This window comes from Stegodyphus dumicola, chromosome 8, assembly GCF_044657685.1.
Source record: "Stegodyphus dumicola isolate Sdum_Otavi_A_Nest chromosome 8, ASM4465768v1".
NCBI lineage: Eukaryota > Metazoa > Arthropoda > Arachnida > Araneae > Eresidae > Stegodyphus > Stegodyphus dumicola.
In genome coordinates this window covers 121,248,777-121,392,955 of record NC_140775.1, presented here as the reverse complement: position 1 = coordinate 121,392,955, position 144,179 = coordinate 121,248,777, and the positions used below count along the sequence as shown (strand labels likewise).

General features: G+C 31.9%; 1 protein-coding gene across 2 annotated transcripts; it reads left to right on the top strand.

Annotated features, from left to right (window-relative positions):
* Positions 1 to 28,482: 28,482 nt before the first annotated feature.
* On the top strand, positions 28,483 to 143,324 carry LOC118192950 (exportin-T-like). Of its 2 annotated transcripts, none has more exons than XM_035363970.2 (24): positions 28,483 to 28,560; positions 29,357 to 29,432; positions 49,426 to 49,508; positions 55,184 to 55,240; positions 62,380 to 62,449; positions 77,072 to 77,290; positions 79,259 to 79,342; positions 83,275 to 83,544; positions 84,691 to 84,773; positions 92,164 to 92,368; positions 92,530 to 92,592; positions 98,502 to 98,573; positions 99,017 to 99,151; positions 103,507 to 103,563; positions 103,653 to 103,772; positions 103,879 to 103,973; positions 106,146 to 106,314; positions 106,481 to 106,623; positions 114,572 to 114,671; positions 114,873 to 115,058; positions 123,688 to 123,877; positions 131,027 to 131,094; positions 137,523 to 137,861; positions 142,687 to 143,324. In XM_035363970.2, the coding sequence occupies exons 2-24, from the start codon at positions 29,373 to 29,375 to the stop codon at positions 142,711 to 142,713; spliced, it is 2,895 nt and encodes a 964-aa protein (XP_035219861.1). In that variant the 5' UTR covers positions 28,483 to 28,560; positions 29,357 to 29,372; the 3' UTR covers positions 142,714 to 143,324. The 2 variants fall into 2 exon arrangements, with proteins under 2 accessions (XP_035219861.1, XP_035219860.1); XM_035363969.2 differs by lacking the exon at positions 28,483 to 28,560 and adding an exon at positions 28,567 to 28,740.
* Positions 143,325 to 144,179: the final 855 nt, after the last annotated feature.

Genomic DNA, 144,179 nt, shown 5'->3' with positions numbered 1-144,179 from the left:
TCACAAAAGTTGAATGATCGAAGAATTATTGCACGACTGGCGAAGTCAGCGGAACGGAACAGATCACATTGATGATTTGCTGAAGCTCCTTGCGATGATATGCACGACTTTGAAAAAACACAAGCAATATACATCAATACTTCTAGAAATAATTGAAGGGGTACGTTGTAGCATACGTTTAATGTCCATATTCGTTGTTATTTTTAGTCAGTTCTTCAGAATGCCTTGGATGCACTTGGCTTAGGGTCGTTGAAAATCCATTCTCAGTAGCGTGCTCAGTCAAAAGGTCACCACTTTTGGTGGTCGTGTGCTTAATGCATGATATAATTAAAGAAAATAAAAGTAGACAATCTCCTATAACAAAGAATATGTTAAGTACTAAATTACAATTTAAATTACATTGCAGAGATCAACACAGAGCTCGGAACACAGTTCATGCTACCGTCGCGTACAGTTGTCTCACGAGAAGTCTGAGTGAGTAATGACGTCGCTTTGCTGCTTCGATTAAGAACTGGATTTTACACGTGGCGCCATCTCGTGAATAGAAGTTGAAGTATCTGTCGGAACGCCACACACTGATACTTGTATTTGGAGGAACTGAAGCAAAATTCGGCTTCTTCATTTAAAAAGAATTTTTTTTAAACTGTTAGGCACTTATTAATTGAAAAAAATATGATTTTAAAGGATTCTTCTGTAGAGCCGCCGTCATTCACTGGAGAGAGCTAGCCGTCTTTCACTTGATACAGCGGTAGAATACAAGCAATCACTTGCCTAGTGATTGCTTGTATTCTACCGCTGCATCAGCATGAAATTCCTTCAGAATTTCTAATCGAACAGTATAAATATAAAAATAACTATACATTTTGCCAGTTATTTCTTCAATATCTAGAGAAACCAAATCTGAAGCAGTTTGAACTGCATTGTGGATTATGTGTGCGAAATACCGAAGAAAAATTCCATAAATAATATTTTGGGGGATCTCCACCTCTTTAAAAGGTGGAGAGTTAAACATGTCTCTCTAATATAACCAAAGGCTCCCGAAACATCGAAGGAGACCAGAGGCACTTAGAAATCAGATTTTTGTTAGCTAATAATGTTGACAAGATCATAAAGAGCATTTTCCGTACAGCGGTCTGGTGTAAATCCGTATTGGTTTTGTAGATACAAAATCATTCTTTAATAAAATGTAGTAGAGTCTAAGTAACTTATCCAATACTTTGCCCAAAATTTGAACAAACATATAAGACTGGTCTCTCCACTAAACTTCCGAATAAACAAAACTCTAGAAACTTTCCACACTTTAGGAAAATAGCATAATTTAGGCACTTATTATATAATAACACGAAGAAATCAAAATATTTCTAAAATAAAAATTTGACCATAGTCGTCGTGATCACATCCGGTCCCAGGACACTCAATTGCGTAATTTTCTTAACCACGTTGCTACTTTCCTTCAAACTATATGGCAGATCATTTGAAGTACATCCATCAACCTTCAACAAATCCGCACCAAAGGAACATCGTCATCAGAGCCACACTCTCAGTTCCAATTAAAATAACCCTTTATAACCTCAAAATCATTCACATGAGTATTACGTTTTTCTCTCATAATCATTTCCGAGATACGTGCTTTACCACTAACCACATGAAGAAATTCTCAATAACATTTTGCATTCTCAACAAAGAGTCTTATCACACTTTAGAGTTTACTATCTTTATCATTTTCTTATGTGCAGATAGTTATTCTTTTATATAAGATCTTCCTGTCTATACATCATCATCAATATTTTTAATCTGATACTGTTTTCTAAATGCACGAATGCTTCGTTTTAATCTCTGCAGTTCCAGTGTCCACCACAGAATAAGATTATTATCTCTCCTCTAAAGTCTCAGGACTCTCTTTCCTCTTTAAGTCTCTATCGACTAATATATTTTCCAATTTAACACTAAAGTCATCAAGCTCATCTTTCTCTGCAATATTTATCAATTCTTTTCACAAATTCTTCATTTTATTCCACTTTTAACATATCTTTCGACTCTTTGTATATCACGTGAAAATCTAATTTCTTCATCATATTCCCCATTTATTTCATGCAAATTAAGAGAAAGGTATTTATGATCACTCAGTTACTCCTCTTGTTCAATAATAAATTCCACAGAAATTCAAGGAACCCTAAAATTAAATCTGTCCAACCCTCCCCAGGTGGAGATACAAAAGTAGGCAGCGAATTGGTGTCATTATAGAAAATCAAATTATTCTGTAAAATGAAATCAAAAGTTTAATTTCCCCTATTATCAATACGCCTGTCTCAAAGTCAGGCGTATTGATAATAGGCGTAAAATGTTTACCAATGCAAGAAAATTATTGTACCATTTAACAACTTCTTCCAGTTTAATTAAACTTTCATGCAAATCCTACGCTCGAAAGAAATATACAGAAATAATTCCCAGAAAACCTTTCTCAATGGAAATAGAAAACGCAGCAACTGTATTTGAAATCAAATCTGCCGTAACTGTAATATTTTCGTTGGAAAACACAACAGCAGATCTACTACCATTGATCATTACTGTTCTCCAAACCTTTTTCAAATAGACAAATTCATTTTCAATAAGATATGGTTCCTGCACAATTATCGCTTCCAAAGTCTTACCCAAGAATTGCGCTGTATTTGGCAACTGGCATGCCGCAACTGAACGATGACTAAGATTATATTTCATAACTTCACACAAATTAAAATAATACGATAGAAATATTAACAAAATTTAATTTTTCATCAGATTTCAACTGCTAATGTTTAAATTTTATTGCCGAGGCCTCTTGAAGTAGTAATTTTGCAAGGAATATTGTGGGCACAAGGAAACCCAGCGGGTCAAAAATCGCATGGACTAGAGACAGCAGTATTTTTTTTTTTTTTCTTTTTTTTTAGAAGTGTCTTTTAACGATTTCTGTTTTGACAATATAATACTTTTGTAATACTATCATCACGACTATCAAATTGTAAACCTAAGACTGAAGAGACTGGATCACTATCTTTGACTGATTTTCATCATCTAAGCTGAAAGTTCACATTCGTTGATACATTTTCTCATCTCCCATACCAGTAACCGTCTGGTTCATAAAAATTTTCAATTTTCATCGTCAACTCACGTGACACAGTTGTCAACACAAAAGTATTTAGCAAGTTATTTTCACAACAGCTCTAAACTCGGTTGTAATAGGCGACAAATAAAATTAAATCACAACTATCAATAAATAGTTAACCATAAAAAAAAACCTTCTTCTGAAATAACACTTCGATTTTGTTATTCACACACCAAAGAAATCTTAAGTAGTTTTTGTCTTCGCGGTGTATTACAGTCTGTAAAAAAGATCGCCTAATATCGGAAGTTACACTGATCGCCTTTTTTTCTTTTACTTTATAATTGTATACTTCAATTTTTATTAAAAAAATTAATACACTGTTTTAAAAAATTCCTGAGATATTTATTGCCACATATGTTTCAATGTTAAATAATTATATTCTATATAATTTTAAAGGATTTGAATTTAAGTAGTTGAAAAATTTTAATTCTTTTAAACGTTGGCATGATGTTTTTAATTCAATATTCAAGAAATATTTTATTCCAATTAAATGTTGGCGCAATGTTTTTATAGCTGTGTTTTTATTCTATTATATCAAAGTAAAAATTTAACCTTACTTTAGCATTTTATACTCTTAGTAAATGTATTTATTTACATTTTCCAGCCATCTTAAAAAACAACGTTTAAAACAAAAAATTAATCCATTATTTTTAACGATATTTATTTTTTTAAAGTTTCGAATACTTTACTATGCGTGAAATACGTAAAAACAGCATTTTTCAAGATGGCTGACGACTGTAAAAACCGCGCCAACAATTGCGCCAATGTAAATCGCCAAAAATCCGTGCAACCGTCTACAAAAGTAGCACCAACTAAATATATTCACAAAATACATATCTCTTATATAAATACAAACATAACTAAATATATACACAAAATATATAGCTTGTATCATAAATAAATACTGTTATGGATTCGGTATTTAAATAGCTAATGTTAGTTGAATTATAAATTAAATTGCTTTATTCCCCGTGCATTGCAGCATGTGAAGAATATTAAAGGAAACCTAAGCCAGAAAATTAAAAATGCAAGCGCACGTGCATTTAATATTTAATAAATAAATAACCCTTTTGGATTTCTAGAAAGTTCCAGAAAATTCTCGGGCGCGTTTAAAAATCTTATAAAAGGAGGAAAACCTCTCAGTTATTTAGTTTGTACTAAAAACCGTGAATGGCCTTTGTTAAGTTAGAATACAACGCCACCTATTGGATAAGTAGAGAAACTCTCACTTGGCCCTCTGGATTCGGCTAAGCAACATGCCAGAGCATGTATTAGATCTGAATAGTTAATTATGTAAATAAATTAGTTTAGTTCTTTTGCTATACAGTCCACTTATTAGTTTAGAATCACAGTACATGGTCAGCAGAACCGGAGAAATGAACAAAATGCTGGCATTAGATAGAAACAAAACTTCGTTAAAAGCGAAACTAACTAGGTTAGAAAATGTAGTGAAGGAATATGATGATAGTTCGAATAAGAATGAAATTCAAATAAAGTATAGATCCCTTCAAAGATTTCAAATGGATATTAGAAACTTAAGGAATAGATATTTCGAAAGCGTTGATGAAAAAGATGTCACAGCTATTGATGAAGAAATCGCCGAAATGGAAGATAGAACTGAAGTTCTGGAGGTAAGAATTATGGAAATTCTATCATCTATCGCACATTCTGAAAATGAAAATGATTGTAATAAATTTGATCCTAACGTACAAATACGTTTGCCAGAATTACCAATTCCTAAGTTTTCTGGTAAATATACCGAATGGAATAATTTTAAGCTTCAATTCGAAAACATCATAGCGAATAACACGCAATTAACAGAAGTTCAGAAACTCTACTATTTAAAGGCTGCATTAACTGATGAAGCAAAAAATCTTGAAACTGTTGATGATATTTTTAGTTCTCTATTTAAAGCTCTTCAAGATAGGTATGAAAATAAAAGAATATTAATTGAGACGCATATAAAGTCAATAATGGATTTACGTACTTTAACATTCGAATCGTATAAAGGAATAAGGTATATAATAGATAATGTTACTAAAAACGTTAGGGCTTTGAATGTTTTAAAATATGAGAAAAATAATTTATCGGATATTCTGTTATTAAATATCGTACTTCAGAAACTAGATTTTGAAACGCGCAAACAGTTTGAACTAAGCATTAATGCTACGGAACTTCCTACGTTTGATGAATTAATTTGCTTTTTAGAGAAAAGATGTCAGTTATTGGATAACATCAACCGTAATGCTAATAAAATGAAATATCCGTTAGAAAAAAAATTCGAAATCAAAGGTTCTGGTGGTCAAAACCGATAATGTTTCGATTTGTGTTATATGTAAAAATAATAATCATCCACTACATAAATGTGATTCATTTTTGAAATTCCAAATCAAAGATATGAAATAATTAAAACCCATAAATTGTGTCTAAACTGTCTCAGTAACGAGCATTTAATCGCAAAATGCAATTCTAAGTTCAGATGTTCGGAATGCCATAAAAAACACCATTCATTAATACATCGCCTGCTCAGAAATGGTGCCATTCAACATAAGTTAGACAAAACAAAAACGGAAGCAACGAGTGACGGAATTATAAACAAGAACGCAGATGTCTCTATTAGGAGCCGAATTGTTCTTTGAGATTTTAAAAGAAGGAAAATTTCAATTAGAAAATCAACCGTTGATATTTCAAGAAACAGTTTTTGGATATATCGCGTCTGGTGCATGCAAGAGTAACGCAGAAGTAAATTATTGTGGTTTAGTTCTAAATAGTGAAGAAAGAGTTGAAGAAATTTTGCAAAGATTTTGGGAAGTTGAATCCATTGAAAATATCGAGGATGCTTTGAGTGAAGAAGAAAATACTGTGAAGAATATTTCAAGCGTACTATAGACAAAATGATGGAAAATACGTAGTTCAGTTACCCATAAGGGAAGGTGTAGAATTAGAAGAATCGAAAACGCTGGCTGAGAAAAGATTGCATCAAGTGTGGAATCGACTAGAAAGTGATTCGAATATGAAAACATTATATAAGAATTTTATTAAAGAATATAAGGATCTAAATCACATGGAAGAAGTTCAAGAAATTGAAACATCGACTTGCAATTATCTTAGTCATCCTGGAGTTTATCGGCCAGAGAAAGCCTCTACCAAGCTTAGCGTTGTGTTTAATGCATCCGCGGCTACTAGCAATGGAAAGTCACTGAACTCAATATTAATGAAAGGGCGAATACCTCAAGAAGATTCATTTTCTATTATTATTAGATTTCGAAAGTACAACTATGCATTAGGAGCTGATGTTCAGAAGATGTACAGACAAATACTTATTGAACCATCTCAACGAAACCTGCAGTTGATCTTGTGGAAGGAATCAGTTAGTAGTCCTGTGCAGACTTACCGTCTAAGGACTGTAACATACGGAACAGCAAGTGCACCATTCCTTGCAACAAGGGTCCTAAAGCAGTTAGCAATGGATGAAGCGACAGACTTTCCTCATGCCTCAAGAGCCATACTGAAGGACTGTTACGTGGACGACATTATTACTGGATCTAATACGATGCAAGGAGCCAAGGAGTTGCAGGCACAGTTAACCTGTCTTCTAGAACGTGGTGGAATGCAGTTATACAAATGGTGTTCAAACAATCCAGAACTATTGAAGAATAAAGAAAGTGCTACTCAGGATTACTCCTTTCAAGTTACGGATAAGCCTCAGATTACAAAAGCCTTAGGAATGTCATGGAATACGTCTACAGACTGTTTTTCTTACGATCTAAAGATACCTGACTTTGAAGAAACAGGCACGAAAAGAGATGTCTTATCAACGATAGGTCGCCTGTTTGATCCGTTAGGTTTAATTGGACCTGTTACGACAAAAGCTAAAATATTTCTACAAAACCTTTGGCTTCTAAAATTAAATTGGAATACACCTCTTCCTAAAAATTACTTTGAAGAATGGAAGAAATTTCTGCATAGTCTCAAAATAGTCAACGATTATCGCATCCCTAGATTTGTTCTAACCAATTGATTACAGGAAACAGAAATTATAGGATTCTGTGATGCTAGTCAGAAAGCCTATGGTGCTGCAATTTATGCGAAATGTATGTCATCTTCAAATGAATGTTCATCAAGACTTCTGTGCAGAAAGTCTCGTGTGTCACCTCTGAAGTCAATTACCATTCCTCGTTTAGAACTTTGTGGTGCAGTTCTATTGGTAAAACTAATGAAAAGAATACTAGAGGCCATTAAGCTGCCTATACTGAAGGTGTATTACTTCACTGATTCGTCAATAGTGTTAGCATGGATTAAGAAGGAACCGTATCAACTAAAGACATTTGTTGCTAATAGAGTATCTGTTATTCGAAGCATGACTGCGGTTCATGAGTGGTACCATGTTAGCACTCACAATAATCCAGCTGATTTAATATCACGTGGAGCTGAACCTAAAGATCTTCTTCATAATGATTTGTGGTGGTGTGGACCAACTTTCTTGACTAAGGAGAGGTTTTTGACTAATTCTTGTGAAGTAATTTCATCTGATATGGATGATGTGGAATACGTCAAAGAACTCAAACTTAAGGATAATGACTTAGTTAATCTAAATGTGAACTCTAATTCTCTTGTTTTAGATCATATTCTTAACATTAGTAATAACTATATTCGTATTATTCGTGTGTTAAGTTTTGTTTGTAGATTTATAGCCAATTGTAAGGGAAAAAATTTAATAGGTTCTCTAACTGTTAAGGAATTGGATGACGCTGAGAAAATCATGATCAGGTATGTACAGTTACAACATTTTAGCAAGGATATTCTATCTTTAAAAAATAAGAATTGTGTTTCTTCCAAAAGTAAGTTAAAATTTTTATGTCCATTTTTAGATAATGATTCTCTTCTGAGAGTAGGAGGCAGATTTGCCAATAGTAATCTTAATTACAACCAAAAGTTTCCTTTTGTAATGCCAAAAGATCATGTAGTTACTAGATTAATTTTTCAGTATTACCATGTTAAATATTTACATCTTGGTGCTCAAGCACTATTGCATCAGGTTCGTAGTAAATTTTGGGTTATTAATGGTCGAGATATAGCTCGAAATGTTGTACATGAATGTGTAACATGTTTTAAGGTTAAACCAATTCTATGTGAACAACTTATGGGAAATTTACCTAGTGAGAGAGTTAATCCAGGGTTTGTATTTAATACGTGTGGACTCGACTTTTCTGGTCCATTCCTCATCAAGTATAAAAATCAGAGAAAGGGTAATTATGCAAAAGTGTACGTTGCTATATTCATTTGTTTAGCTACTAAAGCAATACATTTAGAGGTAGTAACTGATTTAACCACAGATTCATTACTTGCTACTATTAAAAGATTTATTGCTAGACGTGGAAAATGTAATACCATAATGTCAGATAACGATACTAATATGGTTGGTGCAAAATCAGAACTGAAAAAATTGAATAGTTTAGTCCTTAAATTTAATTCTGATATAGCAGATTTCTTAACATCTGAAGGTATAAATTGGAAACTAATTCCACCTAGAGCACCAAATTTCGGTGGTTTATGGGAAGCTGGTATTAAGTCATTTAAATACCATCTTCAGCGTACAATTAGCAGTTATAAATTAACTTTAGAAGAATTTTGGACTGTTGTCACACAGATTGAAGGTATTCTCAATTCTCGTCCAATTTTACCTTTATCAACAGACGCGAATGACTTTGAAGCCTTCACGCCGGGTCATTTTTTAATTGGACGTTCCATTACTTCATATCCTGAACCAGATTTGTCTCATCTTACAGATAATAGACTTTCTAAATGGCAAGTTATTACCAAATTCATTCAAGTTATTTGGAAACGTTGGCAAACTGATTATTTAAATCATCTACAACAACGCACCAAATGGTTTATTAATAAAGAAAATTTAAAGGCAGGTATGTTAGTTGTGTTAAAGGAAGATAATCTTCCCCCATTTAAATGGTCCTTAGGTAGAATTCTAGAAGTTTTACCTGGTAAAGATAATAAGGCCAGAGTTGTTAAAGTGAAAACATCAAATGGTGTGTATATTCGATGTATTAGTAAAATTTGTTTATTACCTATCCAGGATAATAATGCTTAGTTTACATTATTATGTTCTTATTGAAATTGTGATTTACATAAAAATGGAACTGTTTTAAAGAATAAGTTCGATTGTAGCATAGTGAATGTTAAATGTTCTTAAATGCTTATAATATTTTATATTATATTCATGATGAAAGATTATCTATTAGTTTTCACATTGTATTGGAGAATTAGTTTTTTTGATTGTTAAATTGTATGTATGTTAGTAATTTGTATATTGAAATTTGTAATTTCAACGGGCGGCGGCATGTTAAGTTAGAATACAGCGCCACCTATTGGATAAGTAGAGAAACTCTCACTTGGCCATCTGGATTCGGCTAAGCAACATGCCAGAGCATGTATTAGATCTGAATAGTTAATTATGTAAATAAATTAGTTTAGTTCTTTTGCTATACAGTCCACTTATTAGTTTAGAATCACAGTACAGCCTTCATAGGCTGCACAGATTGAACAGGTCAAAACTCAAAGTAGTTGTATACCTGCGGTAAATTAGAAATAAATAAATAAATAAAAGTTATTTAGTTCTTTTAGTTAGTTTGAGTTTGTTTAGAAAACTGCCCTTGTTGACTAGTGAATTCTCGGATTAGCTTTTTGTAGCTGTTTTGAATTAAGTTCTGTTGAAAGTTTGAGTAGTTAAAAGATAACTACTGTGAGATATTCTAATACTGTACGAATATCTGAGAAGATTGAAGTATTGTGTTTTATTTATTTGTGATAATAATAAATCTTATTCATTTTTCATCGGACTTGTGCATTCAATTCCAAACGAACCCGTACGCACGCAACAATACTTACACATGCATAAATACATACACAAAATGATTAACTCTTATCATACCAACAATATACATACAGTATTTTTATCACATAAGACTATAACTCTTAATCTTATTAAATCAAATGTCCAGACTAATAATTTATTTTGATGGCTTCTCACAGCAATTTGAGGTGGAAAAGTTTATTTTACTATTTATCATAACTGTGGCTGTTTCCTCAAATAAAAGAAAATTGAAAATTCATATTCGATAATAGATAATGCAGTACCTTATTAACCAGGGGCGTAGCTAGAGTTTCTAGCGCCCGGGGACAATTGAAGAATTTTCGCCCCTTCCTGTGTGCCAGAAATGGAAAATATTTCATTAAAAATTTCCTAGCATCAATTTGGCGCCCCTTGGATGCTGCGCCCGGGGACAGATGTCCCCCCTTGCCCCACCCTAGCTACGCCACTGTTATTAACACACGTTGAAGCAAGACCGGCACTTTACTTTGCATCCAAGTAGGCATATTAGGGTATTGCAGGGCCTTGCTAATTGATGAGCTTCACCATGAATGGAATTCTGAGGGTCTTCCGTTCCTCATCCGCTACCACCAACTTCTCGAGAGGATTTATCCTTTCTGTGTGTGCTGAGTGTCCCCTTACCACACAAGCACTATATGCTTCATGTACTATATGCACTATATTCATGCCTTCTTTCAGAATTACTTATTGCAACATCTTATTCACACAGGTACAGGTTGAAGAAAAGCTGGCACCTGTGCGTACAGTTAGGCTGTTGCTAACTGCTAAGTTTCCGTTCCGGATGGAGTTCGGAGGTACGGACGGTACTTTAGGTTGCGGTCCGAGAGTCTCCAACACCAACCTCTCGATAAGACTTCAGCTCACCATGTATTTTGAATGCACCTTTGCTGTGCACGTGCACTCAAAATGATTACAAACATTCATGCCTTTCCTAGCATTTGAAACCGGATCCTTTGTTACAGCAGTCAGTATCACTAGCCATTTTCCCATCTGGGTGGCATTTTATTGACACGGTGAGATAGCCTGCTACCTAAATGATGGATTATTTTATTGTTGGATTGGTCGACATGGATATTTCTGTTGAAATATGATACCTGAAATTTTTTGTGATTACAATACTTTACAATACAATATTACAATACTTCATACAAACAAACAAAAATAATACATAAAAAAATTGATGTAACATACATTACCTCAATCTATATCTGTTAACTTATTCAAATCTCTGTCTAACACATTTCAATAAAGGAAATAAATAATAACAATTAGCTTTCTAAGGAAGCCTATGAAGTAAGGTAATATCTGACATCATTTGTTAATTGAAGAAATCCTGCAACAGGTCTCTGCGCATACTAGAACTGAAGGTAAGATTGAAGATTCAAAGAAAATTCAATGACAGTAAAACCCACAGGCTTGTGAATTTTCCTTGCCAGAGGTCATTCAGTAATTATAGGATTAAGAATTAGACATAATTCAGGAATGAAGATCAATCCAGAAGGCACAAATTCTAATTCTAGGAATTGCCCAAACTGAATTCAATCCTTATCTAAGTGTGCCGTACAATATTGATATTGCCTCAGAACATTGATGGATATCCCATAGAAAAAAATACATTCTTTGGATATAATTAAAAATATGCCTATATAAGCATTAATTAGTATTGTCGTATGAGCACTATAGATTGTTTTAATTCTTAGATGAATACAGCATCCAAACCTGTAAATTATTTAATTCATTATACATTCTTCATATTTTATACTGAGATAAGTATTGTAACGTCATTAGGATTTTTTGGAAGCAAGAGAGATGAAAAATTAGCAATCGCCTTCGCCGGGAATCGAACCAAGAACCTCTGGAATACCTGCCCAGCGTGCAGAACCACTACATCACGAAGACATGCTAGGAAAGCGGGAGAAATACCTTATATACTCCCCTTTTTAAAGGGCGACTGGGGTTTCTAGGGGACCAATCGCCAAATCCTGGGTTTGGAGAATCCTCATCCAACACCTTTTTAGTTCGGGCGCCACTGTAGAGACATTAGGTTAATTGGAAAAGCCAGAGAGATGAAAAATGAGCAAACGCCTTCGCCGGGAATCGAACCACGGACCTCTGGAATACCAGACCAGCGTGCACCACGAAGGCACGCTAGGAACGCGGGAGAAATACCTTATACCTTATAGTATAATAATGAGATAAGTATATGGGCAATTATTTTAAGTTTTATTTTTAGTAATATTTCCTGATGTAAATTTAAATGGTGGAATGGCTAAAGTTTTGAAATATTAGTAGTTCAGCATTAATTATATTTCTGCAAATAAATGGGCTGGCTCAATTTTGTCCTTTTTGCGTTCTGCTTAAAAAGTCTTCCACAAATACTTTTATTCTCAATAGGAATTTTAAGTGCTTTAGCATAATCCAATCCAATCTGATTTTAGATAAAATAATTATTAAAAGGTTTTTATAAAAATGGTTTATGAAAAGATATTGTGCAAAACCTTTAGCAATTTAAAATGATTTCTAATATTAAAAATGTTTTAAAATATTATTAATTAGACTTTAGACCAGGGTTTCTCATTTAGGTTGATGAATTTTTAAATGGTCTCTATGACGGTCAACGATTCGATATCCAACTATGCTATAAGGTATTTCTCCCTCTATCCTAATGTGCCTTCGTGGTGTAGTGGTTCTGCGCACTGGGCCGGTGTTTCAGAGGTTCGTTGTTCGATTCCTGGCGAAGGCGGTTGATAATTTTTCATCTTGTTGGCTTTTCCAATTAATCTAATGTCTCTACAATGCAATGACAATTGATCAGCTCAATCAAAATCCCACTGACTGTAAAAAAAAAAAAGATAAGTAATTGTATATTGATATAAAACCTTATTATACAAATAAATCAAGTCATATTCAAAACATATGAGTGCACTAAGTTTGGTAATTTATAAATCATCCGAAAGAAATATCCCAAACTTAAAGGTGTTACCAAACCAATATTATAGAATTTTTCTTCCTCCTACCCACTGGAAAAAAACTTTAGTCAAGTCAATAACTTACTACGGAAAACAAGAAACAAGTTGAATATTTCTAAACGAGTTGATTTAGGAATTAAGCAATTTTATGCCAAATATTAAAAAAATTATTTCAATATACATCAAGTGCAGCCATTACATTTGTTAAAATCAAAATCTGGGGCAAATAAACTCTGTGATTTCGCATCTTTTGCAAGTTTATTTTGCATGTTGTTTATATCTCCAAAATTCAAAATAATAAGAATAAAAATAAAGCATAAACCTAAAAAACCATTTTTCTAAAAATCTTTTATGCATATTCTTAGTCTAGCTCTACAATCTTTAAGCTATTGTATGCACAATTATTTGTATTTTTATTATGTTGTATGCTATATATTATAGATAAAATATAAAAAGGTTAATGAAGAAAAGGCCTGGGAATCCTTAATTTAAACTATAAATTTTTAAAAAAGTACTCTAAAAAGCTTTACAGGGCTCATTCTTGGTTCTTTCAGATGTTATATATAAAGAATAAAATCTTATGGAAATATATGTGTGGCTACTTATATTAATTTGTTTGTAGAAAGAAAAACTCAGAGTAAACGACAAAATTATATTCAATCAAAAGCTTAATTGTGCAAAAAAATACAATTATTCGTGAACTGAAACTAAACAGAGTGTTTAAAAAATTCAAATAACGTAAAGTTCAACTTATTGAAGAAAGTTAATAGTATTGAATTTGAGTTCTACACTTCAGTGTTTACAGAAATCAGAGGTGTGCTGTTCTGTTATTGGGACTGCATTCATAAACGTATGTGTCTATTCAGAAATGGATGTATACAAAATGTATATAATATATTTGGATTTATAATCTATACATACAAATCATGCATATTTACTTCCTGAATATATTTTATATTTTTTGTTTAGTTTACTGTTACATACTGACATAAAATTTTCATTGGAATAAGGTTTCTCTAACTATCTTTTACTAAACACATGAGTAATTTTTTCTTTCAGGCAAACGCTTCTTTTTTTTTAAATTCACTTTATTCTCATATGAATTAACCACATTATGAGGGAAAAAAACCATAAATTAATTATAAGCATCTTCAAAAGTTTGTTAATTTTTTATACTATTTTTCTTTCCGAAACGAAATTTTATGTCCTATGACATAAACAACCTGAAATTTTCAAACATTTTTTTGGATTTCAAAGGCTCTAAAGATGGGAATAAATAACATTAATTAAAAAAAGTTATATAAACTACATATACACTAAGTACGTTCATTCATTCTCTCGGCAATAATTTGATTTTCCTAAATAACTGAAATATATTTTCTTTGCGATAAAGAGCCAAATATGACACATTTAAAGTAACCCTATATTTTTGCGCATGCTCATCTGAACTGTTATCATGGGGAAAAGCACGGAATAAGTCTATATTTAACGTCGCGTAAAATTCTTTACTCAGAAATCACAAAAATATGCAGTAAAAATGAATAAAAATAGATCATAACATTCCCAATGCAGTAAATCAAATTTATTTCATATATCATCGCAGGCAATTTAACGCATAATTTTTCCACTTCCACGTTGCAGACGATATAACGTATAACTTTTATTGAAAATTTAAACGAATACGAATATTGTCTCAAATGCGATTTAGCCCACTGCTTGATGATTTTTTTGAATGGGCAATAAACGCGCCCTAACCGATATTTGGAAGCTGCGTTATTATGCAAATAACTGCCATTAAATATAATCGCCCTGTGTTATATATAAAGAAATTAAATACATGTATTTAAGTATCTCGCAGTGTGATAAAACAATGATACCTAGAGCCATCAATCCCAAGCTGAATATTTAAACTGTCAGGCATACATAAATACATAAGTACATACGTACATAAGTACCTAGAGCCATCATATTTTGAATAACGTACGTTTCCCTCCGAATATGGGCATATGGAAGCTGAAATTTGGAATTTGTTTTATTATCTATTTCAAATTTTATAAACCTTTAACGAATTTTTGATTAACAAACTCAACGATTGCACAGCGAGCAATGGCAACACTGTACACCTGTACGGGAAAAAAAAAAAAAAAAAAAAATTATCTCCAGCGCGCGAGACTGTGTATCGGAAATTCTAAAGATATGCTCATTTTAAAATTTTGCGATATTGCTGTTGAACTGAATTTTATGGTTTAAGTGCAAAGAACATGATATTTAATAAATAAAGGTAACATACAAAACGTTAAAAAAGCGCACTTTTGGGCGTAATGTAGTGTTCAGATTTTTTCTTTTTTTAATTTTTTGAAATTTTTACGTGTTAATTTGAGCAGTTAATTCAGCTGCCATTTGAATGTTCTTATGTGGTGTTTTTTTTTGCCATTTTTTCTGCATATATTCCGAAAGCGGCGGATAAAACGGAGTACATTTTCTTAAAGATGAGGGTTCAGGGGGGCTTCCCCCTTGACATAAATTCAAAATATATACATATATATGACCCCTCAAATAGACTTTCCATTTTTGCTGAAAAGGGTAAGTGAAAAAAATTTGTTCTTTTATGCTTCTTTTTAAAGTTGCTTATTTTAAAGACTTTGTTATCTTTTTGGCTCAATCCTAGAAGATGGGGAAAGAGAAGGTAGTGCGCGATGCCGAGTTCGTACAATTCTCTGATTTTTTTAAGTGAAAATAGTTCGATCTGTACATGTGCAAAGCCAATGTGGTGCGCAATGCCGAGGTTGTGCTCGATGCCGAGTTTGTGCAATTCTCTGATGTTTTTAAGTGAAAATAGATCGATGTGTATATGGGCAAAACTAAGGCAGTGCGCAATGCCGAGTTTGGGCAATTCTCTGATGTTTTTAAGTGAAAATAGATCGAGGTGTGCACATGGACAAAGCCAAGGCAGTGTGCAATGCCGAGTTTGTGTAATTCTCTGATTTTTTAGTCCAAAGGGATTTGAATCCCGAAGGACTATTAGTTTCGTTTTGGCATTTTGCGTCGGACTCATAAATGTCGGTTCACTTTTCAAACTGTTGCCACAAAATGTTAGAGTCCTGCATTATATTTGAAGAAATTAAATAATGAAAAATCTGCATAAATGTATGTATATTTCTCGTATTGTGATAAAACAACGGTACATAGAGTCATCGAATTTTGAATAACGTAATCCTCCAACGAATATGAGCATGTGAAAAACCAAATTTGAAATTTGAAATTTGTTTTATGATCGATTTCTTATTTTTTAAAACTTTGACGAATTTTTGATTAACAAACTCAAGGATTTCAAAGCGAGCAATGGCAACGTTGTGCAGAAAAAACATTTTTATCTCCAGCGCGTGAGTCTCTGTATCGGAAATTCTAAAGATATGCTCGTTTTAAAACTATTTTGCGATATTGCTGTTGCACTGGATCTTATGGTTTAAGTGTGAGGAACATGATATTTAATAAAGAAAGGTAACACACAAAATGTTAAAAAAACGCCCCTTTGGATGTAATTTAAAATCTGAAACATTTCAGTTTTTTTTTTTTTTTTGAGTGAAAATAATCGATGTGTACATGGACACCGAGTTTTTGCAATTCTTTGATGTTTTCTGAGCGAATACATGTCGTTGTGCTGTGGTGATGGCGATAAGGAGCGCGCCTTGCGCCCTCCGATAAGTGTGGCAACCCTAGAGGAGAAGTTTCTTACGAGTAGCGAGCAGAGCGAAACAGGCAGGCTGTCGGGCAGTGTGCGCGAAGTTCCTAAATAAAGTTTAATTTTTATTGTGCACTATGTCTTGTTAATATTTATATTAATGCAGTAAGAACATAATCTGTGATATGGAATTTGAGGATTGGTGGTAAAAACATAACCGGAAATCACCATAATGGTAACCCGGACTGTGTTAAATCGTATGAACAGTTCTCAAGCACTTTCGGTTTTGACTACAAGCCATCACTCAAGATCTCCAAACCAGAAGTAATGGATTACATCGGTTTTCATCCTCCGGATCACAGATGAGTAGTAATTATAGATCATTTTATAATTACGTTTTCTACTTATCATTTAATTTAATTTTCTTTAGTTAAATTTTTGCTTTTATTTTGGCTTAAAAACCTTGCACAATGTCTTATGATTATGCCGTCCAAATTCCGGTTTATAACCGATCAGACCCATCTTTATGGTTTATTATGTGTGAAAGTACCTTTGCTCTTGCCACCCCCAAACCTATCACAGAATCCATTACTAAATATAATTATGTAGTTTCTCATCTTCCTCCAGATATCGCATCACTAGTACGGGATTTACTTATGAAACCAGACCCTATTGATCCATATGCAAAGCTTAAAACTGAGTTAATAAATCGTTCAGGAGAATCTTCTCAGCAAGAAATTCGCCAATTATTATCTGGAGAAGAATTAGGCTCTCGAAAACCTTCCGATTTGCTTAGAAATATGAAGCGTCGAGCAGAATCTTTAAATGTTCCTGATAACTTAATGTTAGAATTATTCCTTCAACGTTTGCCTTCGACTGTTCAGTCTATTTTGGCAGCGGTTTCCAATTTAACTGTAGATAAAGCTGCAGAAATTGCCGACAGAATTTTAGAAGTAAATCCAACCCCAGGGACTTGTGCTGTTTCTCGCACAGTCGATCAGTCTCTTGAGGATAAATTATTTAAACAAATAGAAAAATTAAACAAACGTATTGATCGCATTTCTCTTTCTCGTGGTCGCTCGCCAAATCGCGGAGATCGCAATAAGGAAAGAAGCAATTCCAAAAGGAGATATTATTCTGTTTGCTGGTATCATAGACGTTTTGGGAAAAAGTGTAGAGATGACAAATGTACAAAACCTTGTTCATGGCAGGGAAACGAAACCAGCAAAGAATAGAGGCGACTTATTCTTTGCCTCAAGTTTCACGTCGCCTGTTCGTTCGTGACCGTAGAACAAACCTTTCATTCTTGGTCGATACCGGCTCTGACGTGTCCTTACTTCCAGCAAATAATTCTCAAAAACGGAATTCGTCCCAACGAACACTTTTCGCTGCTAATTCTTCTACTATTCATGTTTATGGTCAAAAAACACTTTCTTTGGATTTCAAATTAAGACGACAGTTTACATGGACTTTTCTTATAGCAAATGTTAGTACACCCATTCTTGGAGCAGATTTTCTCCATTTCTTTGAATTGGTGCCTGATCTCAGAAACAAATGTCTCAAAGATTTAAAAACGCATTTTAAAACCGTCGGTTGCGTGAAAAATGCAAGCATTTATTCAGTAAAAACTGTATTTAGTGATACACCATATCACAAAATTTTAAAATAATTTCCTTCAGTTACTAGATTACCAGATCCTAACCAACCTGTTAAACATAACACCGTTCATTATATCATAACTAAAGGTCCACCTGTGGTTGCAAAACCTCGTCGGTTAGCTCCAGATCGCTTAAAAATAGCAAAACAAGAATTTCAAACTATGATGCAATTGGGGCATTTGAGACCTTCGAGCAGCAATTATGCATCCCCACTTCACATGGTTCCAAAAAAGGGAAGTCTGGAATGGAGACCTGTAGGAGATTATCGAGCATTGAACGCTCAAACAATAAAAGACAAATACCCTATTCCATGCTTAGCCGATTTTACTGCTGCATTGCACGGTACTAAAATTTTTAGTCATGTCGACCTGATTAAGGCATACCATCAAATACCAATTAACCCAGCCGACATCCACAAAACCGCCATATGCACACCATTCGGTTTATTCGAAAGTATCCGTATGTAATTCGGCTTATGCAATGCATCTGCGACTTTTCAACGTTTTATAGATGAAGTCACGCGGGATTTAGAAGGCGTTTACGCTTTTGTCGATGACTTGCTCATAGCCTCTAAAGATTCTGAGGAACATTGCAGGCATTTGAAAGCTTTATTTTCCAAACTTCAGGAATATGGACTTTGCATAAATGTTTCAAAATGCACCTTTGGTCAAACATCTATTGATTTCTTAGGTTTTCACCTTAGTGAAAACGGAATTGAACCTCTTCCTGACAAAGTCAAATGTATTTTAGATTTTCCTCAACCTACCACTCTCACTCAGCTTCGCCGATTTTTAGGCATGTTTAACTTTTATAGATGTTTCATACCTAAAGCAGCACATATTCTTTCTCCTTTAATAAAATTGTTAGAAGGCTATATTAATAAAAAGAAATCTCGTTCTCGTGTTCAGGATTCATCCCCACAATTAAATTGGAACGAGAATGCTGAACAAGCCTTTATTGCTGCCAAAAATGCCATTGCTCAGGCTACCCTTTTGAGACACCCTATTCCCGGAGCCCAGCTAAGCATCTGGGTAGATGCCTCAGACGTCGCAATAGGCGGCACACTTATGCAATTGTCTCAACAAACATGGGAACCTATAGCATTTTTCTCTATGAAACTCAATAAAAGTCAACAGAAATGGTCCGCGTACGATAGGGAATTATTTTCAATTTATTCTGCAATTAAGAAATTCCGACACATGTTAGAGGGCAGAAATTTTATAATTTATACGGATCAAAAACCGTTAATATACGCTTTTAAACAGAACCCTCATAAATGTTCACCTCGACAATTGCGACATTTAGATTTTATTTCTCAGTACTCTACTGATATTAGGCATGTGCAAGGTTTAAAAAACGTCGTTGCTGACGCTCTTTCAAGAATCGAAATTGATTCCATAACAAAATCTCCATTTTTGGATTTTAAAAATTTTCGGAAGCTCAACGGCATGATCCGGAGGTACAAGACCTTCTCAAAAACAACACATCATCTTTGAAACTGGAATTTAAACCGTGCCAATATTCTGATGGTAATATTCTGTGTGACATATCAACAGACATTCCTCGTCCATTTGTTCCGAATTCCTTTCGTAGACTCATCTTTAATCATCTGCATAATCTGTCACATCCAGGAATTGCAGCTACTACGAAGCTTATTTGTTCTCGTTATGTATGGCCCGATATGAAACGTCATATCAAAAATTGGGTGAAATCCTGTGAATCTTGCCAAAAATCGAAAATTACTAGGCATACTAAAGCACCACTGGGCACATTCTCTCTTCCTGATGCACGTTTTTCAGAAATCCATATGGATATCGTTGGACCGTTACCTCCATCAGAAGGCAACGTGTACCTTTTGACTCTAATAGATAGATTCTCCAGATGGCCTGAAGCCATTCCCATCCCGGATATGAAAACGGAAACCATTTGCAGAGCCATCTTCAACTGTTGGATATCTCGTTTTGGCTGCCCATCGATCATAACAACAGACCAAGGTTCTCAAATGAGATCCGCACTTTTTGCAGAATTCACGCGCATTTTGGGTACGAACAGAATCACAACAACAGCCTATCATCCAATGTCAAATGGCATTGTTGAACGATTTCATCGACATTTAAAATCTTCTCTCAAGGCTCACGAGACCAATAACTGGACTGAAACACTACCAGTTGTTATGCTTGGTATTCGGACAGCCGTAAAGGAGGATCTACAGTCATCTTGTGCTGAACTGGTGTACGGCACAACTCTCAAGCTGCCTAGTGATATGATAACGTCATCTAAGATATCTCCGTATGACACACAATTTATCACGAATCTTAGGCATAGAATGCAACAATTGAATCCAATAGCAACATCTGCACATTGCCAAGAAAAATGTTACGTAAGTGCTACCTTAAAGTCTTGTACGCATGTATACTTACGTGTCGATCGAGTAAAGCCACCTCTGTGCCAACCATATACAGGTCCGCATAAAGTCCTTTCTAGAACGGACAAAACTTTCACAATTGATGTTAACGGTCTGAAATCTACTGTGTCTATAGACCGTGTGAAACCAGCCTATTTGCTTTCGGACTCTAATTTGCCTGAACTGAAAACAAATAAAGACTTAAAGACAGTTCAGCAGAATAAATCTGCAAACGAACTCTCTAAGACACAAACTGTCACCAGATCGGGAAGACATGTTCACTTCCCTAAGAAACTTGCTTCTTACATAACAATTTAAAACATTTTTTTAAATTCATATCTTAACATATTTCTTGTTATTTCATGTTTATTATATGTGTCAATACCTTGTTATATATTGAATTTCATTTTGATCTTTTCTAATTTTATATTCTAATTTTGTAATCATGTAAAAATACCCGACAGTTCGGATACTCTGAGATAATTTCATAACCTATGTCGTTCCTTTGAATAGCCATTAAAGGAACTGGGGGGAAACTCTGTGGTGATGGCGATAAGGAGCGCGCCTTGCGCCCTCCGATAAGTGTGGCAACCCTAGAGGAGAAGTTTCTTACGAGTAGCGAGCAGAGCGAAACAGGCAGGCTGTCGGGCAGTGTGCGCGAAGTTCCTAAATAAAGTTTAATTTTTATTGTGCACTATGTCTTGTTAATATTTATATTAATGCAGTAAGAACATAATCTGTGATATGGAATTTGAGGATTGGTGGTAAAAACATAACCGGAAATCACCATAGTGCACATGGGCAAAACGAGGCTGTGTGTTATGCCTAGCAGTCATGTAACGTATTTTATATGCAATGTTTATTGTATCGTTTGCGTATTTTAAATTTGTATTGTTGTTTTAATTGCAAGTTTTACTTTAGACATCTTTTTATTTGTGTTTAAATTGTATTTTTAATTGTTTGGTTTTGATATGTTAGCAATTCTTTCCGACATACAATAAATATCGACAGTCCGACGATCTACTCAGCAGTAGCAAAACTGTAAAGTTTGACCCTATAAGTAATTTTTACCTTATTATTTTAGTACGTAGAGTTTGCTATCGTAATTGAGTTCATTGATAATATGTGTGTGTGTGAGGCATTGCTTAGTATTCCAAATTTGTAGTATTTGTTTTGCCATTTTTTCTCATTGTGAGAAATTAGATTTTTTTAGTTATTAATGTGTAGGATTCTAGTATGCCTACAGAGGATATGACTTGATTTAAGAATTTAAGAAACAGTGATATGAAAGCTGTGTATGGTGATGATATGCAATAATTTTTTTATTAATGTAAAGTTTAAAATTTTTAGAAAATAATTAAGAATGTCTACTTGCTGGTAGGTAAAGGATTGTGTCGTTATGTAGCAACAAGACAATTTTTAAAAATGATAAAATTAAAATGTTCTATAATATGAAATTAAATTTTTTTAAAAACTTTTGTGGCGTTCCGACAGATACTTCAACTTCTATTCATGAGATAGCGCCACGTGTAAAATCCAGTTGTCATTACTCACTCAGACTTCTCTTGAGACAACTGTACGCGACGATAGCATGAACTGTGTTCCGAGCTCTGTGTTGATCTCTGCAATGTAATTTAAATTGTAATTTAGTACTTAATATATTCTTTGTTATAGGAGATTGTCTACTTTTATTTTCTTTAATTATATCATGCATTAAGCACACGACCACCAAACTTTTTTATCTGTATAAATGCTAAAGCTTAGAAATCTTTGAAAATACTGAAGCTGTATGAAGTAGAAGTATGAGAGACTGCGACGTTATTTACCGTTTTGATAGTTGGTAGAATTCAATTACTGTATCATAGTAATTTGGAATATAAACAATTTATTATACTTATTTTCACTAACGCCTAAGCTTAAATGTTAGAAATGTAAACTTAAAGAATTTGATGTTAATTTACAATAATAAACAATTCATTATTGTTATTTTTAAGAGGAAACAGAAAGTACGCATAGCGTAAATGCGGGTATACCATGGACACAATGTATTCCCCATGGACCTTATAAGAAATAGACTAACCCAAATGGGTTTTCTCCCTCGTCTGAGGCGTTGCCGGCTGTCACCTTGATCACATCCGGAGGAGTAGGAACTACTTGCAGAAATTTATCAGTGGTTACCTATTGCAGCGTGTATAATTGTTAAGAAAAAGCTGGTTGTAGCGCCTCATTTCACAAATTAGAATTTCTACATATTTTTATTTTTGAAACTGTGATTGATTTTTAAAAATTTAGCATATTTATCAAGCATAATTAACGTTCTAAATAATTATAAAGCTATTGCATGCTTTCAGGGCTGGATATTTTTTTAGCTTTTCCTATGCTGTAAGGAAATTTGTAATTACTTCTTTTAGAAAATAATATTTTAAATCTGCACTAATAGAAAATTTCAAACAAGCAATTTTCTCTTGGAATTTTTATGCTTTTTATTGGTGTAAATAAGTAAAAAATACTAAAATATTTAAAAACGAATTTTTGAAAGTTTTGTTTAAAATGCTAAATTGTGCTGCTTTTTTTAAATTATAGATGAGTATTATAGCACAATTTCTAAAAAGGAATTTTATTTCAATTATATTTCATAATACATCATAGTGATAAACACTTTTGACTCCTTAAAAATTTTTATACATTTAATTCTAATATTAAAAATGCATTTAACCGTAATAATTAATTTTGTTTGTATTTTATAGTGAGGGGCAAGGAGGTTAGAATAGGTCTAACCTCCTTGGTGAGGGGATACTCAGATAACCGGCGCTTGGCGAACTTTCTGAAATCGCGTTCGCCAACTTGGGCGATACGCGCCATAAAGTGGGAGCACAGTTTAGGTTGCTAGTTTAGATCTTCACTACGCTAGGGAGAAAGGGAAAAGCGAAGGGATATTATCTTTCTATATGTAAATACTTTGCTTTGGCTGTCATGTGACTTTGCAGATGAATCGTCGTGCTGATCACGTAACTTTGTCAGCAGACGTGGTGCGTACGCTCATATGCTGTTTGTTGTTCCGTATGATCATTCGCTATTTAATTATTTTATTAGACCAAAATATTATTATTTATTAGACTATTAAAATCTATTAGACGTCTAAATACTATTAAAATCATAATTATTTAATTACCGGAGACGGGCTTCAAGTTGCCATAAACCGCTATTTTCGCTATACTAAAAACATTTTAGAAAATAAAATTACTATTAAAATTATTAATGATTTAAAAATTAGATAACTAAGTATTACCAAATTAATTCATAATTATTTAAATAATATTAATACTGCGCTCCCAGTTGCCGTTTAATTACCTTATAAATTATTTTCTAAATAACTTATAAATTATTACCCTTATAATTAGTACAACAAAGTAGATAACATATGGTCTTTTTCTAACTTATCGTTCGCATGGGCACATTTTTAAAATTATTTACTTATTATTTAAGTATATGGGTGTTATTTATCTAGCCTTAACAAACAGGAATTAATTTCTAAAATAAATTAATTGTACTCCTAACACGAATTATTTAGAATGAGAAAAGCACTCGTGGGTTATTTGCTTAACTAGTGTGCAACATTTTTACTGCTATCTCGCTGACAAACACTCTGTATCATACAAGCAAATTTTTAATCCCTCCTAATCAAGTTTATATTGAAATAAAATGCTTATAAGACTTTGAAATGCTAACAAGTTAATGTAAAATATTAAAGAAACAATATTTTGCTACTTTTCTAAGTCAAGTATATTTCACTTATTTCGTTACATAGAAGATTTTGGGGAGTTCTGTGTATCAGTCAAAAATTTAAACTATTATACAAAACTTGAGCAAAATTCTTTCACAGAAAAACAAATAAAAGTTAATTAAATTTATATCATCAAATCTTTGAATAAGATTTATCTTCATAGATTTTTCTGCTGTGTTGTTGCTCATGCTAGTTTCTAACGGCAATGAATATAAATATTGAAATTTTTGCATCACCATATTTGCAACAAATACATAACCGAAATATATTGTTAGAAATCTTGTTTCCCTGCAGTTATGCAATTCAGAATTACATTCCTTTTGTAATGTGTGAAATGAAAGTTTTATTTATTTTTTTTTAATAGTAAATTCATGTATATTTGATCTTTTAAAATTTTTAACGTTACTTGCGTGATAAATATTCCATTTGCATGATCTTTACTGCATTTATATGAAGACCATATTTTAAAACATATTTAACTATTATTGTGGATAATTGTAGAAATTAATGGTCAGAATTAAAAAGATAAGTATAAACGGTAATAATGTTAGGGTTATATATATCATAATCTAAAATACTAAGGTGAAAAAGTATGAAGATTAATTTAACCACATCAATAACTAAATTAGTTCTATGTGCATTGTTTACCTTTTTTTTTAACGCAAACGCGTTACTGTATTTAGCCTCAGTCAATTTTCGCCTAGCACGGGTTTCTCCCCTATATCGGGCTCAAGAGGGAAATTTTGTAAAGCGTCTTTTCACGTCATTTCCCTCTTGGCGTCAAAAAAAATCCTTCCGAGGATTTGGCGATTTTCGCCGATTCAAGATGGCGGAAAAAATTGCGCCACGTGCCTGTTATCTGAGTCTTCCCGATTATAGTATAGTTAGTTATACGAGAATATCTGAAATAATATTTTCACAAGCATACACATAATGTTTCAATACTTCGGTTTTCAAAGCAGGAAAAGTTATAAAATAATACACATCCCTAAATAAGTGTCAAAAGTAGCTAGTTATCTGATACATATGTAGATCATATGAGCAGGTATGTGATATATTAATACATGTATAAAATCGGATCGAAAAGTAATTGCCCTGCGTTTTCGCAATAGATGCACATACTCGACTTTTAATGCTAATTTAGCAACATAACAGAACAAAATTAGGAATCAGATGCCAAACAAATATAAACACATCTTAATCCTGTTTTCCCCATGTATTTTCCTTTTCTCCCTAGCACCTATTCCCCAAATGATATTTACTTCCGTTGGCATAATAAAATGTCGCCCATATCGTTAAAGGATACAAGTTGGCGCAACCAAGGCTGTTCTCCGAACCTTATCGGGTCGGGGGGGGGGAAACTTATTTTCTATACAATTAATGCACAATTTCAAGGGCTCGTTGGGGAGGAGTTAAATGTGCTTAAAGTATAGCTGATCATGTGAGTAAGGGGGTTTTAATTAAACGTCTGATGTTCATGAGTTTGTATTTCTAGGGAAATAGAAGTATATCAAGATCTGCTTATTGTTAAACTAAAACGTTACGTATTCTAATTTTTTCCCCTTGAAATTGTGGTTCAGTTGTATAAAAAGAAGTACCGGAGCTTCTTGTATTTAGGGCTCCGGTGCGCTCCGTCTAGAATTGTAATTTATCTTAAAAATTGAGAAGTGATAATTGAGAAATTGATCCGGACTTCGGTGGGCTCCGGTGCAATTTCAGCACCGGTAGGTACAGAGAGCATTCTAAGCTATGATTGGTCAATATTAGTTTTAGTTACCTTATTCAAGCAGAGTTACGTAATTTGGAATAATCTCGAATTTGGGAGAACATATAAACCCAGGGGAAGAGCACCAAATTTAGAATATTAATTTTGACGTCTCCAGCTATTTTTTTAAGCAGCTATCATATTTTGTTATATCTTACACACGCGCACACACACACACACACACACACACATACATATATATATATGAAGGTTGATCGATTTGTTGATATCGAGAGGCCGTAGGCGACGCAGTAAGACGCTAGTGTCATATGACATGGAATACATATGCTAGTGCGTGTACGCAGTCCTAGAACTCTAGAGGGAATGAAGAACCATTAGCCTCCCCGTTGTTGGTTGTTGTCTTAAGCTCTAAAAGGAAGCCGATTGCTCTAAAAAGAGACCTTAAGGCACCGATTGCCGACCTTGTCGCCACAAGCATATATCACGCCATCATAGCAGATGTGAGACTACGTAATAAGAGACGTGTTAATTGGGCTTAATAATGTATTAATGTCATGCGGTTGATGACCAGTGGCAGCATATTCCGAGTCAGATGGTGGTTAGTAGAAAAGTTCCATGCCGTCCTTGAACTGAGGACACTTTGACGTCTCATCACACATAATAATATGGCATATCATTATATGCCCACTGCCTCCGAATATAATATAATTCATAAAAGGAAATACTATGGAAAATAAATTTATTTCACAAATCTTTAAACGAATTGTTAATTTCGCAACATTTTCCGGGAAGCGTATCCATGTCGGACGTACAACTGAAATCCGGGCTGCCTTGGCAAATCCGAAACGAATCAAGATTCCCAGTGTCGAATGGCACTGAATGAGCATCGAATACAGTTGAAAAACTCAGAATAAATGTTTTTAACTTACGAAATTAAAAATTTTTTCTTTTAATTCGTTGCAATATGTCGTAAATTAATTGAAAATGTTCCTTTTAGAGCTCAGTTACTTTCGGATCCTCGCATAATTTTAAGATGTGAGTCATACTGCCGGTGAGCATATTTCACAAGTGCACATCTGTGTAGCCACCGAGGGAGTAGCTTCTAGGATAGACCAATAAGCATACAGCAATACTTCTGTCATGTCACATGACCTTTCGCACGCTTTAAGATTTAAGCAAGATGGTTGAAAATATTTTGCCACGCAATTTTCTGTACATCGTCTATTTCTTCTGAAAATTTTCATTGCGAAGTTAGATCAAATATAAGCAATTATGAAGATTTCACTACCTGGTTGAAAGAATTTGAAATAAATACAAACACGTGTCGGATACTCCGTAAAAATATTCATGCAAAATATTAATAAGTGATAAATAAGACGAAAGAAATATGTGATGCATATTTGAGCCCAAATGCAATCTTTACATAAAACTATGCATATGAGAAAAATATTTACACCAGTTATATATGTAAATAGAAGTCAGCACTTTTTGTTTCAGTCTATAAAAAAAAGATGTTATAGTAATAGCTAATGCAGAATTTTATTCAAAGTGAACTTCACTAATTTGCATTTAGTGTGTTAAATTTCACATTTAATAACTGCTCACTCTTAAATATACTGTCTACGCAAGAAATATTCATCAAACAGAATGAATTTATCTATTCACAACGAATATATTCACTTTATTCACATATAACTTTTAATGTTAACAAGGGATATAATCAGATCATACACAATATGTATTCTGAATCTTACACTTTCAAAATCAAATGAATGCATGCACTGAAATAAGAAAACACTAGATTCATTGTAACACTTCCAGTCCTTCTCAGCTCAATAAATAATAATAATAATAAACTATGCACATGAATTCTCTTAATGCACATTTGTTAGTAAATATTCGAGGCTAATTGTAGTCTGAGTCATTATCTCGGTGTAAAGAGCGATAATATGCCGTGAACATCAATCCAAATATCACAGCGTGATAAAAATCGCGAAAGTGAAATGTCAGCGATTAATTAAACTCATAAAACGAAAGCACTACGAAATTTTCTACTTTAACGTCATACATTTATCACTGCGAAATAAATGCAAATTAAAACGTAAACAACATACGCTCACATTCACAAGAAGATTTAGCATCACTAGAGCAATAAAAGTTCATTGGTCCATTTTCGAAACCCCTCCCTCAGTGGCTACGCGGATGTGCACTTGTGAAATATGCTGCCGGTGATGCATCAGAGATGTGATTTGAAGTGATGAGTCGAATTGCCGCACTGTTGAGTAAAAGTAAGCACGAAGTTCAGCACGTTTTAATGTTCCAAAACGTGGACAGTTAATATAGTGGGAATGCCTATTATTTATATATTCATTAAACAAACTTGACATGCCTATTCAAATATTAGCAATTAAATATTTTTTTTGAATAATTTGAAAGTTTCCGAATATGGACTAATTGTATTGATTTCGGTAAATCAAAACTTTTTCTCTTCTCTCCGAATGCTCACATATTTTGTCTGCATGTTTGCATTTTTTTAGGAGGATTTTTAATTGTAAAATAAAATTTTGTGTGAATGGAAATTGCAAGAGTATGTAGTGATTGCGTCAGGTTTTAAATCATGTCTTTGAGTACTATTTTATTCGCAAGAAACTAAAATCTGTCGAAGCATAATTTAAATTACTAAACTGGAAGTATTTTTAAATGACAGGCATATCAGTTATAAGATATTTTTGAAGTCGGTGTTAGGATAACTTATCTTTGGTTGATTGTTCCATGTTGAGTAATTATTAGAATAAATGTTGATAGCTGCGTATTTTTTTTTTTGGCAGGGGGTAGCATAATGAATGTTTTGAAATAGTATTTTGTTCGATATAGTTCTATATTTGAAGGAGCCATTTTTAATATATAGGAGGCTGAAATATTTTTTAGTATACAACTAAAAAATATTTCAGCCTCCTATATAAAATATCAAAGAAATAGAAATAGAAATAGAATATCAAAGAAAAAGTGATCAGATTAGTATATCAAATTAGTATGAGCTTCAGTATTAAAGCACTGTTAACTTATTGCGGAATTATTTTTCAGGATAAAAGAGTTAAAAATGGATGTTGAAGCTATTCAAGGATTTTTAGATCAAGGAAATCCTGAGGCTAGATCAAGGGTAATGCTTATATATATTAAAAACCATTATTACTTGTTTAAGTGTTAGTTGATTCATGTATTTGAAAATGTGTACTGACTTGAAAATCCAGTCTTAATATTTAAATCAGATTTTCATTGTCAATATATGTACAGTAGCTGATAAAAGGTATTTGGACACTGATGGGTTTCAGTGAAATGTTGCTTTATTCATTAATAAAAATTAATATTTTAGAATGAAAATTTGTAACTAATATCTACAAATTTCTCTTAGCAAAACTACATTAATTATTTTATAAACATATTAACTTTTTTTTCTTTTTTTGAAAAATCAATAATAAAAAATTACCCCACAAAAGTCTATGTACATTTTAAAAAAATCTGCATATATTAGTAAATATTGTAATATTTCTATCACTTAGTATTTTGCACTATATACTGCAGTAGTTATGACAACTTTCAAACATCTGGGCATAGGACTTCAACAGTTTTTTTATAATATCTGCATCAATGTTCCTTCATTCTTCCATCGTTACTGTTTTTAGTTCGGTTTTTGTTATAATTTGTCTTTCTAGTGTAATCTTTAATTCTCTCTGGATGTGTTCTGTTGGGTTGAATCTGATGACTGAAGTGGTGTTTTCAGAACTTGTGAACAATTATAGACACCCAAAAGGCAAACCTTGAGAGCCGTAATCTTAGAATCATTATCCTGATAAATAAAGTTGCTTCCAGTATTCAAATTTTGGGCAGAAAATATTTAAATAAAGAGCATAGTTTATTGTGCCATCATTAAATACTAAATTATTTAATCCTGATTTTAAAATGCACCCTTACACAAGAACACCTCCCCCAGCATGTTTTACTGTAGCAACCAAGGTCTTGGGATTAAGCTCTTCATTTTTTCCCCTCCATTTAATTTTACCCCCCATTGGAATCAAAAATGCTAAATTTGCTTTTATCTGCAAATAAGACATTCCAAATATGTTTCGGGCTTATAAACCATTGATTTTTAGAAGAAAAGCCTAAGCTTTCTATTTTTTTCCACTTTCAAAAAATTTTCTTCGAGCAGAGCGGGCATGTAATCCAGCTGATCTGAGTACTCATTGACCAGTTTTAGTGAAATTGAAGTAGACAGTTTTTCAGTTAATTCTGTAGAAATCTTTAAAACATTCAAACATAGATTTTTCACATATTTTGTAACTAATAAATCTCTGATGACGTTCAGTCATGTCAAGTCCTTTTTCTTTATTTTTAATGTAGTTTTCTCCTTTATTAAAGCATTTTATCACATACTCTACTGTAGAATGGGACATATTTACTAATTTAGCAATATCGTGAACAAAATTTCTATCCTTATGAAAAATGATCAATTTTCGAATGCTGTTTATTTGTTTTGTTACACCTACAAGCTGTTTTTAAATATTAATTAAAATATAACAAAGTAAGCAAAAATAAAGTAAAAAAATTTGGGTTTTCCTCCGCAAAGGATCCGTTGACACCGATGCGTATTTATTCGCCAAGCTCACCAACGGCTAATCGGCCATTATTTTAGCGATGTATAGTCAAAGAATATGTATTGTTAGACATTCTTTGGTATAGTTAAGTTGCAAAGTATTTATCATATGGAAGCTATGATTTTAGGGGTGTACAAGTCAAGTTATAAGATATTTAGCATATAGAAGTAAAATAAATAGGTTGATAATGACATTTAGCGGTGTATAGTTAACCCGAGAGGACGCACGATGTATTATTTAACACGAGAACGCCCATCGCAATTAAATGACATACAAATGAAACATATTATTACAATTCAGTAAAATAATGCATTCTGTATTAATTGCAGCATTTATTATATAAAATAACTTAAAAATATTATTAATTTTAAAATTAATAAATAAAAGTACTTACATTTCCTTCAGATGACTAGGAATCATTGATTTCTAAGAGAAATTTGTGTTTTTTTATTTTTGAATGCAATTATAATCCAAATTATGCAGAATTATTACATGGATAATGAGTTATTAATTTTCAAATCAATTGGGCTCAAGAAGAATTAGATATTTTGTAGTTTATACATGAAGCTTCTATTTCACAGTATTCTTGACATATTTTTTTTTACACTTCACACATACAGTTTTTCTGTCGTTTTTTTTCTTGAGCACATGTAACATCTCTGGTAACATAATTTTCTTTTCTTTCTTTGCGAATCTTCAAGAGAATCTTACGTTGTATTCCTACTGTTTCTGTTAAGATTTCAAGTGAGGATCTAAAAGTACAAAGGCCAAATCAGAAGTGCCTCCTATTCCTGAACTTTTCTGGCGGAGTTTTAGTGGATAAAAGCAAGATCCTTGATTTTATGCCGGCAATATTTAATAGCAAAAATAATATGCCCATCAGTTTGATATTCTGGCCACCCATTTCGTCGACTATATCAACTGCTCCTTTTGTCATGTTATAAAACGTAATTACTTCAGATTTCTTCAAATCTCCCGTGCTATCATCAATATGGTCATCATTGTGCATAGTTGACAAAAGGTTAACACATTTGTTCTTTTCAGCCATATAAGAAAGTAGCATTATATCCATTTGAAACCCCAAGAGAATTGAATGCTGTTCTTTATTTTTATTTGACACAAATTCAGATGGGATAATCTTATCCTTGCATATTTTTCCCATGTTCAAAGTATAGAAGGTTCTAAAATTAACCACAGTAAATATCTTTATACCATATCTTGCAGGTTTCTTAGAAGCTTAGGCATATACTGCCAAAAGGAGCATCGTTCTCGAAAAGGTCATATAGCTTTTCATCCAAAGTCATGTATTCCCCTACATAATATAATTTCTGATAATTCTCGACAAAATTTTCAAACAAAACTCTTATTGGAGCTAATTTATCACTCTTTCTTCTGTCATCCCGTGTTCCGACATTATCGAATCGTAAGGCATGAAGAATGAAAAGAAAATATATAGTTCATTTGTTTTATGAAAAATATCCAATCTTGTTCCATCAGTCGCCCATAATTCTCTAGCATTCACACGGGAGGATTTGTGCAATCCTCCTATGTACAAGTCCTAAAAAAGCAAGAAACTCTTCTTTCTCCATAGGTTTTGCGTCTCTTTTAAAATTTCCTGAAATATTTTTTACATAAATCTTAGACATCTCACAGTCATTTAAATCATTGTGTCATCAATATGAGCGTCCATGCATCGATGGGTGAAGCCACATCTTTAGATATATGTGTATTGCCACGCAATTTTTTTTTGATATTATGGGAATCTTTGAATTCGAAAGTGTTTCTTTTTCCATTTTGTTGTTTTATCTTTTCCTACAAAATAGTTAGTTTGATCACAAGGAATGCCTTCTGTAGAATCGCATTCTTTTTCTGATTCAGACTGATGATCACTAAATATTTTGCAGTAATTAACAAAATAACAGATGATCTTCTTAATAAAACATAAATTTTATTTTTAGTTTAGGGAGATAGATAATTTGAATAAAATTCTTTAGTGGCAAAATTTTCGTACAACTACTAGCTGGTAAAACTTCAGAATTCTCATTTTAAACAATTTCTTACATTGCTGAGCAATGGTTACATCATACAAATATGGCATTGCCACTTCAATAATAAATATATATTTGTTAAATAACAAAATATTACAATATCTTCATTATCTAAATCTTGTAAGAAAGTCCACCTCTGAAAAGATGTTTGGAAACTTATAAGAAATGATGTTCTGCAAATTTACCTTAAAATGGACCTAATTCAATGCTGTATACATTAGTGCAATTTAGAATATCCAAAGTGAGAATGGAAAAGCAATATTCTCATTTCCATTTATAAAATAACCAATGCTGTTGACAAATGAATATATATCCTAGGATAATTCCAGTTCAAGGATATCATAGAAAAAACCAGCAGTTCCAGTATTTTAGACTTTGCATCAGGCCTGATGAAATTAAACATGACAACATCATTTTCTTCTGAATGATGCAGCCATACATATGAAAAAGGCAGATGAAACACTTCTCAAAATGTTGTATCTGAAATGAGTCGAAAATGCTTTGTGTGAAAAGTTCATGAATTGTTGCTAGACGTTGACAAACCTATTTTTATTCTAAGAAAAATATTTTTAAATCTCTGTTATAGTGAGAGTCTTTGGAGAGACTGCAGCTGATATATTAGTTTTGACAAAGTGGGTAACATGGTCAAGTGAGATGGTTATTATGCCAAGCAGTAATAGCTTTAGGGGGCATGACAGTGTGATGGCCCAAGATACTGAATACTGAAGATTCAAACTTAGATCAAAACGACCAGTATTCAGCAATTGTATTGCTCAACTGCTTGTGAACTTGAACAAAAGTATGAATATCTTGTTAGTGAAACCCATGACGTAAGAAAATCGGGAGAATTTATAAAGTTTTCAAGATTAAAAATCATGGAATTCATAACAAAATCGATTTGGTCGATTTTGTTATGAATTCCGTGATTCTGACATGTTTGAAATACATTCCTGCTACACGGATAGAGGTGGAATGATCATTGTCCTGCTTACAACAGTTACATTATGTCGATGTAGAATCTGAAGGAAAGTTTAGGTTATTCGAATATGGCAAAGAGTACCGGCTATGGACTTGAAGAAAGATGCCGTTTTGAATAACTTTCTAAGGGAATCTGGCTTGTATTTGCATTACATATGAGTAAAACTAGAAAAATCAACCATGCAACCAGCCCTTTAACCATGATATGAAACCAGATCAAACTACCAGTATTAAAAATCAGTTGTAGGAAAAATCTGAAGAAAATGCTTGCAATATCATATAATCAGAAATTAACTATGTGTTGCATAGCAGGATTACTTTTGCAAGTTTCGAGGTAGAGAATACTACTTTTTTTTTTTTTTTTTTTTGTTTTTTTTTTTGTTTCTTTTTCTTTATACAGTCAAAAGTCTTTAATCCGGACTCGTCAGGACTTCGGTGATTCCGGATTATCGATTTTTCCGGATTATAGATCATCAGTTTAAATCTGGTAAGATGGCATGCAGAAATTATAAAATTAAAAATATGAAACCGTAATTTATAAAATAATGAACAATTATGATCTAAAGGGTATCAAAATTTACCAAAAAAGAAGCCTAATATTTATTTGTTTACTTTATTAAACATTTCTTTCAACGCGCGGATGCGTAAAGCATACCTTACGCATAGCCGAAATTAGAAAATTGCAACCAGAAAACTATTTGATTTGTATTCGTGATATTTATAATGACGAGGAATTTGATTTAAATCATATCAAAGACGGAGTACATCGAAATTAAATACTACGTTTAGTAAGGAATAATAAGCCGAATAAAATAAAAACATCTGCCCTGAAGATAACGATAGTGTTGACAAATCAACTTCAAGTTCATTGCGCGCCGCGACGTCTCCCCCCTCCGCGCAGAGCAGCGTGAAATTGATAAACAGATTTCGGAATGGTTAGATAAACAAAGAATATGCCTTTATCCATTTTTTGTAGCAATTCGTTTTTTGTTTGATGGACATCGAAACATACTTTCGTTTTCTAGATCCTTTGGGAGCTCCAGCATCGGAAATTCTATTTGACATAATCGAAAGTTCAAGCTTACTTTTAGAAAATTGCTCTTACAGTCTGCAAAAAATAATAAGCCGGATCCAATTCGAAGATTAAAGAACAACGCAATCATCAACATTAACCGAAATAGATAATTAGATAATTTTAGTTTATACCGTCCGTTATATATTAAACGCGCACGCAAAAACGTATTTTCCACTTGCGCAGACGCATATGCGCAGTCGTAAATGTCTTGCACGCACGAGTAAAATACCTATGCGCATGCGTCAATGCGGTGCATGCGCAGAAAGATTTTAGCTTTGAGGTCCAGATTATAGATCATTCCGGATTATGGGTGTCCGAATTAACGACTTTTGACTATATAGGTATTTGGCCATGGTATTCATTACATATATTCTGTCATTCATACAGAGTACTAATATTTTTAGTAAAAAATCTGATGTGTACACAACATGACTTCCTTGTATTGGAATATTGAATTATACGCATTTTTTTTTGCATTTCATTTAAATTTATTGGATTGAATTAAATCTACTTTGCCGGCAGCACATAAACCACAATAGAATAAATGCATTCTTTAAAATTCACTCTAGTATTTGTTTACCATAGCGACACTCTTTCGCTAGATTCACTTAACACTATTAATAATTATATAACAGTTAACTTATATAATAATTATATAACGGAAACTGTTATATAATCCAATAATTATATAACAGTTAACGTATATATTTCGTTCATATTATAACTCGTAATGCACTAAATTTATATCATTTAAATAATAGAATTATCTAATCGTTGCCACATGTTCTATTCAAATACTATAATAAAGCTAGAATGATGTATAAAAGAATTTAAGCATACAAAACAAAAACAAACAAACAAACAAAAAAAGTTTTTCACAGACGATTGAGTATTTCTCATTTAATTAATTCAGGTCTCACTTCGCGAGAAGGCAAAAATACATAAGAACTCAAAATATCTATTTTAAAAATTACGAAGTAAATCTCAAACACTTATATCCTCGAAAAAATCCCAGAAAGAATTAAGCATGATTTAATTGGCAATAATAAATGAATGCGTTATCTTTGTTGTTGTGAAGCTAAGTTTCTCTAGGTTGGCAACAAATCCACTAGTCTCCTGTTTCAAATGTAAACATCAATGGGCATTAAAAACAGGCTTAGCGGAAATTAAACAACTTTAAAATTGCTGATAATTCTCAAAATATTGCACACAGATTTACTAAAGGCATAAAATCCTTAACCGGAAGATAAAAACAACGTAATTCAATCATTTTTAAAGCAAAAAATGTACAATTTACAAACATATAAGAGTAAAGAAACTGAGATCACTGAGCCGGGTAACAGAGTGGATATATATATAAATTTACTTATATACGTTTGGCGCGGCCGATTGCAACCAAAATACGAGGTGCACATCTACATGTTATAGCAGACCTATATACAAAATTTCAACGTTCTGAGGCTACTCGTTTTCGAGTTATGCGAGATACGTACGTACATACGTTCGTACAGACGCCACGAAAAATTCTCTTCAGAATTAATTTTAAAGCAGTTTTATAATTTTTTTGGAGGAAAAGAGTATTCTATTCTGTCCTTACGTACAGATATCGCGCAAAAACATCGTTAAATTGCATTCGATAGCGGTCAAAATGGATATTTTCGTTGAAATATGCTGCCTGAAACTTTTTGTGATTACAATACTTCTTTTTTACTTCGTACAAGGAAGTAAAAAGGGTCTTTTTCATTAAGTGCTTTGCTTGTCAATATTCTCAAAATTATGTTTAATAATTAGTGCTACTGTACATATAACAGATTAATAAATTCATTACTAAATAATACGTTGAAAACATTCATTTTACACAAGCAATTTTTCAAAGTTGTTTTTTGAATTTACTTGCTGATAGCTTAAAATATTTTATTTTGAAACAACTGTCTTTTTCATAATAAATTTGACAATGCCAAGTATCTTCAATAATATTCAAATCCTTTAAAGTAGCATTGTAAATAAAACTAGAATAAACATTATGCATCTTGTTATCTTTCAAGATTCATTCAAACTTTGATTAATTACTCAAAGCAGTGGTTTATTAACTTTGATGACCCTGGGAATACATAAAAGTATTTTGTCATCTCAGAGAACCAATAATAATTTTTTTTTATTCTAATCATCTATTGTATATAAACACCTCTGAAAAGTAATTTTTAAAAATGCATTAAAAATATATCAAATTTTTAAGCATGAAAACTGATTTAATTCTTATTATTTTAGGTAAAAATAACAGTAATAAATATTTAAATTATTTAAAACTTGCGGCCCACATTAATTATAATATTTTAGGAGCCCTGTGGTTCTGCGTGTTTAAAGACTTTTCAAATTACGTAAGAACACAGCCATACTATTCTAAAAAGCCGCCAATTTTGACCACCTCACCCGGTAGCTACGCACCGCTAGCCAGCGGCAAAACGCAGCCCCGAACAGACGAGAATTATTCTCTAAGAGTGAACCAGGTTGCTACCTCCGACAAACTAATTTGCCAGGTTACCAGTGTTGAACTTTTATCGCCATTTTTGGCTATGTTTACATTTAACGGATCCTATGCGTAAGTGCTTCCAAAATTTTTTTAAGCATCACCAAAATGTAAAGATAAAAGAAAAGTGGTAGACAATAATTCTATTTATGAAATTTTACGAAAATATTTCAATGAAGGATCACTTTTGTGGCATGTTTATCTATGCCTCCTTACATTTTCAATTTTAGAAAAGGGAAATAAGTCAGTATTAAAAATTAAAAAGTTTGGTTTTATTCAAACTCACATTGAGATGATAGGATAATATATATTGGGCTTTATATTCAAATTCAGTTCAGGGTTACAATGCTTTTTCTGTAAATGCTTCTGTAAAAGTGTGGGAATACTTTTGTGATACACTGTATAAATAATGAAATAGCTATAAACACTGATAATCCAGTTTTTATGTTCACACAGTTTCAAGATTTCTGCATGAAAAAAAAAATATATAAATACAGATATCTTAATGCACAGTTTTTGTAATGCAAATGATAATAAGATTTTAATGTACTTTGTTTGATTGTGATCAAGTATGGAATTTTGGAGTTGATGAATTTTAAATCACCTACTGAACTAGTTTGATACAGTCTTAATAATATAAAGTAAATATTTAACTGAAAGAACCATCATAAAAATAACAAAATAAGAATAGTTTGTTGGAAGAACAAAATATGAAGATTAAACTTCAAGTCATATATAAATTTTAAATATTATTTTATTTTTTTTAAATATTATTTTATTTATTATTAATTCTGCCTTTATATTAAGGCAGAATAGTAACTATAAAAATGTAAATATCAGATTTTTAAATGAGGTTTGGATTATTTTTAGACTAAACCATTGCTAGAATCACAAGGATACTTAAATCTGTCTGATAAACTCCACATTCAAATTATGTGCACTTTTAAACCATATCTTGCCACATCTGCAATAGCTACTTCACATCCGGTAAGAAGTTAAAATTTTTTCCTTATTCAGTTTAGGGCTTTATAATGTCTTTTATAGGAGATTCTGATCAACTTTCAAGTATTTACAGTCTGGAACTAGATATAATCTTATAAAAGATTTTGGCTGATTCACATTTTTTAAAGAATTTGTTTGTAAAAATTTACAGCCTCATAAAATTTTTCCCTAGTTTTAGTATTTTGTAAAGACCTGTTAATGTTGGAGAATTTTCTTACTTAAGGGCCGAATGTGTACGCAAATGTTAAGAGAGTCAGGAAAATATGAAGCATGGAAGGGGCTTATGAACCAGAACTTGTTGTCTGTAGTTAAATGGAATTGAGATATAAAATAGAATTATTGCTGCAGTCAAGCCCTTCTGCAGTGAATCCCGTGTATAGCAAATGAACATTTTCGTCCCATTCGATTTATTTTATACAATTATTGTGAATTTGAAAAGTGAATTTTTGTAAGTTTTAACTAAAAGTGACTAATCTTTAAAATCATCCATATTCGGGATGTTAAGATTCATATTACTTTCATGGAAAACACCTTTAACATTATTTTTCTTGTACGTTCTCCCCCAGTGTCTCTGTTCTAAACAAAGGGTATGCAAGACAAGTGTAACACCCAATTTTTAAAGAATTAGGATGCATAAATAGCAAATCTAAGGACAGTGGGACTGATCGTTAAGGGGTCTTTGATTTCAGTTAGGTTTCTTGATTGAGCTGGTTGATGAAGTTTTGTTGAAGACTGATGCTATGATAGAAATTTTTGAAATTTTTGGTGTTTCAAGGAAACAAAAAGGAGTAAACAGGTTCTTATGAGCTTGGGACTATACTGGTAATTTGTCTTTTAGGAAATCGACATTTTTTTATCTTTATGGTTTTATTTTGCTTCAGTATTAAAGCACTTAAATTTTGTCTTGTAAATAGGTACCATTCTATGAATCCTTTTCAAGATATAGGATATTCTTTGTAAAGGCTATTCCACATTTGATTTGCAATTATACATCTGTTACTCTATAAAAGAAAATGGATGTAAACAAAGTTATTTATTTAATAATGATTTACCAACATTGTAATACTTTTTGACATAGCCACCAGCACATTAAGGCATATAGTGTATCGAGAAACAAGGTTTTGTATGCCAGCATCGAAGAAAGTGGTCACCTGTGAGGTTAGCCAGAATGTGATGACATTTTTCATTTCTTCATCATCATCATCAAAATACTTGCCATTCAATAATTGCTTCAGGTGCAAGAATAGGTGAAAAATCACACGGCTTCAGGTTAGGAGTATATTATTACAAAATGTAACGCAAAGCACTTTTAGGGTTGCCATAAAATGGCAAGGGAAGGCTGGGCTGCCAAATTTGGCGACATGCCATAGACAGATGGAGAACTTTCTGGAACGAATTCTTACCAGTTTAGCCCAGAATGTTCTTGAACACAAGCCAAGAGCTATATAAATCCTACTGGTCCGCAGACAGTTAGTGTGTGTGTCTGCCTCGTCTAGAGTGTGAGTTAGTATCTAGTTGGCGTCTCATCTAGTCAATTCCTGTGGAGTCGATTGAGTTGACACCCGGCCAGCGAGTGGCGAGTGGGTCATCGAGTGCACCGAAAATGTCTCGTAGTGTATCGCGGTTAATCGTTGAGAGAGATCGTGTTGAGCTCCGGAATGACTGAGCCCCAGAGTTGGGAGCCGTGCTCTGTGTGTCGTCAAGTGCAACGCGAATTGTAATCTGGAGAGTCTTGAGAGTACGTGGAGTTCCGAGAACGACTGAGCAGAGTCAGGAACTGTACTCTTGTGCTTTGCAGTGAAGCTGTCTCCACCGAGATAGCCTGATAACCTGAAGGCGGTATCACTGATCGTGTCAGCATGTTTATAGTAGTTCATCGACGATTGTAGAACGTGTTTTGGAGCTGTCCTGACAATACTGGCAAATAAAGTGTGTTTCGATACTTCATCAAGTGTCGTCGTTATTCATTCCAAATCCACACGAACGTGAAGGAAGAAAATAACGTAAAAACTGGTGTCAGAAGAGAAGAAAAGAAAAAAACACGTAACAACTGGAGTCAGAAGTGGGATTTGCGAGTGAATGTGAGTGACCCGCCTGCAGAGGAAAGCCATGGCGGAGGAGACGAAGACTTTGATGGATATTTTAGCCGAGTTGAAAGCCGAACAGGAGATCAAAGCCACACTGAAAGAGATGAAAGCGGGACTGGAAGGTAAGAAAGCCGGGCGAGAAGAAATAAATGTCAGCCGAGAAAAGGTGCGAGAGCATCTCCAACAACTGAAAGTGGAGCTTGCAGAAGAAACTGGAGCCATAAAAGGAGATCTGAAAATGACAGTAGTGGCATCTGGAGAATCCAAGGATGAAGAAATGAAAGAAGTAGCTAGTGAACTGCCTAAGAAAGATCCAGAAATGATTGATGAAATATCTAACTAGATTAAAGACAGATATCGAAAACATGAAGAAATACAAGATGGGAAAGAAGCTTTTGATTCACAAGTGCCTGAAGTCTAAGAAAGTGAAAATACGACTGTTAAGTTCGTCAAAACTAATAGTGAAGTTATGAAGTTGCAGGCAGTAAGTGTTGAACCATCTGAAAGTGCATGTGATGCAGAGATGGAAGATGCTGAAGTGCAGCTTAAGCAGTGCGCTCCAGTATTGCAAGAAAATTCACCCACTTCACAAACTGGGTGTATGCCTCATAGTGCAGGTTTTGCAGACAAGGACTTGATTCTAAACCCGGATACTTCTGCTTGTAAAGGATCGGATTCTATTTATGACCTTGGTGCAAATATCGGAACTGGTTTTCAGGAAATAGAGGTAAATAAGCATGTACCATCTGCTAAAGATACCGAGGTGAACTATATGCATGCATGCTGCATATGATCTACAGAGTGGTGTACGAATTGTTTTAGGTTTTCCTGTGGATGAAAAGCCTGAAAGAACTGAATCTCCAGACTGTGATATGCAAAACAGAAATACATCTGAGAACTGCAGTGGAAAAGTTTTTGACCCGAGTATATTTTAATGAAAAGACAGAGACTGAAATTCATTCAGAACTTTAATTTGTATTATTTGAAACTGTGATGTGTTTAATTTGTGTATATAACTTGTACGTAGTGTAAATATTTGCTTCTCATTTTTAGGGGTACCCATAATTCATGCGCATGAGTTTTCTTACCAGGGGCGTAGCTAGAGAGGGGCAAGGGGGGTCATCTGTCCCCGGGTGCAGAATCCAAGGCGCGCCAAACTGATGTTATGACATTTTAGAATTAAATGTTTTCCATCCTTGGCGAGGTGTAAGGGGCGCGAAATCTTCAGTTGTTCCTGGGCGCTGAAAACCCTAGCTACGACTCTGTTTCTTACCTAGTTTCTATGTAAAGTTTGTATGTGCTGTAGTTGTTTCTTTAGTTATGTTACCTGTATGTTTTTAAAACGTTTCGATTGTATCGAATTTGGCTGCTTACGTAGGATTGTACTGCCCGAGACTTGCAGTCCTTGAGAGGGGCAGTGTTACGAAATGTACAGGCGTTTTAAGATGGCTTTCCCGCAAAGCAGTTTTAGTTTTGCCATAAAATGGCAAGGGAATGCAGGGTTGCGACATCTGACGGCAAAATTGGCAATATAGCATGGACGGATGGAAATGAATTCTTACTGGTTTAGCCCAGAATGTTCTTGAACACAAGCCGAAAACTATATAAACCCTGCTGGTCCGCAGTCAGTCAGTGTGTGTATGTGTGTCTCGTCTAGAGTGCGAGTTAGTTAGTATTGAGTTGGTGTCTCCTCTAGTCAATCCCTGCGGAGTTGATCGAGTTGACAGCCGGCCAGCGAGTGCTGAGTGGGTCATTGAGTGCAACGAAAGAGTCTCGTAGTGTATCGTGGTTAGTGCATCGTTGAGAGAGAGCAGGTTGAGCTCCGGGAATGACTGAGCCGAAGAGCTGGGAGCCATGCTCTGTGTGTCGTCAAGTGCATTACGAGTTGTCTTGGAGAGTCTCGAGAGTACATGGAGTTCCGAGAATGACCGAGCAGAGTCGGAAGCTGTACTCTGGTACTTTGCAGTGAAGCTGTCTCCACCATGATAGCCTGATAACCTGAAGGCTGTGTCACTGCTTGTGTCAGCGTGTTTATAGTAGTTCATTGACAACTGTAAAACGTGTTTTGGAGCTGTCCTGACAATGCTAGCAAATAAAGTGTGTTTCGATACTTCATCAAGTGTTGTCATTATTCACTCCAAATCCACACGAACCCCATACAAACGTGAAGGAAGAAAATAACGTAACAACTGGTGTCGGAAGAAAAGAAAAAAATGTAACAATGTGTTGGATGATTGATTTGTTCCCAAGTGAAAGATTTGATGAAATCGTGAATCGCACAAGCTGAATGTGTCCTATCACTATAATGTAATAAAACACCATCACTAACCAAACCTCAGTAAAACTCTTGTTTTGAATGGCTTATGGCTGTTTTTTCAGTGTTACATTGTAAGCACTGACAGCTTTGTTTGTAGGTGTGAAATCGCACATTTTCTGTCCCAGAAAAGGGTGCACATAATTTTGTGTGGGGAAATGGTCTTCTAGTCAGCAAGGCGGAATACTTTTATTCCATTGACTGTGTCTATGGTGCCATGACATGGGAAATCCAAGTGACAAAGTAGTTCAACAATTCATTCCCCTCACCATTGTATCGGCTCATGCAGGTCAAAGCAGCAGCAAAACATTTAGTTTTATGCTCCTCTGTAAGCATTTTTGGTACCCACTATGTGCATGTTTTTCAATAACTCAGACATTCAGAATTGGATAACGTCTATTTACATGAATTTTTGCATTAATTTGACAAACTAATTCATCATTCATAGCAGATGGTCAGCTGCTTCTCATTTCATCATGCAAGTGCATTCTGCCCGAATTAAGCAGTTGCATCCATTTTCTACTTGAAATCGTTCCCTGACTGACATCTTTATTGCCATACACCTCACAGATTTGTCTATTGGATTGCACACTCCTTTCATTTAAAAAGCAAATTATAGAGTGGCTTTTTCAGTCAGCGGGACCATCTATAATCTTAACGATCTTTAGCCCATGATCTATGTGTATCAGCATTTCAACATACAAACTTTTTTTTTTATCATGCATTCTTTAATCATTGAGAAATGCACTGTTCATTTCATTTACAGATCAATGCTATCTGTTGGGTGCAGAAATTATTATATTCCAGAACTTAATTTCTAAATAACCCTTGTATTTTTGGAGAAATTAATATATTCTCGTTGGACAGGTAACAGAGGAGTATGCCTTCGTTTTCTACTAACTGGAGAATGTTGAAAAATTTAAGTAAGTTGCATTGCTATACAAGGCCTAAATAGTTATGTAGTGGCTACTATTTCGGAGACAGGCTGCAAGAAACACTGGAACATGAAGTACAAAATATAAATAAAATACATATAAAGCATAGGTATAAAAGCATGAAACATAAATAAAAGAGATACATATAAAGCATGGCATATAAATACATAAACAGTTATTTATAGAAGGCTAAAATTTGCTCATAGCTCAATACAGATTATGCATTAAACAAATTACTCAAAGTTCATCATTTGTACTTGCACTGAGTCACATACACATACTCTGCACAGATGAGATCATACTGGATGAGACAAGCAAGCTTGCATAAAGTTTTCTTTGCTGAGTGAGCCTGACAGATTTCCTGTCCTAGGCAGATTCTGAATCCAGAATCTTGCAGATTTTGGTGATTGCTGCCTGATTTATAACCAGGACACATTTTGCTGCTGTGTTATTTGGAGGCGGTCATAGATGCAAAGAAATGGTTAAGGGGACAACTGATATGCAATGTTCAGTGTAGCCCTCTTGGCCACAAACACAGAGATCAGTTTTGGCAATGCAATACCTTTTGAAAGGGCCATGACCAGGATAAAACGTGAATGGAAATGTGCCGATCAGGTTGCATGTTATTGTTATTCCTTTCTTGCTGCCAGAGGATTAATGCCTTTTACTGGACATTGGATTGGACAGATTAATAAAGAAATTATGGGTAATCATGTGGTATGTGATTTACCGCTTTTAGTTAGTTCTTTCATAGATGGTGCCAATAAAACACTATTTTTAAATTCAAATGTATGATGAAATGGTGTGAAAAAGTAATGATTAAAACAATAACCAATTTTTGTTTTGCTTTCTAAATGAATAAATAAATAATTAAAGGTTTTAGGTGATGTAGACGACTTAATGGGTTTTCTTTCGATCTTTTCCACAAGTGCAAAACTTAATATATTCTTTGACCTAATTTTCTTTGTTCTATATTGGTCAAAATTTTCTATTCCAAAAATTCATCCATTTGATGAGCTGTGAATGTAAATTGTTCTGCATTGAATATGAGGTGAACCATGTTTGAGAAATATAGAATGGATGAAACCAGATTGGTTCTTTGAAGTAATTCTGCATTAGTGACATTTTTCAGTACTCTTCTGTTATGGGGACCGGATTCAGAAATGTACGTATTTGTGCATGTATATATAAACAAATAATGTACGCTTATACATACATACAGTGGAACCTCGAATTACGAGTTTAATTTGTTCCAGCACTGAGCTTGTATAGCGAAAACAAACTTCCCCATTGAAAATATTGCAAATCCAGCTAATCTGTTCTGCACTCCCAATTGCCATCTCATCTTCAGTTATGTGGTGTTTTTTGGAGAAGGTCAAAGTACAGATTCTTAACCTTAGCGCATATTATAGCTTCCAATACCAAATCGTCTTTTACCTGCTTCTCGTTAATTCACACCAACAGTGTCTCGTCATCTTCCAGGAGTTTTGGACGGTGGTTGGTTGTAACGGTAACTCATGTCAGATTTCTTAATTTCTTCCTTCTTCATAATAGTGAAGATTATCGATGTCGAATGGCCGTAAGTTTTTCCCAATTCCATCACGCTTATGTTTATCTATGATTTCTTTCTTAATTTCAATGGCGATGGTTTCCTTCTTTTTCTTTGCATCTGAGGCAACAATCTTTGTGGGAGGCATCATGAAATAATTATTTTCACGTTAAATGTAAAAAAATTAACTCGGCGCACAAACATATAGATCAAAGAACACTGATCTTATGAGATCTTATGAGGGTATTCCCCCGAGTCGACCCGAATTGAGAAACGCACCTCTCATAACAACAGCCTGGTTTGTTACTGAGTCAGTGTTCATATTTAGAGACAAATTTTTCAATCATACTTTCCTCGTATTGTGAATTTCTTGTATATAGAGGTGCTTGTATCTCAAGGTTCCATTGTACATGCATACATGAATACGTATATCCATCCATACATACATTTACTCAATGTGGTACCGATAACAGAAGAGACCAATTTTTATTTATCAAAATTCATACATATGTTATAAATGGCAGCCAAATCAATATCTGCTGGAAATGCACTGTCGAGATCTGCACTTGGTACATATAAAAACAAAAGATCAATAATTTATGCTCATAGAAAAAATTTGGAAAGTATCAGAGATTCCAAATATAAAGATGTTAAATATTCATGACTGAGTGGTTCACTATTGAGAGAAGCTGTAATATGCAAATATTTGGACAGTGCTTCATAGAAAGGCTAGTGACATTGTGCAATGCTTTGGACCAGCTGCCTTTTCTGTGCTCAAATGTCTAGGTGGATAGGCTCAGGGAGCAAATATGTTTTTTTCCCAAGAAAAATTGTCAGGGAATCATTTAAAGATTACCAAGAAATGGGGGGAAGAGCTTGGGATAATGTATTTCACTAGTTCAGACATAAAGTCATTTTTAACATGGGATGCAACTGAGCTGTTTTAGAAGGTGATGTCAAACCAAACCTTAAAATTTGAAGATTGCATTTCATAGAATGCATTGGAATAAAATGAAGTATTAATCATGTTTCTTGCATGTTTCAGTATGAACAGCAATGAATACTGTAAGCATTTAGTAATTGGGAAATTGGAAAGGCCAATTTTTTTCTGTTTCCTAGAAAATTAAATGTAAGACATGCATGACATCAGAACTGTTTGAAGGAGAGCTATAAAAGTAAGAAGAAGAACTTGAGATTTTTCCAAGAAATGAAACTGGCTAACCTCTTTCTTCAAGAAAGAGAGATTCTTACTAGGGGCCTTACAAAAGACCGTGTTCTCATTTTCTGAAATGCATTTAGGAGGGAAAGGTTTTAATTATCTTCATTTACACTTTTTAAAATTATACCAACAATGCATCTTGCTGTTCTTCTTGCCTCGAGAAGTCCTATGTCAAAATATTCCATCAACTTAGACATTCAAATTAGGAATTGAAACAGTGGGTGAGAGCTGAGGAATACGCTTATAGTATTATTACATTTTAAGTTAAATACTTATTCCTTATACAATTATGAAAAGGACTGACATTGTGAACTTGACATTCACATAATGTGAACTCGTATTCGTTATATATTATTACCATAAAAATTTATTTTTTGTTGCTTAGCATTTAAAAGTCATTTACGTAAGTAAATGGAAAGAACCCCAGGCATATACATAAAAGTTTTAAATCATGTAAAGTGTATTATCTCTTCTGATATGTTTTTGTAAAATATTATGAATGTGTAGAAGATTTTCTAAAATTCTGAGTAAATATAAAATGTATAATGCAAGTGAAAAGCTCCTAAGGCAAAATAGAAAATTAGAAAGTAGTTGATACCACATTTGTAAGTTTTTAAATAGAATATTTAGGTCTTCTGAAATGATTTATTGGATTTCTGACTAAAGGGATCTATCTGGCTAGTGGTAAATATTATGTGGAAAAATTCTCAAGCAACTCTGAAAATTTAATGATTGCTTTTTTACTGATAAATCTGGCCTTTAAATAATTTTACGTTATTGTCTTTTAAGTCTAGGAATAATCAATGAGAAATTTTTTGTGGTCATAATGTATAGAAATGAAATAAAAAGTTTCCGTTTGTTTACGAAACTTACATTTTTATCTTAGGTTATTTGTCTTTAAAAGTTTTATTAATTTAAAAATACCAAACTTGATATCAGCTTAAAATTCATGCATGCAAGCAGTTGTAAAGGAAATTTTCTACATATTTATGAAAATATTTTAATGTTAAGGCATTCTTAAAATAATGACTTTGTAAGGCTAGTTATCACATGCTCTTGCAGAGTAATGGTAAACGCATCAAACCCATTATCGGGAAGTCTCGTTAAATTCTGGGTGAAGGCAGAGTCAGCTTCTGCAGAAGAATTGCAGAATTTGTTTGTTTTTGCGATTTCTCGCTTCAAATTTCCTTTTAGTATTAACCACAGGTTTAACATACATAGAGTATAATTCTTTTGAATCTATTAATTTTTCAGAAATTAAAAAGTGAAAAAGGATTGCACTTTTTAAAGCCATTCAAAATAGATTTCTGCCTACACATTTTTAATATAAGAGAAATTTCAAAATTCCATCCTATAAATACTGTAGTTTATAATCTTTTTTTCTTTAGTCATTAATTTATTGCAATTTAATTTTTTTTCTTTTTATTTCTTATCTTAGGCAAGTATCTTATTCAGCCAACCTTAACATGGCTCTGATTAGACGAACATACATGAAACATCTCAATAAATAAGCATGTAAAAATACTTTTTCAAAAATAGCATTTTAAGAAAAGCTTCAAAAAACTTCACTCTTTCTGAAAATATAGGTTCTTACTTGGGCTATATCTCATGTGAAAAGCTACTAAAGCCATTAAAATCTTGCATGAACATTATCATTCAATATTTTTAAGAACATCTTGTTGTCTCTTCCCATTTCAGGAAAACATGCATTGTTTATGATGTGGAAGGTGAATGTCTATGCATTTTGATTCCAAGTCAGACATTCTGGCTATGTTAGTACAGTTGACACTTGTTAAAATAATCATTCCATCACATTGACATTTGTAAAATCATTTTCTCCATACTGATCATTTGTTAAAAATCTGTCATCTTTGTGTATGATGTAAGATGTTAAAAATACATTTATAATAACTATTAATTATCTTGTTAATCATACTGAATAACAATTTATTATCATCCTTAATAATCCTTACTCTATGCTAGTTTACTCGTTTATTTACAAAATTATTATTATTATTATTATTGTAAAACTACAAAATCACTTCCTAAAACTGGGAGTTCTAGCAAAAACTTCTAAGAGTTTTTCCTGGAGTTCTCCTTAGAAATTCTTTCATTCTAGTGAACTTACAGGAGATCGTGACTTCCCATGCATTAATTTTTTTATCCATTTTTGCAGCATGCTCATCTCAAGAAATTTAGAACTTTTTCTCACAGTAAGCCTAAACACCAGTTTGTTATCCATTATTTGTAAAGATTCTCGTCAATAATGATTTAAAAGCACTCATCTGGCAGAGAATCAATACGAATATCAGCTGCTTTTTTGATTTTGTATGCGAATTTACTTTCATTTGAAGTTTTGGTATGTATAATACAATGGTATCATCTTTTCTGTATTTCCAAGGATCTTTTTTTTCATCATATACATATTTTATGGAAGCCATTTTTTAAACTAAACAAAAAACGAATGTGTCCTGACTTGTGAACTACACGCAGGTGTTTAAACATGCACATATAGTTAGTTCACAAGACAGGACACTTTAGGATATCCCTCCCAAGGCTTTGAACTCCTGTGGCATACCTCACATACCCCTGTTTTGCACTACTGATCAGGGCAAAGAGTCTTTAGGTTTTTAAAATATTTAATGGTTCATACTTGTATTTAGGTAAAAGTCAAAAACTTTAATTTATATGTAGCTCCAAATTTTTTTTTTGGGGGGGGGGATATCAGGAAGTAAGTTCTGATCCTTAATGTATAATAATTTTACAGGCTTTCCAATATTTTGAACAGCTGAAGGAATCAATAAATGGCTGGAAGTTAAGCATTAACTTCTTAACCAGCATGAAAGATCAGTAAGTTTCTTTTATAAATATTTATTATGATTCACTGTATACTGAATATTTTTGAATAAGTACAGAAAGTAAAAATCATTTAATGTATTGCATTTGACAGTTTCTGTTTTAATTTGGGTGCCAACTAAGTGTTGTAAGTTCACATGAATATGAAATAAAATTTTAAATGGTCTTCCGAAAATCTGTCTTCAATAACTGAAACTGTCTATGATCAGTTTCAGTTATTGAAAAGTGTAGTGTAGGTCATCTATTAAAGTTGAGTGAATCTAAATTAAATGGGGGGACAGAGTAGAAATAACTGATATATAGAATAGTGTGTAGTATTTGTGGCTAATATATTTCAAGACTTTACAGTAGATGTGTAAAACTGCAGATAATAATGAATACTTTATATAACGGAAATTTTTTTTAACAAACATGTAAATAAAATAATTAAAGTTTAATAAATATGTATTGCAAAATATTATCAGGATTAAAGTAATATAGCTTTACATCATACTGCATTTACTACTATAAAATACACTCATGTCCATAAATTAAGGATAATGCAAAATCAGGCAAAGGAAGAGTTAGAAGCAAAACAAATCTGACTTATTTATAAAGCTTATTTATTAATCAAAAGGTAAAGAGCAAAAAAAGATGCTATATGTTTGATATTATTAAAAAAATTAGCAATTTTTTTCTCCCTGGAGCAAATCACAAAAAAAAAAAAAAAAAAAACTATTTACAAAAAATAATAATAATAATAATAATATTATATGGTTGGTATAATTGTTAATACACTGTATGTCTCCCAGACGATGCAATACAGTCCGTACAACGCCTAGGCATGCTGAGCTTCAAATTATCGATCTGATCTTGGGGGATATTACACCACTCAAAAAGCAATGCTCTCCGAAGTTCCGGTAGACATGTAGGAGGAGGTTGACGTGCTGCAACTCGTCGGCCAAGCATGTCCCACACCTGCTCTACTGGATTCAAGTCCGGTGAGAATGCTGGCCAGTCCATACGGGTGTTATCCTCCGATTGATGACATTCGCTTACGATGTTTGCACGGCGAGGACGGGCATTGTCATTCATAAACACAAATTGTGCACCCATGGCGACCCGAAACAAACGTACATGTTGTTCCAGAATGACGTCCCGATAGATTTGGCTTGTCGTGATTCCAATTTGAACATGCAGGTCAGTTCTGGAACCCAGAATAATTCGATCCGAAACGAGCACTCCTGCACCACCGTAACGGTGTCGTTCAATGATGTTTTCTTGGTGGTAACAGGTACCTGGAGCTCTCCATATGAAAGTTTGGCGAGAATCAGACTGCAAGCTAAACCTGGACTCGTCGGAAAACGTCACACAAGCCCACTGTTGTGGTGTCCACAATCCATGCTCTCTACTCCAGACTAACCACAGGTGACAGTGAGTTCAGTAAGTGAAACACATCTGACAGGTCTACGAGCATATAGACCAATCTGCCCTAAGCGTCTGTATGCAATCTGCCTTGAAATTGTCGTACCAGCGGCTGAAGAGAACTGACGAGACAGGTCTGAGGCTGTGCTCTGTTTGTTTCTTTTGGCTATAACTGCCAAATACCGGTCCTCATTCGGCGTTGTAACTCTGGGGACATTACCATCATCTTGGAATCATTGCCAAAGACTAGAGATGACACTCTGGGCAATTCCAAGTTCGTCCGATACTTCCAGTTGGGTACGCCCACATTCCAGACGGCCGATAATTCTACCACGTAAAAAATCATCCAAATGCATCCTTTGTGTCATAACTATTCGGTTATTGCACTGAAATGCTTATAAATAGCCTGCGAACAATTTTACTTCTTTGCCTGTATTTCTTATACAGTCAAAAGTCAGACATCCATAATCCGGAATAATCTATAATCTGAACCTCAAAGCTAAAAACTTTCTGCGCATGCGCCGCGTTGGCACATGCGCATAGGCGTTTACGCGTGCGCGTAAGACCTTTACTTCTGCGCATATGCGTGTGCGTAAGTGCAGAATACGTTTTTGCATGCGTGTTTAATGTATAACGGACGGTATAAACTAAAATTATCTAATTATCTATTTCAGTTAATGTTGATGATTGAATTGTTCCTTAATCTTCGAATTGGATGTGGCTTATTATTTTTTGCAGACTGTAAGAGCAATTTTATAAAAGTAAATTTGAACTTTCGATTATGTCAATATGTTCTGATGCTGGAGCTCCCAAAGTATCTACAAAACGAAAGTATGTTTCGATGTCCATCAAACAAAAAGTGGAATTGCTTCAAAAAATGGATAACGACATGAAGAAGATGAAAGAGATGTTAGTGAAAACGAAAAAATTTTGATTGACAAGTTAGTCGGTATTCTCGGCACAGCAATTACAGGACTTGAACAACGGAACTTTGTAACTGAACAAGAAATTATGTCTGTTTATAAAATTAAAGAGAAAGTATTATCACATAAAACGAAACAACTTACATTGAAAGAAATGTTTAATAAAGTAAACAAATAAATATTAAGCTTTTTTTTTTTTTTTTTTTGTAAATTTTGATACCCTTTAGATCATAATTGCTCTTTATTTCATAAATTACGGTTTCATATTTTTAATTTTAGAATTTCTGCATGCCATCTTACGAGATTTAAACTAATGATCTATAATCCGGAAAAATCGATAATCCGGAATCGCTGAAGTCCCGACGAGTCCGGATTAACGACTTTTGACTGTATATCACTCTCTTACACTCTCGTCATTGTGACGTACCATCGGTGTCATCTGGTTACTTCCTGAAATTTGCATATGATTCTTGAAGATGTGTGTAGGGATTTTACAGGTGATATATTTATTTTAGAGCTCGATTTCCGCGTGACTCTGAATTATCCTTAATTTATGGACATGTGTGTAGTATAAAATATGCTGTATAATACAGTAGACTTTATCTCTCCCTTATTTGAATAAAAGTAAGATATTGCAGTATTTCAGTTGAATCTGCAAAAGATGAATAAAAGATAAATAAATACAGTATCTTTCCTGTACAGTACAGTGAATTGTTTCATGGGATCATAGAAGTAAAAATAATTCTTTTTGCTACAAAGCAATGAATAAAGAATTAGCTCATAGATAGCAGGAAAAATTGTAAAAGCAAAGTGGAGGAAAATTTAATCTTTAATAGCAACTAATATGACACTTGTCACAGAACATAAGCATTTCTTGCAATTATTTTAAATATAAGCACTACAAAATAATATTGATGTTTCTGCAGCATAAGAAGTGAAGATTGACTTATACGTTATGCTGTGTGAGGTTTTTATTTAAGAAGTAAATTTTCTGTGATAAAATTATCTTGCGAAGCTTTGTACTTTTGTGCGTGGTTAATAATATACTTCGTTTTTCAGTGTTTTTGATGAAAGCATTTCATTAAATATTACAGCATGTAATTAAATTCTCACCACTTTAGTTTTGATATTGATTAAATTTAGAATTTACAAAATATATATTTTTTAATTTTAAAAGCTTTGAGCATCTATGGCTATACAGTATTTGAACAGTAATTATTATTAATTGTATTTAAATAATTTAATATTAAGTTAGTGAAGGAAGAAAATAACGCAACAATATTTACAGAACCAACTAAGTGCTTGCCAAACATAGCATAACATGAAAAAGCAACTCCTTTCTACACAACATTGTATGCAAGGCGCTGCCAGATAAAACATATTATGAATTTTACTGCCGTCTGGTGGTGCGATATAGCAAAATCTGCGCTATCCTCAACGTGTTAATATAGTAGTTGTATTTCACGCTGAGTGAAATTTTGTCATCAAATTTTAACTAATTTCCTAATAAGCTATCGAATTCAAATTTTGTACTCGCACTATTTGTCGATGACAATGCAATGTAGTGAAGCAGTTTTTTTCAAAGCTTAGTTTAATTTTTTAAAATTTAATGTTTAAATGACTTCTAGTACATATCTTTATTTAACAAACTAAGCATATCAGCATGACAACATCATCAAATAGAGCATAAAAAATCTTTTCCTTGGAATTTTATGAAAATTGCAATTTAATTTCTGAATTTTTGCTTTTTGAAAGCCACTCAATTTCTTAGACTATTTGATGTTAATGGTTTTAAAATTAAAACATCTAAAATTATATCAGATAGAGTTTTGAAATTTTCAGATTATAAAACAAATTTTTCGCCTTCTTTTAAAACAAGAATGATGTAAAAAATTAATTGAATAATTTTATTCATTTATTAATTTTTTTAATATATTGTCTGAACAGAAGAAAAAAATGAAAAAGTTTTTTTTCATTTGCGGTTTTGCAGCTGAGGATGGTGGTTCGATAAAACCATCAAAACTAGTCCTGTGAAAATTTTTTAAATATAACGCTGATTTTTGTTGTTTGACTTCTGAATTAATATTTATTCGGCGTGTTATTGTGTCTTAGCTATCACTTCATTCATGACATTTTTCCTGGGGTTGAAACTTGGCTCAATCATTTCATCCCCACAACTAAAAGAGCCACTGTGGAGCTGAAATACACTGGATCACCACCACCACCAACAAAAAAAGTTTAAAGTTACACCCTCTGCCAGTAAAGTTATGGCAACCACATTTATGGATTCATGTGGTGTTATATTAATTGAGTATCTAGAGCATGGCTATATCATTACTACTGATCATTACTACGGATTGTGCCACTTTGGGAAGGTAATATGAAGGCATACAATGTAAACACACTGGCATGCTGAGTGATAGTGTCATCCTCTTACATAGCATTGTCAGTTCCCATGCTACATGCCAAACTCAAGGATTGCTGCAAAAGTTCAAGTGTGATGTTTAGAACCACTTTCCACACAACCCAGATTTGGATTGTGCCACTTTGGGAAGGTAATATGAAGGCATACAATGTAAACACACTGGCATGCTGAGTGATAGTGTCATCCTCTTACATAGCATTGTCAGTTCCCATGCTACATGCCAAACTCAAAAATTGCTGCAAAAGTTCAAGTGTGATGTTTAGAACCACTTTCCACACAACCCAGATTTGGCACCCAGTCATTATTTCCTTTTCCCAAAATTTAAGGAACACTTATCTGGGACAAGATTCTCTTTAGACAGTGATGTGAAAACAGCTGCTGAGACCTGGCTCAATGGGCAGGGATGTGATTTCTATTGAGTCGGGTTAAACAAGTTGGTCTTGCATTCAGATAAAAGCTTAAATAAGTAAATGTAGTAATTATGTGGAAAATGATTGGCAAATATGCCTTTTAATTCCATTTTGTATTTTCTGTCTATTATTAATAAATTATTTTTTATTACCCTTGTAGTCTTTTATTTGGATCATTCCTCATATATGTAGTAGTAAAATTTTTGAAGTTCTTTGCTGAATATTTTTATTTGAAATTTATATAATTGGTAGTTAAAATTGACAAACTGAATGCATACATAACATAGCATATAGATTTCTTGTTGCATTTGATGATTTTCTAGGTTCATAATTTTAAAAAGTATAAAAATTGTAAAACTGGAAAAAAAGAGAGAGAGAGAGAGAACTCTTTATTTTGTATTTGAAGTTAAATTTCTTGATAAGTTAGATTTGGATGATAATATAATATTAAGTAGTAAATGTGCTATTTTGCATGTGTTCATTCATAACGTTTTAATTATTCTTCAGGAAAGATGAAGTCAAGTTCTTCTGCTTTCAAGTAATTTCTCATTATATCAAAACTAAGTAAGTATTCTTGATATGTAGATTGTTATTTTTGATTGTAAACCTCAAACTTAGTATATTAGAAGTTTACACACCTTTAAGGCTCTTGAAATTTTTTAAATAAGTTGTTTTAATCCTATTGTAATATTAAAGTTATTGTTAATTGCCAAGTTTATTTATGATTCACCAGAGGAAAGTAAATACTGATAATCTGAGTAGGGTTCAGATCCTTGGACATGAGCTGGCTGCATGATTTTCTCCATATATAATGCAAATATGAGTCAATGTCTTGTAGAAGGTCCTCCACAAAGGGACTAGCAGCCTTTTCCTAGATGCTTTGCCACTGATTATTTTTGAAGATTGTTTTGTAACAGTAAACTGTTACTGTTGTTTTGGCTGTGAAAACTTCAGTAACGTTCCTTTTCAGATAAGATCATACATAAAATATCAATCAACTGATAACAATTTAACCAGTAATAAAATTATATGTTTCTTTATACTTCATGTAATTTAAATATTGAATAAGTATTAAAAATGTTTTCCAAATAATCTTAACAAATTTTTGCATATGGCTGCTTTAAAGTTACTGTGTCATTTGGGAAGTGGTGCCAGTATATCAAAACAGGATATGTGTATGTATTTCAACATGTATGGAATTTTAAAAATGTATAATTAGAAATTGTCATAAATTTTCCTTTTGCTAGGTCATTATTTTGGTGAATTTGTAATTTAGTATTATCTGTTACTTGCTATTCATTCCTAATTTTTCTTATATATTTTTCAGTGCATTTATAAAAAAAGACTCTTATGTTACAAAATTTCAGGATATTTAATGTATTATCTAATTGACCGTAAAAGTTGGCTACTGTGGAATCTTGAAAGTTTGCACTGACAAAGTTGTGCTAATCATTACTGCAAAATTCTGATATAACTGACAGCTTTTTATTTATGAACAATTCACCCTCTTTTCTGCATTTTTGAAGAAAGGCTTTTGTTGATTTCCTCTAGTTTGGTTGGGCTTCTGATTTTATTGGAAACTCTGTTTAAAAGGCTATGAATACAAACTTTCCGCTGGTAATTGTTCCAGTTTTTTACTTTTTTGTGGGTCATGTTTGGTTTACTATATCGTGTCTATAATTGCTTTTTATTGATGGTAGGCTCCCGTAATTTTGTGAATAATCCACTGCTTGTTGCTCTGCATTTTAAACTTTTTTTTTTTTCAAAATGGATGGGGAAAATTCATCCAGAATATATTGTTGTTTATAAAAAATAAAAGTGGCATATCGAGAATCAAGGTTACATCAAAGGAAAAGTGCAGATGTTATGAGTGTGTTGTTGCTTCATGTTTATCTATAATTTATGCTAATATGCACTGCTTGGCGGTAGTTTCATGTGTGATGGGATGATACATAAATACCAATTTCAATTTTTAAACTCTAGTTTATTTTTGAAATTGTTTATCATGTTGGTTTGTTGCATTCACCAGAATGAGAGATCTGTTGCTGAAATTTGCCTCAGCTTTTTCCATTTTTGAATTTGTTTTTCATTTATGGATAATTACTAAATAACCATTACACTGTGATAATTTTCAGCAAATGCAATCATGTGTAATTTGAAATTTTTTGTATAAGCATTTCTCTTCCCATTCATTTTTCGGACAAAAAGTGGCATAGAAAATAAGACTGTAGAGTTACAAGAATTAAAACGATCATCTTTGGCATCTTTCATTTTACTTTACAGCAATTTTATTAGGAAATATTTAATTTGTTTTACATCCTTGGCATCATTTTCACCCTCATGGTGACATCTTTGAACATCACAAGATTTATTTTTTTCTTTTGGCTTATGTGCAGGTTTTGAATTTTAGGTAAATTTTTGAAGGAAACTCTTATTCTCAATTTATACTTGAAATCAACGAAAGCAACAGCCATTTTTAAAATTGTGCTGTAGTGAGAATTTCATAAAAGAGCAGTGGATAAACAGAATTAAAGATGAAGAAACATCCATAATAAAACACTACCCTTTTTCAAGAAATGCCCCTTTTTTTATGTGTTGTCTTTAACTGCATACTATATACAAAGATCTGTTTTGGTTTAAAAACATCAGAGAATTGCTCAAATTTGGCATTGTGTATGATGCTGTTCACCTCATGTACTCAGAGATTTGTCTTGGCTTAAAATCATCAGAGAATTGCAAGAATTTGTCATTGACATATATTTTGGATCTATGAAATTTGATTCATTAAGAAGTTCAGCTTCATGAAATGTAAATTTTTGCATTCTCTATTGTTCGGTCATATTTCCGTAGAACAGCAACACTTTGATTTTCGTTAGTCAGTAAACTGCATAGTCCCATTATGATTCCTTCCTTACAAGACAGAAAAATGTACTCAAAGCAAACACTAATCAGAAAAATGATCATCAAATTATGCATACTTGGCATACTTGTGCATACCGTGGTTGCCATATAATTATTCACATTTTAAATAACATTTTAGTTTTCACATTTTAGTGGCATGATGAGTTGTCTGTTTTCATGACGTAGTGTGTAACCTCTTGAATACTTTACAGGGCAGTGCAGATGATCAGAGAGAATCATATTTCATAGCTTCAAACTCTCCTTCATCACATCACTCAGTCTTCCAATAGGTCACCAAATTTCCCGTTTTTTAAATTTTAGCCTTCACTAGGAAGAATATTTCCTAGTAATGAATTAAATTTGTTAAATTAATGAAACTTAAAATGTAGAAATTCAAGTGATTTTCAGAACAGTTTTTTTCATGAAATTTTATTTCATATGAATAGTATTTTTTTCTTCATTATTATATATCGTTGATCTTTGGCTTATTAAAATTCATTTCATTTGAGTTGTCTTAATTTACTGTAGGCATTTGTAGATTTTTTATATGAATATTCAAGTAAAGTTTAATCTGTTAATATTGTACTAGTTTTGTTTACTTGAATATATGGTCCATTACTGAGTTTATCCATACAAATACTAAGTACGTTAATTAGAATTTTATTTTCATTGTATTTAACAGTACTTTGATAAATAAAAGTGTTCCTTTGCTACTTGAAATTTTCTCAGTATAAAATTTTAAAAAATTTCTTATAAATGAAATCATTCAAAAGACATTATATTTAGCATATCCAATAAAATGCTTAGATATTTTACATCAAAATTAAATTACAAAATAATTCAATCTGGGCCATGCATTATAAAATGAATGAAAGTTCCTTTGAAATGCTGTTGCTGAGCAGCTTTCAAGGTTGGCAGCTATATTATTTACTAGGTAAGAAATTGGAGAAATGTGATTAATTACCTTTAGTTATATTTTATTAATATTTTTAGTAGTTATGTGATTAATTACCTTTAGTGATGAACTGATCTTTTGTATTAATAAAGAAACACCTTAGTATGTTTATAGATACCAAAAGATGATGTTAATTCAATACACTCTAAAGCATCCACTGCCAATAATAATCTGAAACTTAATGAATATTAAAGGTCTAGAGGGGTTATATTTTGCAGAAGGAATTCTAAGACAGGAACAATATATCAGTCATTTAAAGCATGATTTAGCATCAAATATGAGATTGAATTCTCTTTTCATGCAATGCACCATGTCATAAAGGTGAAAAATGTTTGTTTTTTAATTAAAAATATATCGTTGCCCAAGAAATACTATCTGTGATTCTAATTTGCTTCCATGCTAAGTATTAAATTGTTGTCTGTATATTGATATAGTTCTACAGTTCAAAGTCCATAATCCGGACCTTAAAGCCACAAACGTGTTTTTTTTTATTTAATTTTTTTTTAATGTTTTATGCATGCGCGTTTAATGCATAATGAACGGTATAAGTTAGGCTAAAATTATCTTCACTGATGCTTTTCAGTTAATGTTGGAGATTGCGCTGTTCCTTAATCTTTTAATTGGATCTGGCTTATTATTTTTTGCAGACTGTTAGAGCAATTTTATAAAAATTAAGCTTGAACTTTTGCTTGTGTCAAAAAGAATTTCCAATTCTGGAGCTGCCCAAGGATCTACAAAGCGAAAGCATGTTTCGATGTCCATCAAATAAAAAGTGGAATTTGCTGCAAAAAATAGATAAATTATAGTACTTGAACAGTGGAACTTTGTAACTGAACAAGAAATTATGTCTGTTATAGAATTAAACAGAAAGTATTAGCACAAAAAACGAAGCAACTTAAACAACTTACATGGAAAAAAATGTTTAATAAAGTAAACAAATAGATATTAAGTTTTTTTTTTGGTAAGTTTTGATACTCTTTAGATCATAATTTCTCTTTCATAAATTACGGTTTCATATTTTTAATTGTATAATTTCTGCATGCTATCTTACCAAATTTAAATTGATGATCTATAATCCAAAAAAAAAAAAAAAAAAAAAAAAAAAAAACCCTAATCTGGAATCACCGAAGTCCCAACGAGTCCGGATTACGGACTTTGTACTGTATTTGATAAGCAAAATATGATTTTGGAAATTTTTCCTTTTAAGTTTAGTAAATTGTGCATGTGTTTGTACACACAAAATAGTTATAGATTTCATTATATGTGTACCTACTATACATATGATTAAAATTTGTTTTTATCTCATGGGCATAGAAAATTTTAAATGTGGCTGAAAATGTATTGCTTTAAATTTGCTGTTGATGTAACACTGTGGCTATGAATAACTGCAAAAAAAAATCTAGGAGTAAAAATTGTCTAAAACTGCACTTTTGATACTAGAGCATTTTTATCCCTTTACTTTGATTTCAAGGTGTTTGTAGTTATTTTAGTCTTACTTTTTCTATAAAGTAGTAGAAAAGAAAATTTTTATGCCAAATCATTCTTAAGTTGGAATAATAGTACCTGCATTTATTATTATTATTATTATTATTATTATTATTATTATTTTGCTGTCGTGATGACTTTGTCGCATCCGAAATAATTCTGTAATTTGCAAGAAATATAAACTCGGGCTGCTTGAACTCATATTAGGCTTTCAGATTTTTCTAGTAGCCTCAGATTTGATTGGAAATGCAGAGATGGTAAGAAACAGAATGAAAAATATTAATACATCTGATGCAAGTATTTTCTTGCCGAACTGTCATCATACAGTAGGCAGTTTTTCACAATTATTGTACAAAATTACTTCTGCTTTGTGGTGAAACCATTGTTCATTAAAGGTTTAAAAAAATAAAAACACTTTCTCCAACATAAAAAATTTAATAACGTTTTAAAGTTTGATCTTTCAAAGCATTTTGCTTTGTGCAAGGGTATATTTCAAAATTTACACATATATCACATTATACTGTTTCTTTTCTTGATAATGCACATATGGCACTGTTGCAAATTAAATTTCCTTTTCTTTCTTCCCCCCCCAGTTCACACAAAGGGTTCTAATTTATGTTGTCCCATGTCCATGCAAAGTTTCCCTTTTCAAATTATAGTTTTTAGTTTTTTTATTAAAGCTGTATGTTGATGATATTAGTTCCTTTAGGTTTGAACAACTTCTGGTGGAATTTCATCAGTCAGCCAATGGATTGCTATGACTTTCAGAAAAATCTTATAGCTTAATTTTCTTTTCCTTCACAGAATTATAAACAACAAATTAGTTGAATGTATGCAATTTATAAGGTTATATAGCAACTCCTTTATCCATTTGGTTGCTTATTTGAGAATGGAGTAACATGATAGACACTGATCAGCCCGATTAATGCCTTTCTTGTATATGTTATAGTCAGTCAGAGCATTAGGTTTTATTATTGTTATCCTGGTATTTCTATCAACATTGTGGCTGTCTTTCATTTTAGATGAATGTGTTGTAAATATGTGAGACATTGTTTTCTTTGATTGTCTCACTTGTACTAAAATATTTCTTTTTCTTTTGAAGCATATTTTTCACCATTTCAATGAAATGGTTTTTCAGGCAACCCAGAAGTCCTCTGTTTTTTTAACAGTGCTGCAAATTCAAAATTTATTTTGTAACAGTTTTTCATTGTTTACCCAACTATTATAATAGTTATCAGCATAGAAATGGTGATACAAGTCTATAAGGTGATACAACCATTTGAATTGTTTCTAACAGTTACTTTCCTTGGGCACAATGTATTTCAAAATAGCATATGTAGCCTGTAGTACTTTCATATAACCAAAATTTACCATGCAACCATGCAAATCAAAATTTTCATATTTTACTATTTCCCGTGATCTGTAAACTCTGAAAAATAATCTCCCCCTCCAAGATATTATGCTTTCATATAAAGACAGCTGCTGGATAGGTTATATAAACATTTATAAACTTGGCAATAAAATAATTCAGTAGTGGTCTGATTTTGAAAACCCTGTCTGATCCATTATTTCAAGCCTTCATTATTATTGAAATGCCAATCCTTCCATGATTGAAAAAAAATCTGTCTCTTGTTATTATTATTATTTTTTTTTTTAAACTGGCATTTCTATATATGGATCCGTGTTCCAATAATCTTTTCAGTCATTACGCACTTGTTTTATAAGAAGAATAAGCCCCAAAAATTTCTTCATGTCTTATTTAATATCTTTCTATTTGAGGGCTTTCTTGGGAGTTGGGAATTTATCAGCATTTTGGTAATATCTGTTTGACTTGTTGACAAGGAATGTAAAAAAAATCATCAATAAGCTACAGCATCCGCTACACTATCTGAAATGTTTTCTATATTTATTCCTGAGCATCCTAAAAAAGTCTTTCCAAGACTGGTAGATTATTTACTAACGACCATTCTTTTTCAGAATCTGAGTAATCTGAATTCATAATCATTTATTGAATCAGAACTGCTTGAAATTCTTGGTTGGGAAAAGGTATATTATAATTTTATCATCATCGATAAGCTCGTTATTGCAGGAGTAATTCAACAAACTAACTGCTCACAATTCTTCATAAAATAAATGAGTTTAGTCATTTCCTGCTTAAGATGTGTTAATGTGTTTTAAGATTTTGGCGCTTTGTATTTATGATTGTTTGTAGTTAAGTCATTTATTTTCTTATTGGAAAAAATCTTTTATATGTGTTACAGGGTAATGTTAAAGTGTTTTCTTCTTGTTTTGTGATTGTACTTCAGAGCCATTAATATTATATTTTACATATTGAGCTAAATAGAAGTTTATTTTTCTTTAGATATCACTACGCTAATTCAGAACAGCAGCAAATTATTAGAGAATTTGTAAGCCGCTGGATACAATCACAAGTAATTTCTCCTTTTATATTCATTGTCTCATGCTATAAAAGTTTTTTTTCCCCCTGTAAACATATATTTGTCATATTAGCAGAATAATTTTCATTGATAAAAATATTATTTTTGTCCTATTTTTCATTGGTAAAGTACATTAAAAGTTATGAAATTATCTCATATATATATATCAAAATCTCAAAAATTGGAACGAAAAAGACATATATATATTACTTTTGTCTGGTAATATTTTATTTATCACTTTTGAATGAAAATTTCATTTTTTCCCCTTTATCTCTGCAATAAAACTTGCTAAATGTGGTATCCTTTGATGGATATTTTTCTGTAGTTAGTTATAGATTATATTGCATAAAATCATATTATTGCACATTATTCAACACTTCTCAATTAAGACTGTGCTATCTTTAAAGTTCTTTAAAAAGACTGTATTTGTCTATTAGAGAAATCACTGCAGGTTTGACTGCATTAATTTCAAATTTGCTCATTGTTTACTGTATGTAAGAAAGTGCATATATAGAAAAATTTTAAGTGAATCAGTGGTTCATTTGATTCATATGGTGAACTGCCACTGCTGAGCATTAAAATAGCTGATGAGAAAAAAAGACTAAAGAAAAATTTAAATAATTTAAACTTTGTTAATTCATGATAATGTAATAATTAATGTAATGACAGCAGCTTCAAATTATGTTGACCATTGTATTTGACATTTTGTACATAACATTTCATTATAAATTTTATAAAGATAACAAGAAATCATAAAATTAATGTGATCTTTGAATTTGAGAAACTAATGCAATTGTGTCTGTTTCATTTGATATGGTTGCAATTCTTGGGGAGTTCTCAAGATGTTCATTCAGTATTCTGATTCTAATTTTCCTCTTAGTGCTTTGTGTTCACTTCTTGGCCCACTTGCAGCCCCCAGGGCACAGACTGGATACCTCTGATATATAACATTAAAAAGGAGAAAATAGGAAAATCAATTATTTAAACAAAATTGCTTGATAGAAAAAAAAAAAAAAAAATTCTATCTGCAGCAATATCAAGATTGAGAGTTCTTTCAGTTATGAAAGGGCGCAGGCAGCAATTATACACTACCTGACATTGAAAATGCAACACCAAGGAGTGGCCAGAAGGTGATGAAACTTGGCAAAGAGAGACAGCAACGAACAATAAGTGATCTTTATTTCAAAATGATATGCATAATACAGAGCAAGAACACCCTTGGTTCAGCAGGTTGTAGGACTAGCTTAGACAGCAATACATGAAGCAGCACATCTAGGTACAGAGTCAATGAGACTAAGGTTGGTGTTTTGAGGAATTGCTCTCCCTTCCCTGTCAACCATTTGCCTCAGGTCATCTTCTGAACTCGGCAATGGCAGGGTCTAAAAATGACGTCCAATCACATCTCAAATATGTTCGATTGGTTAGAGATCAGGAGATGGGCAGGGAAGCATCTGTATACCTTGCAGAGCATGGTGGCTTATGTGAACAGTGTGTAGTTGGGCATAATCCTGCTGGTGTATTTGGGGTATTGAGAATACAGTAAAGCACACTAGGGCTATCTGCCTAAAGGGAGGGATGCCTTCGTGGAAGACTTTCTAAGGGAAACTGGCTCGTATACATGTTACACATGGGGAATACCACGAAAACGTCCATGCAGCCAGCCCGTTCGCGGGATTCGAACCTCGGACCGAACTAACAGTGTTCAGCGATTTTACTGCTCGGCCGCTGGTGGGCCATAATCCTGCTGATAAAGAGCTTTGGGCGCTCTCTGAAGGTAGTGTCACTGGCCACAGCACATCATCCATGTATCATAGTGCCCTGAATATGAACTAAAGGTAACTTAAAATCGTACGCAGTTGCGTTTAAAACCATGATGCTGGGTTGTTGCACAGTACAGCGTTCCGCATTTGTTGCCAGATTAGACCTGCCTCCATATTGACACCACATTTGTACACGGCGACTGTCTTTAGAGAAACAAAATCTGGACACATCTGAGAACACAACCCTGTGCCATTCTGTTGTCCACGTCGCTTAAGCTCGGCACCATTGCAGATGTTGGCATTTGATGTAGGGTCAGGGGCAATCTTCTTAATAGATGCCACACGTGCAGGCCACTAACCACCAGTCAACAACAGATGGTTGTGGTCGATATGGGGACATCCAGAGGGTCTTGAACATGGTGCAGAATGGAGGTAGAAGTGGCTTCCGGGTGCACCACCGCTTGTCAACAGTTGTGTCGATCCACACATGCTGATGTCACTCTGGCTATATCGGCACCCCTCGAACTTGCTGCATTTCCTTGTTTCAAACATCATTACCATGGCTGGAACACTATGTACTTGTCAGATGAGTAATTTAACGGTCTTGCATTGATTACTACTTTCGTATCACAGAGAATGAAAAGTAACTTCTTATATCCCAAGCAGGCTCTTTCTAATGTTTTCGGAATTTTCTTAAATTGAGTAATGCACTATCCACCCCACCATGCAGCTGTGGAGTGATTGAATTTCCATGTAGTCTTCAAAATAGAACCTTCTTGAATAACTTTTTCCAGTCGAGGGAATGAAACAGGTGAGGTCTGATAAAATTTATATCATTATCATGATACATAGTATTTGGTTATCCATGTCTGGCTGTGGGCCCTCTAAACCTTAATAAAAAAATCATTGGGGAGAAAAGCTTTTCTTTTCATTATTTAGGTGAAAAGATCCAGCTAAGTTCACTCTATTTAGCTGAAAAACCAAAGCATCTCAAACCCTATTTTCAGGCAGTGAAGGCTCGAATTGGTTTCATTTCTTTTGCATCAATGCATTTTGCAATGACTGTTTGAACTTTTTTTTTTTTTTTTTTATCCAAAACTGTTGACAAATGTTTGCCAACTTGAACTTCATGCTCAGCAACATGAACTCTGTGAAAGCATTGTATGGCATTTGAATATTAACTTTCTATAATTTGATGATCAGAAGTATAGGATACATGAAATTATCTGTATCTTCTCTTCGAAGGATTTACACGTTCAATCTCATTAAGTCTTCCTTATTAGTAAAAGTGCAAATCAACTTTGATTTTGTAAATTCTTCTGTGAAAGTTTCTGTCTGAACAACTTGCAGAAGCCTTTTTCATCTGCTTTCATTTGCTGAACAAGTAATTCATCTTTTAATTAGTCATCTAGATTTATAGAATTTTGAAAGAATCACAGTAGCCAAGCTGTCAGTCTAATTAATTTAAAATATTTAGAAAAATGATGTAAGTGCCATTTTTCTTTTTCAGGAGCAATTAAGGTAACTATGACTATTATTTTCCTTTTTCTTTCTTTAGAAACTTCTACATTTAATTAAATTTCTGAAATGGTCCAATTTTCTTCAGGTTGTTTAAGTCATAGTGGGTCCTCCCACCATCTAGATCTGAGCAGAACTTCCGCAGAGCAACTTCTGGAAGCAAAGTTAGCTGGATTGTAGCTTCCAGGGATATGCATCCATTGCTCCTTTGATGTTAAACTTCTTATTTCCTTCACTTGGTTATTAACAAATGTGGAATTATCCTGATTCCTGATCCAGAATAAAACAATCAAAGCGTCAGTCCAGCATGTAATTGGAATTCCTGTTAAGTCTTTAGCTTCTTTCACTGTTGCAGTAAGGCGATCTCAAATCAAGCATGCTATCAATTCTAGTTAAGGTATCCTTATTTTTGTTAAAGGAGCAACTGTACTTTTAGCCTCCATCTAATGAACTTTTACCTCTTTTTCACGTTCGCTTCACAGAAATATGATTGCACAATAGGCAGACTTGCTCCCATCACAAAAGGTATTAAAACTCAATTAAAAAAAAAAATTACTTTTATTGCCTTGACCTCTTGGAATTTTGATCTCTGTCAACAAGTGTGAATCTTCAAGCCACATATTGAACTCTAGTTGAATATCTCCTGGACATACATTGATTATCATAAATTAAGGAAAAATAACAAATATCACGATTACTGAAAAAGTTACATGTAGAATTTAATGAAAGTTACCCACAATATACAACACATAGTAAGGTATCAAATAACATAAAAAGAAATTACCAGACAAATATAGTAGTATAGAAATTAGCACATGTATAAAATGAACAAATCAAAGGTGTCAGTTTGCTATAGGAAAAGTACCTTCGGTATGGAATATGATTGCCTCTAAAAGCAATACAGCACATACAGCGATGTGTGATGCTTTCAGTTATGCGGTCTATGCAGCTAGACGTCTCTCCCTAAAGCAGTGTTTCTTAACCTTTCTAGCGAGTCACACCCCATTGAATCTGAAAATATATCTCCCGCACCCCATTGAAAAATGTGTTTTAATTTTTTTAGTCTAGAAAAATACATTTTTTTGCAAAACTTATTGTTTATTGAAAAACATTGTACATTTTATATAAATACAAAACAATATTATTTTTATTAATGACTAGTCTGTTGTTTGTTCATTATTATACTGGCGAAGCGAGGTTCCTTTTTTGAAAGACATACGCGTAAGTCATCACTTGCATTTAAGAGATTTCTCGTTGTAGATTTTATATGCAAAAGCGATGAAAATCCCATTTCGCACAAGTAGGTGGTAGCAAAGGGTAAGAGTAACTGCAGTGCTCCGTTCGCCAACTCTGGATAACGTTGTAACTGTGAACACCAGAATAGTTTCAATTCTAATTGTTCGAATTCCATTTCAACATGTCCAGTTGCTCGCATTTCAATAAGTTGATCTTTTTTCAGATCACTATCATCCATCAAATTTAAGTCAAATAGAAATGGATCTGAGTTTTGGTAATATTTCCGGTAGAAAAGTATCCATTGAATTATTCGCTCAATCGTCTCAAATGTATTACAATGTCGGGTATAATTGTATTCTTTTCATTTTTCGCAATAACAGAATCAAGCAAAGGAAAGTTTGCAAAATTCCCCGGTACTACTTTGGTAGACGGTTGCACGGATTTTTGGCGATTTACGTTGGCGCGATTTTTACATCTTGAAAAACGCTATTTTTACGCATAGTAAAGTATTCGAAACTTTAAAAAATAATAATAATAATAATAATAATAATAATAATAATAAAAAAATAGATTTCATTAAAAGTAATGGATTAATTTTTTGTTGAAAATGTCATTTTTTAAGATGGCAGGCAAGTGTAAATAAATACATTTACTATGAGTATAAAATACTAAAGTAAGGCTATTATTACTTTCATATAGCAAAAAAGAGAATAAAAACACAGCTATAAAAACATTGTGCCAACTTTTGATTAGATTAAAATATTACTGAAATTAAATCGAATTAAAAACCATCCTATCAACATTTAAAATAAATAGAATATTATTAAATTCAAATACTTTAAAATACGTTATATAAAATATAATTAACATTAAAAACATATGTGACAATAATTATCTCAGCAATTTTTGAAAATAGTGTATTAATTTTTTTAACAAAAATTGAAGTATACAATTATAAAATAAAAGAAAAATATGTACTTACATTTTTTGAGTAATTTAAACTCTTGTTTATTGATAAGTACCACAAAAAATTCAAAATCATAATTGAATCGGCTCTTTTAACCATCTTCATCTGTTATCTCGCACTTCATTGAAGAAGCAATAAGCGAGGTTTCCTCCAAAAATTTTAAATAAATTTCCTCTGAAGCTATTAACAATTTATAAATAAATCTTTGATTAGGAAAGCCAGGTTGGCCAAAATAAAGTCTCAAAGGGCAATTTTTTTTATTCCGATACCAATAATTCTTGGTAATTACCAATAACAACATTCATCTTCGAAACGGAGATATCCATTCTATTTGAAATCTGAGGAATTCGAAGAGATGAATAATAAAATTTTAAAATGGCGCGGTAGTGCACAAATATTCAGTAACCAATCAAGGAGCTGATTACATCACGCATAGAATTAAAATTATTTAAATAATCATTCATAATAAAATCATTTTTAAAACAAATGCAAAATTAAATTGTATTTTAATATTTAACAGCCATAAATAATGTTTAAAACATTAGATTAAATTTATAGGTATTAAGAAAACCAATTACTTTTAAAGTAAGGTTACGTCATTGATTACATCATCCACAATATAAAATTATATAAAATATTATAAACAATAAAATTTTTATTTCAAATAAAAATGTGAAATTAAATTGATTTTTAATATTTAGAAGCCATAAATAATATTTAAAACACGGAAGTTATGCATAATAAAATGCATTATTTTTTTTAAAAAAATGACAACAAAGTATCGGTTACCATAAATAACTTATCCAGCAATGGGTTTACCATAAGTTGTATTACTCACCAAAAGAAAAATCGCCAAAATCCGTGCAACCGTCTACCAAAGTAGCAACAATTTCCCTTTTCTACTCGACGTATCCAAATTTCTAATTTTGCGATAAATGAAGATAATTTTTCTCTAGATATTATTATATTTATACCAAATCCTTGCATTGATAGATTCAATTCATTTAAATGGCTAAATATGTCTGCTAAGTAGTCCAGCCTCAGCATTGCATCATCACTCTCAAAATCTTTTACTAAATAATAGTTTTGACTAGTCAGTAATTGAATAATTTCCTCACGCAATTCAAAAACTCTGTTAAGCATGCGACCCTTAGACATGGACCTCATAAGAGATTATTAAATGTGATATGTTGTATAGTGATGAGATTATGAAAGCCACAGTTTTTTCCAAATAGGATTTAATATATCTCATTAAAGCACTTTTTTACTGCATTTCGCGCATTTTTTTCATGCGTAATTCTTGTACAAACATCTTAACTTTGGTAAAACGGTAAAAACTCTAAGCACAAAATTTATGAACTTAATTTTGCGTAAAAATAAAGTAAAATTAAATAAGATTGATAATATGCGATGCTTCGAAATAAATAAGGTAAAATTAAACAAGATCTAATATTTTTTTTTTTTTTTTTTTAATTTAATGAACATTTTCAGGCAGTGATTTTCCAAACTGTAATAACATTACAAAACGATCATATTTATTTGATTATATGATCATTAAATTATTAACATGAAAAAGGATTAGTTATTTTAATAATTCATAAAATTCGGAGCATAAAATTTTCTGAGCGTAATGAAGGGGAAAAAAAGATAAAATAAAATCTAGAAGCACTCTTTTTTTAAAGTTTTGCGTGTTACCTATATTTATTGAATATCACGTTCTTCGCCCGTAAACCAACATTTGAATTTTGCATACCTTTAGAATTTCCACACTGCCCATAAAACTGTTATTTTCCGTGCAGTGCTCGCTCTGAACTCGTTGAGTTTGTTAATCAAAAATTCGTTAAAGTTTTACAAAATATGAAATAGATTAAAACAAGTTCAAAATTCGGCCGTCCAGGTGTCTAGATGTCTATGTTCGGGTGGAGGATTACATTATTCAAAATTTGATGGCTCTATATACTGGATACTGTCGTTTTTGTCACAGTGCAAGAAGCATACATGTATTCATGCAGATTCTTCATTATTTAATTTTTTTACATATAATACAGGGCGATAATATTTGGTAACAACAATTTGCAAGGAGACACGGACATTTATAGTAAAACAGCGCAAAATGCCGCTTCGAAACTACCGCCCCTTTGAGCTAATAAATTAAATTAACAGTAAATAAAAAAATCATATGCAGAACTAAAAATAAATTTAAAAATAATCACTATAAAATACAAGCAAAATTAATTATTACAGTTAAATACAGTTTTAATATTAGAATTAAATGTATAAAAATTTTTAAGGAGTCAAAAGTGTTTATCACTATGTATTATGAAATATAATTGAAATAAAATTCCTTTATAGAAATTGTGCTATAATACTCATGTATAATTTTAAAAAAACAGCACAATTTAGAATTTTAAACAAAACTTTCAAAAATTGGTTTTTAAATATTTTAGTATTTTTTACTTATTTGCACCAATAAAAAGCATAAAAATTGCAAGAGAAAATTGCTTGTTTGAAATTTTTTATTAGATCAGATTTAAAATATTATTTTCTAAAAGAAGTAATTACAAATTTCCTTACAGCATAGGAAAAGCTAAAAAAATATCCAGCCCTGAAAGCACGCAATAGCTTTATAATTATTTGGAACTTTAATTATGGTTGATAAATATGCTAAATTTTTAAAAATCAATCTCAATTTCAAAAATAAAAATATGTAGAAATTCTAATTTGTGAAATGAGGCACTACAACCAGCTTTTTCTTGACAATTATACACGCTGCAATAGGCAACCAATGTTAAATTTCTGCAAGTCATCCCTACTCCTCCTGATGTGATCAAGGTGACAGCCGGCAACGCCTCATACGAGGGAAAAAACCCGTTTGGGTTAGTCTATTTCTTATAAGGTCCATGCCCTTAGATAACCATCGTATTTCGGTGTGATATAGGAGCACGGTATGATCAGCACCGATTTCTTCGCAAAATGCACGAAACATGCGATGATTAAGCGCTCGCCCTCGGATTTATTTTACTACATTTACTGCTGTAGTTAGATGTTGTTTTAAACTTTCTGGCAATGCTTTTGACGCAAGTGCATGACGATGCAACATGCAATGCCTTATTATAACTTCCGGTAATTCTCTTTTCATGTGTGAAAAAAATCCTGAATTTTTGCCTAACATTGCTGGGGCTCCATCAGTGCATATTGAGCCAATCACATTCATTGGTAATTGATATTTAGTAAAAAAACCTTTGATGTGATTGAAAATATCAATTCCTCTCGTATTCACCTCCAGTGGCTCACAAAATAGAAATTCTTTTATAACCTCTTTTTCCTTCACACACCTGACAAATACCAAAAGTTGGCTGTAATTATCAACATCAGTTGACTCATCCAGTTGCATGCTTATTTTTAGTGGACTGATTTTTATGTCTTCAGTTGCTTACATTATAATATCTTCACTGAGATCTTGTACTCGCGATCCTATAATATCATTCGATAATGAAATCTGTTGGATTTTTTTATGTGCTTCCGAATCTAAAACTATTTTAGCAATAATTAAAGCAGAAGGTTTAATCAACTCTTCAGCGATCCTGTGAGGTTTCTTTTTTTTTTCTTTGCACATAAATATGCCACTTTGATATGACGCTTCTAATAAAGGTTTTGGAATTGCTGGTCCGCACAATTTTAGGATAGTTCCACTGGTTTCAAACCGAGCCTTCTTTGACTTCAAGCTGTTCATGCTATGCGCGTTTTCGCCACCATGCACATTGTTGAAATGCTCTAATAACTTTGATGGTTTGAGATTGCTGTTTGAAAATATCTTGGAACACAAGATGCATTGCGGTCGTTGCATGCCATCTTTTTCGGTTGTGCAGGTAAATCCATAACCGGCATACTTATCGTTCCATTGTGTTTTTTTTTTTTTTGACATAGTGGGGTTCACTATAATCGATTTAATTATTTAGAAATAATGTAATATAATATATATAATGTTTGTAATATCACTGAATTCTGTTCGGCTTGAACGGGCAATTAAGAATGTATTAGTCTCAAGAGGTTTCTGAACAAGTCAGAATACACAATACACGTGTCGCAGACACAATAGTTGACTCAACCTAACACAGGTGCAGTAGATGCAGATACAAATCTGTTAATCCGCATATTTCATTTTAGTCGCACATGCTGAACTCAGCGCGTGGCAAGCTGGGGTAACATTCTCCGCTTGTATCGTGGCTATCGAGGTTTCTAAGGTCACGCTTGTATTCCCACAAAGTTTTTTTTCTTTTCTCCGTCACCTAGCTGCCTGTTCGCGTTCGTTTGTAGCGTTTCATGCCTTTTCGTAGCGTAGTGTATACGACCATCGGCACCAGCTCTTTCCTGTGTCTTTTGCCGATAAGCGAGCTAGGTTCTACCAATTTTTATGAGCTTCAGTATTGGGGACAATTTTATTATAAGAAATTTAATAAATGATATTTAATAATTTTTATGATTAGGTAGGGACTTCTCCCACACCCCTCCGGTTAAGAACCACTGCCCTAAAGCATCCCAAACGTGCTCGATAGGATTCAAGTCCAGGAATCGACCTGGACACTCCATGCGCATAATTGTTTCCTGATGAAGATAATCTACGATGCAAGCCCTGTGTGGTCTTGCGTTGTCGTCCTGTAACAGAAAAGCATCAACAATTGCACCCGCATAAGGGCACACATAAACATCAAGGATGTCATCTCTGTAAATCTGAGCATTCACGGTTTCCCTTGGAAAGACATGGAGGTCTGTGCGTCCACCCAAAGAAATGCCACCCCAAACACAGACACTGCCCCTTCTGTAAGCATCTCTTTCACAGATGTTTGACAGATGATAACGGTTTCTAGTTTCTCTCCATATCAAATAACGCCTACTATCGCTTTCTAGACTAAACCTGGACTCATCCGTAAAGAGAACCGCCCTCCATTGATCAGGCGTCCAATGGACATATTGTTATGCCCACTGAAAACGGTCCTTCCTATGGCGTGATGTGAGCGGCACATAAATGGCTGGTCGCCTCGCATACAGACCACCTGCGTGAAGCCTTCTATGAACAGTTGACATTGACATGAACCTTCCGGTGGCTGCAGCAAGGGAGGATTTAAGAGTCTGAGTAGCGGTTCTATTCCTGCGTGCACATAATGTCAAATATCGGTCATCGGCGCTCGTTGTAGTAGTTGGCCGTCATTGGCTGAACCTCCTAGATGCCGAATCTGTGGTTTGAAATTGCCTCCAAAGTCTATGAACCACAGAAGGACTCACATTTTGCCATCTGGCCACTTCTGTTTGACTTTGTACTGCCTCTACACTCCCAATGGCTCTCTATCGCAGTTCTGCAGGCAAATGATGCCTGGAGGTCATTGTTACGAAAATGGCTTTCTCAGTTTTTTGATGTCACTGTCACAGTGAAATATGTGGGCTTGCTCTCAAACATGGACTTTTATGCTCCTCGTAGATGACGTATTCCGAAAGCAGCGCCACTCATTTGCATATTGGAGTTTTACTCAGCTACTCTTACTTGGCAACATATTCAAATTTTACACGGTTTGGCTTACTTTTGAGGGAGTTATCGCTATTTTTGTGATTTTACCTTAATTTATGATAATCAGTATATTTTATCCAAACCAATTTTCAGGTTCCACTTATTCTATATTAACAGTTTTAAACGAATCATTGCTAGGCATAGAATTCCACTGGGGGTCAAACATTCTCTGAACTGTTGAAAGAATGTATCTTTTAGTAATGGGTTTTTGCTTCAAATCAGTTTTTTTAAGATCACAAAAAAGAACACCTTTGTCCCATAATGATCAAGTAATAATACAGTTTTGTCCTGTAATAATCCAAGGAGAGGTATAGGATTTGCTTGGCGTTCTTCTCCTGTTAAATTAAAATGTTCCTAACCTCACAGATCGAAACAACCTGTAGCTAGAACCTGTTTCACTTCGTAAATGAGTTTCTAAAATTCTTGATTAGACAGTGAAATTACACAATTATCTACATAGAATTCCTCATCTTTTCTACAATTTCAGGATCAGCACTTCCATTTTTGTCTCAAATGAAAATCCAGAATGGCAGCTAGCAGGAAAAAGTATTTGTTGAGTCCAAACACATCAGTCCAAAATATTGGTGACAATAAATTTTTTGTTTTCTTTCCTTATAATCTTCTCACCATATGAATCTACGAAAGTAATTGTCTTCTTTGGCCACAGATATCTGTAAAAAGGCCTATCTTATATCTGAAATTACACCTGATGATCTGATGAAATCTTATAAGCAATGAAGGAATTTTTTCGATAAGATTTGGTCCTGTTTCTAGACTGTCATTGAAAGCGAAGGTGAATTCTTACTTCTACATGAAGCATCAGGTACAGGGCACATTTTTATAGCAGAATTCCTTTTAAAAATACCTCTGTGAGACAAATAACGAGAAGGGTTTTCCAAATTATTATCCAATACTTCTTTTATAATTTCCTGCAACCATTCCGTAAATACAGCATCATCATCATCGTATTTCCCTAAGCTTTTGAGTAATAGTTGCACACCACCTTTTTTTTAGTTAAAACAGTAATATAGCTTTAAAAAGATGTGTCATTTAAAGTGTCAGACTTCTCTAAGTATGGTAGTTTAATGATGTAACAGTGACTTTCATCTCTCTGAATGGTTTCCAGAAAATGTTGAAGAATAGAATGTTCTGTTTCTTCTTTAGTCTTTGTTTCAGTAGGATCCTTTATACCTAAAGTATTTAGTTTCTAACAAATCAGCCACCTAAGAACTTTTAATCAGTAAAGAGATCACTAAGACAAAGATTTGTCAAACTTGTCTTCGGACATGTTGCCCATGATAGCTCATCCTAAATAGGTTCCACATGCAACCAAACTGGACTTGAACGTCGTAGTGAAAATAATGTTTTACCCCCCTTTTTCTGAGCTGTAATTCCCCCAAACAGAGAATGAATTAAGATTTCTCTTCACACCTAGTTTCTTCACTGTTTCTTTAAGAACGTAAGAATGTTGTGAGCCAGTGTCAATAGATATTTGTATTACTCGTGGATATATAGATATTAGTATGACTTGTGGATATATAGATATTTGTATTACTCATGGCTCCTTCTTTTCAGTCTTCAATTTCACTTGTAACGTGTGAAGGAGTACTTCATCAGAAGTGCACAAGTTAAACGAATTAATGTCAGACAGTGAGTTATTCTCAGGTTCAAGTATGTCATCTTTTGTGATATTATCTGGGAGTTCTGGACACATCTCAGTTGAATATTTTTTCCTACAAAGAAACCATATGATATTGGATTTGCAAAATTTAGAACGATGTCCAGTTTTAAGATAAACAAAACAGGCTTTCTTGTTTTTTAAAAACTTCTTATTTTTCTTGAAAATTGAGTTTTCATGCAGAAAAGCAGTCTTTACTTTCAGGCATCTTGTCACAAAATATACAAAAATTTACCTTTTTATTCTCTATTACTTCTGAAAACAGATTTGCTGCCATTGATGGATTAACAGGAACAGTATGTTGCATTTTTTTCCTTCTCAAATTTGTGTTCTTTACTGATAAATCCTGACTTCTTCATAAGCATTTTCTTCAGAAGAATCCAAATTGTTATTAATTACAGAGTTTCTTAATCAAAATCTAAAAATGTCGTCTGGCATATAAGATTTTACAAGAAGAAAAAGTATAGCTGAATGAATATGTATCAGATGTTAAACCAATGGACTCTAGCATTTGTAGATATGATTCTAATGTCTCCTTTAATTTCAATGTGTCTAATTTCCATTTTCTACAAGGTTTAAAAGTTTGTGTATATCAAATTCAATTAGTAAATTATTCCTGCTGAATCTTGATTTTAAACATACAATAGCTTTATCATAATTTTCACATGTCAGTGGGTAACTATTGATAATCTCTTGAGCTTTATAGCCTTCAGACATACAGTGTATTAAATATTGAAACGTATTTTCTCTTCAAAAAGCAAGCCAGTCTTTAATTTCCATACCAAATTTCAAAAGTTTGATCTTTGGTAACTTTAACTTTTGTTTATGAACAGGTGAAGAATCGCCAAAACTTTTGGCTTTAAAAATTCTGTGTAAATAGATTTCTATGTTACTTCTGCCTGTATGAAATTTTCATTAAGTTCTAGTTTTGTGTACTCATTTTGATGTTTGGCATCTTCTAGTAATAAAGAGCTTATTTCATGATCTATTTAAGTTAGCTGAGAATAAACTGTACATAAATTTTAAAATATTAATAACAATGTATTTAGTACCAAAATTAGATAGCTGAGAATAAATTCTATATAAATTAGCAAACTTAGATCTAATGCTCTCTACCCGAGCATTATCTTCATTCAATAAGCCATTCAAACCAATAAAACATTTTGTAAAATTATCTGTTATAGATGAGGATGTTTAACAAACAATTCCATTTTTAGAATAATACTTAATTTAATAAATGTATTTTTAAAAACCACATCATTTTGGTCACAACGTCGTGAGATTTTATCTGAGTTTTATTCATTCACTCGGTTCTCCAGTAAAAAATGTAAAAAGAGAGCAGGTAATCCACCTAATTAATTAAAATAAAAGGTAATTCACTTTAATATGAAAACATGACAGATTACCACCTTTCTCTTTTTAATAATCTAAACATAAACAAAATGCAATGTTGCCAAACTGTGAAAAATAACTTTAAGGCAAATTGCATTTATACAACTGTCATGTTGCTTGCAATAATTTAAGTATCAAATTTCTGTCAACTCTGAGAGAAAATTCAAATTATACAGAATGCTAAAAATCATTTTGATTCATAGAAGTTTTCTATCTTTGCTATTTCTCTTAAACTTTAAAGACACATCATCATGTTAAACTTTTAACATCTTAATATGCAGTATAAACCAGATATGTAACAATGATTGAAGATTTACCATGTGAATGTTTTAGACTGGTTTAGCTAGTGATACATAATTCAGTAAGCAATATATTGTTATTAATATTTTAAAAATATATGTGCTGCAAGGTAATATGTATCTCATGATAAATTTTTATATATAAATAGTTTTACATGTCTCTCCAGTTTACAAATTTAATGCATTTGATTTATATTTTTCAGTGTTCATCGTCGGAACCAGATAGTCCTTTTATACAAAATAAAGCTGCACAAATAGTTTGTATGGTATTCCTCAATGACTTTCCAACCCGTTGGCCTTCATTTTTTGATGACTTGTTGGGCACTTTAAATTTAGGAATGACAGCTATAGACTTATACCTTCGCATTTTGCTTGCAATCAATTCTGATATTGCAGACAGAGAAATTCCTAGAACGCAGAAGGTAAATTTTAGAACTATAGAATGTGTATGAAATTTTTCATATAACATTTGTTTATTATCATTGCTGTGTTCTAATTATTAATGGAGAGTAACATTCTAAAAGTAACATCGTCTTGTAAGAAAAAATTTCAAGAATACTGAGTTTAGTATTTTGTTTGAAATGAAAGCAATCAGAAAAGAATCTGTACTGTTCTTTTAGATCACGTCATTTCTGTTTCTAAATAGAGATAAAAACTGATAAAAAGCTTCAAAATACATTAACAAGTATTTTTTTAAACAGAGTGTATAATTCATGTTATTTTAAATGTGATCAGAGATTTATAATAATGCACAGGAATTTAGTTTGTCAAATTTTTCACTGTTGTATAGCCCATTTTTAGCTGTTTCAGTACCTAATTTTTTAAATCATTTTTGGTTACTGTTTTGAATATTTTATATATTTTATACTTTGATACAATCAAAAGTCGTTAATCCGGACTCGTCCGGACTTCGGCGATTCTGGATTATCGATTTTTCCGGATTATAGATCATCAGTTTAAATCTGGTAAGATGGCATGTAGAAATTATAAAATTAAAAATATGAAACCGTAATTTATGAAATAAAGAACAATTATGATCTAAAGGGTATCAAAATTTACAAAAAAAAAAAAACTTGATATTTATTTGTTTACTTTATTAAACATTTCTTTCAATGTAAGTTGTTTAAGTTGCTTCGTTTTCTGTGATAATACTTTCTCTTTAATTCTATAAACAGACATAATTTCATGTTCAGTTACAAAGTTCCGCTGTTCAAGTCCCGTAATTGCTGTGCCGATAATACCGACTTACTTGTCAATCGAAATGTTTTCGTTTTCAATAACCTCTGGGTCACTTTCTTCGGTATTGGAAGCAAATTATAATGACAAGAAATTTGATTTAAATCATATCAAAGACGGAATACATCAAGATGAAATACTACACTTAGTAAGGAATTATAAGCCAAATAAAATAAAAACATCTGCCCTGAAGATAAGGATAGTGCTGACAGATCAACTTCCAATCCGCGGCGTGAAATTGATAAACAGATTTCGGAATGGTTAGATAAACAAAGGATATGCCTTTATCCATTTTTTGCAGCAATTTCACTTTTTGTTTAATGGATTTCGAAACATACTTTCGCTTTGTAGATACAAATTACATATTAGTAAATATATATTGGAAATTCTATTTGACATAATTGAAAGTTCAAGCTTACTTTTATGAAATTGCTGTAACAGTCTGCAAAAAATAATAAGCCGGATCCAATTCGAAGATTAAGGAACAACACAGTCTGCAACATTAACTGAATTAGATAATTTTAGCTCAGCTTATACCTCCGTTACACATTAAACGCGCATGCGCACAAACATATTCGCAGCCGTAAAGGTCTTGCGCTCTCTCGTAAACGCCTGTGCGCACGCATGAAAGCGACGCATGCGTAGAAAGTTTGTAGCTTTGAGGTCCGGATTATGGAAGTCCGAAATAACACCTTTTGACTGTACTGTAATCAAGGCTTGCATTAAGTACCATAAATCTAGGATTAATAGAACAAATTGATTATAAATTTTTTGTAGCATTCGTTGTTTTAATTAAACTCTATTCGCAAGTTATTATTTTTCTTACTTTGGAACCTTATCCTTCTATTGTCTTTAGAGATCCTTATGAAATCAGATTCTTAGTTTTTTTTTCTTTTCCAGGTGTGTGATTATTTGAGTAAAAAAATTCCCGTGTAACCCACTGTATGAATTTTGTGTTTAAAATAGGAATATTACTTACAAAATAAAAGCTCATTGTTATAGAAGTTAATCACTGTCAAGTATTTAAAAGAAATGTCATTTTTTTTTTAAATCATTCTGTTAATCATTCATTACAAAATCATAATCCTTTGGTAAACTGCCAATTATCCTTTCATCTTATGTGAAATAAATTAATTTAAATATTGCTCTTTTAGGAATTGGAATCCTTTACTTTCATAAAGGATACAATGCGTGAGACATGCATACCAAAATTAGTGGATTCTTGGCATCACATATTAGTAAGTATATAATGAAATTAATAGTTAGTTACTTCTATTCTTACTTAACTTTTACTGCAATAAATAAACTAATAGATTGAGGTTATCAGAAAAGATTAAATTAATAAAAATTGAAAGGATTGTCATACATTTTTTCATTGTTTTTATTTATAAGCTTTTAGTATGAAATTTAACTTGGAACTTTTAGATGGAAATGAGCTTAAATTTATTATTAAAATGAAATTGTTCAAAATAATTGAAAATTTCTTTTTCTAAAGCAGTAATGAAATTCAAAAACTGGAAGGGAGCTGATTTTGTTATGAGGAAACGGCTTTCTAAAGAAAGAACAGAAATTTCTACTACCCAAGGAAGAGAATGCACTTGCTGAATCTCTGCTGATTGCACTTTTTTTCATGCACATCTAGTAAAGATGCATCTAGTATTTCGCACCGAAAAAAAAAAAAAAGGATCACACTGGTTCTTACGTTTAAAAAATATCAAAATAAACTAATTATGAGCGATTGAAGTAAAAGTTTATAAAAATGCATTTCCTGGGCTGTGACCTTGACCTTGAGGCTAGTTTTATCGTACCACAAAAGTATGACCTTCAATAAGGTTGAAGCAAAAAGTAAACTGTCGCCCATTTTTATAAATGAAATCAGAAATTATTCAAGCATATTGACATAGACACGAACAGGGCATTTAAAAAATGCATCTGAAAATATTTGCTTATATTATGGTCTAAATTTGGGAAAAGCTGGATATTTACGCGAATGATTTTAACTGCCTCAGCTGTAAGTCTATTTCGAACAATGCATATCTGCCAAGTTTAGTGACTTTTTCATATTTTTATAAAAATTATTTTAGTTTTATTTTGTGCATGAAATTAATTTTTCATCAGTTTTTTCCCTAAAGGTGTAAAATATTTTGCCAATTTTAATGATTCATCACTAAATATATATATATAGTTTACATACTTTTGCTAGGTGTTAGGATTATCATTTGAATTTATTCATTTTTATTGCATTCAAAATATTTTTTTTTCATTTTGGAATATAAATTCTTTTGTTGTGTTTAGCTAAATTAGTTAACTTACCAACATTTGGGCAGTTTTAAAATGGCTTTGTCTATAGAATTTTTGATTCAGAAGTTTGCAAATTTTTATATTTCTTTTTCCCAAATATAAAAACATTATTAAGATACTATAAAATAAAATAATATATTAAATTATGTAATTAAAATTTTTATTTTTCCCAGTCATATTTAAAATATTTTTACCTTTAATTCTAGTGGCTTGTTAATGTCTTGACTTTGAAAAATAAAAAACTGATAAGTATTATGGGGCTCAGTTTCTAATTACTTTTTAGCAAAAAATTACTGTAATTATTTTTAAATTAGTTTGTCTTTTTTTTGCATTTTTATGTAAAAATTTTTGTTTATGTAATTTTTCCAAAGTAATCAGATATGTATCAGTTTTCTCCATAAAATTCCCCTTCTGCTCTAAATTTTTTCAAAAATATTTTTTCTCTTACAAAGTTGACTCTTAATGCAAGAGGATTGGTTGTTGAAACAGTTTTGCCCTTTAAAGACTTTTAAGCATGGAATGTTCCAGCAAAATTTGAAGGCAAGATTTATCAACACTTGAATAATGGTTAAAAGTGCTGAAAAAGCTGTGGAAAAATGAAAAATATTTTCTTTCAAAAATATATATTACCATGGAATAGAAGTATTTTTACAGGAAGATGGTATTTCTGTAATTGTTTGGATAATATCTAGAAAAAGAAGTAAAAACAATATTATTCGAATTTCCTTCTTTTGATCCCAGAATGTCTTTTTCCTTACACATTTCTCTTTTCTTTATTTTTCTCAATTATTTTCAAGACTTATAAGGAACATCGAAAAGTGAAAAAAATGGTTTTGATCTTATCACTTGGGCAGCCATCTGAAGAAAAGTTTGCTTAAAATTGGTAGTTAAAGAAAGGAGTGCACCATGTCATTTTAGAGTTATTTTCAGTATTGATGTTATTAAAGTAATAAAATTGACAGTGTCTGTTGCATTTTCTAAATACAAGCAATTTTTTTAATGAAACATTTTAAAAAAAGGTCTTTAATTAAATCTGAAAATTCGAAGATAAAAGAGAAAAACTGTTGAGGAAGAAACTTAGTATATAAACTGAAAGAAAATATGGATATTGTTGAAGACATTAACAAAATTAGTGGATAGAGCATAGACTAGTACAAACATTGATTTGTTTATTAGAGATAATTAATTTAGAAAAGTAGAAAATCCTGAGTTTGGGATTTTAATAGTGCTTTTTTAACCTGTTTCGGATGGGCACCTCTGTCACTGAAATACTCTCTTGGGATGGCGTGCTGACAAGATCTGTCTTGTTGAGACAGCAATTTTTGCTACTAAGCTGAACTTTTGAAAAAAGTTCTCATAAATTAAATTTTTGACCCAATTATTCCAATTTTGGCACATTATGAAAGGTAAACTCAGGTAGTTATCAGAATAAATTTGAAAACTTTATCATTATATTTGCCTTGCCATTTGAAGTATAAAAATATTTCGCTGAATGACTCACAAAATATTTGCCTCAAGGACTGAATAAAACTTCTAAAACAGTAGGACATATAACCCCATATTGCCTCACCCCCCCCAAAAGGGTTCAAAAGCATCCAGAAATTCCCATGTGTTCATATCAGCTGATGCAGTAAATAAATAAACAGCTCTGTTTATTTATATTACTCACAAGACAAAATGCCAAATGTAAAAAATACTGCAAGGGAATGGAGGTCAACACTTTCAATTCTCCACTTTTGATAAATTTTATGATAACAGACATACAGGTTATATTTACAGACACTATGTTTAGTGGCAAAAAAAAGATACTAATTCAATGTTCTGTTAAAAAATTGGCCCACCAGTTCCCGAGCGGTAAAGTCGCTGAACACTAGTAGTTCGGTCCAAGGTTTAAATCCTGCAAACGGGCTGGTTGCATGGGCATTTTCGTGATTTTTCCCATGTGTAACGTGTATACGAGCCAATTTTCCTTAGAAAGGCATCTCTCCTCTTAGGCAGATAGCCCTCGAGGCTTTGCCATAATCACACACACACACACACAGTCTAAAAATTTATGTATGGTACACCTATCCTGACAGTGAGTGTAAACAGCAATTCATGTGACACACCCAGCTCTGTGATAATGTGGGTGGCTGATGCATATATAACACACCTCTCCTAAAACGGTTAAAGAATATTTTTTAAAAATGAAGGAATTTTTAAGTAGTGACTACGTAAGTCTTCTGTTTAACATTTATGACTATTGAAGTGCAAAATATAAATGTTTTAAGAAATTATATTTCTAATTTAATATTAATTACTTGGTAACTGTTAGGGAGCTGATTTTATTCTGAGATTTATTTTATTAACTAATAAACTCTGTTTAATACTAATGCACTCTACATATACTACTGTTTATTCTAAGAATTCCATTCTTAGGTAGTCATATTGATTTTATAAATAATCATAATAATATAAAAGAAATTTAAGAAATTTTATGCGTGAAAAATTAGTTTCTAGTACTTCAGAATCCTTAAAATTCATTCTGGCTTCAGATTCTCTGAAATGCTGGAATTTATCATAGCAGCTGAAACAAAATTTTATAGCTCTAATATTATCAGGAATATGGAAAATGTTGAGTACTATAGTTGAAACTTTGTTACTTATTACAGTTGAGATAAGTTGCCATATGTTTTTTTTAATATGAAGAAACATTATAACAAATGCTACCCTGTACTTAAATCTCATTAATATTTTATAGAAATTAATTTTCTTATAATCTTTAGATTCTCCCCTCATTTGCTTCTGACTTTTTTACCCTCCAAATAATGAATCCTTTTAAATGAAATAACAGTTTGCATCAGATTTGTGTATTTTTTTTCTTTTTAAGGTTACATATCAAACTTTGAATACCACTATTGTTTGTAACTGTCTTGATGTAATTGGAGCTTATATTGCATGGATAGATATAAGCCTCATTGCAAATGATCGCTTTGTGGAAGTATTTATTAGTTTTCTGTCCATACCAATACTTCGTGAATCTACTTGTGATTGTATTAGTCAGATTATAAACAAAGGCATGGATCCAGTAGCAAAAGTGAAACTAACTGAATCTTATGCAGCAGTTTTGGAACAAGCTGGAGTTTTAAATTTTTCTGGGGTAAGCATTGTTTAATCTTTTTTTTTTTTTTTTAATCAATTATAGTAAATTTCTCTACAGATCTGTGTCTGATTATGTAGCATTTAGGGTAACAATTTTAGGTATTTTCCAGTAATTAAGTTTATGATCCTGTATTTTTTGTATGAGTGCTTATTTTTTGTATAGACTTATAGATCTTTTTGTTCTGAATCCAACAATGTTTAAATTGTGAAAACACATGAACTAAAACTGTAGATATGGATAAAAGCTCTAATTAGAGGACATGATGAGAAATCTCTGCCAAGTTGGCATCATTTGGCAATTTTGTGGAACATTATTGAAAACACATTCTCAAATGTCTAGGAGCAAATCTTAATAAACTTCCAGAAGTTCAGATAACACAATATAAATATGGCTGTTAGAGCCAGGACTAGTCAGTAATTAATAAACTTGGAGAGTTTGTGGTTCAAAGTGAGTTAGGTGAATTACATTTTAGAGTGTACTGTGTGAGTGATATCAGGAATTTATGATATTTCACCTGAAATTAAATAGGATTTACATATTATCTCCATTCTCCTTGAGTTATGCAGCTCTTTGTTTTACTTGTTTTATTACTTATTACAATAATGAGTTTCTTCATCTTATATGGAGAAATTCTATAACCTCTTGAGTGGCATAACTTTTATATAAAATATAATCGATAAAATTTTTATTGATTATATTTTCACTGTATTGCATTGCATTTTTTCAGATAGCAGTATTAATGCAGAATTTTAGAAGGCAAGGAAATTATGCAAAATGCACTGAAAGTATTTTTTTTTTTTTTTTTTTTTTTTCGAACTAACATTTTGCTGTTGAGAGAAAATGAAAGGGAATTTATGAAACCGCATAGTTGTGAGTAGTGCAAATATCATCAGACAAGGGGCAGAGAAGGTCATTGGACAGTGATTATCCCCAAAACCTGAGGGGTAGGGAGGACAGAATTTCTTTGGCCGATATTTCAGTTTGAGCCATATTCTTAAAACACTGCAAGTCTGACTTATTTTTGTATAAAAATAATTTATAGTTATTAAATTATGTATAAATTATTCAATGAAATTTTTAATTTAAAATTAATAATGCATTCACATGCCTAAATGTTTATTTTTATTTTTTGGATTGTTCTAGAGTGCTGATGATGAAGATTTTATTATTAAGCTGGCAAATTTAATAAATACTATGGGTACAGCTATTTTAACAAGTTGGACAAGGTACTTGTTTTAATGTATTTCAAAGTCATAGTCAAACATTGTGTTGGTATATTTAATCTTTAGTTTGTGCTTAATTAAAATAAGTTACATTTATATAAAGACATATAGCAGAATTTTGAGCTTCATGATCTCTAAAGCAACAGTCTATGGGGTACAAGAATGCTATCCAAATACATAATTTAAAACCAAGTTTGGGTTTCTTTTTGAAGAGAGTGAAAGAAGTGAATAATGATCCACCTGTAGTGTTTTTAAAGGACGTAAATGTACTATTAACAGTTTATCTCATTTCAAAATAGTTATTTGAAATAATTGTTTTTATAATCTCTCCAATAAAATACAAAATAATTAATGAATTTAAAAATGAAATAAGTTATCACATGCAATAACACAAAAAGATTTGCCCTTGTTACACTGTGTTGATGATATAGATTCAGTTTTCCAGTAATTTGCTCCCCCCCTGAATAAATGTGTTAATTTTCTACTTCTATTACTGTTATAAACTAGAATTTAGTTTCAAAATCCATGCAAAGTAGATATGAAGATAGATCTCAGCTAGTACAAAAAATATGCATGTGTTTGTGGATATATATATATATATATATTTAGCAAAGATTATTGGATTCATACAAATAAGGCTAAATATATATGAAATGAAAGTGTTTAAGTCGATAACGATATCTATTTATTTAATTTAGAAGCCAAACAACAAACATTTATCTGTTTATTTGTTTAATTATATCTCAATAAAATTTTTAAATACTAGTATTTATACAGTATAAAGAATCAATAAAATAAATTCAGATTTTCTAACTGATATTTATCACCATAGAAGAAACTTTCGACTCCTAAATTTTAGTTTATTTTTATGGCATTTGCAATATGTTTAGACTTATATAGTAGATATGAAGGTGTTATTTCTGAAATTTCACATGAACTAAGTTATGCAGTTGATCGTTCAGTGGAATTAGAGCAAACTTTCTCCTTTTTTGAATTTATCCTTTTTGATAGATTATTGTTTGCTATATTCTATATATAAAGAAGATTGTCTATCTGTTTGAGTGTGTGGGGGATTCATAAAATTATACAGTTTTATTCCAATTGTGATAAAGTTTGTTGACCTTCTAAAGAAGAGGAAGGTTACTGTTTACCTAAGAATTAAAAAAGAAGAAAAACAAAAAAAAAAAAAAAAAAAAAAAAGACTATTCTACAAGGTCCGTACTCAGGGCATTTATATTAGAACATTGTACTCAACATCTTAGGATCACGTCGATATTGTTGCATTCCTGCTGTCACTGGAAGTTATACGTACCAAGCAAGGAATTTATACGTGTGTGTGTATTTTTACAAAAAACAAATATTTGTACATAGTTTCAGTTTTGAAATCACACTACTCATTGTAGCTTCACATCTCCATTTATGTATTCCCACTATCAATTCTGACTAAATCCATAGACAGCTCTGCATTTGAGAGCACTATGAAACCTTTAAAGCAGAATTTAAGTGTCCTGTCTAACAGTTTTTTGTCAATAATTTTATAATGGCAAAGAAATCAGCCAAAGTCGATGGTGATTGTCTAAAAAAATATGTATAACCAAATTCAACTCTTCAAAAAGCAAAATTCAAGTCTTCAAATAATAATCAACAGATAGATCTTAATTCATAGATACTAGAAATCAGTATGGATGAAGCATGAGCCCCTTTTGACAATTTTTCATAGGTATGCAAGACATTTTGGCACCGCTGTCAAAAGAGAATTTTAGATGTTCCCCACCCACCCCCATTATTAGAAGGATCATTAAGTTTATATAAGCTAGATATAAATTCACACCCATCACTGAAGAAAAGAGTTTTTTTTATTTCTCCAGTATGGTAAAGTCACTTGGCAACCTAAAGTGTTTTCAGATTTATTGGAAAATTGCAGCTCACATTGGAGAATGTGTGAAAGTTCAATTTTAGTGTCAAAAACTGTGTTAAATGTTAACAAGCATATTCAGGAATTACTTCTTGGCTATCCATTGATTCAGTAACGGATGCAGAATAAGTTTTACATTACCCAGTAGATTTTTATATACTTTTGAGCCCCCCTCCCAATATTACCATACAAGTTGAGAAAAGAAAAACAAAAAAAAAAAAAAAAAGGAGGAACGATCCCTTGTCATATTGTTATGAAACATTGAATTGCCGAAGCTGTGCAGTGGAACAAATCTTACCATGAAGAATCTATTGCCAAATGCAATAGAGGCCACTATCATCATGGGAATGCCTCAGGTTGAAGATGTGTTCATTTCTTAAATTGTATTAATATCCAGTGCTTCAAATATGGCCTTTGATTTCAAGCAGCTGCTGTTTCCCATCCAGAAGCATTGCAGCATTTCCTATAAGTATCAACAAAATGTTGGGACAGTCACATTGTGTGGCAGGTATTAATTTGGAAACACATTATTTTATATGTAGCCAATTCAACATGGTTTTCTCAAGAACTAGCATGTGGAATAATTTGTTTGTTTGTCATATGGACAAGCAAAAAACATTGTGTACCTTCTAGCTTTACAATCAAAATATTGTTAGTTTCTGTTCAAATAAAATCTATAGTTTTATTCTAGCTTTGTAAAATTTTGTACCATTCACCTTTAATTAAAATAGAAAGGAAATCTATGAAAAACTACCCCTGTGTCCCTAAATAAAGCATTTTTCCTCTCACTGAGTACCTAAACTAGCAGGGGGAAAAAGACAGAAGAAAAGAAAAACATTGTTTTGTTACTTTGTTTTAATGATGTAGATTTAGCTTTGTAATTAAGTTTTCTTTTTTAAATTCAATTTTATGTTGTCTTTTTAAATAGTCTATTGTTTTTGCTGTTTATTATTGCTATGCATTGAAACTCAGTTTCAGAATCTATCTAAAATCACAGAAATTCAAGGCAAATCTTGTACCAAGGCAATGATGCATATGTGCATGAGTGTGCTCGTACATCGAGGAAGGATATTACAAGCATACGACTTAGTCTAGTTTAAAAAAAAATGTGTATTTTTCAGGCTTTCATGCTTTTAAGTATTCAGATTATTGATATAGCAATGCTTCATCTCTATTATTAAATAATGAAGAATCGGCGTGTTTGTATGTTGCTTGCTTTATGTAAAAACAGCAGCACCTACAGAAACTAAATTTGAACTTAAACATAGTCCTTCACTCAAACATATGCATATTGACTGTCAGTTTTTGAGTTTTCATTTATTTCGTATTTTGAGCTAATATGACTAAGATGTAGATGTAATGATATGAAAGTGAAACAAATTCAAAAATTAGTTTCTTCTGCCTATCTCTTCATTGTTTCTTCCAGTTATCTCTTCTGACCTGTTTTTCCCAGTGTTCTTTCAGCTGCAGAACAAAATTGCCAACCCTATATAAAATCCATATTTTTTTTATAAATTATTGTAATATAAGCTATATTCATGTATTGAGTTTGAATTTTTTCTTTTATTTCCCATTAACAACAGTCCCTGAGAAATGCACCAAAATAATGCGAAATGTCTGGTGATAGTTGTTTCTTCCCTCTTCTCTTAGGAGGTGATTCTAAGAGCACTTTCTGTGTATGACAAAACTAATATAAATTAAAATATATATTTCAAGAAAGAGTTCTTTGAGCCTTTTGTTGAAACAATTTTTTAATAATATACGAGCGCCTTGTTCTTCTGTTTGCTTGTTTATTTGTTCTAAGAAAAACTCAACTTCTGTGTTATGATCATAATTTGGTTAGGTCTCATCTTGTTAAGATTAAGTTTGCGTAATTGCATTACACATATATAACTTAAAACTGAAGCAGATGCTGGAAAGTACTATTTGTTTGCAATAATTTTTTGTTTGTTTTGTTTCTTTGTTTGGTATCAAACTGTTTAATATCAAGATAAAGGGATAAATTCCTGTTTTTAATTTTCTATTAAAAGCTGTTAATAAGTAAGTTATTATTGTTATTGCTAGATTATTTTTAAATTTAAATTAAAGATCACTGAAACACAAAGTGAGTAATGCAGGCAGTAACTTATGGCCCACTGGTATACTACATACAGTTATATACAGATTGTATATACAGCATATTATAGTATTGTATATATTGTAGTATACAGCTTGTGTACTACATACAGTGTTCTATATATACACATTGTCCCAATATAGAATACTCACCTAAAAATACATTTGAGTTTAACTACCTCTTTTCCTTTTTTAGAAAAATATTCCAAATTTTGAAATATTTAGCTTTGTGTAGTTTGCAATAAAATTTATAGAGTGGTGTTGCAAAATAAGCTGTTGAAAGGACACTATTGTGTCGAAAAGTTGATTATACCTATGTTGAAGGCTGGCAGAGGAAGTAAACAGATTTTAAACAGTATAATTAAGACCAAGTAATTAATGTTATTAAATATAATCCCATTACGTGCAAGTGAAAAAGTGCATTGTGATTTCTTTTGAGGATAAAAAGATCTGACTAGTGTGGAATTGTCCTCTGAATCTTTTTAAGTCTTATTATAATGGTTATATAAATTTTTAAAGAAGCATAATAATTTGCCTTTTTCCCCACATAAGGCATATTTTTGAAACAAATATTTTTTTTTTAACTAATTGTATTTTTTTCATTTTAAACACCTTTAATTTTTACTTTATCATCTAATAATTACTAATAATTGTTTGCAAGTCATATAAAAATATAGAATGCAAAAGTGTCATTTGTCTGAAATACTTATTCACATAGTTTGTAAATATAATAAATTTCTTATTAATTATTTTGGTATTTGTATGTTTTTCTTGCAAACAGAGATACAGGAGTTACCAAAATAGGGAGTAACTTGCCAAAAATGTATGTTTTTTTGTTGCTGGTTTCTAAGGTTGTATTTTTAATTTATGTATTGATAGTTATTTTGAAAGAGCTACAGTTATTGCAAGACTAGGCAATAACTCTCCAAAAATACTGTCTTCCTGTTGCAGATGTGTTTTTAATCATTTGTGTTCTTTGAAGCATGTAACATTTGATTTTGTTTGATTTTCAGTTATAAGCTTTTTCATGCTTTTAATTTTTACTTTGTGGAGATTTACCAGAAACTGCAATTAAGTATATGAACTTTCTTCAGAATTCAGGATTATTGTTGAAGAAATGTAAATACTTAAATTTGCCTGCAGTGAAATTAGTATTGAAGAAAACGTTTCTGGCAGTACAGTGTTTGGAGTTGTAAAATGATTAAAATTAGAGTAGAAAATTGATTTGACTGAAGCTGACAAGAGAAGCTTTAAAGCTCAGTAGTTTGTCATTAACTGTCATAAATAAATAAATAAATAATCGGTCAAAATACTGAACCTCTGAAACTGTCGCCACTTTTGTATCCAAAGAATGGAAATGACTGTTAATCAAATCATCATCTAAGTTAAATTGGTGACTATTGCATTTTTGTGCCCCACCAGTGGCCAAGTGGTTAAGACCACTGAATACTCATAATATTCGCCCATTCAGTCAGCCCATTCGCCTGGGTTTGATCCCAGGCGAATGGGCTGACTGCATTGTTGCTTTTAATAGGTTTCCTTATGTGTAATGTGAATATGAGTTCTGAGTTTTCCCCAGAATGTCCTCCAGAAGGCATCTCTCTTCTTAGACAAATAACTCTTGTGAATTTGCATATTCGACTAACTTAATGTATTGCATCTCTACATGCCAGATAACAAGCAAGCATTGTCATTTTAAATGGATTCAGTAACGTTTTGAAGTTTTTTTGCTCTAATACATCCTTTGTCAGAAAAGTTCTAGGACTAAGGTCATAAAAAATTGCATTTATTAAGTAATGATCCTAGCTGCTATCAAAGTGCTCTCCTTGGCTATCTATGCACAACTGCCGACATTTCTGAAAGTCTTTGAAGCAAACAGGGAAATCTTAAACTGTGATGCTCGCAAGCTCATTTTTCTTAGCCCATTGGATGTCTGCAATAATCCTGATGAAGCTATCCTTTCAGTCGTCTTATCACTCACGGAAACAAGAAAAAATCACAATAATCTTTGACATAAATGTGGGATCTTGTCTGGTTCTATCCAGTAGTTCAGCAGAAATTCTTCGTCCTTCCTCTTTCTGTTCATCTGTAAGTGAGTGAGGGATGATTTTTGCATTAAGTTTCCATTTCCCTAAATATTTGCCTAAAATCTTATGACACACATCACGATTCAAATTCTGTTCTTCTGATATCATACACACAATCTTCTTGCAATAACTGCCTTACATGCTCCACATTTGTATCGGAATGGGCTATAGACATGCAACCAGCTCTGGGATCGTCTTGCACTGGATCTCTGCTTTCACGAAACTTTTTGTGCCACTTGAAAACACAACTTCTTGAAAGTGCCTCATCTGCATATGCTTGCTTAATCATGTTCCACGTTTCACTAGGGGTTTTTGTCGCAGTGTGTTTCACTAGGGGTTTTGAACAGTGAAGCAGAACTTCACTGTTCTGTTGAACTGTTCACTCTTTACTCACAGTCAGTATCTATTGTGTTACCTTAACGAATGTGACAATAATCCGAATAGTGTTTGCTAAGCACAGCTGTGCCACCATGTTTCCACACAAACATACTAGGTGGACACATACCAGGTAAGAATACATACATACCAGGTAACATAAAAACAGCATTTGTTCCTTTTTAATACAGCAAACTCAGAAATAAAAATAAAAATTGTTCTGGAATTTTTCTGTCAAAGGATATAATAGTTCATGAATTCTTAATATTTCAAAGTTTTTATTAGTCCAAAGGGGCTTTGTCCCTGAAGGACTGTTGTTTTGCGAATTTGCGTCGGAACCATATAAACGGCGTATCACTTTTCAAATCGTTTCCACCAATTACTGTCGCCCTGTATTATATTTGAAGACATTACATAATGAAGAATCTACATCAATGTATGTTTCACGTATTATGATAAACCAGTGGTACCTAGAGCCATCCAGTTTTGAATGACGTAATCTTACTGCGAATATGGGCATCTGAAGGCCCAAATTTTAAATTTGTAATATGTTTTATTATTGATTTCATATTTTGTAAAACATTAAAAAAAATTTATGAACAAACTCAATGATTTAAAGTGAGCAATGGCAACACTCTATTGGGGGGAAACCTTTTTATTTCCAACACGCGGAACTGTGTATCGGAAATTCTAAAGATATGCTCATTTTAAAATTATTTTGTGACATTGATTTTTATGGTTTAAGTGGAAAGAACATTATATTTAATAAGTAAAGGTAACACACAAGACGTTAAGAAAAGCCCCTTCGGACATAATTTAAAATCTGAAACCTTTCAGATTTTTATTTATTTATTATTTATTTATATTTTCAGAATAAGGTGATGTTTCTTTTCTCTTTTAGACTGCAAAAATCTAAAGATTCTGCAGGCATGACAGTAGCTGCTACTGCAATTCACAATAAAATAGAGTTGCTTTTAAAATTCTTGAATAATGAAGATGATGAAGTATCACAGGCGGTTATTGAATTTGCAAGAGAATATCTGCAGTTCCTTAAATACAAGGTTAATGCTGGAGTTTATGGAAATCCTGACTCTGCCAATGTTGAGGTTATTTTTTTTCCAGTTTTTTTAGAGAGTTTAATGTAATTATTTCTTACCATAATTTTTTAATAATCTTATTTTTAAATCTGTCGAAACGTGATATTATTCATCAAATTTTTTCTTTTTGAATGAATATTTAAAGAATATATATATTTGTTATATTTTAGGCCATTCTTTGCATTGTGATAAATAAATACAAGTATGATAAATCAGCTGAAATTGATAGTCAGGTAATAATTTTTAATTTTGTTTTACTATTTAATCATTATTTTGAATGTTTTAACCTCTCGAAGCCGGCTGGTACAGCAGTTGTACCAGGAGAATGACTTTCTCAGACGCCGGCATTGGTACAACTGTCGTACCATCCATGCCCTCCCCATTTTAGAGAATCGCCTATCTGTAGATCTTTGGGTGGTCCATTGTCGCTGCTCAGTGTAGCCGCTGGCTATGCATTATTTCCCTCTTCTTATCAGTTTGGCTACATTTTGGAAAAACCGCAGGTTTCGTCTCGCGCCAATATACTTGAAAATTAAATAGAGGCCATCTCTTTCTCAATCTGTCTCATAATTTTAATGCTAATTTTTTTAGTACTGACTTTTGCTATGATTAAAACGTCAGCGATTTTGCACGCTCTTTAAGCTTACCATATTTAATGTTTTTTAATCATAACAAATAAGAATAGATTAATATTTTAGATTTAATGCCCTTCTAGAAAGTAGGTAAAACCGCTTTTATCGTTTACTTCCTTTTCATACTTATGAATAATAAGATTTTATTTTGACATTTTTTTGTGGAGTGCATAAAACCCTTAAGAACTGTTAACTCTTTCAAAGTACTTCTATTATGCAGGCAATTTTGTCTGATTTATCAGGAGATAAATAAGAGACAATTGTATGCGTAATAGATTTTGTGATTTTCATTCATTCAGTGATTGCTTTCAATGATTTTCATTGATTGTAAATTAAATAAAATCAATTTATCTTTAGACCCTCTTTTAGGATGAGATCTGCCAAAAAGTATTTAAATATCAGTAAAGCTCACGTTACTTCTAAATTGAATCAAAACATCAGTTACATTTTATAAAATTTCGGCCAGTTTTATTTGCTGAAATTCTTATACTCCTCAAGAGATAAAGGGAATTCAGACAAGTTGATAAAAAATATCTTTAAAAATGTTATTTTGTCTGTAATAAGGTGTATGTCAACTTACTATTAAATGTATGAAAATTAGGATTGGATTACGGAAAAGCACGCAAACGCTATCTGCTTAAGGGGATGGATGCTTTCGTGTAAACCTTTTTAAGAGAAAATTGCTCGCATTTACGTTCCTGGTGGAAAACTCCACATGTAATCAACCGTTCTTCGGTATTGATTGGATTAATTTTGTTCGCTTACTGAATTACGTCAAAGCACACAACAATTACCTGTATAAGGGAAGTTATGCCTTCGCGGAGGACTTTCTAAGAGAAGCTGGCTTGCATTTACGTTACGCAAAAACCGTGAATCCAACTATTTATCCGGGATTCAAACCCAAGCGAGCTACAAGTGTTTAGCCACCTTTACCGCTCTACTGAAGAGCCCGTAAAAATATTGATAAAGGAAAAGTATTGAAATAACCAGTTTAATTTACTAACCTATATTTCTCAATCGACAGTACATAAATTACGCATATGAGGGGGATTATTTGTGAATAAATAAACTGTATTGCACTTTTCTCCACTATTTCATATTACGATGGAATTATTGCAATTCAAAGTTATTTCTCATGAATTAATTTTGCTCTTCATGATTTTTGATATTTTCAAAGAGAAAAAGTCCACACTTTAAATAAAAAAATACAAGAGAAGATACTTTATGCAAAATTTGGCGTAAACGGTTTTCTTAATTTTGCTTTGAAAATATTCCAGGGTAATCGTTTTCATTGCTGGAAGAAATATGAAAAACAGATTTACTACATTGTGTCAACACCCAATATTTCCTTATTCTTTTGAAAACGTGAAAAATTACTCTTTCTAAAATAAATTAGAAAATATATTATGTGCAAATAGAATATTTGTTGAAAATGAAATAGACTTCAACTTTTGGATATAACAATGGTTTTAGACGAAATTTCTACCTATGAAAAGAAATTGACGTATAATAAATTCTTCATGAACATTTAAAAGTGTTCTCAAAATTCTTTTAATGATTGCATGTATAAGTCACGGATTTTTTTTCTCTGCTAACATAAACAAAAGTCAATTTTACAAAGAAAAATTTTCGTTAAAGATATACCTTCTTTGCCTGATAGTCCAATGTAATATTTGTTAAAGTTAAATGATTAAACGCAACCAATGTATCTCGGATTTTTATTTTTATATTATAATAACAAAATTATCGAAAAAAGCAGATTTAAATCTCTGTTATTGTTATGTAAAGCTTTATTATTGCTGTAAGTTCATCTCAAAATCTAATTGTATTGAATCTCATTCTAATCATCTAATGGTAATAAATATTATTATTTCATTAAATTAGTCATTACCATTATTTTATTAATGAAAATATGTTATTAAAAATCGCATTCCAACCAATTTAACAAAATATAGTAATACGGACAAATCTAGTCCGTATTTACTATATTTTGTTAAATTTTGTTCTCGCTTTCTAATTTCTAATACGAAAATACGTGAATATAAATGAAGAGTGAAAACAAAGTTAAAAAATTCACAAATTATTTACGAGATTGATTAGAAATAGTGAGTGAAATATAAACATTGTGTACATTTTGTTCTAAATAAAGTGTGCACTGGATATGCATCCAGTACTGCATATTTATTTATGCACTATTTATTTAGAACTTCATTTAAATGAAAGCAAAATAATCATCGAAAAAATTGCAAATCTAGCAACCCCTCTACTATGGGATGTAAGCGTCCGACAAACATGCAAATTTTACTTCATCCATGGAGGGGAACTAACGACTTTTCTCATTAGGAAATGTCAAAGAGGGGGCAAAACTGTTTCGGATCGCGCCGGTCTGAAGGCTATATTATGAGAATTTCGGCCCGGTTTTAGAAGGTTAATAAATATTCTGAAAATTGTTAGTGCAGAAATTTCATTTTAAACATGGAGGGATGTGGCATTTCTCATCTTTTATTTAATTAAATTCTTTAGGGAAACTCAAATTATAAAATTTTTGCAAAAGATATGCAGATGAATTTGTGAGAAAACAGAAGAGAGTATATTAGGTGCTTCCGTTACTATTATTGATATTAAACATATTTTATGTATATCATGTTAGAGATTTGGATAATATGTTTTGTTTTATATTTATTAGAGATTTGGATACGTTATGAGGTATTGAATTCTCCATTCTGTTATTTGAATCTTTATATAATGTACAAATACTTGTAGAAGTATTATTTTGTTAATGTTCTGTTAAATGGTCCTCATGTAGACAACTATTTTATGGGAGCTCAATCTGAGTATACAACCTGGTTTTTGTTTGTAATTTTGTAATTTACTAAATGACATCTGTAGTTAGCAAAAAATGCTGCTTAGAAATGATGGTGAAAAGAGTGCTTCTTATCCAGAATCTGTTTACTAAAACTTTCAAATAATTTAAGTATCAGTTTCAGTTTTAGTTCTTTATGTATTATTTTACATTTCTAAATAAAAATTACAGGTATGTTTTCCTCCTTATTAAGAAATTTGTAGAATCCTAATTATCTAAGTTTCCACTTTATGTAACATAACTGCAAAAAATTCACAATAGAACTTATTATTATAGCCATAAGTAATATTGGCAAATAAAACATATTATACACCAGACTTTTAGTACAATTCTATTCTGTTGTATTATTTTTATGCTCTCCATTATGCGTGGTCTTTGTTTTCAAATTATATAATTTTACTATGGTATGAATGGAAAGGTTGTGTTATGGCTTAAACAATACATCAGTCATCATAATCATAAATGTTATAACAGCGTTCATCAGGCGAATAGGTAATTTTATTTTTAGGCCATAACTAGTCAAGGAAGAAAAATGCTTACTTGATCCCACCTATACTTTTGGTGAATTCAGAAAAGCCTAGAGAATGTACTTAATCAGCAATTTCCAAATTTTCATTCTAAATTCCAGTTTAAGTTTTTATTTATCAGTGGCTGTTTGAAATGAAAGAAATGTGTCGTTACTACAGCAAACATTAGAAAGTTAAAACCCAATAAAAGAAAATATAAAAAAAACTTCACATTTCTCTGTCAAATGTGTCTCTTAAGCCTAGCATAAATGCCAAATCTCATAATTGATAGGTGTTACTTCTTTCTTATTTCAATGGCTTGAAAAATTGGTACTTTTAACCATATTTGACATAGTAGCAAGGTCTGGTTGTCCGCAGTTAATTTTCACTTTTACCACTTGCGATAGCTAGCCAGTTTGTAGAGTGTTGCAGTTTGATGTTGTCATAAGATCTTTTGTCCTTCAAATTATTAGTGTTATATCTGATGTAATTTAAAACACATTTAATTTAATATGTGCAATTAATAACTTCTACAACTTCACCAGCGGTCAAATGTTAGAATACTGGTAGTTTGACTGAGAGTATGAATGGCCTGGCTATTAGGGTATGTTTCTTGGTTCGTTTTGCTTATAATTTGAATATAATTCAGTTTCTCTAGGAAAAAAAATGAAATTTTGAACTGGTCCCAATAAAGTCTGTGTGCCTCACTTGCATTCCCATCCGCCGCACTGTACACGAAGTGCATATTGGCCATTTCGCGGTTCATATAACCAGCCATTCTTTCGGCAATCCACAGTGCTGAGGGCAACTGACCCTTTTATATCGTTTACAATGCCACCTAGCGGCTCACTGTTTGCATTCTATGACGAATATTGCTTGTATTATCTTCTATCACCCCCAAATGTTTTGCCCACTTGTTCAGATTCACGCTGTATTTGCATAACAGCAATCAAAGAATAATCAATCAGCCCTATCAAAATCGTAAAAACAACCTTGTATTTAGCGTAAGTATATAGAAACACTCAATCGATTTCGAGGGCAGCTAAAGGTCCCTCCTCATCAGGAGAAAGAAATACATAGAAAGAAGAAAATAAAGGGGAAGAAGACTCAGAAACACATGGCCCTTATCAGCACTGCACGTGGTTATAACCGGATTTTTAATCAGAGTTACACTGGCCGCCTACTTTTACTGAGCCAGGCTATCTGATCAAACATGTAACACAAAGGAAAAGAAAAATTAGCGAAGTTAAAATTAAGGAGCGAGGGGCAACTGCTCCTTCACGCTCAAAATCTGAACTTCGAAGAATGGAAAGCAACCACTGAACGGATTTTTATACCCTCTGGTAGTACCAAACGCGAGGAGGTAACGCCATCTATCGGGGGGAAAAAAAAAACTGAATTAAGATAGTAGAATTTTAAAGGCATTGGAAGGACTGGATTGGACTTCAAATCATTAACTAAACCTGCTAAATCTTTTTGAATATGAAAAGCCTTAAGAAAATCCAATTCACCTATGGAAGAAGCCTTTTGGATAATTTTTGCAGACCCAAAGCAGACCAAAGACAGAAACGCAATCTTTTAGAAAAGAAGGGTGAATTTTATTAATAGGGGAGAAACCGACTTGAAAATTGAATTTCTGGAGAATCTGTGCAACTTTATAGCTAACAGAAAGATAAAATGGAAGCACGACAAGCTCATTAATATTATTTCTAAAAGTGGAATGTCTTCTTTGAGGGGAATCTGAAAATTTTTTAACGGCTTTATCAATAATCACGGGAGAAAATCCACGGTCAATCGCAACTGCTCTCAAATAATTCAGTTCATCAGTAAGCAAAGATTCGGAGAAACAAACTTTAAGCGTGCGGAATACATAATAGTAAAAAGAAGCCACTTTTTGCTTAACAGGGTGGCATGACTTGGCATGGGATGGTAAACAAACTGCAAAGGGTTTACGGTACACAGTTTTATGTTTACAAATAATTTGATTCTTCAATACTTAATTCTAAATGTTTAATGATACTGAAACTTAACAGTTATTATAAAAGTGGCATAATGCTCTCTGCAATGTTTTCAGAACTTGTATTTTGTTGATGTCGTTTTATAAGTATATATACAGTTTCTTATAATTTTTCTCTTTTCAGAGTCATGAAGAAGCTATGTTTCAAGAATATAGAAAGTCTTTAAAAGTTCTGTTTGATAATTTGTCAATGTTGGTAATTACACATTATGCTATAAAAATTGTGTTAAAATTCTGCACAAATATGAAATGATTATTTATATTCCTATTTAAATGTATTGAATTCTGCATTTAAAAATGTGCATTTCCATTTTAATCCTTTTAACTTATTCAACAAAGCATAGCATTTTAAACATAAAATTAGGCCAGCTCATTTAGATGTCTGAAATGACATCAGTATTATAAGTGTATAAAGATTTATCATAAATGCTGGGAATAATAATTATGGCTAATAAACAAACTTTAAAGTCATTTTTTTTTCTAATTTTTCTCTTTTTTTCAGTATATTACACTACTTATTTAAATCTCAGTATGTAATATCAAATTATTGCATTTTTAAATTTATAATTATTGAAAAATTATCTTCTGATAATTTGTTTTATGAAGTTCTGTGTTATGCATATTCAGTATTTATTACAGGATTTGAACCTTGTTTTTTCACGAACTAAAGCAATGATTACAAGTACATTAAGCCAGTGGAGAACCTTACCTTTTGAAGATGTTGAAGTTGCAATAACTTTTCTGTATCTTCTTGGGGAAGCAGCCCCTGTGCAAGTAAGTAAGAATTTTAAGTCCTTTTATGGTTTTAAAATGCTGTTTTTTATTTACTGAGAAAGATAGGCATCAATTTGTTGTAATTACAGTTTTAATTGTATGAAATTTTTATAGTAAATATTATATATTTGTAGAGTTTTGAGGCATTTTGTAACATTCTTGTAATATGTATTTATAATATTTTATGATAATAAAATTTCAGAAGCTTTATATTTAATTTATTTTGTAAAACTATTAAACTAAACAATACAAAGTTTAAAATTCTTCTGAATCTGGAATTGGTGGATAAGCAAACTGGCTGTTGCAATAATTGAAAAATTGTTAAATACAGAGTGTTTCATGAACGACTCCTAACTTTTAAAATAAATAACTCTGATACGATGATAGATAGAAGCATGAAACAAGTGGTATGCTTATATATATATATATATATATAAAGCATATGATACAGAAACCTAACAAATTTTGCCGATAGATGACACTGTGGGTGACATAAGTAGCGCGTGCATAATGGCTAATGCAAACTCTAGTTGCACTTAAATCAAAAGTGATTCAAAATGTGAACCTTTCACACATTTCGCAAACGAAGAATGAAATTCTCAGTCACTCTTTATTGTATCACCGGAAATTGGCACGCAAGCTTGAGACAAATAGCCTCCACCAGCTCGTCGAGTGTCCTTCAGTATACCCTATTGAAAATAGTTACAGGGAGTGGGGTCAGGTGAATAAGAAGGGCAGTCAATTCCTTTCCCCTTAACTGTTGAATAGTTCAACGCAATAACTCTGTTATTGAAGTATTCGTCCAGAAAGTCAAAAATATGCTGTGTATGGTGTGGGCGAGCCCCATCTTGCATGAATCATGCCGTGTCTTGTTGAGTTGTGACAAATTGTTTCAAAAGCACAATATATCACTCACTCGCCACAGTTTCTTGCAAGGAAAAGGACCTAATGATGCCTTTGCAGGAGAGTGAAGTCCAAACAATAAGTTTGGGACAGCGGAATGGTTGCATGCAAGACAAATGTGGGTTTTCGGCACTCCAAAATCACAGATTGTGTCTGTTAACGACACCATCCAGATGAAAATGAGCCTCGTCTGTAGTCCATATTGGGCTGACATCGAAACCAGAAACATCAATCATGTCAAGCATTTTTATAGCAAAATCCTCTCTTTGTCATTCAGCTTGAACTGGTATAGCGTGCCAACATTGAATCTTGTACAGAAATGTGTGTAATGTCTTCCGCAAGAATCTGTAAGTGCTGAATGGCATGATTCCGGATTCAGCTGCAAGTCTGTGGACAAATTTATTTGGATGTCATTCAATAACTGCAGCAAGTCTCATTGCATTTTCAGGCGTAACGACAGAGTGGATGGGACTTACATTTTCGACTAACACATCAACAACATTGCCTGTCTTTTGAAATTGTTTGAATGGCTCACGAATTGTATTCCCATTTGGACCTTTTGCAACTTGAAATCGCATTTGAAAACTTTTTCTTGTGGCAGTAGGGCTGTGATAGAAATATTGTTTCTTAGAAGTCTGTTATATTGCAATAATTGAAGTCCATTTTAATCTGATGTAATTAATTACATTACATTACAAAAGAGCATTATATAGAGCATCTGCTCTACAGTTTTATGAAAAATGCATTATTGTGACTGTATTTGAAAGAGAGGATTAAAACAGAGCTTTCTTACTGAATATTGATTAAAAACATTAAAGAATTAAGTAAACTATAATGATTTCATTTATTACATAATTATAGTAAAGGACTGCCTCTCTATGGATGGATCGGGAGAAAACTGTATCCAGTTCTTTTTTTTTTTTTTAATCCAGAATCTTCAGAAATTGAGTGTAGTATACTTTTTCTCCTGACTTTAGAATTAGATTTAATAGCACAGCCAATTATTAAAATAATAGGAAATTAAGGTCCTTTTAATAATTGCTTAGCACAGGGTGTCAACAATGCACAGTAATGGTAAGCTTGAAGACTGACTAGTATTGCAGGCATCTTATAAAAAGGAAATTCGAGTTTGCAGGTTATGAGGTGCACCTGTCAGTTCCTAAATTTAGCAACTAAAAATGGGGCAGCTTTTTTACCAGTAAGTGTGAATGAACATATTGTTGATATTTACTATTATCTTCAAAAGAATTCTAAAAGAAAGAGAAAGTTGAAACAAATCCAAAATACTGAAATAAGAAAAATTTTGAAACATATAATGTGCACACTGGTTATCTTTAGAGAAATGTTTATCTAGAATCCTCAACCAATGGAACATATTTCTTATATATTTTAAAGAAAAAATAAATGCTTATAGAGTTAAGGTAATCAAAGTTATAAAATGTCTAAGTAAATGAAGATTTAGTAACTATTTCCATTATCAAAAATATGTGAGAAAAATAACTTCTGCACCTGTGAGTGATATAATTGGCAGTTCTCAAAAGGATACTACAAAGTAGAAGTGTAATGCTGATATAAAGTTCCCTCCAACCCCCCCCTAAAAATGCACAACAATGGAAACATTTTCCAATTACTGTAAATTTATCTTTTGAAGAGTGAATATTTATTTTTTTGTCTTCGGACGTTAACAAAGCTTTTTGCTTTCTGTACTCTCCATTTTGCTATCATATTATTTTCTTAACTTAATTCTACAGTGCAGAATTCCATTAATTCATGCTTTGCATTAGTGATCTATTTAAAGACATTTTATCAAAGCTTGAAAACTGTTTCGTCTTATAATTCTATATATCAAGTTATTTATGGTAGAATAGAATATCTGAAGAAAAATAAAATTCGGTAATAGAGTTGCAACTAACAAGATAGTGAAAAAACTGACAAAAGTAAGTTTTATTTTCATGTTAGAAGCTATTGCTGCATGTGTGATTACATATTATATAAATTTCCAATCAACGAGGAAGTGATTTTCCATGCTAAAGTTGCAGATATTTTTTCTTTTGTAAATGCATCTTTTCTGATATAAGATACCATTTTAGTAGATTTCCAGTTTTAATTCATATAGTTTTGAAAGTTTAGAAATAAAATTTAATGCTGTAACTGAAAAATTGCAGTTGCAATTTTATGGTTTGTAATTAGAAAACTTGATAAAGTTATAAAATCAGCAAGGTTTAATTAGAAAGTAGAGTTTAATTACAAAACTCTAAGGTATGGTATTAAAGTATGATTGTCTAGAATAATATTTGCCGTTCTGACAATTCTCCATGGCAATGCTGAGTGCAAGAGTATTATTGGTGTTCTGACTGCAACAAAGACTAAATTTAGATCCAATATTAGTAATGACAAACTAGAAGAACTTTTATTGGCAATAGCAGGTCTACATGGCAATTGCTATGAACAAAATTACGAAATTTCTTTCTAAATGAAAGCAAAATTGCCACTGTTCTTAGCATTTGTATGAAAACTGATTAAAATATTATTTTTCTATTAATATATACAAATAATAGTGGTTTTTTTTTAAACATTTCAATATTTTTGTCCTATTTGAATCTAAGATTTAGTAACTAAACTTCCAGATATTAATTAGTTACTATTTAAAATTAATTCATTATTTAAAATTATATTTTCTTTCTATATAAGATAGAAAGCATTTTTTTTTTTCATTTAAAAAATCTTTTTGTTGCTGAAAAAATTCTCCTGATTTTTGAAAAATCATAGGTTGGCAAGTATGCAAGTCCTTCAGATATGTTTTAATGTTTTTTACTTTTTAGGGTGTTCAAATATAATTTAATATAGGCAGCACAAGCTAAATACACTAATGCATTAAATCTGAAGGCAAATAAAACAGTTTTATCTGCATTTAATGGCTGAAATTAAAGTGTAATTTAAAAAGGAATGGAGCACGTATTAGTTACTGTTTTTCCTTGGGAATGAGTTTCTAAGTTTGGATCTATTCTCATAAAAGCTAAATTTAACTGAAAATTCATCTTATCTTACACAGGCTGTTTGTAATAGATAATTCATTCTGGATACTGTTGCTTGAAACTGGGTGGTCTTTCATTTAAGGATTTTCATGGTTTCTCCATAATGTGACTATAATGGTTTCCATTAGGAAAATCCTATTTAAAGTCACCCTTTTCTCTAAGATTGATAACTCTTGAGTGCTTGTAGTATGTAACAATAATAGAGTAATAATGTTAAACATCAGTATTTAGAAGAGAGAAATTTGTAAATTTCTGACATGCATACCTCATGTGAAAAATACTAATCTTATTTTTAGTTACATATTAACGAATTCATTTGTTTGCTGTTTTGAATTCATCAGGCTTTTATTTTAGAAATCTGTCTTTCTTCTTTTACTTCTTTCATATATATATAAGCTTGTTTTTCTCTCTCTTCAGAGTTGCCAAAGTAACTCTGTAGACAGAAAAGCAGAAATGAATGAGATGCTTCACCTGGTAAGTTTTGCTTAATTTCAATGGAATATTATATATAATAACTGTATGTAAAATTGTATTGCAATTTTGTTTTCAAATTTTATTTTTAGTTGGTTACATCAAAAGTCAGTAGGCAAGGTCATGTTTTAGTTACCCTGCAATTTTTCGAGACAGTGGTTCGTTTTGAAAAGTTTTTTGCCCAAGAACCACAACATATACCTGAAATTCTGGTGAGTTTAAATATTTTTAATCATTATTTGCATTTTCAAATATATAATTAAATGCATGTACATGTGCATAATTTTGTTCACTGAAAAGATTTTCTTTTATATGCAGACTGCTTTTTTGGATGACAGAGGTTTAAGGAATCCTGATCCTCATGTCAGAAGCAGAGCGTCATACTTATTTTCAAGATTTGTGAAATGTTTGAAGTAAACATCTTTTTTAGTTTTTTTAATCATAAATTTGTTTCTGAATTTTGCATCAGATAATTTTCTGTTCATGCGTTTGCCCATAGACTGTTAAGAATTTCACAGAGAAATTTTATTTCTTTCACTGGGATATATATATATAAAGCAAGTGTTTCTCTAATAAGATTTTAAATGCCATGTACATATTGGTTAGTCTTGAATAACTTGAAATTTTAGCCTTAGAGAAATATTGTAAAATTTTACAGGAATCTGATATAAAGCTGGGGAGGGTAGAAAAAGGTATTTGCTGCTATCTGAAATATTCTAATAATTGGCTCATGAATGTTTTTGATTTAGCTATAAAATGTATTAGTTTCATGATTATGCAGAGAAATACCTTTATGCACTAAATCATTATATTCTGGAAGCAAACGACTTCTAATTCCTAATACTTTTCAGTTATGAAATAAATCTTGTTTCCAACAACTACAGGTGAAAATATCTTCAAGGAAGCAAAAAACATTACTGCAATGCAATTTGCATCAGAATCATTTAAAGTGTGCCACAACTGGTGGGGGGGGGAATTATGTGTGGAACGGGGAAAGGATTCTTTGGACAAATTTTGAGGCTTATGAAGATGCTAAATGTTTAAAACCTCTGGCAATTAATCATAATGTTCACCAGCAGGCTGTTTGTGTGCAGCACCTCAATCTGTCATTAGTTTATTGAACCGGTTGTATTAGTAGTAAACTTCATTCACTCTCGTGGTTTATTTGAGAACGAAGCTGAATATTCTGACTTGCTTAATCATACAGTGATACAATGGCTCAACAATAAGAAAGTTTTGTTGAGATTCATTGAACTGAGAGAAGCCATATATTTTTTTTTAAATAAGTAAAATTACCTGCCGCCTTTATTAGCAAACAGTGAATGGCTCTGGAAATTGGTATTTGCCATAGACATCTTGGAATATTTCAACAAATTCAGTTTAAAATTACAGGGAAAAGCAGTACTTACCTGTAAAATGCATTCTCTCATAAAGACATATCACCAAAAATTTGCCTTGTTTGAAATGCGAATAACATTAAATCATTTTCCATGCTATAAAAAAATTTGAAATATTAGTGAAATCTCTATTCCCAAATTAATTCGTGCAAGGTATAATTTCTGAACTTTATTTTTTTTTTTTTTTTTTTTTTTTTTTTTTTTTTTTTAATCTTGATGAAAGTGCAGATGTTTCCAAAAAATTTTCAAAATTCATTAGGGTGCATAACTGAGGAACTTCCATCAAACCTTCAGTTGGGAGTGATTGATTTGCAAAATGATGATATGTTGAAAACGATGTTTAAAAAAAAAAGGAGTTAATTCAGTTTTATAAGTATCTTTAAGAAGATAAATATGCTCAATTAAAATCACATGCACAGGGATGGATATCCATATTTTGGAGTACTTATCAATGCAAAAAAACGTTTTTGAAAATAAAGTATGTAAAATCACTATTCAGATCATTATTGACAGATAACCATTTGCAAAGAATTTTAATGATAGTCTAATTTTGAACTCTAGTCTGATGAAATATTACATCATAAAAAAAAAAGATTATATTCTTTACATTAGATATGAAAATCTTTTAATTCCGTCCCTTTTTCTTGGTTAATAAATTTTATGTGAAAGTATCACTTAGCAATATAAAAATTTTATTTTTTTCTGTATGAGAAAATTACTCATTTATATCTTCATATTTGCTACCTGGCCCACTAACTGAAGCTAAAATTTTATTATCTGGCCCCTTCTAAAAGAAGTTTGTTGACCCTTTACATAATCCATTGAATGCGTTATTTATTTTTCTTTCATTAGTGATTGCTTATTGTAATTCATATGGTAACCACTTAAATGAAAAGAAATTGTCAAAAAAATGTATCTCTAGAAATTGAAAGGCATTATGCGTTTATCATATTGGAATTGTGCAAAAATTCCTATATATATTTTTCTGTTAAAATTCCTGTTGGTTTAAATTTGAAATCAATTTAGTCTTTATTTCCTAATAGCAATTTTTCTGAATTTTAAAATTGAAATATTAATTTTGATTAAACCAGTTGCAGAAAAATTGATTTGAAAAGGGTTTTTTTTTTTTTTTTTTTTTTTTTTTTTTGTGTTGTTGAAGTGCATAATACTACTTCCAAACTTTTTCAGAGCACATATGCCAAATTATACTGAAGGAATATTGAAGGAACTTCAAGATTTATTGATTTTAGCACCACCAGACAATGGATACATTTCATCTCACTTGTCTCCTGATGACCAGCTCTATTTGTATGAAACTGCAGCTATACTTATTGTTTCAGGAAATTTTAAACCAGAAGTATGTCTTTTATAAGGTTTTTCAGTTTTTTTTAATAAAAAGCTTCAGTTTTAAAATTATTATATCATTTTTTGTATTGATGAATGACATTTTAAAATATGTTTGTGAATTAAAAAAAAATTAATGCACAAACTGTATATATAAGTATTTTTATTTTTCCTTTCAGTGTAAGCAAGTCCTTCTCAAAAATTTATTATCACCAGTTGCTGAAAAATTCGAAATGCTTTTACAGAAATTGCAAATTATCAATGATGAACATCAAAAGCATGAAGTAGCTAAGTGTATGAATTATGCTATAGCAGTGACAAGGTAAATTATCATGTGTATCTTTCTCATATTTTGTTTAATATTGTTATCTGCCATTGTAATTTTTATGGTTTATGTCATCTTAATTTATAGTTTTGTAATTAAAATGATTTTGCATTTTAAAAAAGCCATTAGCAGTCAGAGTAGTGCCCATATGTCCATAAATAATACATTCCAAAACCACAGGTATGAGATAATGTTATATAAAACAAGACATTTATGTAACTTAGATAATTATGGTTTAGTGTGTAAATTTGAGTAATATATTACCAAAATTAAATAAAAATAAAGATGCCATATTCTGTAGTATGATGCTGAATAAAACAGTCCAAAATGTATTGCAGTTTTCACAAAACTTGGTACTTTGGTGTAAAGTTCGAATAGAGAAAAATATTCACATATTTCAGAAAATGTCTAACTATCTGACAAAATATGTTAGCATAATACTGTATATGCTTAACATATAGACTAAGTGATCCTTTCGAGATATGAAAAGTGCAAGATGAATTTTATCAGACAGTCAATTAGAATTGGAAATATAATATGGTTGAACCCCACTGGAACTAACCTCAAGGGACAGAGTGTTTGGTTCACTGTATCCATTCAAATAATAAAAATAGATAATCTCCCAAAAATATGTAAAAACTGAAGGATGGATAAAGGGAAAATAAAGACTGATTAACAGTGGCACATCTACCTAAAGAAATAAATGAAATAATCTAATTAAAGTCATCATATTAGGATTTAAGTGTTTATTATTATTTCCCTCAATTATTAAATTTCTCTCACCCACCCCCAGTCACTCCAAAGTGTCTGGCAAATTTATTGGCCTTTATCTGAAGCATTTGTCCAGATATTGGCACATTACAGCCTCTTTTAAGAGGCAAACTGTTTTAGAAATGCTCCTTCAACTTCTCAGCATTTTCCTCATATCCAAATTTTTTCCAGAAGCAGATACAGAATTTTGATTTCCTCCCTTTGTATGAACTGTAATTTTTTCCCCAGATATTGCTTTTGCTGCATCCGTTTTGTATTTCTTTAAAAAGAAGTTAGTTTCCCCATCTACATGTCTTATCCAATCTCCATTGACAACACAATCATTTTCCCCAAGATATGTATGCTTTCAACACAAAGATTTAATAACCTTTGTAAAGAATATCTTATGTCCTGCAGAAGACCTAAATACAAAATCCCATTTGGAGAGCATTAATGCTAAAAACAAACCAATAAGGATCAAAACTTTTTATTCCCTAAAATTCCTCTTTACCTGAAGAACAAAAATTTCAATTTCCACCATGGCATCAACCTTGAATAGAACTCTGACTAGTGACTTAAGAGAAGGTAAAAAAAAAAAAAAAAAGATTTACATTTTTTTGGTTCAGTAGTCATACACACCATATGGGCTAAGATATGCTTACTGTATTCTTGTGCTTCTTTTAGAGTTGGATGTCACATCTGTCTCACATAGTCTTTGTTTAGAACACAGATAAAAAGGTTGAAGATTGAAAGAAAAATGCAAAGTTGTTTTCTTTTATGAATGGAATGTGGATGATTTTTACAACTAGTAATTGTTTTGTTAAAATTAGCAGAAATTCTGCAAAAGAGATGAAAAATCCCAATTAAAGATATCCATACAGTTTTTTATCTGATTTTCATACTCTTGAAGATTTGCAGTGGCAGCATAAAATGACATTAACTGCTGTGTAAAAAACTGGATTGGTTCAAAAGTGAGGCTTTACTGTATTATCTTTTGGGAGATGGTTTAATGTAGTTATTAAGGGGGGGAAAAGATTCTAACAGCCTAATTCACAAAAGACAAGTGAGACAGAAAGAAATGTAATTCTCATGTTTTTTAGCATGTTTCTAATTTTGGTAGAAGTAATAATTTTTCATTTTCATAGCACACTGTTAGTTTTCACGTGCTAGTAGAATTGCTCTACTTATTTTCCAAGTCTCTTAACCATTTGACTGCTATGTGGCACAAAAGCGCTGCGTTCGTTTGTCTCGAAAACCGTGACGCAGTTAGTTATTTTAGAATGCACTCGTATTACAAAGTATGCGTGAGGTCAGACTATGTACGTTCACACCCACGGAGCAACAAAGACACGCTGCGTCGCGTTTTTCGAGACAAATGAACGCAGCGCTTTTGCACTGCGTAGCAGTCAAACGGTTAATATGTTAAATAAGAGCATATGAGCAACACAACACTAATGAGAATAATGAAAATGTTAGAAATAGAGTGAAAATAACTTTAAATCAGAGATGTTTGTTTATAAAAGCAAAAAGAAATACTTTTTTTTGTTTTGAATAAGCATTTGAAATTCTTGCATAGTTTCATTAAGTCATAATGAGCATGCAAATGCATGAGAAGACAAGTTTAAGAAAATGTTGCAGTTTAATGAATCTATTAGATATTTTAGCAAATAGCTTAAGCTGCAGTTGTATTGTTGCTCCCTTAAGATAAAACTTATCTTTGTCAGAATGCAACAGTACCTTTATGAGCATTTTAATTTTGTGTAATAAACATGCATACATTAAAATGGGAAAAGGAAATTGTCAAAAGTTATTGAATTAGATCATTATAGATTTTGCCAAATATTATTTATTAAGATGGCTTAACATTTAATTTCAATAATGTTACTTTATATTGCATTAATAAGGGAAGACATTTTTCTGAATATTTAAAAAAAAGTTTAAATTGGAGTAGAGATTAGAGTAGGTCTGAACTAGCATGGAATGTGTGTGATGTTGCTTGATTAGCTATACTCTATCATTTTTAAGTCTTATCAAATCAAAATTTTAAGTATACCATGAGACTAGTCATAAAATTTTGTTTAAAGATCATTCAATAAATTGGATGCAATGAAGTAAAGGAACAAGTATGCAGTGAAATAAAATATGTATGTAAGATAAAAAAATATGAAAGCAAACTTCTGTTTTTAATTGGCTATAAGCTCTTTTATTTTTCATTTAATTTGGGGACTTTCTCTCTCTTATCTTAAAAATAGCAATATAAGTCTAAACTGCATCATTCAAATTAACCATACAATCCCACGTAACGCTTTATGCAGATACCTGGTACCCAATCAAATAATTGTAAACCAAAACATTTTAACCTGAACTGAAATTTTTGATTCCCTCTGAATTGATATGCCACTTTTCGCGTCAACTTCTGTGCTGCGTGGATGCTTCGCTATGCTCGCTTCTATCGCCATAATATAAAAAAATTTAATACTCTGGAAATAGGCATGATTGGAGTGCCAAAGAAATTGTGGCCACAGATGTGAATTTAAATAAATAAAAAGAAAATTAATCCGGCTCGACTTGTTCCTCTTTAATATGGATCAAGTATCTACGCTAAACAACATTACTACATTTCTACATCTCAGTGGTCTTTTATCAGTGCTTCCAAAATAGTGCTTTCAATTACATTTTTTAACAAAATACATTAGCTGCTTTAAGAATAATTGGCGACCTCAAAATTAACTATTCTAGATTTGGTGCTCTTCCCTTAAATTCATCTGTTCTCCCAATTCCGAGATCCTTCTGCGTTATATAACAACCTAAAATTAACAAATCACAGATTAGCTGTACTTATACCTCAGACTTTGTATAAATACTCTTGGCACAATAAACTACATCATTCCTTTCCCTAGCTTCCCTGCAAAGAACTCTGTGCCGTGCTGTCCTATCTAAAATGCCTATGTCTTACTTTTAAATTCAGTTTACCGTATTTCATTATGATTACCGGATTTCATTATGATTGGATAAATATCTACTAAGATGGTTTTATATGCATGAAATAAAGATTGAAAATTCATCAAATTCATTTTGTGTCAGGATCATGTTCCTGTCCTGCCACTCTGCCATCACGACTATGCATTAAAATATCGCATATATATACTGGAATCAATATGATGTTCTCAGTAAAGAATATAATTGAAAGCTATTTTATGGATGTAAAATATAGCAGTATAATTTTCAGATTTATTTTATGCAATAAAGTAATGTTTAGAAAGAATGTTACATCAAATAAATGAGGCTTTTTAATTATTGTGGCATATAGTAGCATTCACCAATAAAGTTAGTTTTTCCTTTGACATTTCTAGCTTTTTTAAAATTATTTTTATTATTATTTAAGAACTCATATGAATTATGCAATTTGTCAGCTATCAAATGATGAAGAGCCACAATTAGTTTCTTGAAAGACAAAGGTATTATCTACACTGAAAGACTGTTCAGGAACACAAAATGAAATTATATTTTACTACTACTAGTGCATTGAATAATAATATTGTGAAAAGAAAAGGTTACAGATTAGATGGTGGTTCAAAGATTTATGCATTTCTTTTCTGATGACTGTTTCGTGTATTTACTTCGGATATCAAGAACTGGCATTAGTATCAACGACACTGAATTTAAATGCTATTGTTTGAGCTTTAGATTCAGTTTGTTCAATATTTTTGCATTTAATAGTTTTCTGTACTTAAATGATGGAAGTATTTTTGTATTTAAGGACACTTGTTGACTCTTGTAATTTGCTACGAGGCTTGCATTTCTTCTGCAGTATTTGAAGTGAAGATAAGGTTTACACTTTCAGGGAAAATCTGTTTAAGAATTTTTTAGCTCAATATTAAGCTTTTGTTAAAGAAGCAAGAAAAACCATTAAATCAAGAAAATCGTTAAATTGGGATTTAATTATAATTTTTTAGCATAGCCTACTCCAAGAAATAATGTAAAAATCCTGCTGTACTAGGGAATAATCAATGTTATCTATTTAAACCAATTCTTTTTTTTTAACCTCTCACCAACTTATATACATAGGTAAGGGAGGGAATGTTAGCGATCTAAAAATTCAGTGGTGAGTTTTCAATGAATAAACATGAATTAGGGTCCCCACAACACATTTACAATGTGTGTGATTTCCCCCCCCCATCTTTGATACCTCTTATATCACACTTTCAAAAATCCCTTTTTTCTCCATAGAAGATGTGTACATTCATACAAAGAACTTATAAGGTATTTCTTCCGCCTTCTTAGCATGCCTTCATGGTGTAGGGGTCAGCACACTCAGCACGTATTCGAGATGTCCGTGGTTCGTGTCCCAATGAGGGCATTGTTCATTTTTTTATCTCTCCTGCTTAAAAAAAAATATGTATTGTTTCTAGAGTGGCGCCCGACCTAAAAAAGGTGGTGGATGATGATTCTCCACCACCAAGATTTCGCGTTTGGGTCCCCTAATCCCCAGTCTCCCTTTAAAAAGGGAAGTATATAAGGTATTTCTCCCACCTTACCATGCCTTCATGATGTAGAGATCAGCACACTTGGGCGTATTCGAGAAGTCCGTGGTTCAAGTCCTGGCGAGGGCATTCCTCATTTTTTATCTCTCATGCTTTCAAAAAATACCTAATGTCTCTACAAACTGACTGGATTTTAAGTAAAATTGGACAACTAGGAAGTAGTAATTTACTTTTGAAGTGCATAACAATTTTGAATGAAAAACTATAACTATTAAATTGTAATTTAAAGCTTTCCAATTTTAGTATTTAAGATTTTTATATCAATGGGACAACATATTAAACAGGGTTCATCGGTCCTTTAAAAGTCGTGAGGTTTCTGGAAATAATTTTTGGTCCTTAATTTTACTCATCTGGCATTACTGACTGCTATTTTACAACTGCTATTTTTAATGTGAATTAGTATTTTGGTGATTCATTGACAAATATGTACTGGATGGGTTATCATTTGAATTCTCTCCTAATATAAATGATGCAATACTCGAGTTTCTGGGCTCGAGGCCCTGTCTCGATTGGAATATAAACATTTAGAAAGTTTCTTTTTGTGAATGAAGAGTTCATAAAATATTACATCAAAAACAACTTTTCTCTTTTGGGGGTATGAATTCTTTTGTTATACTGTGTCTATTTCTGAACATTTTAGCATTTAAGAATAGCTTATATACAAAAGTTTTGATTTTTTTTAACAAACTTAATAATAACATTAAAAACATTGACTATGTGTGATTAATTGAAAGTGGTACTTTACTTGGAACTTTTAATAGATTTTCCTTAAAAAAGTATGGAATCACTGTAATAAGACTTTGGCAGACAGGTTTGTCAAATTGTGCTACCTATTGATTGGTTCTGCTGTGTTCAGACATTGGCCAGAGAAAACTAGTCAACTAAAGAAAATACATTATCTAGGTAAAAATTTAGTGAGCAACAATTTCAATCTAAATTTACAACTCATATTGAATAGCTCTGAAGATTTTATAAACATTAATGATAATGAATTTGTATCTGAAAAAAGTATTTTATGAAAGTATTGTATGTAGTAATGTTGTAATTGTTGATCATTGTAGAAATAAATTTTTACTGCTCTAAAACAAAATGCTGCTGTTGTCCATGCACTAGGTGATGGTTTGTGTCTTTTTAGATATCTCTTCATATCTGTTTGGTATTGAAGTATTATACTCATGTATTTTTCTTCCTTGTTGATATGCCATTAATGCTTATTTTGATTATTTAATACAGGAAGCAGCATCAAAAAATATTTGGGTTAATGCAGCACATATTAAAGTTGTTTTATCATATCTAAGCATAATATTTATATCAAGCCATAGAAAAAAAAATTTTTATACCAGCATTTCGTTTGCAGAACTTAAAAACTCTTTTAATACAGACATGTTACCAAAAATGCACTTGTCATTTTCTTGTACTGTTGATGATGTTGGTGCACTGGCAAATAGCAAATTTGAAAACACCTATTGTTTTATTTCTTACTCATCCTGAAGTGTTCGGTAGTCACTAAACAGCTGTAATTCCAAAAATTAATTCCTCAAAACTGTTTACCGATACCTACATTGCAGAGTGTAGATCAAAATGAATTTGGATTTGTTGTTGATGCTATAGAAATAATATATCAGAAAATTAAATTATGGTATTTGTTTTAAATTATTTTTATAAAATATATTTTATGCATTTTATTTTGTGTAATTAAAAAGTCATGTTATTCAACTGCCCAATAAAATATGTTTTAAATGAAAAAGGAGGGAAACATTTGATTATGTTAGTATAAATTTAGAAAAACCATTTTTTATACATGGCCATTTACATCTAATAAAATATAATCCAAAATTTTATATTCCAGAACCTTTCTATTTATTAAAACAACAATTAGATTTTGTGTACAAATAGTCAGTCGGAAGTAATACTTTATGTAAAGCTCATTGCTGTTTAAAACATGAAATTGGTTAGATGTCATGTGTTAGCCGCATTTTTTTAAATTTTGTTTTTAAGACTAGAAAGTATTTTTAAAATATCTTTAAGAGTATTTGTTTTCAAGAAGCTTTACTGCTTGCTGAAAACAAATCCCTCTTTGAGAACAAACGATGCAAGCAAATGTAGCTATGTATTTATTTCACTGAAAACAATGTAGTGAAATATATTTATGGTTACATCTTCAGTTATGAGGTCTTTTCTTTATTAAAATAATATCATAGCAGATTTTTTTCCCCTAGCTTTGCCATTTTAAACATCTTATTTTAAAAGTAATATTTAATATTCTGTATATATAATTTCTGAGGGACTAATTCATGGAATATTTGCTTATTACAATTGCTTTGCTTAAAGTTATTTAAAATGTTACATTAAAACTGGCAGATTAAAATGTGATTGCAGTTTCTTTTTAGTCTGATGATTTTTAACTTTTTGAATTTAATCGAAAGCTCTTTGGGGTACTAGATTGTAAAATGAAGTTTTCGGATTGGATTTTTTTAAATGTATTCTATGTGCTTCAAACTTGCTCTTTTTTTTTGGGGGGGGTGTATGTGTGTGTTATTGAGAAAGGAAAAATTATTCTCATTGTAGGTCCCTCCCACTTCCAAAAAAGTGATAAAATTGCATTTATATGCAAAATTTTTATTGCATATACTTTTCTCTGTATTTTGTAGTCGCACTAGTAAAGCATTCTCAAATCAGCAAACAATGAAGTCTTGTGGTTGTGTGGAAGTATATTTACAAGCGTTGCAGGTTTTCTTGGGTGCTTTAAATGTAAGTTTTCTGTTTCTGTCCATTAGATTATATTTTAACAAGTTATCTGTGTTTCAAAAGTAGTTTTCTAAATATAAAATTGTTTCTATTATTTCTGGTATTTGTTACTGTACATCATAATAAGTTTTAAATATTTTTCATAATTTTTAAGTTTGTAATTAATGATTATATTAAACATCTGTCTGTATATTTGGTTTATAGTTGCCATATGAGCAAGCATTGCTTCAATCTGCAGTACGTCAGTATTTACACAGGATGGTAGTTTGCTTAGAATCTGAAATGTTGCCTTTCTTCCCAATAGCTGCTGAGCAGCTACTCAAATCATCTGACATACGTAGCATTCAAGAATTTATTCCACTTATCAATCAAATCATAAGTAAATTTAAGGTAAAAAATTTTCCGTATGTATGTGTGCCTTTATATATTTCATGTTTAAGAATTTTTTAGTATACAGGTATTAGTTAACTCACACTAATACATGACGATCAATGTATTTATGCCTTTTAGCACAGAAATATATTTTCAGTGTTAGCAGAGTTATTGCATTTTTTTATTCCCAGAGAGTATTGTCTAGTAACCGCATTGAGAATTGCATTGAACAGACTTTTCTGCAATTTATCTCTGTTTTTTGTGCTCTGTTAAATGAGAAGAAAAGGAACTTCTCTGAAACCAGTTCCCAGTTTTTAATCTAACACTTTGCCGGCATTAAATTTCCTTTGTACATCGTTCATCAAGTACAGTTCATTTTGTGTGAATTGGAACACTTGCTTTATTTATTTATTTTATTTACTTATTTATTTTTTATCAAAATACTGTGCACCTGAAAATGGTTGATTGCCTCATTTCTCTACAATCTAGTAAAGACATGATGTAAAATATGATAATAATTAAGACAAACTTTGCTATAAGAATTTTTAGCGGGGAAAAGGTTACTCCCAAATATGATGCTGCAATACTTCCAGGAAAGTGGAATTGTGAGTTGTATTATTAGTGGGTGCAGCATAATAACCCTAATATAAACTTTTTATACATATATTGTTTATCATTTTAGCCCTCGAATTTCACAGTAGCAATAAGTAATTTGCTTTGTTACTACCAAAGGGAATGCAGGTAGTTATAAACTACTGTGAACCATTGTACTATTGTTGCCCCCCCCCAAATCATGTGTAATTTTCCATTTGTGCGTATGTGCCCTAATTAATTTATGAGGTAGATTTAATAAAGATTTAATATGCCGTGAATTAATTAGGTAATACAGTCAAAAGTCGTTAATCCGGACTTGTCGGGACTTCGGCGATTCCGGATTATAGATCATCCGTTTAAATCTCGTAAGATGGCATGCAGAAATTACAAAATTAAAAATATGAAACCATAATTTATGAAATAAAGAACAATTATGATCTAAAGGGTATCAAAATTTACAAAAAGAAAAAGCTTAATATTTATTTGTTTACTTTATTAAACATTTCCTTCAATGTAAGTTGCTTCGTTTCATGTGATAATACTTTCTCTTTAATTCTATTAAACAGACATAATTTCTTGTTTAGTTACAAAGTTCCGCTGTTCAAGTCCTATAATTGCTGTGTTGAGAATACCGACTAATTTGTCAATTGAAATGTTTTCGTTTTCAATAACCTCTGGGTCACTTTCTTCACTATCCGAAGCGAATTATAATGAGGAGGAACTTGATTTAAATCATATCAAAGACAGAGTATATCGAGATGAAATACTACACTTAGTACGGAATTATAAACCAAATAAAATAAAAACATCTGCCCTGAAGATAAGGATAGTGCTGACAGATCACGTGAAATTGATAAACAGATTTCGGATTTCAAAACATACTTTTGCTTTGTAGATACAAATTACATATTAGTAAATATATATCGGAAATTCTATTTGATGTAATCTTTCTAATCTATCATAATCTAATAATGACGTTTCTGCCCCCCCCCCCCTCTGCCCCAGAGCAGCATGAAATTGATAAACAGATTTCGGATTTCAAAACATACTTTCGCTTTGTAGTAAATACATATCGGAAATTCTATTTGTCATAATCGAAAGTTCAAGCTTACTTTTATAAAATTGCTCTAACAGTCTGCAAAAAATAATAAGCCGGATCCAATTCGAAGATTAAGGAACAACGCAATCAGCAACATTAACTGAATTAGATAACTTTAGCTTAGCGTATAACTCTGTTACACATTAAACGCGCATGTGCACAAACATATTCGCAGCCGTAAGGGTCTTACGCACTCTCGTAAACGCCTGTGCGCATGCGTGAACGCGACGCATGCGCAGAAAGTTTGTAGCTTTGAGGTTCGGATTATGGGTGTTCGAATTAACGACTTTTGACTGTATAAAACTTTGGTCATTAGATACATATCTTTCAAAACAGGTGGTAGCAAAAGTAAAATTAATTCTTTTTTTAGTATTTACTATCAAAAGCATTGCATTGTGCATTTTACATGAACAAATGTATTGTCAGTTAATCGAAATTGTGAATCCATTCAGTTAAAAAATGAGATGATAGTATTTTATAGGTAATGATGGTTAAGAATGCCTAACCCTTCTTCTTGAATAAATTTTATAATGTAGTTATTTTAGTTTGTGTCATATTTGTGATAAAGTATTTAGAACTAATTATCATATTTGCTAAGATTTTGTAATCATTTTATTTTAGAATAGAAATTTTTGGGACTTCTGTTATCGGGACCAGGTTCAGAAATGTGTGTTCAGAAATATGAATGTATGTGCTCATGTGTGCATGTAATATATGCACTGTACATAAGTATGTGCATGTATACACACATTCCTGAATCTGCTCTCGATAACAGAAGAGTACCAAACGTTTTTTCTCCCTCTCATAAATTACATAAATCAGCAGTTGCCAAACTTTTCTCTTGCTCTCGCTTATTTCTTCATAGGACTTTGTATTATAGACTACCCTTAACCTCCCATTTCAGAACTGTAATGCTCTTCCTCACCCCTTAGAGTATTCCCACAGTATATCTGCTACTGCATTATTACTTATTTTATTGCCATAGAATTAATAGACGATAATTAATACAGTAGGAAAAATATAATAAAACTAGTACTACATGTTATCATGGCATTCACAGGAAACAAATAATAACCAGACGGTTATTATTTGTTTCCAGTGTAATTTTAAACTGAAACATAATATTAATAACATACCACAAGTATTTTGAATATCATATTCACTATAACAGAAATGAAAAAATATGTGATCTGACAATTTTTTTATTATTATTGATGAAATCTAGGCTATACTAAAACCTTAAGCATTCTTAGAATAGTATTGTACCATAGTAAAATACTAAACTTATACTTATTTCCAGGTAAATTAATATAATCATTGTACATACTAAATTTAAAACAAAAATTTAGACATGATCTGAAAGGTTTAATAAATTGATGTACAGAACAGAAACATTTGTATATCAACATATACAGGAAAAAATATACCATTTTATTATTATTATTATTATTTAGTAGTAGTAGTAGTAGTAGCAGTAACAACTATTAATTTAAAAGTCATCAGATGTGTCCTTGTTTTTCTAAGAAATTATACTGTGTGACACGAATAGTGCTCATTTTTCGAATACTTTCTTATCCAAACAGGCATTTAGCAGCAACATGAAATTTTTTGCAGCAGTATGTATTTTTTTTAAATCACTGTTAATGGTATGAAAACTTTTCTGCAGGATGCTACGATTGCATTTTCATCATCTGGGTTGGCTGATAATAAATAAGATTGTGATAGCTGAAAAAGGTTTTTTAATTTTTATTTGTAATAGAAGGGTTTTGGATTCTGAATGATGCAGCGGTAATGAAAGTTTCTTGCTTCCATTTGATAAACATTTCTTATCTATTACAGAAAGAAGATTGGGGCTATCTTTGTCTCTTGTGAATTAAATTCCATACTAAACATCTGTCAGAATACTTCCTTTTCTTTTAAGTAGGATGGCTGTTTGGAATTTTCTTACTACTAGTTACCTTTACTAATACTTATTACTAGTTACTACTAGTCTACTTGTCTCTTACCAGAGTAATAGTTTCATCCTGGCCCTTGGCAGGTTCTTTAGAAATGCAGATGCAAAACTAGACCTATAATCCATGGTGCTTTTAGTTTTGTGTGAAAAATCTACTTTTAGCCACTTATCCATTTTTAATAAAACAAACCTTACATTTAGCATCTCTAAAAGAAGTTGAATAAAACTCCATTATCCAACAAATTTGATTATAATGTAAATGTAAAGAAAGGTAGCTACATTACTCATTAAGGATTAAGTCATTGTTAAAAATATTGACTGCCAATCATTTTATAGGATTCACTGTGACTAAGCAGAAAAAAAACTGGGTATATGCAATGAGTGAGGAATCAAGCAATATGAATGGTATGAGCAGTATGAATACTGGAATTCCTCATAATTACTTTCTCTTTTTATTCTGTGACAAATTTAAACATTATGAACGTTTCATATTTTTATCAGTATTCGTTATAATATTTTGTTGCTTTCCACCATTATTGTTAATTTTTGGTTTTAACACCAACTGGAAACTGCTGACATAGATAATTTAAATGTGATTTTTTTATTTTTATTTATTTTTATTTTTTATTTATTTATTTATTTTTTTTTTTTGTTTTTTTTGTTTTTTGTTTTTTTTTGTTTAAATTATTACTAGGATAGGTTAAAAAATAATTAAAAGACAAAATGTACTGAAACTATCAAAGAGCAGAATTAGTTCTAGCTTTAGATGCTACAACTAATTCAGTGCTTCGATAGTTTCTTCAGTGTTATGGATTTTATGGGCAGCATATGTTTTGCTGCTGTTTGAATTGCTGCCAAATGAAGGAAATATACCCAGCATTTAACAGAAACTAAACTGAGATACTGAGTGATTATATATGTAGGTCAGTCAGAAAGTTTATCGCACTACTGCATAAATATGTTCCGTCTAAGACTATTTGGATGACATTGTGTGGCAACACTTCAGACATGTACCTTTATTGTGTGATGTAGCGGCTTCCCTGAGGCAAGTTTATTTTTTCTGATAATCAGTCGCAAACATATCTCGACAGCTGTAAATAGCGTCCAGATTGGAAATGTGTGCAGTGATTCATATTTTGTGGGCAAAAGGTGCAACTGCACTGAAATTTATGGACAGTTGCATGAAGTGTATGGTGAAAATGCAATTTCATGTCAAGCTATCGCGAAATAGTGCAACATGTTTGAGAATGGATGTACAGATATTGACGACACTGAGCATGAGGAAAGACCATCAAATGCAACAAATTCGCAAATCGCTGCTCGTATGAATGAATGCATTCTTGCAAACAAACGCATAACGATAGCCAAAATCTCAAATAAAGTGGATATTTCTCATGGAATTATGCACAAAAATATTGCCGATCACCTTAAATTTCGTAAAGTTTGTGCTTGATGGGTGCCACGTTTATTAAGGAGAAAGCATTTTGAAAGTGCATTTGCATTTCTGCAACATTACCAAATGGAAGGAAATGAATTTTTGAACAAAATTGTAAGTGTAGATGAAACTTGGATTCACCACTTTACACCTGAAACTAAATGCAGCTCGCTTGAGTGGAAACATTGCAGTTCCCCGACACAAATAAAGTGTTGAACTGTTCCATCTGCAGGAAAGGTGATGATGATGCTGTTTTTTGACAGGGAAGGTATGGTGCATACAGAATTCATGCCAAATGTTGCCACAATTAATGCATCTTCTTATTGTGAAACACTAAAACGATTGCGGAAATCATTTAAAAATCGACGGCCACGTAAATTCTCGAAAGGCATTGTGCTCCTGCATGACAATACTAGACAGCATGTAGCAAAACAAACGTGCAAACTTCTGAAAAAGTTTAGGTGGGAAGTGTGGAATCACCCTCCTTATAGCCCAGACCTTTCACCTCCTGACTTCCATGTGTTTGGTCCCATGAAACAAGAACTTTCAAAGCGATGATACCATTCGGATGTCAAACTGAAAGCTGCAGCCCAGCAATGGTTATTGGACAGGATTTCTTTGCAGAAGGCACCGAAAAGCTTGTACCATGTAAGTAACGGAGGTAATTACATTGAAAAGTAGATTTTGAATGAAACTTTAAGATATAAATAAAGTTATTGTAAAATTTTGCTCCTGTTTTGTTTTCTTAGGCAGTGCAACTAACTTTTTGACTGACCCTCATATAATTCATAATGTTAAAGGATACTGGAGGTACAGAATAACTGCCAGAATGATAAAATATTTGCTGTGTTACCTAAACAGAAAGATAACATCCTTTTTTGAGATAAATAGAAAATCAGCAAAATAATGGAGAAAGATTTTCCATAAATTATTAGAGATAACCTGCCATAAGTATAAATGACTGGATTATTTTCAGTGTAGTTAGTAAATGAAAACATCTTTTGTTTTACCATTGCTAAAAGTCTGATATTGGAAGGAAGGAAGATCTAAATGTATCAATGGCAAGTTCTTTTAAAAGCAAGATTCGATTGTAAGAGATCGCATCCCAAAAGAAAAAAGGTAAGAGATATGTTAGATACTTTTACATATTCAGGATTGAAAATAAGCGAACATTTATAAATTGTGCAACTGTTGTTCATCGTATGAAAAGCACTTTATCCTGATGCATGAATGCTCTGTTAAATTATTGAAAGTTCAATAATTTTTGCCCTTTAAAGAAAAAATATATGAAAGTTGCCTGGAATTTTCATGCTAAAGCATTACTTTTCAGAAAATAGGTGGGCAAAAATAATTAAATGAAATAGTTATACATCTTTCATCTGATGGTTCAGTGTGTAATGGTGCATCAAGTATACTTTTAAAAACAAGAAAAAAATGTGTTTACAACAAAATATAACAAAAATCAAATAACAGTTGAGGATATATTATTAGACATCTTTACCTTCTGTGTCTTACATCTTTAGTGCCACTGGCTATTAGGGCACATATAGCGCCCTCTAGTTGAGTAGCATGGTAATTATATGACACAACTGACCAATGGCAAATGTTTTTTGCAATTCTAATGGGTCAATAATGACCTAAATTAAAACTCAGTTATGAGTACTACAGTTTCTTTACTACAGTTCCTGAAAGAAACTGTAAGATTTCAATTATTAGTCTGTCCAGATTAATAAGTTAGTTAATAAAAATTTAAAGTGTATTCTGCATCCTTGTGTAAATTTTTACCTCCAACATTTACCAAAAAAAAAAAAAAAAAGAAAAGAAAAGAAAAGAAAAAGAAAAAGAAAAAAAAAAGAAAAAAAGAAAAAAAAAAACTTTAAAGCAAGTGCAGTTACTCATGCTGCAAAAAAGAGCCCTTTAATTTTTCTTCTTGGAGACATTATGGATATCCCTTTAACTTTAAAAAGACAGAAAGACTGCAGGTTAAATTTGTCAATTATTTAGGGAGAAGAGGAAACTCTGTAGCTAACTTACAACTACTACCTAAGGAAAAATCAGTAATCAACTTATTAGTGCTGAACAACAGGTTATTGTGCTATGGATTTCAAACCATTGTATGAATCCAGGTAATAAGATTACAGATAAACTTATTAAATCACTTATTGTTACCCAACCAAATCATCCTCTTTCTATAAAAAAGGTAAAAAGTTATCAGCTGTAAATTCAAATATTTAAGGCACATCTGTTGTTGGAAACATCCCTTTAAATTTAAAGGGTGCGATTTCTCCTGATTTGCCTATAAGAGTTATTGTAACATGTTTCTGCCTTTTGAAAAATCATGATTTTCTGTGGCAACATCTAAATAAAATTGGCCTAGTGACTTTTTTGACATGTCTGCTTTGCAAGTTTGACTTTATAATTAGCTAGGGGTTTTGAATTAAATGTAAAGAACTTAATATCTTTTTCCTGTGAGATTTTGTATTTGATCGCCAGATGGGACAGACCCAGAAGATTGTAACTGAGCATCAGTTTAAAAATCAGCTAATCTGCATCCTTGACTTTGTTTTCTTTAAGGAAAGTCTGATTGCTCTATAAGTTGCAATCATACCAGATAAATCAACGAACATTTTTCTTAACACATTGACTAAGAAATGTGTTATCATAATGAATTTAGGTTACAATACCTGGTATTGTAAAGGTATCTTTTTTTTTTTTTTTTTTTTTTTTTTTAATATCATTTGGCTATAGCGCAAGAGGATTTGCAATATACTTCCAATATTTGTATACTTTCTTAATAATAAAAAACTGTTGAAGTTCATTGATTTCCCATGGTGACCCCCTTTTTTATATTAATATTTGTAATAAAAATTGCACACAACTTGCTAAATATTTAAAAATTGTAAACATAGTTCATTGCAACTATTCTCAGATTGTTGGATTCCTTATTCCCATTTGTAAAATCTTGTGATTATTCCTCATTCTCTTTCATTTCAAATACATTCTGCTGTTTGATGACTTCACTGAGAATGTTTAATATAATAATAGGAAAATGACAGCTTTGATGTTACTGGAGCAGTATTAAACCATGGCAATTATTTGAGAGAGTAGGACACATTATTGAAACATTGTTAAGTTAATATTAATATATGGTCTGCCAGTGGTCAAGTGGATAAGACTGCTGAATGCTTGTATTGGGAACTGAACTTGGGCCAGAGTCCAGGTGAACAGTCTGGTTACATGAGTATTTTCATGATTTTCTCGATGTGTAATATCATTATGAACCAGTTTCCTGTACAAGTCCTTCATGAAAGCATTCCTCTCTTTAAGTTTATAGCTCACTCTTGCTTTGTTTATTCAAGTTAAAATTTTGTGCATGAGCTATATTAAAAAGTTTTTACGAGTCCCCCCCCCCATGAATGAAAATCAGATAAATGACTGTTATTGTGTGCATTTGAAGTTCGAAATGACTTGTTTAAATTATTTTGTTTTCAGGAGTTGCTAAATTTTTATTTGGTTATGTGTATAGACACGTTTTTAAAAGAATTTCATACATTTTTCATTGCAGAAGGAAATTGTCCCTTTTCTTCAACAAATTTTTATGCCTTTCGTCAATGTTATTTTTAATGCATTGTCAGTTCCAGTTGATGAGAATGACCAACCTGCTCAGAATGAAAGGCAGCTTTTACAAAGGAGCTACTTTCTTTTCATTGCTGCAATTGTTACTAATAATATTACAGAAGTCATTGCTGCACAAGGTAACTGTAACAATGCTTTATTTTTTATTTATTTATTTTTTTTTTAAATATCTTGGAGGAGAGATTATTGTGTATATCTAGCATTTTGTGCCAAATTTGTTGTAAATTGATGAGATTAAGATCTTTCATTTTTCCTGCATAAATATGAAAAAAAAAAATCATTTAACCCTTTGCGACACACATATTTAAAATATATTTTAATCTTTAAAAAAATGCCTTAGAATAAGTCAGATGGACTTACTTAAGTGCCTTTAAGGCTTGAAAAAAATTCTGAGCTTTTATTTTTTACGGTGGAAGGTGGGATACCGTTTGTCCCACCATGCAACTAGCACATGTCTTATAGCATATTGGTGTATAGCAGGAAAACAAAATCATATGTGGAATGAATAAACAAAATAAAGCGTGCATTCCAAAATATTCATAATAAACACACTAAAATGCTTTTTGTACTTATTGCATATATGCATGACTTGTAAAATTTTGCATATAGTATATATTTAATATTTTTAAATTTTAGGAACAAAAGAAAATATTTTCTTGAATATTATTTTAAGATTAAAATTTGATACTCGTACTAAATAAAATATTAAAATTGGCACTTGATTCAAAAACATTTATATATGATTAAAATTGAAAAAAAGTCATTTTTCATGAAACTTTGAAAAACATGTTGTTTCATTCTTTTGTAAGCATAGAGGCACTTCACATGTTTCACACATCCAAAATGTTCGTCGTTCTTCTTTCGATATGCTACAATATGCACATCTTCTCCTGCTCGTTCTCTTTGGCATTTTACTTACATTTTTTAGTCTCTTTTCTGGTTGTACGAACGAGTTTTTAGTTTTTATTTGAACTGGGGATTTCAGTTTTCTTTTCAGGTCTTTCTTACCTGCAAGTGCCATTAGACCTTCTATAACTGAGAGAAAAAAATCTTTCATTGTTTTTACATCATGATCAGGTTCAAGAACAAACTTGAATAAATGTGTGTACTGTACTCGCATCTAAAAAGTAAAAAAAAAAAAAAAAAAAAAAAAATCATGTGCAACCATTTCTTTCTTTTGCGGTCTATTTCATATAGTCCTTTCAGTTGATCAATCAGTCGACATATCCCATATTCTTATTGTATGGAATAATGCTGTTTGGGCACAGTATTTTTTTTTTTTTTTTTTGTCTTTCCATCTCGTTCTTTTCTATTAATTTCTTTCATTTCAGTTGCCTTTTCCAAGCAAGACAGGATAGAAACGGATCTTTTATCCTTCCATTTTATGCAATAAATTTAATCATCGCTAACTGAAAAGTCTATATATTCTCTTGACATAAATTTGTCTTTTAAATTTTTGGGTAGATACTTCCGATCCATATTTACAGTGCCACATGCATAGATAAGTCTGTGTCTTTAAAAAGCGAAACAAACTATAACTACTTCCCTTTCTTCTTCAGCAATAACTTCAACCTCAGTTATTCTCTTCTGGATTTCAATTTCATCTGAATCAGAACTGACATCTGAAGCATTTGAGTCGCAATCGGATGGCAATTCAGCAAAAAGATCCAAAGCTTCCTGAGTTGTTAATTTTTTTCTAGACATTTTAGTACATCAGAGCATACAACGGATGTAAAAGCGCGCGCAATCACGAAAAAAGTAGATGAAAAAAAGAAAAGAAAAAATAATCGTGAGTGCTGCCATCTATTGAGCGGAAATTCAAGTGTGTGGTGGGACAAATTTTAACCCACTTATTTCAACTGCAAAATTAATGTTATAAAATATTGAAACCAATTAAGATTTTTGAAAATAAAATACCTTTGAATATTAAAAAGAATCATACATATCATAAATTGTATACCAAAATTTTTAAAATATTGAAAAATGCGAGATACATGGATATCACTCTCGTGATCCTATTTTGAATATTTTTTGCTTATAAACTTAAGCCCTGGTATAGTAGTAACATCTACTGAGAAAAATAATAGCTAAAATAGATTATTTTTAAATAGAAAATTTCTAACGGAAATTGCTAACTGAGAAAATAAATATTAATTAGGTGGGACATATATTGACCCACCATGCCGCAAAGGGTTAAAAGAGCACTCTACTTCTTGAAAATATTTTGTATCAGATTTTTTTTTACACTGTACATATAACAATATTTCTTGTAAGAGAAATGATTCAAAATTATAAAAAAAGGAGTAAAATTTGCACAAGACATTATGAAAGTCATCAATTGTCATAAACATGTCATCGGTATCTCTGATTGATCGAGCTAACATACTGAAAGCGCTCAATTTATGGAAACTTTCCTTAAAGGGAGAGAAAGACTTTATATGCGAAGGTGCAGGGACAGCTTAAGTGTTTTTATGTGCCGTGTTATTCTTTTTAGTATACTAACCTAATTTTCTTTTCTTTTTGTTAAGCTGCTAAATTGATTTTGTTTTTATTTGGATACGGCTGGCTCGCCGGGCTCGTGTCATTTGTTGTTGGAAGGGTTGCGCCTGCTTTTCTTCATAAGGTTCAACAAACCAGGAGGAAGGGCTGCACCCGTATAAAACAAAACAATGTTTCTTGCACCATATTATGATGCGATTGCAAAACTTTTAGTGTTTGTGTACATTATCATCTGCACCAAAAGTAAAATAAAAAAATAATAATGTAATTTTATACTAATATGGACTGCAATCTTTTCTATTAATTCTTTAATCCTTCTCAATTGGTAGTATACTTTTTAATACAGTACAAAGTATAAGATCTGGACATCTTGGGACTTCAGCAATTCCAGATTTTAGTTTATCAGTTTAAATCTTGTAAGATAGCATGTAGAAATTATAAAATTAAGTATATGAAATAGTTGTTTATGAAGCAACGAAGCATTTATAATCTTAAGAGAATCAAAATTTATTTTAAAATGTTTAATATGTATTTGTTTGCTTTGTTAAACATTTCTTTCAATGTACATTTAAGTTACTTCATGTAAATTTTTATTCAATGTTCCATTCATCAAGTCCTTTAATTGCAGAGTAGACAATTCCCACTGCCCTAGAGAAATAAATTCCTACATATTTTTTAAAGTTTATTTGACTAAATCAGTTGTCCTCAATATAAACATCACTAGATGTAATCTTTTGCACTATGAATATCATTTACAAAATCTACTTTGGTACTTTTCTGTTCTACTACTCTAAATTCAGGGAACCAGATTCGGAAATGTATGTATGTGTGCATATGTTTATTTATGTGTACGTGTATATATATATATATGTATGTGTATATACATATCATTTCTGATAATATGAAAAAAAGTTTTTTGAGGGAAAAATATGCATCTAAGAAATCTTTCACTATCCTACTTTTGTTAATTTACATGCAGAAAAATTTTTTCCCTTCCCCAAAGTTGACGGTTGTAGGTCAGTTGTTTTACTTTTGTTGAATCTTTTGTGAACTGTATACCAAGCTGACTAATTTTTTTTTATTATTATTTTACTCCCTTCTCGCTGATTGTATAGATTTTTTAGGATTTCATAAGAATAATTTTTCAACATGCGAACATTCTCATTGCTTAGAACAGCGTTTCTTGAACTGTGGATCGTGACCCCCCTGGGGGTCACGATACCTGCAACAGTGTTTCGCCAAAAAATTTAGCAGTTTTGATATTTCTTTAACTTATAATAATTTTACAATTACCAAATATTTTTACACTATGCATCTGAAAATAGATAAAGATAAGACAATACAGACAAAGAAAAAAGAAAAATGTTTCGACACATTCTTTTTATAATAGAAACGTTCATTTTACTTGCTTTGCACATGACGCTGTCATTTCATCTGTTACTTATTTAAAATTTTCACATTGTTCTATGTCTTAAAATTAGAAATTAAAGTTAATGACCTAAAATTGCAATAGTATATCACAGTACAAGTGAAAAAATTTACAGTTTCACACACACGTGTGTCAGATTTGCGCAATGCTTATGCGGTCTTACAAAATTTTTGTAAGTATTATGGGGTCCTGGGGGTCGCAAAAAAAAATCTCAGTGATAAAAAAGGGTTGCGACTGAAAAAAGTTTAAGAAACCCTGTCTTAGAGGTATGGGACTCCCAGGATACTTCCCATTCACTGTGATACTGCTTTTAGAAGAAGGATGCTTTTGATTAATGTACTCCATATATGTGTCACTGACTGCATTAAAAAAACCAGTACATCTCTGCGAAACTGCCATCTACTTCAACTACATGTCACTTATGACCACATTTGTGGGCAAGAAAGGGAAAAAAAAAAAAAAAACCATTCTAGTGCTTTTCAATTAAGCATACTCTGAGCTTATTTGTATTGCCTTCCCCTCCAATTTACTAAATATTAAGATGACAGGACTTTTGTTGCCATCTTGTATTGTGGTAACCTCAGAATATTTTGCATTATTTACAGAATATACGTAAAATATTTTAAATCTGAAATTTAGTCCCCTTTCAAATCTTTGCAAGTATTACAATATCATTTCCTGTCCTGTTTGTTTCTATTAAGGATTGGGATTATTCAGTTATGGCAATGCACACGAGGGCTATCTGCCTAAAGGGAGCGATGCTTTCGTGGAGGACTTTCTAAGGGAAACTGGCTCGTCTACACATTACACATGGGGAACACCACGAAAACGCTCATGCAGCTAGCCCGTTCGCGGGATTCGAACCTCAGACCGAACTACCAGTGTTCAGCGCCTTTACCTCTCGGCCGCTGGTGGACTTGTTTCTATTAAAGGTTACTGGTTGTAATTGCTCATCAAATTATTAGCTGTGATTGATTCATTAGTAAAATCAGGAAAACAATGTATGGAGATATGTAGAACACAGCTGTAATTTTATTTTTAACCAGCAGCTGTTGAATGTTAATTGCCATGTTGTTGATGCAAAAAACCATCTAAAAAAGTTGTCTTACTTTCAAAGACAATTTAAGAAATGTTTTCAGTGTATTTGCCAGTTTTTCTTATGAGAGAATGGTATAAAATCTGAATGATTCTGAATTGCTAGTTCTTTGTTTCTGAAATATTAAATTATTCGTAAATTAGCTTTTTATGCTTTGTATTATTATTAGAAGCTTCACTGGACATTGTAATATATTAACCCTGAACTTCCATGTGAAATTTCCAGATATTGGTCATTTTCAGTCTCATAAGATTTTGTTAACTTTTAATTGTTTTTTCATAAATACCATTTAATTATTAAAAAGTTTTTTTGTAACGACACTTTATAAAAAACATTTTTCTAAACTTAATATCATTTTGTTATAAATAAGCAATAAATTTTATATGCAATTATTTCTGTGAAACTAATTAATTAGTAAAATGATGCATTTAAAACCACTGCATACATAGAATTAAAATAATTTATTTTTATGACTACTTATTTCATGTATTTTTAAGCATATTCTATGCATAAGAGCTAATCAATCACAGCATGATGGACATTGATTAATTTTCAGTTCTTTAGCAGTTTATTTATTTACTTTAAATCTTTGTGTTTCATTTAATTTTACCTTAAAGTTCACCTGATCAGAAGTTGAAGGTAGTTGCTCAAATAGCTATTTATGCTCCTCATTTAGAGATACAGAAAGACTAATGATTGAGCTAAGCTTCTTTTAAAATAAATAACAATATATATATATCATGTTTCAGCAAATCAGTTACAAACTTTCAGGAGAGATATAGTATACCTAGATGATGGAGAAACACATAACAATGCATGGTTGGAAATGCTTTCCTGGCTCATTAGTGACGACATGAAACACAAGAAAGAAAGGATATGAACAGGGTGAGGTTAATGTTTATTATGCTGAATGCAGCAGAAACCAAGAAATAAGAGCAAAAACAGACGATCCTCATGAAAGAAGGTGTTCAAAATTACGACCCGGACCATGATGCAGGAACCGTGCGTCATGCATATTCCATGCGTGATGCAGATCTTCCATTCATGGAAGATGTGAGACCTGCATCACGTTTCCAGGACCATAATTTCAAGCACCTACTGTCATGAGGATTGTTGTCTGTTTTTCTTCTTATTTGTTGGTTTCTTCTGTACTAAACATAAAACTTCTGTCATCATTACCGTGCCAAAAAAGCATTTCCGACCATGCATTGCTATGTGATTTTCCAACATCTAGGTGTACTCTGTCTCTCTTGAAAGTTTGCAACCTATTTGCTGAAACACTATGTGTGTGTGTATATATATATATATATACATATATATCTTTTAGAGCTTTCAGGTGAGTTGTTATTTTTTCTTGAAGGTGAGCAAACATTTTTAGTTGGCCATTCAGTTGACCAGTTTATTTCATCTTTTTAAATTTCCTCATTGGTGATCTGATATGTCTTGAATGTTGTTTATCTTCATCCATAGCAACTTCATTTAACTGTAACTTTACTATTTCTTGAATTTGCAAGAGATGTTCTTACAAAAGATATATGAATTGTCAACATAGTGGGGTTAGTTTCTCCTCCAAAACTTTAAGGGGAAATGAAGAGGTAGAGGTGGCTAAAATAATATAAGAAACTTTAGTGTTATATGAGTGAAAGGTTTTATAAATTTAAATATAACAGCTCATTAGTCGTTATCGTCATTCATTTTCTATGAATCTGCAGTTTAATTTTGTTAAAAGAGCTTTCAATTTTAAAAAAAAAAATTTTTTTTTGGGGGGGGGTGGCTATATATCAGATAATATTATAGTAAAGCTTTTTGAAGAAACAACAACAAAATATTTAAGATGCTAATTTAATTAATATGTATTCTCCATCAGTAACATTCTTCCAACATTGCAATAGATTTTTTATGTCTTTACTGAAGAAATCAATTTATTGGAGAAAAATTGTCAAAGGTCCATTATGAGTGCCTCATGAGAATTGTATTCTTTTCAATCAGTAGAATTTTCAAAGTTTCAAACCACTGGTCCCTAGGCAGTTAAAGAAAAGGAGAAAATTTTTTTTCAAATAAATGAAGAGTAGTTCATATGTTCTTAACGGAATTATTTCAGTTATCCATAAATTAGTAATTACTATTATTTTACAGTGCACTAATTTGCTCGTGGGTTATTATTTTTTTTAATATTTATAAGTTATGTAGTTTCTGCATGAATATATGATGTTTAGTTTAATGTAGGCATAATATTATTTTTAGAAATGCAAAATGTGGAGCGTGTACTATTAACAGTTATTCAAGGTGCAGTAGATTTTCCCGATCCTGTGGTATGTATTTTTATGCTTATTTGCTGAATTTGAAAACAAATTCTATGTTGTCATGCAGAGGCCTATAATATATATATATATATATGTGTGTGTGTGTGTAGGTTGGGGCAAAAGTCATGGCAACTATTTGTTTTTTTCAAGATACCAGTCCGGTTGGAAAATGTGACATATACAGATGAAAGGACAAGGTCTTAACTACATGTGTGGACAATGAATAGCACTGAAATATCATAACATACGAATTTATTATGGTAGTATACAGGGCAATATGGGTCTTCACCACGCAAAAGAATGATAACACAATACACATAAAGTTGATATGACAAACCTGGGCCTAAAGACCCTCAATGTAGTCCCCTGCCACTGTCACCACATGCTGCCAACGATGTGGGAAGCTCTGAATATCATCAGCCTCAGCATTTGTCACACCATGTGTGAATAGAGTCATCTTTGGTGCACAGCATTAGCAATGTCCTCTCGTGTTGCAAACTGCCTACCACGTATTGGTTCCTTAATCTTGGGAATGAGATCAAAGTCACAGGGCGAAAGGTCAGGAGCGTATAGTTGGTGCTCCAATTCTTCCCATCCCCAACGTCGGAGTAGCTGCCGTACACACTCTGCTTTATGTGGTCTTGCATTGTCGTGCAGAATTATTGCACTGTCCACAAGATCTGGACGTTTATCCCGAACGCCACGTCGTACCTGTCGCACCAAGAAGTCCCTGTAGTACTGTGCGGTCACTGTTCTGCCATGAGGAACAAAGTGGCAAACAATGACACCTCTGACGTCATACTCGACGATCACCATCAATTTGACTGGGGAAGGATTCTGACGGACCTTCTGCTGCTTTGGTGATCCAGGATGTTGCCACTCTGCGGACTGTCGTTTCAGTTCTAGTTCATATGCCCTGGCCCAAAATTCATCGATGGCGATTATTCGTGACAAGAATTGATCGCCACCCTGTTGCCAGCGTGCAAAGTGGTCGGAGCATATTGCATAGCGCACCCACCTTTGAACTTCGTCAGTGCAAACGGTACCCACCACTAAGCGATTTTGCGTATCTGTAGCTCATTACGCAATATTCTGTGGACGGTGCGTTTCTCAATGCCACTTGCCTTCTCTAACTCCAGTAACGTTCATCGTCTGTCTTCATCAATGAGGTACTTGATGATGGCACGTGCCAAGTCGGTCCGCACACTCACCGGTCGTCCTGAACATTGCTCATCACTGGTTGACACATGTCCTTGCTGAAACTTTCCTACCCACTGTGCTACTCTACGATATGGTAAGGCATTATTCCCAAGGGTTTCTACTAATTCATTGTCACATTCTATCGATTTTCTCCATCGGAGAACAGCTATTTTGATGTAAGCGCGCTGCTCAACACATGTTACTTCCATCTCGCACGACACTCGGCAACTGACTGATTTCAGAGCCCTCACTACCACAGAGCCAGTTATCACAGAGCCATCTGTTGTTCTGCATACACACTATGCCTGCAGAACTTCCAGACGGCGAAAAGTAGACTGGCTGTGAAACAGTGGTGAATAATATTGATTCAATGCAGTTATGTAATCAGTTTATGGTATATTGTGTTAGCCTTAATCTAAGAATGCTGTAGTGATGTTTTTAAAATAATTTCAACATTTTGGCCAATATACATTATATATATATATAATCTTTTATATAATTAAATATATATAACAAACATCTATTGCTTTATAGCAATAGATATTTGTTTCCTTTCTTTGCAGTGACGAGACAGGTCTCATTGCAGAATATGCTTGTGTAACAGTTACAGAATCCAAAACAGAAATACTGTTCAAAAATATAGTTTCCTTTTCTAGAATTTCAGAAGCCAAGACTTCTCATGCAGACTCACAAGCTTTACAATCTTATAGGTATTTTAGTGATGTAGGTTTCTTTGTCACATACTCTTTTGATAAAGACTGTTTTTCAGAATTTTGGGAGTTGTGATCTGAAAAAATGACTTTCTCCGAGTCTGCAGTTTCAGTAGGTGCACTTTCATTTTCACAGAAAAGCATAGTTTTAAAAAAATTATTTTCTTGGAACACAGGTTTATCTGCAGATCTTTCTGATGCATCCCATGAAATGCTGTATCTTTATTTATACCAAGAATTGCAGGTGGACAACAGATAGAAATTCCCAAAACATTTATATTTAGTTGAAAATGTATTAGTAAAAGTTATCAGTCAATTCTGTATAATTGGGCAGTGAAATTGCATTATTTAAAACAGATTCACATGTTTTTATATGAGAATTATCAGATTCTATTGGTTTATCAACTGCCTTTGTACTCTGTTCATCAAATATAGACAAAATGTTAGTACTTTTTCTACATACTATACTTAAAGATGTCCTTTTAGCTTTATATATTGGCTTCAATTAATCTCTCCCCTTTTGTTCTTGTGTAAATATTTCTGGAGAGGTCTTTATCAGATCTAATTCAGAATGTCCATCAAGTTTAATTTCCGTTTATTCTAGAAATCTCTGTTTAACAAAAGTTTTATCATAAGAATTTGAACTTCTTCATATCATTTTGCTTCTTCAAATAATCAGCTGTTCTATAATTTAAAAGTTACCTTCCTTTATCTAGTGCAGGGCTTCTTAAACTTTTTTCAGTCGCTACCACCAGAACCCCAGAATATTTACAAAAATTTCGTGGTACCCCCCATAAGTATTGTGCAAATCAAACACGCACGTGAGTGAAACTGTAAATTTTTTCACTTGTACTGTAATATATACTATTTCAGTTTTGGGTCATTAATTTTAATTTCTAATTTTAAGACATAGAACAATGTGAAATTTTTAAATAAGTAACAGATGAAATGACAGCACCACGTGCAAAGCAAGGAAAATGAACGTTTATGTTATAAAAAGAATGCATCGAAACGTTTTCGTATTTTTTCTTTGTCTGTATTGTCTTATCTTTATCTATTTTCAGATACATTGTGTAAAAATATTTGGTAACTGTAAAATTATTATAATAAGTTAAAGAAATATCAAAATTGCTAGCTGAAATTTTTGGCGACCCCCTGCTGCAGGTCCCGTGACCTACAGTTTAAGAAACCCTGATCTAGTGAATCTCTTACGGCTGCCTTCTAGAAGTGTTCATATCCATGCAATATCCCATATGTCCATGGAAGGCTGTTACAAATTAAGTCCGAGGTTAAACCAGTATCTCAAAGTATGGGAATTTTATAGCCATTTACTTAACCTAAGCTGGTGTATGTAGCCATAATATCCCTAAAACTATTTTTAGAAATTTCATTTGAGGCTACAGTTTCTAAATTCCTTTTTAGTTAACACACTGAGGTTGTAGATTACAGTTGAATTCACATTCATGACAATGATGATGTGTCCATTTTGCAAATTCCTTTTCATAAGTTTTATTAGTAAATTGTGTTTAATTACAAACTTAATATTAAAATCTTTCTAGATTTCTTTAGCATTGCTTCTACTGTGATAGCTACCCTGCATTCTGTTCCCATTTTGATGACACTTTTGAAAATTTAAAACATGTTTTCTTGGAAATTCATTCTTAATTCTTTAAAGACCATATCGGCCCAGACGGCCTTTTATTCAGACGACCACAAACGGCCAAAATTCCGATGTTGGTTTCTTCCCTCCTCTAAGGTATTCAGTAGCAGGTGCAGGTTCCCCAAATGCGTTGTATAAGTTTATTGCAGACGGCTTGCCCTAAAATTATTTATTTGTGGTTTCTTATCTTTATTTGTTAGAAGTAGAAAGGATTTCATGTGATATCTTCATTCTTCTTTGTGCGTTAATGGATGGGGAGGGGAGGAAATTTCTGTGGCGCCCAAAAACCATTTCGGGCGGCTCATTATTTTAGCATACAGGTTAGCGACCTGTTATACATACAGTTCACTATTTTACCATACAGGCTTTGGTTTTTAAAGAGTTAAAGCTTTGTTTAATGCTCTCATATTTGTTTAATTTTTCTACTGTGTCCTATGTAGTTTTCAGTTTCATCCATTTGTCAAGAAAATGCTACCTTACTTCTGTTTCAATTTGATATTTAATTTCCTTGGTAACTGTTGAATCTTTCAGATTCCCAAATGTTTTTACCCCTAAATCTGCAACCCACACCAAAAGATAGCTCTAATGTTGTTTTTAGTCCAAAGGTGCTTTGTCCCTGAGGGACTATTGTTTTTGTTTCGGGATTTAGCGTCGAATCACTCTGAATGTCCCTTTCGCTTTTCAAATTGTTGCCACCAATATTATCGCTCTGTTTTATATTTGAAGAAATTAAATAATGAAGAGGCTGCATAAATGCGTGTATGTTTCTCGCATTGTGATAAAACAACGGTACCTAGAGCCATCCAACTTTGAATGACATAATCCTACTGGGAATATGGGCATCTGGAAGCCCAAATTTGAAATTTGTTTCATTATCGATTTCATATTTTGTAAAACTTTAACGAATTTTTGATTAACAAACTCAAACGATTTCAAAGCGAGCAATGGCAATTTTGTGTTAAAAAAAAAAAAAACTCCAGTGCGTGAGGCTGTATATCGGAAATTCTAAAGTTATGCTCAATTTAAAATTATTTTGCGATATCGCTGTCGAACTGACAAGTCCTTTCTTCCTTCTGTTGTGTAAAGTCATGGATGAGTGTGATTTTCAGTGTGCTACCGTGGTGTAGGAAATCACTGATGAGGAACAAAACACAATGATCTGAAGAATTTATGTAGTCAGTTATCAGAGATTTTGTGACAACTGTGGCATGTTTAGATTATTTTTTTTATAAATCATTTATTTGGTGATGATTGTGCACATCTCTTTTCCAGTGGCAACTATTTTTAATACAAGAGAGCCACATATATTTGCCTTGAATTGTGTGTTAAATTGTTTGCAAAATAACACTTATTTTGAGCATCTGTAGCTTCCTAATCCTCTGAACATCAGTCTTGTTGATAACAAGGCCCCCATTACCATCTATAAATTTAAAAGTACCATTGGTGCAGGAATGAAAATGTAGTTCCACTGTGACATTTTATTTCGATCATTCTGTTATGTATATAGCAACTGATACCATATTGCTACATCTACAATATCATTAATTAAGCTATGTTTGCTTGATAGAAGTGTAATTGAATTTAAATACTTGTTCAGTTACTATTAACTAAATTTTGTTATATTGGATTTAACATAAATTATTTTTACAATTTGTATATATAAATTAGATTCATAATAGGGATTGCCAAAAAAAGGGGGGCATATTTGGCAGATTGGGATCATATTGATGACTTGCGGAAAGTTATCCAAATTCAGTTTTGTTAAAATAATAATAATACATTTGAATAAAAAAAATTATGTTTGCCCAGAGTTATCAAGAGAAAGTGTTACATCCATATGATGACATGTAATTTATTTCTAAATCAAGTAAGCCTAGTTAAGGTATTTCTTGAAACTGAACATGCTAAATCTTGAAACTGAACTCACCAACTAATTTAATATGAATTCCATAAAAACATAATGAAATACCTTTGGAAGAGAGATTACATAGCAAAATTGTACTGTTAAAGATCTGAGTGTCTTTAAAACAATTGACAAAGAACTGAAACAATTATCTGCTGTGTTATGAGAAGGAAATCAACCAAAATTTCTGCTTGCAAAACAATCTGGCTTTAATTTTTTGCAGAACATATTCCTGATTCTGTAAGATGTTTGCTGCTGGGCTTTGTAACTTAAGAACTAAGCAATAAAAGCTATTAAAATTATGTTTATAGAAGCTCCTGAGTGTCAGTTCTATGTCAGAGTTTATCTTGAAGCACCTTTGAAAATCATTTGCTGCTGACTTAATTGTTCATAACTCGAAACGGTCATCCTCTGAGACATGTTTTGTTCAAATGATTTCTTTGTTCATGATGAGAGGCATTTGTAATCTAAGGGTTCCACTGTATTAGTTAATTTTGGTCTTTAAAAATGAGCTTCCTTTCCTTTTTTTTAGGGGAGGGTTGTTCTAATTTGATCACCGAAAATATTTTTGTTGTTAATATTTTTCTCTTCTGTGAGGTATATACAACAATTTCATATAAAAAAATAAAATAAAGTAAAATAGAGTCTTAACTTCTACTCTTCACCTTATGTTTTTCCATACTTAATATTGAAGTTGTGGGATTGCAGCCATTTGTGGAAGAAATTAACCATGCAATCTTTGTAAAACACTGTATAAACATAAAAACCATAGAAAGGGGCAATGTGAATATTTATTGTACATATGAAAAATAATATCAAATGAAGACAAAATTAAGTAAGAATAATCCAAAATATTTTTTCATGAAATTTAAGGTTATTATTTTTCAAAAGAGACTCTTTAGTTATTTTGTTATATTTATTATAAATGTTGTTGAAAATTTTCATGTATTGATTATTATTTTAGGCTCAAAAGACTTGTTTCAGCATTCTGAGGAAGATGGTGGAGTTGTGGGGAGGATCAGATGGTATTGCTGGATTTGTAGATTTTATGTACAGTAATATAGTGCCATCATGTTTTGTTGCTCCATTGAAAGAAACTTTTGATTTAAATGATGCACAGACAATTTTGGCTCTTTCGGAGAGTGCTTTATGTCTAAAAACTATATTAGACAAAAGAGGAGATGAGTTTGTAACTTACCTCAAAAACAGTTATTTGCCCACATTGAATGTGTCCTCAGAAAAAATAGAGGAGTATTGCCAAGCCTTAAAATCTGATCCTAAAGCTTTTAAAAATTATTTACGAGTAAGTAACATTTTTTTTTTCTGGATTATCGTATTGTCTTTTCCTCCCCTCTTCTATTCCTTTTTCAATTACTTGGATGTAAAATATCAAAAATGTGATTTGTAGACCCCGTTCTCAAGTTTTTTCATTTATCGTAATTTTCCTGACTAGTGAGTGCAATCTATGAATTTATATTTATGATGCCAAACTTTTTAATGTCCTTCCAAAAGTGGGATAAATTAGTATTTTCCTCTCAAAGTCCAGGGACAATATTCCAAGTGGGAATGATATATCTTTATTTTGTTTATCTTTTCTATCTTTATTTTTTTGGTGTTTTGCTCATTTTAATAACTCTCATCTAATAGTGTCAGTAAAATTTGAATTTCTCAGGAAGGAAAATGCACTCCTCCTTCTAACAGGAATAAATCTAAATTTTTATGACTCATTTATTAACATTATTTATTAACTCATTTATTATTTCATGACATTAATTTTTATGACTAAATTTTAATAAATTAGTTATAATTAATTAAAATTTAATTTGATAAATTCTAAATTTTATAACTAATAATTTCAATTTAGCATAGTTTTGTTAAGAAAAAGTTTCAAAATTTAGAGTTTACATGTCTTCTTGAAAAACATACACTGCCCCCCCCCCCAAAAAAATCACTTGTCAGTAATAAACCATTTTCTTAGAATTGAAACTTTAATGGGTTTTTATTTTTATTGTGGATGATTTTTGCCCTTTGCTACTTTGCTAATGGAAACTCTTTTTCTGATTTTCTCATAAATATTCAGTTTAGCACATTGACTGTGTCGTGGATATTCATTGTTCTTTTTGTGTGGTGGCACTTGAATTAGCGGTCCATTTCATGGGGTGGCGCAGCACCAAATTATAAAATTAAAAAATAAAATAGCATAAAATTAAACCATAAATTATAAAATTCCTCTTTTTATAATATAATAATTGTATTTTTTTATATACAAGCATATTTTAATAGGGTGACCCATCGGTGAGTCATGCCAGCCGGCAGAACAATCAAGCACCACCCCACGGAACAGACAAGTATCACCCACCAGTGGGTCAAACCGGCGTCAACATGTTAATCTGAGTTAGCATATGCAAATGCTAATTAAAGCTATAAAAATAATTTTTTATGTAAAAGATTACGTTACACTATGAAAGTAACAAAATTAAAGTAAAAGGAAAACTTCCAAATATACTCTTCCTATTCACTAAAATGTCTCTGACTTTATTTAAATATATAGATGCATTAGTATTAAAAAAAAAACTAATTTATTATTCATATTAAAAATGCTATGCTCAGATTTTTTAATAATAAGCTTGGAAGAAAAAATTTATTTTATCAAATGCAACAATAATACTGGTACACTGTGTTTGTTAATAAATATTAAAATTTTATATGCAACTTTTAATAAATTTTTATTAAACTGGTGCAGCCTTAAGCATAAGTTTCCTTTATTTTTCAGAACTAGATATGTAAACAGTTTTATGTAATTTTATTATCAAAGTTTTATAAGATTTTTCACTGGGAACATTCAAGTCATATTTGTTTTTGTAACATAGTCTGGTAAGTCAGTTTTTCTCTGATATCCAGTATTGGTAAATTAATGAAAGCACCATATCAGTAAAAGCATTAATATTTATTGCCAGTACATCCATATTTTCTTGTTGAACATGAAAACTGGCAAACATCCCACCAAACTTGTGACTGTCATTCCACCCAATTTTTAAGGAACAAATTGCTTTTTATTTAGTTAAATCATCACAGATCATTCTTTTTAATTATATGATCAATAGATACAGTATATAAAAACAAATAAACTCAAGCTTTGAAATTACATGATAAATTCATTAACACTTGTGCAGTCTTTCTAGTGGCAGAAAATCCGTAATTACATTTAAAACAACAAAATGCAGTGACTCTCAAAAGTGTTCGTACACTTATTTTCGTTGAAATAGGACTCTATCCATTAATTAAATTTAAACTTTCTGATTGAGATTTTAATAATAAGATCTATAATCTATTCATAACAAAAATACATGAAATATTTTTTAAATATAGCGAAACTTTATTTTTAAGAAATTAATATAAAAAAATGACAAACATTTTATCTCGCAAAAGTCTTCGTGCATTTAAAAAAAATCTTGACATATTAGTAAATATTTTCATTTTTTGTTAAATTAATATTTAGTGGGATATTCTTTAGCCTCCACAACAGCTTTAAAACGTCTCGGAATATATTTTACTAGTTTTTTTTTGTAATTTCTGCATTTCATGACTGTTTTGAGTTTGCTTTTCGTTTTGATGTGGTGTTTTCGTACTCTAACCTCCAGTTCTTTCCAGATGTGTTCTATGGGGTTTAAATCTGGCAGCTGAGGTGGTGTTTTCAAAACCTGTGGATAATTATGGAGACACCACAGGCGAATGTTGAGAGCTGTATGCTTAGGATCGTTTTCATGATTAAAAATAAAGTTCTTTCCAATATCCAAATTTTGGACTGAAAATTTTAAATCGTCTCTTAAAATACTTAAATAAAGAGAATGATTCATTATGCCATCAATAAATACCAAATTCCCTAGTCCTGATGCTGCCATTAACAGCATGAGGGTGTTAGTTAAGCACCCTCATGCTTAACTAACACCTCCACCCCCATGCTTAACTGTTCCAACTAAGTTCTTAGAATGAAGCTTTTCATTTTTCCTTCTCCCTACAGTTATTTGACCATTGGAACCAAAAATGTTAAATTCGCTTTCATCGGCAAATAGAACATTATTCTAGTACATTTCAGTGTTATTTATCATTGATTTTGCGAATGAAAGCCTAAGCTTTCTGTTTTCCTTGCTAACAAAATTTTTTTATGGAGAACTCTTCGAACAGTTTCAGATGAAATTAAAGTAGAAAACATTGCATTAAACTCTGCAGAAACTTTTACAGCACTCAAATGTAGGTTTTTCACAAATTTTCTAATAATAAATCTCTTATCATGTTTAGTTAACTTTCTCGGTCGACCTTTACTTATCTTGTTTTCAATCTGATTTTCTTCTTTAAAGCATTTTATCACATACAGCACTGTAGAACGGGATAAATTAACTAATTTAGTGATACTTTGAATTGATTTACCACTTTATGACTGCAACCCATTTTTCAATACTAAATAGAGTATTATGAAGTAAACAATAAAAAATTAAAGCAAACAAATTTTTAAATGCCACCACAATGCAAAAATTAAAAAAGCGTCAAACGATAATTCTAATTTTGATTTTATCCAAAAATATTTCAATGTATAAAGACTTTTGTGAGATAAAATGTTTGTCATTTTTTTATTATTAATTTCTTAAAAATAAAGTTTTGCTATATTTTAAAAATATTTCATGTAATTTTGTTACGAATGGATTTTAGATCTTATTATTAAAATCTCATTCAGAAAGTTTACTTTTAATTAATGGACAGAGCCCTCGTTTCAATGAAAATCATAAGTGAAATCATAACGAAAATCATAAATGAAAGTCATAAAACGAACATTTTTGGTAGCCACTGTAACCTTTTTTGTTAACTCAGAGCAACTTAAATTCACTTAAGTAAAAATCTAAAGTGGTGTTGTGCAATTCAGTGGTGCCTTTTTATTGTACCATTTTGTTGTATGCCAGAGTCTTTCAATGTTTCAAGTATGAACACCGGTATCAAGACTTACAAAATTATAAAAGTGATTAAAATAATCAAACCTCATAATTCATTAATTTTTCAGGCCTATCCAAAATAACTGTAAATACATAAAACAAAGCAATCTACTATTTCTCACAGAGGCTTATCGAGAATTAAATAAGAGTTATGCAAAACTAAAGCAAAGATTTCAGTGTGTTGTGATGTCGTACTTATTCGTTATTGGCAATAAGTCAAAATGGTCTATAATAAAGCATGCAAGTGCTGTTGTAGTGTTATTTAAAGAAAATCCATATTAACACACATGTTTTCAGCTCAAAACGTTTGGAAAAACTCCATCAAAAAGTGTTCATAAATTTTTTTATTTAATTCAAAATTACTATGAAATTCGTATTTTTGACTTTGAAATATGCTTAAACTCTATAAATATATGGTGTAAAAAGTAAATAAATTATCAAATAAAACATATTTTAATATATTAAGTATTATTTACACATATATTTAAATTTGCTCATTAAAGTAAACAAATGTATTTAGTAATATGAGCACTTATACAATTCCCCCCTCCAAACCAGTTGGCTCACTTATTTAATTAAGTGAAGGAGGCTCACTTAATTAAATATTTCCTTTTTGCTTATTTAAACAAATTTAGACATTTATTAAATAGTGTATATTACTGCTGCTGTATGCGCATTTTAAAGTTATTCGTGTATTGTATTTGTTTTATATTTTGACTTTCTTTTTCAGTGTATGTGTACATATGTGTCTATGTATAACTTGGTTTGGGGAATGGAAAAATTGAGAGATTAAAAATTTCATAACAATAGTAAATATTAGTACTGTTGTTAATATTACAATAGATATATGTTATCGCTTTAATATGCATTACTTAAATGAATAACTGCTTGATTTTGAGTTGTTCAGCATGTCCCACTTTATAGCAGTCACAGATTGTAAAAATGGACTTTTGCACTTTTTAAACAAGGATGGTAAAAGAATTTTAATTAGGCTTTTTAGTAAATCATGCTGTGATTTCTTCCTCCTAATGTAAATGCCACTGGAAGCTTCCCCTCCCCAATTGCTCATATGAATTTGGTTAGTATAACATGATATTTTTATAATCATGTGCAGTTTTTTTAATGAGTATTTTTCCTTTTCAGTTTTTCTTCCAGAATGCAAGAACATAGCAAGAAGTATATTAGTTCTTTGAATTTCAAGATGCTAAAAAATGTATTTGTGGACTATTTTAATTTTGATAAATCAGATGTACAGTGTAAAAATGTAATATATATGGATGTTTTGACTTACAGAGATGACATATTGTACATTCTGTATATGAGAAAATTTTTATATTTTTACATGTATGTGAGTTTTTTTTTTTTTTTTTTTTTTTTCCCCTGTTAATATGTTAAAAGAAGAAAATGTCCTTGATGAATTAAAAAGTTCGTGTGCTTGAGGTTTTCTGCATTAAGCCCAAAACTAAATGCCAAATATTGTTTTTTAGTGCAGTTTTAAATTTTGCACTATATGTGACTTTTTATGTTATTTTCAGGATTTTATATTCTCCTTACAAGATACTCTGATTAGAATTTGGCTTTTTAGATACATGACTTCAGCATATTCTCTCATGCAACAAATAAAGCCGAATTAAAATTATATAAATATCGTTTCTAGTGCCTTAAGTATGAAATTAATAGTAAAACTGAGTATACATGATTCCGTACTCCTTTAATTTGTATAGTTATGTTGATCATATAGTACTAAAGTGTTCACATGGCAAATAAATTTTTATACCAAATATTTTGTCATTTTATTTAATGTAGCTTTTTATATCAGGATAGTCTTTTCTTCATTTTTCTATTCCCTTGTTCTTGCAATGTAATTGATGAAATCAAATGTGTACTTTAGCAACATTAAGTATATGTATATTTAAAATAGATATATGTTCTCCACTCTCCCCAAAAAATATCAACATGGCAACATTTGTAGTAGTTCTATTTTTAATGCAATTTTGCCTGCATAGCTCCCATAGTTGGAAGCACTACTACATGTGTATTTCTCATAGGTCCTTCAACTGCTTAATCATTTGAATCCTGATATTTTTAACATTTCAAAGCGCAGGCTACCCTAGGAAGCGGTAAAAATCACAGTGAAAATATTCAAACTCTCTGATTAAATACCCGCTAGCTGTTCACAAACTACACTCATGTCCAAAATTATCTTTACATACCCAAAAATGATGATATTCAATGAAATATCTAATCAATGTGATCCGTATTTGCAGGGAATGTGTGAAAAACAAGCCTAATTAGCATTATCCTATCAAAAGTAATCAAACGGTTTGTGATATGCAAATCTAGGCGTTACGTCATCCAAGGGTGAATCAAGCGATTTGTGCAAACTGAATATTTGAGTGAATTTCTGCAACATAGCGTTTGATTTCAGTGTGTAGGGACTCAAAGCGGTTTGTTATGGCTTCGAAGTATCATTTGGAAGAATCTGTAAAGTGGCGAATTATCGGCCGTTTAGAAGCAGGGCAGTCAATCATGGAAACAGCCACATGTCTGAATATTTCAAGACAGTCTCTAAGCTATGGAAACAGTTTCAAAATGATGGAAGTGTTGTAAGGAGGCCTGGACAAGGTCGGAAAGGA

Excerpts from the sequence above, each read along its gene's own strand:
- LOC118192950 (XM_035363970.2), top strand. The coding sequence starts at position 29,373 with ATGGATGTTGAAGCTATTCAAGGATTTTTAGATCAAGGAAATCCTGAG. Across the intron at positions 99,152-103,506 it reads GGGAAGCAGCCCCTGTGCAA|AGTTGCCAAAGTAACTCTGT; the intron begins GTAAGTAAGAAT and ends CTCTCTCTTCAG. Across the intron at positions 115,059-123,687 it reads AAATCATAAGTAAATTTAAG|AAGGAAATTGTCCCTTTTCT; the intron begins GTAAAAAATTTT and ends TTTTCATTGCAG.